Genomic DNA, 144,179 nt, shown 5'->3' with positions numbered 1-144,179 from the left:
AAAAAAAAACAAAAAAAAAAACAAGCATAATTAGAATGGAGTCCTGATGGATGGACGTTGCGATGGCGACTGAACGCAACGCGTCACACTCAAACTGTAAATTAAAGCTCATTAATCACACGCCGCATGGATCATGGTTCCTGCTAACATTCACATCATGTCCACGTCCAGAACAAGAGAAACAGTCGTCAGCTGCTCGACTCAGCAGACTAATGATTTCATTTTTCTCGAAGACGAATCTGCGAGGCGGGGGCTTGTTGTTGTTTTCCCCCTCCCTTTGTCACTGATGCCACTGCCACCCCTCTGTCATGATTTCATCATGGGCTTCATATTGACTTTGTCATGATTGTGGCATCATGTCTTTTTGTATGTGTATCTATCACGGCGGGGGGAAATGTGGAACGACGCTCCCGGTAACACAATCTACTCCTGTCACTCATCTCTTTCCCATTATTTTTGCTCAGTCACCTCATTCCCCTCAGTCTGTGTCTCACACACACACACACCAATACCGTTTTTGTCTTCCAATAAACATTTATTGCTCTGCTGAATTTAACTCCCCCCCTCCTATTCTCCTTTTTGCTTACCTCTACTCTGCTTTTTACAACCACTCAATTTTTAAATTTTTTTTTTGTTCATGTTGACTTCTTTCAAGTGCGATTGAACACCATCGTTGTCCAATCGTCGGTTGTGTTTGGATATTTTTCTTTCAGCCATATAAGCACGAGAAACGGAGAGAAAAACATTGCTTGCAATATTAACAGAGCAACCAGTGTCTACACTGTGGAGAAACTAAAAAAATAAATAAATAAAAAAAAAACCTGCAAAGCCACAGAAGCACATTACAGCTTACTGACCTGGAAAAGCGTGGCAGCCACAATTCAGAAAAAAAGAAGCGACTCTGTTAGTTTTAGAAGTTTACTTGGAAGCTGCTGACATCGTGAAGATGCAATGCTGAGCTTAGAGAATAAAGTGGGAACAGGAGAAGGTCAACTGAAGGCTTTTTGAGGTGTTTGTTTAATTATCTCACTCTCTGTGGCACAAAGCAAAGCACATTTACAACGGGATAAAGCCCTCTCGACGTACGGACAACCCGCAGTGCCAAGTGTTGCAGAAAGACTCAGACAGATAGAAAAGGAGTGATCTCGCTGATCAGTTGTAAATGTTCTTATAAACCTATTGAACCAGCATAAACACTTTCAGTATTATTGGCACCAATGTTGGCTCTCGCATGAATGGTGACCCATGAAAAACTATTTTATCACAGATATTCAGAAATATTGATTCTTCATCATCTGATGATTTCAGTACAAATAAGCCTTCGTAACTAAAAATGATTAATTTAGTTTTGGCCAGACGATATACTGTGCTTTTCAAACTAAGATAGCAAAAATTAAAAGCTTCGCAAATACTCTTTGGTGAGTTTTCACATATAGAAAACAAACTTAAATAAAGATAATCAAGTGAATCTCAAAGTGGTTTTTAAAGAATCGAGGTTCAATGCAGAATAAATCAGTTCAGATCTCACCGATCTATGTAAGCATTTTGAACAGTGTCTATTAACTTTTAATTAAAAGGTGTAAATACGAACATCACAGTGAAGCACATTTCCTTTAGCCTCTCCTAAATGATAAAATATATGAAGTAAGGGCTGTGAATGTTTTTTGAAAGATTTGAGGCCAACACGCAGGGGAGCTCTGCTGTTCAGAGAGAGAAGAGGCCCAAAAGCTTGTAATTTACATAACGACTTGGCTGATAATTCCTTGCAGACTGTTTTCACACTGTAAGCAGTTTTTCTTTTTTTTTTTTTTCTTTTTTTTTTGCTGCTGCTAAAAAAAATACCAAAAACAGCATTGATAAGAAAAGATGACAGCCATCTACTGTAAGCCTGTTATGATGCAGTTGTTTTGTGCTCCAGGAAATAAAAAAAAAAAACAATGCAGCAAACTTTGCTTGCTCAGGCAGAAAACAACAACCTATAATTACACTGTGAGAGTATTCCACCTGAAGAGTCATGAGAACAAATGTATTTCAAGTGTTAACATGTCATAGGCAGATATGCCTTTTCATTTTTATTTTTTTAAACTCAGACATTTTTCTTGCTGTCTCTTAAATAAAACAAGCAGAAACAATCTTAAATTTGTGTCTGCTTGTTCATTGTTCTGATCTGTATCCGTTCGGGTCAGCAAGGTTACGATTAAATGCACGCTCACGGATCCACTGGGAGCACGACTGCATCATAAAATAACATATTATAGAATTACAATTTCACCTAAAGTCACAACACAGTTTTAGTAGACGTCTTGAATGTACCGTCCTTTTTTAAGACCTTTGTCCAGGTTAGTTTATTTGCATTGTCCACAACCTTCCTTCCTTATTTTGAGTGGGAAAAGTGTAATTATATACAAGGCAGAGAACAAAGGGCTTAAAGCATCGACATTGTCAGATATTGAAAAACCTTGACACATCTAAGTAGTTAAAAGGACAAAGTCAAATAAATGTCAACTGCTGAGTTTAGTATCCAAAATAAATAGCTGTCCTCTCCACCTGACACCTGGGGTCTCTTGTCCAAATGGTGCACACAAAAAAAAATGTGTCACATGCCCTCGTCCAGCCAAAATTTCAGGTGAGTTAATAATGAACTTAGCATACACTGTGGTGGAAGGGGTCTGGTTTGCTGTCAAAATCCATGTTAAATGTCACGACGACCATTTTCGCAAGACCATCGTGTGCGTTTGGCACTCTTTATTTTGATTTGTTTTGTCGTTTTTCTTCGGCCCCACGGTGGTCTCTCTAATTAGAGCGGGATTAGATGAGGAGGATGGCGCGCCATCGCAGCGTCTGTCTGCACATGCTTTTATTAGCTCAGCTCATCATCTTGGATCTCGGAAGAACGGGGAGACGAATTTCAGTATAGACGGATCAAAGCGGCGCCCGGAGACTCCGTGGTGGCGGGGGCTTTATGCAGGGTACAGCTAATGCCGACAGACAAATTTATGCTCCGCAGGAATTACATCATGGCTGTCATAACCGTGACTAGCACCGGAACGCCAGCTGCACCGAACAGCAGCACAGGAAGTCAAGCACCTCTCACAGTGGTCCATGACGTCTGTGTGGTGAAAGATACGGAACGTGGTGGGCAAAGTGTGAAGGTCGCTGAATTTCAAATCTCGCATCCATGAAATCTCTCTCATCCTCAGAACGACAGAATTAGCGGCTGCGGCTGGATGCGAAAACTGACTCACGGCCAGCGCCAGAGCTAGCCGCCCAGCAGCTGTTTTGGCGTCGCCTCATGATCCAGAGTCTCACGTTCAGAGGTTTCATGTAGGGGGCTTTAATCCTTATGAAACATCGAAATGTTTTTGGCCACTCGCCTGAGAGAGCACTCTCAGTCTCCGTGTGTGCATGCATGTGTAACAGAGAGAGAGAGTTGTGCTCAGCCTCTTTCTTTGTCTTTGTGCATGTCGGTGCCATCATGCTGCAATCCTGCCATCTGTCCTTGCTGAGAATCAGGTGCACTGTGCTTTGTGACTTGGCTTCCAGCTATCTCCTCTTCCCACAAGCCTCCATGTCTCTCTGAGGCCAGTTTACGCCTAAACGAACCCAACTAAACCGATGAGGATGCCGCCGTCGAGGTGCAGATGTCCAATTTGCCTGCTGACCCAGAGCCACACTGACACAAATACTCTGCTTTCTTCTACTAGTCATGATCTTCAATTGAAGAACCAATTAGGTGACGCAACCCCCCCCCCCCTAGTACCGATGTGAAGTTGCGACACACAAACGTCTGTCACTTGCAGGGTGTGTTCTCAGCCTCATTATTAATGCATGGCACCTCGCCGAAGCTATTTTGGCGACGGAGTAAACACAGACATTTGTCTTATTTATAGTGGGATCTTAAGACAACGCAGCCTTCAAAAAGAATTTCCAGCGCTGTGTGGGGAAACGCTTAAGGTTTTCTGACATCTATATGAAGACGATCCCGGCTTCCACGAGTTTATTTTAACCAGAGATTTATAGTCTCTGGCTGTGCCTCACTCCCACACTGTGTGCTCTTCAATAAGCTGCCTCCTCCTACATATAAGTTGGGCTTTTATAGCCCGTCTTCATCTTGCTCAGCAGCTCAGCTGTGCCGCCCCTCTCTCTGGAATGAGTGATCCCGCCTTTCCCCAACGACCTACTGTAGTAAACGACGACACGTGACTGACCGCTGTTCCCTCAAGATCCAATTTCCTCTCCCTCTCAGCCCCAACCACCCCCTCCTCACCGCGGTGACACCGCTATACGGCCAATTCCCTGAACCCCGGTGCAAATCTCTTCAAATCATCTCAATGAGGCTGGAGTTCTTTTCTTTTTGTTTTTTTTTGTTTTGTTTTGTTTTTTTGGTGGGGAATGCCAGTGGCGTTGCATCAGGCGCCGAGGCCGTCATTGACAAGGAATACGCTAATTAGGAAGAGAGAAAAGTGGTTGCATAGGAGAAATGAAATGAGTAAACAAAGGCAGATGGCAGAAAGACATGCGCGCCACCTTTGCGTGAATCGCGGAGCAGATTTGGTCTGCTATTATCACCGTGTAAATATGGGAGTGAATGAATCACCTGTGACCCATCCCTCCCTTGTATTCAAGTTTGTTTTCAGGCGACAGATTGCACCCAAGCTGTTTAACTGCACACCCTCGGGGTTTGAAGTTCCCATGCACAGAATGTGGCAGTCTCTCATGCTGATGCAAAGTGGACAATGGTGACAGTACAGCCCCTCTATAACTCATTTTCTCCAACTGTTTATTTATTTATTTATTTATTTATTTATTTATTTATTTATTTATTTATATTTATTTATTTATTTTGCCCTCATTCCTGTATTTTACGTTGAATTTGTGTATTGGTTTTTGCTAATCGGTTAATCAACAGATTTTTTGTTGTGTTGTGACTTTGTTTTGCAGTTTCCTTGTGCGTTTTTGTAGCACTGTGGCTTTTGCCTTTCGAGGATCCATCTGGGCTTCCGTATAAGAGAACCTGAATCTAAGCAATTCTAGAACGAAGAGACTTAAACACTTGTTTCTCGTGCTTGATGTCATATATCTTAATATATGCATATTTATGCATATTTTATGTACATATATTTTATTGGAATTTCGAGCTACTTACCAATGTGATTCCAGTTCAGCAGGTTATGATGTTGTTTTAAAATCAGCAAGGAAGCATGAAGGATTGCCAATTATAATCTAATATCTAATAGTTCAACAAAATGAAAGTATAATAACTCAGAAAATAAACCCCAGTGAGCAAAGAGAAACACATTTTGTTGTCCATCCCTGTAGATTTTATGTGCGTCAGATTTACAGCCATACCAGAAACGCAATACAAAGGTCCCAGTTTGGGACTTCTGTATGTAGGAAAAAAAACAAAAACAAAGCAAGTTATTGCACTAAAACAAATTCACACAATCAGATCTACACCATTGAATAATTGAAATTAACATGTTGATGTGCCGACCCTAGTCATAAGATTCAAATGACAACATTTGGAAAAGGCCCTTGGGATGTGAATACTTCCAAAAAAGCACTTGCCACCTCAGTAACCCTTGTTATGGCACCACAGAATTATCTCCAAGCCTGAGTGTAAGACGGACAGTGAATATGTAAGATTTATTAGTCGTAATGAATATTTTAATTAGACCTTCCAACCAAGGTTATCAAGCGGGGCATTTCAGCTAATTCTGACCTTGTGCACAAAACAAGCCAATAATATCTGTAAGGTCCTCTGAATATCTTGTCTCCTTTGAAAGTAATGGGTCACAATAAACCCAGTTGACCCTGTCATACATTAGTTATGTTTGAGAGAACTGGTAAGAAAAAAAATGTGTCATGATCACGGCCTTCGCTCTCCAAACCAAGCTTGATGCGAGTTGCACACCAATGAACGCCGCTGGTAGCTGCTGCAGACTTGGCTCCCATAATGATCCTCCTGAAAGCTGCAGGGTTTTTCACTCTCATCAAAGTTAAGAATCTCCCTGCTGAATTGGATGCAAGGTGCAGAGAAAGCCCTGGATGTGCACCGTGTCATGCAGGTGCAGCTGTAGACTTCTGCAAATTGGATCTAGTCAGATTGTGAGTTGTCATTTTTTATTTGTTTCTCTTTTTTTTTCGCTTTCATGTATGTGCAAAAAAAGGTAGGCTCTTTTTTTTCTCCTAGCTGGGTCAAGTCATAATATATATATATTTTTTCCTATGTTGTATTTGAATTGTGTTTTACTAAAAAGAAAAAAAAAAGCATTTATCGTATATTTGCAAAAGAAGGAAATCTGCATTCTTGTTCATGTTTCTCGGATGTTTCTCGGATCAAAGCTACATAGTTTTAAGCTTTACTGAACCGCAAAACTCCCGGTTGCTAAAGTGATGTTTCCAAAATCAAAACACTTTTCAATGTGTTTCATATTCCCTCTCTCTCTTTTACATTTTGTTTATACTTCCATTTAAATGTGTTGTATAAATAACTTTAAATTGCCCTGTTTAAAAACGTGCCATGCGACTAAAACCTCCCTTCTGTTCCTCCTTAGGGGAAAAAGCACAGAAACAGGTGTGTGCTTTGACACGTTTCAGTGAGACATCACGCTGAATTTCTGAGCTGTCAGAGCTCCTTCTTGCACCGGGCTCCGGTTTGCCAGCTGCACACCTGCGCCGGCGCTCGGCAGCATCCGAACGTCAGACAGGCCCGATTGCGCCGCTCTTTGAAAAGTGCTTGATTTGAACCGTTAGTGACAACAACAAATGGCACCAGGATGCGCAGAGCCATGGAGAAGCATCTGGATTTTGTTGACAGAAAGGTAGTTTTCGGAGACACAAATTTGCAAAGCGTCTTCTCTTCCAGTTTTATGATGTGGGTAGTTAAAGTAAGGCATATGCACTAAAACATGTGCATGATGGGATATTGGAGCTGCGGTTAAATGACAAAAATCAAGTGAATACAGGTAATACTGAAAAGACAAAGCTTTGTACATAAACTTGGGTCATCATTTAAAGGATTAAATAAAATTCATCAGTTTTGGAAGCAAGAGACCAAGAAGGTAAAATGATAATAAAAAAAAAAGATATTAATTCAGAATATAGCAGATTTGTTAGATCCAGTGGAAACATGAGACTTGCTGAAAAGAGAGAGAAGCAACAAATCCCTGAACAAGCCGCAATGCAGGAGTAGAAATGCAGCTCTAACAACATGTTGTTACTTTATATCTACGAAATCCAACATTTTATTTGGCTTTTTTTCTGTGATGGACATAAAATTGTGCATTGCTGCAAAAATGGTTTGGATTTCAATTGACTTTACAAAGAAAAACAAAATCTGCTAGATTTTAAAAGGCAAAATCTAGCAATTTTGCAAAATCTAGCAATTTTGCAAAATCTAGCAATTTTGCAAAATCTAGCAATCTTGCAAAATCTAGCAAAATTGCTAGATTTTGCTAGATTTGCTAAACTTAGTAGAAGTTTAGTGCAAACTTCTACTGAGTTTGCAAATTGAGTAGAAATGTTACCCATTTTGTGTAAAATAGCTAAACCTGAGTCAGATCAGACTCTGTAAAAAACTGTTTTAAAGTTTTACTATATATATATATATATATATATATTTTTTTTTTTTTTTTTTTTTTTTTTTTCTTTTGGTTTGGGCTGCACTTTGACTACTCAAGTCTTCTTCTTGCTGGGAAAAAAGAAATATAAAATCAAGCCAAAAGCTGAAGTGTGTTGTGCACATGAGGTTTGCATGGGGGGAATACATAAAATTGACTCCCAAAGTCTTTAAAGTTATAAAATTGAACAACATCACATAGTCGCTGCTAATCTGCTAATTGTTCCTATTAAGATTAAATGTGCAACAGCTCATCAAAAATCCTTAGTCAAGCTCATTTCAGCAGCAGGGCAGATCAAAGTGCTTTACGCCGCAAAAACAAATGCAGCAAGCAATAGAGATTACATTTTGTCATCATCAAAATGGGAAATCAAATGTACATGAAATATATATTGATCAATATCACTAATCAAAGACAAATCTACAGAGGTGGATTCTTTGGTTTGAAGCAGCTCTGTGTTTTGGCTGTTTTGCAGTTTCCCGGAAGACTGTTCCAGATTATTGGGGCATAAAAACTGAATGCTGCTCCTCCAGGTTTGGCTCAGATTCCTGGAATGAAGAACAGACTTGAACCAGACGACCTGAGTGGTCTGGCAGGTCGATGCAACACGTTTTCGATGTTTGTTGGTTCTAAGCCAGCAACCCTAACGCTAGCTAACTGAGTTAGCCAACTAACAAAAGTATTTTAAAGTATTTTCTAAGTTCTTGCTGGGACATTTGCCCTACAATCTTAGAAATATTCTTCAGGTGACAGAAGGCCGACTTTGTAAATGTCTTTGTGTCGTTGAAAGTTCAGCTCTGAGTCCATCACTACAACTTTAGACGTGATCAGTAGTTTATGGCTGTAATAAATAACGCTCTGTAGTGACTCTTGAACCCCTTTAGGTCCAAAAATGATCACATAAACCAAGCAGCACTCTTCCATTAGCCAGCTAGATGTAATGAAGATGAACAAACTCGTGTCACTCCATGACAGAACTGCTTGGATTTGAATCATTTAATCCTTAATCTGGATGAAGTCTGTGGAGGAGGTTTGATAAAACATTTAGTCTATATGAATAATTTGACTAGCAATAGCACAGTCAGATACTTGTATGAGGTTCTAGCATGGTGAGAATTTGCTACATTCTTCATGACTCGTGTTGAAATGAGCTTATCCAGTCTACAAAATTAATTCTGCTTTAATCCTTAAGATTTTCTGTCAGATAATTCCCTTTTTTCTCCTCCTCCTTCTTCTTCTTCTTCTCCTTCTTCTTATTCTTCTTCTTCAGTCTCTTTCCTGCCAAGCAAATTATGTTTATTCCTCTAATTGAATAATCTGGAATCTATATCTCTTTTTAATCGTATTTCCTCCAAATAAGTGAGATAAAATGGCTGGAGACGGCGCCACGTTTCTCTTCTGTTGCCAAACTCGGGACCAAACGCCGCGCATTCACCCCAGAAACATCGCTCCTCTCATTTCGGCACCTATTATCTTTCCTGTTAGAGACGGGAGTTCATTATTGCGAGTGCAGCAAACTTTGGCATCTCGCTACACCCGAGTGTCGTTTCCAAGTTAACAAGGTCTGAGACCTTCTCCTCAGTTACGCTCTACATTTCTCATCCTCTGTTGAAACGCCTCCGCCTCCACATGCAGATCAAGGTTCCTGTATCGGGATCAATTCCGTGTATTTCATGAATCCGACCGCGGTGTCAGCAAACGGGAGCGATGCGTTACGCAAAACTGAAGATTCCATGAAACCCAGGTTTGCATCCTCACTCGCACATTTGTGCAGCCATTTGCTGCTGATGGGCTCTTTTGTCAATACACCAGTTCATTTATGAAAACCCGCTCGAAAACATGAAGACACACTTAGAGCAGCCATCATCATCAATCATTTTTTAATTTTTTTTTAATTTTTTATCACTGTTGTTATCTTTTGCTTTTAGACAGCTGAAAATAAAACTTGCGGCCTGCTCCATCTGCATTACATCTCAATATGTCGGCTAAGCTGTGGAGAATCCAGCTTAAAGTCATTCGAAATAAATTAAACAATTAAGCTAAATAACCTTTTGGGAATTTATCAAATCACATGGACAAAAGATTTCTTGGGTTAGTTCCACTTTTGTCTGCTCCCGCCATTCAATGTTGGAGAGAAAAAAACTTTTATCTTTTTATATTTCCTAGCCGTTTTGCTATTGGGTTGATTTTAGTTGCAGTTCTGGTTGGACGTTGATATAAGTTGATGTAAGCCGGTTTTCTTTTGATAAGGAAATCTCTTGTAACAATCTGTGTTTTTCAGGTAACAAGTTTGTGTTTTTCTGCGAATTTCGTCTTTGTGTGTCATAATAATCGCATGTCCCTGGGATGTGCTGGCACTTCAAACAGATGCGTGTTGAACATGCGCCCACAGTGAACCGGGATCGTTCCTGAAATCATCGGTTCAGGATTCAACAGTTTCCAAAAAACAAAAAAAATAAAGACGATGGTTGGAATCTAAACCCGAAGCAGCCGCTGAAAACTCTGTATTTTGGCTCCTTTTGTAATCAGACTGCGATTGATCACTTGGTGAGGTCAGTCATTTTCTGGATTGATTAACAACACTGTTGAGAAAACACAAGATAAACGTGTTTGCACGGTTCTGGTTGCTCGTAGCTTCTTAATCTGTTACAACGGAATCGCCATAACACATAAAAACGGAGGAGTAACTTATTATGCCATTTAAAACGTAAAAGTTAACCCTTACCCTCTTCTCACTTGATTTAAAATGTGTTGAGATTTGGACTGTGGGAAGAAAATCAGAGTACCCTGAAACAAGCCACACGTTTATTGGGGAAACCAGCAAAAACTCAGACGGTGTTTATTAAGGCCACAGGACTGACTAACTATAGTGTTTTTAAATACTTCCTGTATATGCAGGGATGTGAGGTACTTTCTTCAGGGAAGGATTCTTGCATCGTGTCAGTAATAAAGACATGACAGCGCTACTTGTGTGGATATGAAATGCAGAGCTGACTCTATATTTATGCAGATACATACTGCTGTCTGTCAGAAAGCCTCTTCCTCTTGTGTTTCTTGAAAGAAAAATTGTCAGAAAATTGCAAGTTGCAAGCAAAAAAAAAAAAAAAAAAAAGAGCCAAAGTCGTATAACTAAAGTGGAAAAGTGCACCGCAGAAACACCTTGCAAAATCTTTATCGCAGCAGTCCCCCGGATTGATGATAACCAACGGTGGTAGGATACCTGGGGATGGATTATTCCTTAAAAAGCTAATGCTTCCTGATGCCTGCCTTGACGGCATTAAAGATGCATCACCCTGGCTTATTTGATCCAGCTGGCTTTTTGATGATGAAACGTCTTTGTTGTACCTTCTGACGACGTGTGCTTTGCATTCTCCCGACCCTGTTGTCGTTATCGCTAGCCGTTAACGACGCGCTCGCAGGAGCAAAATCAACTCAAAATCGGTCCTTTTGACACAATAGAGTCGACAGTCCCAACAGGTGGAGGCATTTTTATTTATTTATTTATTTTTTTTGTGAGTGTGTGTGTATTTGAACAAGCCAATGATATTCCATCTTCACTAACAGCTTTCCTTCTTGAGCACTTTGCTAAATATTTGGAGTCAGAATTTCAAACCCTGAAATCTAGGTCGGAGGTTGCTGAGCATTTCAGAGAGGAGCTGACTGACAGAACAAAACTAATGTCTGGGTTGAAAATAAATGAAGTGCGTGTGTGTGTGTGTGTGCGTGCGTGTGTGTGTTTGTGTGTGTGTGAACGGAGGGGAAAGTCTGCAGTCCAGGCCGCTGCTGGTACCAGGGGAGGCGAGTGATGACAGCAGTGAGCCGTGTCACCTTAATGTCATTAGATGAATTATTCGGCCCATCCGTCAGTCTGGCTCTGGACATTAAGAAGCGCTGGCCTGACAGGCTGCGGTCCGGACGGTTGAGCCTCGCCAGTCTCCTCAGTGCACCTCACTGATGTCATTCCAGTGCATGAAGCAAGAGAGCAATAACTGCATAACCATTTCACTTATATATATATATATATATATATATATATATATATATATATATATATATATATATATATATATATATATATATATATAAAAAAAAAAAATTCCCCTCTCACCCTCCGCGGGTGGTCTCTTTCATCCTCTGAGCTCGGGTCCTCTACCAGAGGCCTGGGAGCTTGAGGGTTCTGCGCAGTATCTTGGCTGTGCCTAGAACTGCACATTTCTGGACTGAGATGTCTGATGTTGTTCCTGGGATCTGTTTGAGCCACTGCTCCAGTTTGGGGGTGACTGCCCCGAGGGCCCCGATGACCACAGGCACCACTGTGGTCTTCACCTTCCAGGCCTTCTCCAGTTCCTCTCTGAGGCCCTGGTATTTCTCCAGTTTCTCATGCTCCTTTTTCCTGATGTTGTGGTCACTTGGTATTGCTACATCCACCACAACGGCTTTCCTCTGTTCTTTATCCACCACCACAATGTCCGGTTGGTTCGACATTACCATCTTGTCTGTCTGGATCTGGAAGTCCCACAGGATCTTAGCTCGGTCATTCTCCACCACCTTTGGGGGTGTCCCCCATTTTGACCTCGGGGCTTCCAGTCCATATTCTGCACAGATGTTCCTGTACACTATGCCCGCCACTTGGTTATGTCGTTCCATGTACGCTTTCCCTGCCAGCATCTTGCACCCTGCTGTTATGTGCTGGACTGTCTCAGAGGCCTCCTTGCACAACCTACACCTTGGGTCTTGTCTGGTGTGGTAGATCTGAGCTTCTATTGCTCTGGTGTTTAGTGCCTGTTCCTGGGCGGCCAGGATGAGGGCCTCCGTGCTGTCCTTGAGTCCAGCTTTCTCCAGCCATTGGTAGGATTTCCTGATATCAGCCACTTCAGTTATTTGTCGGTGGTACATCCCATGTAGGGGCTTGTCTTCCCATGATGGTTCCTCCAGCACCTCGTCCTCTGTTCCCCATTGCCTGAGACATTCGCTGAGCACATCGTCCGTTGAGGCTTTGTCCTTGATGTATTTATGGATCTTAGATGTTTCATCCTGGACAGTGGCTCTCACACTCACTAGTCCTCTGCCTCCTTCCTTACGGCTCGTGTACAGTCTCAGGGTGCTGGATTTGGGGTGGAACCCTCCATGCATGGTTAGTAGCTTCCGAGTCTTAACATCCGTGGCCTTCATCTCTTCCATTGGCCAGCTAATTATTCCGGCAGGGTATCTGATTACTGGTAAGGCATAGCTGTTTATTGCACGGATCTTGTTCTTGCCATTGAGCTGGCTTCTCAGGACTTGCCTTATTCGTTGGAGGTATTTGGCTGTGGCTCCTTTCCTTGTGACCTCATCGAGGTTGCCATTTGCTTGTGGTATTCCCAGGTACTTGTAGCTGTGCTCTATGTCTGCTATCGTTCCCTCTGGGAGTGAGACCCCTTCTGTGCGGACGACCTTCCCTCTCTTTGTAACCATCCGGCCACACTTCTCTAGTCCGAATGACATCCCAATGTCAGTGCTGTAGATCCTGGTGGTGTGGATCAGTGAGTCGATGTCTCGCTCGCTCTTGGCGTACAGCTTGATGTCATCCATGTAGAGGAGGTGACTGATTGTGGCCCCATTCTTAAGTCGGTATCCGTAGCCAGTCTTGTTGATGAGACAAGTTTGACAAGACAGAGCATCTCCTTGGTATATGCCACATTTGATGGACACTTGTGCAAGCGGTTTGCAGTTGGCTTCAAGGGTGGTTTTCCACAGCCCCATCGAGTTTGCAATGAAGGCTCTTAGAGTCCTATTGATGTTGTACATCTCTAAGCATTCAATGATCCAGGTGTGTGGCATTGAGTCATAGGCTTTCTTGTAATCAATCCAAGCGGTGCACAGGTTGGTGTGTCGGGTTTTGCAGTCTCGGGCGACTGTGTGGTCTACAAGGAGTTGGTGTTTGGCTCCTCTACTATTTATGCCGATGCCCTTCTGTGCCGTGCTCATGTATTTATCCATGTGTCCGCTTATCTTAGCCGCTATGATGCCTGACATGAGCTTCCATGTTGTAGAGAGACAGGTTATTGGCCGATAGTTGGATGGGACTGAACCCTTTGAGGGATCCTTCTGGATCAGGATTGTGCGCCCTTCAGTTAACCATTCAGGGTGAGTCCCATTCTGTAGCAGCTGGTTCAGTTGAGCTGCCAGTCGCTCATGGAGGGCAGTGAGTTTCTTTAGCCAGTAGGCATGGATCATGTCAGGCCCTGGTGCTGTCCAGTTTTTCATACCCGAGACTCTTTCTTGGACATCTGCCACAGTGATGGTTACCGGGGCTTGTTCAGGGAGGTTGCTGTGGTCCTCTCGTAGAGAGGTTAGCCACTGTGCCTTGCTGTTGTGAGACGCCTCCCTTTCCCATATGCCTTTCCAGTATTGTTCAGTCTCCAGCCTTGGTGGGTCTGCTCTGTTGTTAGTACCCTGCCATTGAGAGTACACTTTAGCTGGTTGGTTATATATATATATATATATATATATATATATATATATATATATTATCCTTGCTTTTGTACCACTATGGGAAAGGCTGGGATATTAAAATGCCACATCATCAGCATTTCATTTCAGACCGAAGAACCATTAATTAAAAAAATAAAACATCTTTCCAACAAGAAGACATTTTGAATAACCGGATTTTCATGTTAAAGTATAAACTGCTTATAATAAAAGATAATTGGGGTATGCTTAAGTATTGCAATTTGTTGTGTAATAACCACAAACTGTAATATACTTTCTGTAGTTTTTTTTTTTTTTTGAGCAGGTATTGCATATTTATGAAGTAGAAGGAAAATAATGAATGTTTTCTTATTATTATTATTATTATTATTATTATTATTATTATTATTATTATTATTATTGTTCAAAAAGAAAAAAGTGTGCTGCACTTCAGCCCAGTGTATTTCATAGGACCAGCTTTGACTTGCAGTTAGGGCACTGAAACACATGGAGTATGTCAGTACCCGCTTTATACATACTGACATTGAAGGTTTTGCCTTTAGGCTTTTTAACAAGTGGATGTGCTTTAATCTGAGTGGTTCCATTGTAGCTTTGGCTGTACAGTTGAATAGATTTAGATAGATTCTTTGTCTACTCAGGGTGTTTTTGCTACATACTGTATAAGCCACGAAGTTTGAGTTTAGTGACCAAAGCCGCTTTTTTATACATGGCCTTTCGCAAACCTGAATGGCTTTATATCACTCCCTTACATATAAAAGTTAGCAATCGTCCTACCATGCAAATACCATGCATCCCGTGGAGCTCAGACTTGTGTAGTCTAGAACTGATAGTTGTCTCATCCACAGATTCTCCAATATCCATCCTCCAGCTTGTTAGATTAGCCACTTCCTGGAAGGCTTACATTCTGGATTAACTTTACAAGTTTTGCATAAAGCTCAAAGTTTGCAACCCTAAATAACTGCAACTTTATCCTTGATTCTTGGTCTTGACCAAGAATCAAGCACAGATAAATGAGTGGATGTGCCAAAACTTTCTCCAGCTGAACAGAAACAAAACTGAAGTTATTATCTTTGGACCTAAAGAGGAGCGAACTAGAGTTAATGCACAGCTTCAGTTATTACAACTAAAAACCAGCGATCAGGCCCGAAACCTGGGAGTAGTGGTGGACTCTGACCTGAACCTTCAGAGCCACATTAAGACAGTCACAAAGTCGGCCTTCTATCGCCTGAAGAACATCTCCAGGATTAGAGGACTAATGTCTCAGCACGATCTAGAGAAACTCATCCATGCATTTATCTTTAGCCGCATTGATTACTGCAACAGCGTCTTCACAGGTCTGACTAATAAATCAATCAAACAGCTGCAGCTGATCCAGAACGCTGCTGCTCGTGTTCTCACTAAAACCAAGAAGATAGAGCACATAACACCAGTTTTAAAGTCCCTACACTGGCTCCCTGTAGCTCAGAGGATAGACTTTAAAATACTGTTGCTAGTTTATAAATCACTGAATGGTTTAGCACCACAATACATTAAAGATCTGTTATTGCTGTACCAACCGTCTAGACCCCTCAGATCTTCTGGTTCTGGTCTGCTCTGCATCCCCAGAACCAGAACCAAACGAGGAGAAGCAGCATTCAGTTTCTATGCACCACGGATTTGGAACAAACTTCCAGAAAACTGTAAAACAGCTGAAACACTGAGAGCCTTTAAATCTCAACTTAAAACCCACCTGTTTAGAGTTGCTTATGGCAATTAATGCTTTCAACGTATTTGATGTTTTTAATCTTTTTAACAATTTCATCTTTTCTTTTTACTTTCTTTTTATTTTTCTTTCTCACTGTTTCCTTGTCAAACGATGTTTTGAAAATCATGTAAAGCACTTTGAAATGCCTGCTGCTGAAATGTGCTATACAAATAAAATTTGATTGATTGATTGATTGATTGATTGACATCACTTACAGACGAGCTGTGTTCATGCTGCCAGTGCTTGATTTAGCATTGAACAAGAAAAACAGACTGCATATAACTAAAGTGCCACACTTTCAGGCTTTTATAAAACAAATGAAATCCATGTCTAATTTTCCTCCTACCTGTGTTACACCTTACTGTCTTTTTTCCTACCTGGTAAAAATCAACCAAGGGAAAAGTTTCTGTGTCAAAATGTGAAAAAGTGTGAGGGGTGTGAATACTTTCCAGCCCACCATGTTTTGATTGTTTTATTCAGTTTTTCGTTTTGTTTTGTTTTTTTATTATATTTTATTTTATTTCTCACCCATCAGCTCTTCCCCTCTTATGGTTCTGTAAAGGCACCCAGAGTCGAATAAACTTGCCTGATTTCAGACAGTTCTCAAATTCAAAACAACAAAGTAGCACCATAAATGGACAACTTATCTTCCTATCAAAGACCTTCTGACTGTATTATTCTAATCCTCTAAATGGTGTCTGAATTAGTCTCCTTTTGGCTGTTTCAGATTGTTTAGACCTAACCTGAGCTGAGGTGAGTGATAAAAAGCATGAGCACAAAGCCGGTCCTGACATGTATTTGTACATTTCTGGATTGATTTCGAAAGCCCTTTGCTCTGAAGGCTGTGAAGCGTCCCGTTCCACCCGTCTTGTGTGATCGTATGGCCGTCGGTGCGCCAGAGAGCTCCGGTCAGCCTGCATGTGTCTCTTAGATATTCCACAATAAAACATAAAGGTGACCAAGCTGGTGCAGCTGCCTGCAGTCTGAGACGTGTATTTCTGTATCTGTAGTTCATGTTGTGGACTTCTTTACATTAATCTCACTCAATTGTTTTGGTTTAGTGACGTCAACTTACTTTTATCGGGTTGAATTAAATTAAAAGGTTATACATTTCTTACCTAAAGGAATGTTTCGCTTTGATTTCACTTGAAAACCATTTGCGTTCGTATCCTATGTGAGCCAAAAAAAAAACATCCTTTTTTAGTTTTCTTCTTTATTTGAAGTAGACCAAATGATTTGAGTAAGACTGACTTAAATTTGTCAAGTTAAACCGACTTAATAAATGAAGTTGGATCATCTTAATTGAGTTTCTTGTTACCAGTTGAAGCAATTCAATTAAGTTGTTTTTTCTTTCTTCCGTGTGTCTGATGTTAAAGAAGAGTCCGTCCAGACACTGGATATGTTGAAATGACTGCAAAACACTCATCTCTTCTGCTTGGACTTAGATTTGATTATGGTAATTTGATTTTAGATTGTTGTTAAGTTATTCTGACTGGTCATACTTTACATCAAATCTAAAAGTATTAAAATGGACTTCATAGTTTCACATAGATTCTTGCCGTACTTATTTAGTCTGTTGGTTTATTTCAGGCAGTCTCGGTTTCATCTCTCTTCACGCTGTGCTCTCATTTATTAATGTGTTACTCATCACTTGCCTCATATAAAAAGCATTTTCCCCTTTGCAGATGCATTCTATGTCCCTCCGCTCTCAAACATTTTAAATCTACAAACTTTATATTAATCTCTAACGAAAGCCTGAGTGAATAGATAAATGTGATCGAGCTACATATTTTTGTCATGTTCCCAATTTTGGCTCTTTGAACAATGCTTGATTCTTTAACTGCGTATTGCAGATATAATGTTAATTCAGACCCGTTCAACACATTTACATTAATAATAATAATAATAATAATAATAATAAAGATATTTGCATCACTGCCAGCATTTGCAGACGTTTTCATGCCCTGCCTTCTGTCATGCATCTCTTAAACATACATCAGAGATAACAATGTGTTGTTTGTTTGATTTTTTGATTTTTTCATTTTTTAAAGGAAGGACGTGTCGGCCTGCAAAACTCTGCCGGTTTGATTCGTCGTGGCACCGCTGTCTCCTTTTCTCCTTTTGATGATTTATCAGAAGCAGCTTTCCGAGCTGCTGCAGACGTGTTGATGCCGAAATGACAGGGAAGGATTACTTCAGTGTGCTGTGACCTCAGGTGGCGGATTTGTCATAATTCAATCTTTTTCTAATGTACGGTCTTATTTTGGCGGGTTGCAGTTTAGCGGGACGTTTTGTAATAGATGTAAAATCAACTTTGAGCAAACATGATTTTTGTTTATTCATTTTCTACTTCACATAATTTTGGTGTTGTCTGTTGTGTTTGTTTATTTAAATAGTAGTGATGCCTCCCTCCCCCCCCAGCAGTTTTTCAAAGTTCAGTGTTCCACATCATCAAAAACATACTAATAAAAGATAAACAGAGTTAATACAAAATTTCAATCGTTGCATTTATAAGGGAAAAATCTGTGCAAACCAACATGGCCATGTGTGAACCCTGATATCTGTTATCCTTGTGGATGCAACATCACTCCAGAGGAACGTCGGTTCTCTCTCTTTTGAGGAATTGTTTTAATTGAGCCTCATTTGAGGGTTGCTGTTCACAAACCTTCTATTTAATCATGTGAAATCAAGGTTTAAGATTTTCCAATAGAAGGCATTCCAAAACATATTGTTGTTTTTTATTTTTTTCAAGCCACTTTGTGGTGGTTTTGCCAATGTACTTAATGGTTTTTGTTCTGCTACATAACCCACGTTCGCTTGAGCTAAAAGCTGTAAATTACTGTCTGGACTTACCCTTCAAGATTCTGTAGTAGAGAGCAGAATTGATGTTTTCATCAATTGTAACAAGTCACTGAGGTCCATAAGCAGCAAACAGCCACAGAATAACATATTACCGCCGCCGTGTTTGGCTGTTGGTGTGGTTGGTTTAACACCAGGTATAACAAACAGATACGCCTCCCAAGAGGGTCCACTTTCAACTGGACAGACCACAGAACAGTTCTCCAAATGGTTTGTCAAGTTTGTCAATTGACATGTTTTGTGTTCTTTTTGGATGGTATTGTTTGTTTTTATTTTTATTTTTATTTTTTTTCAGTTTTTTCCCCAAACTTATTAACTTGTCTCCCTGGCCACTTGACCAGCAAGTGGCAAACTATGACCTCATTCCACCAACAATGCCCAGTCGGGCTGAAACCACGACATCAGAAGATTGCTGGTCATTGATTGGCTCGGCCAGGCCAGTGGCTAGTGAAGTCCAACTCGTCTTTCCTAAAAATCTGGTCAATCAAAGATGACTCACGATTTAACAAGGAGCCAGGATGGTTTGGATAATTTCATGTCCCTAATAAAATAAATGATAATTTTTCTGCTTTATATCCTAAACAGAAAAGAAACCAGAACTCAGTGCATTTTCACAGCACTGTACATGCAATAATAGTCTCACAGTGTTCCAAAAACGTTTCATAAAAATATGAGTCTGAAAAAGCTAACTGTGATAAGAGTACATATGGTTCCCTTTTTTAGGGATTCCGAAAGGTTGAGACTCTCACTGCAGTAGGGTTCAGTTATTTTTTTTACATTATTTCTCTATTAAAAACAAAGCAAGCCTGTGCAGAAACCAATATGTTACTGGAAGCAAATGACTCCCTGAACACACATGAACCTGTCAATCAACAAACAGGTCTTCCATTTGTCATTCTCCACATGATTTAACAGGAAACTAAAGCACTGCAGAGGAATGGGAATGAATATCATTTGCCTTTGACAGCATCATGAAATATTCAGATGAGTGGACAGGCACTGAAATGACTAGAAATGATACTTCTGGATCGGCTAGGCACATGCTAATGAATAGCTGTGCTGTTTCACATTAGCAGTAACAGAATGGTGTCTTATGGAACAGTTATTTTCTAAATTTATGTAAATCATCAAATTGCTTATTAATAATACGTCTATTAATTCAACTAATGTGGTGATCCATCTAAACTTCCCTTTTTCTTGCAGGGTCACAGCATCAGTCATGCAGCTTTCACCCTGGAAAGATAGCCAGACCATCACAGGGCAACACTACCAAACCCCATGTCTTAAAGCAGCTTTCTGATGCTGCACAAGACTATCACATCGTAGAATTAACGGAAATTTACTAAAATACTACCACTTGTCAGCACACATGTAACTGAAACTCAATTATCAACAAGTCATATCAAAGAGAGAGAGAGAGAGAGAGAGAGAGAGAGAGAGAGAACATTTGCCTAGCATGTCAGCTGCTCCACATGACTTAAACAGCAACAACACAAGAGCTTGTTGAGGTTTATTCTAAGGTAACGTTAGTGGAAGAATTAACTGTTTATTCAGTGAATGTAGACATTTTTTGCTTTTGCACATGTTATGTAGGCTTAATATAACATTGGACTTAAAGAAAATATATATGATTGAGGAAACCTTAAAATGTATTATTTGTATGGTAACACATAAACATGACACCTGTCGTGAACATGAAGGAGTCTTTACGAATGTCTGACTGCTGTCATGAAGTGTCATTATTTACCAAATGACAATTTAATGGAAAGTTGACCATTTTGATTGACTTTTAATGCAACTTTTAGTGCGGCTTTGCATTAAAAGTGTCATTATGTCATGAAAAGTCATTTATGTTCATGACATTTGTTATGTCATGTTAATGACAGTCTCATGTCAGACTTATGCACACCCTTAAAGATAAAGTGTTACCATTTGGATCGATGCACTTTCTTTTGTAACCCACCTGCAATATTAAAAATTCATTTTAAAAAGGCTTGTCCTATAGACCAGAAAAAGTCAATTGCCTGATGATCTCTAGTTCCAAAAACCAGATTGCCAATCGCTGCCTTGCAGTCCTGTACTGCTTATAAAATATCATTGCAGAAGCAGAAATTCCACCTATCAGAGTGCATGGAAAGCGCGAAATGTCCTGTTTAGTTACAGGAAATACTGCACATATAGTGGCACAAACATTGATTCCTTCCTTCCTCAACTGGGGTTATAGGTCTACAACTTGGAATCAAAATCTCAAACAGTTGCATGTCAGAAATTTCCACACCGCATCACAGGGGAGAATCACATTTCACTGGCTCTCATAAAGATTAGGCTAGCCACCTGTGGAGTGGATGGCAGGGTTACCGTTTAGCGCTGGAAGTGAAAGCATGATGAGTTGTGTTAATGAAACGAAACATCCTCCAATCCCACAACACCCAGCTGTATTCTACTTTTCTCACCACGAGACATCTTGTCTTGTGCCTCATAATACAATATTTATACGTAATTTTGCTGCATCCTCTTCTGGAAAGAGAGATCTTTAAATCCGACTCAGATGAGAGTTGGAGGATGGCGTGCTCTTGTTGCCGTGCCGGGTTTTCAGAAGCCAAAAGTGCACACAACTCCTAAACCGAACAGCAGAAATGCATCACATTGGTGAATAATTTACCCCGGCCCTGTTTGTCTCCATTGAACGCCGTCAAGAGGGGGGAAAAACAAAAACATGCTTGCTGAGTCATGGAGAAATAATTAACGCTGGTACTCGGGGCCTGTCCTTGGATGTTGTTTGTTTGGGTCCTGCGCCACGCGGGTCTCTGTGACCCCGTCTCTCTGCGGGGGGGCAACAAAGTGTTTCGGAGAAGCCCGGCCGCTTCAAAGCCGATACTCGATGCAATCCTGAAAATAGAACAGAGCGACCGCATGCTAGTGAAAGGGAGGGAGAAAAGTGCAGGACCATATGCTCTTCCTTCTGGACGCGAAACAAGACGATCTAATTAAATCGAGTGCCGGTGTTCTGACATCGGCGGGACGAGGCCTCTCCTGCAGAAACCCCTTTTCGGAGCGAGGCCGTTGGCTGTTCGTCGTTGCTTCGCTTTCAGCATCACAATGTCTTCCTCACAACTGCCGCACAGTTTAGGTGCTGATCCACCTGACCAAAAGTCAAATCTTCCTCGTGGAACATTTGACTATTTCTAATCTGAAACTTTGCTCTGATTTCATGTTCTGAGACATTTGAGGCCTTTCACCCCAGAGACTCCCATCATCTGAGGAACCGAATTCAGCTGCGTCCCATATGCTGCCGTCCCTGATGACAAAGGCGGAGAGGAACAAAGCTTGATGAGTCTCGGCATGTTAATGATCTCTGCTGACACTTTGCATAAATATTTTTTTTTTTCTAAATCTGAACCCCGTCTCATTTGGTATTTACCTGAGCGTCTGCAGGGAAAACATCGCCGACTGTGGCGTATTTACACATCAAACATCCCGTCCCGATCGCTTCTCCATCGCTGCTTTACTTTCTTTTCTTTCCCTGCAGTCCTCTCCCATCGGCTCTTTTATCAGCACAATATTTCGTCGCGTTCTTGCGCTTCTTTATTTTTTGCTCCTCTTAAAACCTCCCTCTAGGAAGGTGGAGGACGGATGATGATCGTGCTAATCTCCTAATAATCATATTGAAATTAGATTGTAATATTCAACTGTGTTTTAATCTCCTTGAAAGTTTTAATTAAACTGGAGCCGTGGCAGAAAGGCAACTCCTGAGGGAAATTAAAGATGTTTTCAAGTGAAATTCTGCCTTGTCGCGATCCAGTCGTGGAAAATCCCAATATCATTATCAGCATATAAATTCTGACAGTCTGAAAATACAAGAAGAATCATGGAAACTGTTCCCGTTGATGAGGAGGGATTCACGTTGTTTTTCAGAGAATCCTTGAATCTCCCATGGCAACCGTTCAGAGGCGCCTAAACGCTTGCCCTCACAAAGCGCCGCCTATTTCGAGAAAGCTCCTCCTTGGAGCTGTGGCCTTACAGAGCGTCCCTCTCCCACCGAGCTCCTCTAGACTAGTGGCAGCAGCAATCGGCAAACACCTGGTGGAAATGTATGTCTGCTTAGCTTATCATACAAACTACCGCTCAGCTCAGCGCTCCAGTTGTAAATGGCATAATGAGAAGCGTTGTGATGATGTGCTGAAGGCAGAGCGTTGGAAAGAGCAGGAGCTTCTTAAAGAGACAAAAGCCCGATTTCAAGGCGTCAAATTACGCAGTCAAGTTTGTTTTAAGTTACATTTGATTTGTAAAGCATTTTTATAACAACTGAACGTAACACTTGACTGTGTTAAAAAAAAATGTCGCTATGTGCCTGGAAATGCATAATATTGTCCTTTTAACATTGTTAAATATTTGTGCCATATTAGCCACTGATGGTTCTAAAGTAGTTATATTGTTTTTTTGTTTTTTTTTACTTTCATATTAAGAGGATTGCGACTCTTAATAATAAGAGTTGCAATTCCTTTGGTCACTGTGATTGGCTTTGGGACGGTGGCTAGAGGGCATCCAAAACAAAAAGAAAAAGTGTTGCCCAGGCAACAGGGATGTCTTCACTACCACTTTAAAATTTCATATTCATGTACATGGATAAGGAAATAGACAGACTTTTTATGTCTACTGCAGCATCACGATCAGCGTAGTGTCAAAGGTATAATATGTTTTTCCAAACTCATTTCATAAACTGTGGCAGAATACAGTTTCTTTTTTTTCCTTTTTTAGACGTTCAAATAGGTATGTCTTCATTTCAGTCTCTATTGTTTTCAGTCAAGAATGGAAGCTAAAGGTTGCCTCTGTCTCTGCAAAATGCCATCCCAGTAAAAGTAAACCGGCGATTACCGGGCCTGAACGGCGTCGTCGGCGCCGGCGTGGAGTGATATTTGAAAGATGCGGCGGCGTGCTGCGCTCGGGCGACTCGTCACTCTAATCACATTAGAAAAGGCAGCAATTTGAACCGCAGCCAGTCTTCAATCTTAAAGGCTATTAGAGCAGAAAAGGCCCCGGTATTAATTTTCCCCAATATGTCACCAGGCTGTGTTGCAACACTATCTTCTGCTGTCTGATTCATATGTAAGTAGGTCAGTGGTGCTGGGGCCTGGCGATGAATGGCCTCTGTTAGCCAGAGTTCCACAGGCTCAAAGCAATTACGCATTAACACAGGGGGCTGCGTCCAAAATCTCTATTTAAGCACCTGACACTCGACCTTTATAAGCTCCTCCCTAAAAAGTGCAGACCACACATTAACAGCTGGCAATAAAAGGTGCTTATTTAGGTAATCGGTTTGCTTAAGCAATCTTTAAAGAAGAGCAATAAAAGAATAAATGTCAACGAGTGATATATTAACATCTCGTACAAAGAGGGAGTTCATAAAGATATCCCGTAAGCGTAGCAGTGAAGTGTTATGATAAAACACAGCAGGCAGCAGCTTCTCTGCCACCGTAATGACATCCAGAAAAAAAAAAAAAAAAAAAAAAAACGTGTCTGGGTTCTGACTGCTTCCTTTGTATTCCTGGGTTTCCTGTGAAAAGGTCTGCAGTTTTTTTTTCCCCAAACAGAGCCGTACTTTGTCACGGAATGACGAGACAGGCAGAATAAACCGCAGCACACAGAAACTTTTCTTTTCTTTTTTTTTTTTTTTTTTTGTGACCCAACTGTTTCAACCTTACGCTTTTGTTTTTTAGGTGAACCTCTAGTTCATGCCAAGTGAGGTGTCTTTAATTATTAAAAAAAAAAGAAAAAAAAAGGACAAAAAGAAAAGTTTCCAGTAGGATATCTTGTCTCAAAAATACAGGGAAAGAAAAGTTTCCAAGATTCTTTGTGATAACTTTGCTTTGCAATATTTACAGTAAGTCTGTGTTTCGGGGTGGGAGATTCCTGTAAAGCTTAAGTGCTTTTTTCCCCTTTTTTACGATCTGCAGTCTGGTGAAAGTATATTTGAATTATTCTGTATGCGACTTTATAGATGGAGAGTAAAAGTTCCCCTTATTCTCAAATAGAAAATTAAATATACATCTGCTTATCATTTTATGGGCTGCTGTTTAAATGCAGCAGATAATTTGCCAGTAATGTGGAGAAGAAAAAAAGGGAGTTTTGGAAAAACTAAAGAATTGTGATACAAATGGGAACCTGGAGGAAATCAGAGCCCATCCTTAATTTTTCCTCCTGCACAAATCACCAGATTTTCTACTTTTTTTTTTTTTTTTAGGAGCAGAATGTTTTGTTTGATTCCAAGGTGTTTAACCTCTTTTAATTTAAATTAAATCTATTTTACTGACTAGGTTGGCTTGACTGACGGCGATGCGTCTCCAATGAAGACCATTCATGCGTCTGATTTCACAAAACTTTAACATTCACAAGTCATTCATTTCATATACATATACATATATATTTATTTTTATTTATTTATATTAATTTTTTTTTTTTTTTTATCTGAAATTGACCAATTTTCTTTTTTTATGCTCCCATTTACTCCAATACCATTAAATAAAATCAGGAGAGGCCTTGTGGAATTCATATGTGTGTAATTTATTCTTAGGAAAAATAAAATGTTCTGTGAGGTTCGTTAGAGACCAAGAGGGAATGAACAGCATCATGAAGACCATGGTACAAAGTTAGGAAGCTGTCTAAAGCAGGGTCAGGTTATAAAACAGTAATCAAAGCTATTGACTAAAGTGAAACATCAAGCAAGGGGAGCAATGATCCAAGAAGAAGAAAATTAAAGAAGTTTAAATGTAATTTTGATTTTGCAAAAATGTGGAGGGGCTGGCAGGCTGGTTGACCTTTTGACCTTTAAACTTTCATTAATATGTTCAAAGCCAAAGCAGCACAAACAAAAACTTTTGCTGCACAAACCAGCACAAACTTAGTTGAGTTGATTGACACCAATTTTGTCTGATTTGAAGAAGCTGGGGAGGGTCTGGTTGACCTTTCATGACCTCAAAATTCATCAACAAACCTGCGTTAACCCATCTGACATTCGCAACACCACAACAGCCTCATCGTTTGCACAGCTGTCTCAGAGCGCATGGTTTTTTTGACTTCTAAGAAAGAAAAGAATCATCTCAAACGCTCTTCGTCTCCACAGCAGAGACTCCGTGAGCGTACACAGCTGGTAGACAGGCTTCACATGAAACGGTGATGGAGTAGACAACAGCAGAGCAGCTGCCCAGCAGCGCCATCATTACCTGCTTCTTTCTGCCAAAAAAAACAAAACAAAAAACTGTCAAAAGCTAGAGAGAAAGGGGGAAAAAAAAGATAAAGCCCCAGCTGGCTGGTTATTTTTGTATCTCTGAATCAACACTGTGACCCCTGAGGTAGCCGCCCTCGTAGGACCAGCAGTGTTCCTCTGACCAGTGCGGTGTGACCACTGAGTGGAACTCCTGTTTTGAGACTTGAGCGTCTCAGATGTTGTGTCAGGTCGTTCTGCCAGGAGGATCCAGAGACTCACTGCTGGGAACCAGCCGCTGGCGCTGCAGGGGGTCACATGGGTCGAGTCAGGACTGTTTACAGCTGCTACTGACCCACATGTTGGGTCATTCTGCCACTCTAGCTCTTTTCGTTTTGCTGTCACTTGGAAGCCAGTACTTAGTGGGTTCATAAGCTTTGAACTAATCATTCATGTCCATTATTGATCAAACTTTTTCTACTTGTCTTGCCAGGTGTTTAAGCCTGCCACAATAAGCAATTCATCAGTTAAAAGTATGATCAAATAAAGTGAGCTCAGTCATTTCTGTATACATGATTCTGTGTTTTCTCATGCCTCTCTTTCTCTCTTTGTACCAAAAACTGGATGACAAAACCTTCAGTCTGGTTCATTTGTCTCAACACATAAAATATCCATTTTATTTGTTGTTTATTCATTTTGCATATTTAAAATGTCTTCCAGTTCCAGTGTTAAATGTTCAAATAGAAATGAAAGTTTATTGATCTTTGGGAGGGCGTGTTACGGAGTAAAGCTTCTTCAAACATGACGGAGGCTCGTATGTCTATTACTGAACCTTTCTGTTCAGTTTTTATTGAAGAGAAAAACAGTGAACGGCTGGTCGTAACCTAGCAACCAAAAATCAACAAAAGCAAGGTAGTGACAAAACAGAACCAGATCCTGTTAAGCATTCTTCAAAATAAAAGACTTCCTCTATTCAAACAAGTCATGTCTCACACTTAAATATATTCCACTTCACCTTTGTAATTATATACAGTCATGTTCAATACAACTAATAACAATCATCATGTAAATTATGCTTAACGTATAATTGTAAATCAGTCACTTATCATGCAAAATATACTGAACAACATATAAGTGTAAAAAAGTCACAACAGGGCGTGTTTGCATTATGCCATTAGCATCGTATTACTTGAAAACAGTTCAGAATGTCTGTACTCGCTAAACAATTATATTTTCAATAAATAGTTATATTTTCAATATAATTGTTTAGTGCAATACCATCTGGGATGGGACAGCAAAATGTGTTATTGTGAACCATTACTAAAACCAGGTTGATTATTGTTCCCACTTGTCATTTCTTGTTGGCACCACTGTTGGTGACTGAGTAACTCAAAAATACGAATGTAAACTTAGGACTAATAGACAGGAAGTTTGTGCTTGATTGTGACTGATGAATCCTTTTTGTGATAATGCTTTTTGGCGATAAAATCAAAGGCTGTTCTCTCTAAATGGTTTCATATTTGTAAAGATTATGTGTTTCGGATTGAGCAGCAGAGTCCAGACAATGTTCTGGAACGCTCTCAGGTGTCGAACATGCTTTCCGTGGAGACAGTGTGATGGTGTGGAGAAACAAAAAGGTTTTCATCATGACAGATGTCAAGATGACATTTTATAGCCGGTTGCATTGGTGTTCCTCCACAGTCTGCATAGCCACAGGACTCAAAAATGAAAATGTTTTGTTTCTTTTGGAGGGATGGCTTCCTCCTCGCTCGGCGGCCTATCAATGCATGTAGTTACAGAACACATTTCAGTGTGGACAATATCACTCTCTTACCAGGACTTGAAAATTGTTCCCCAGGACAAACCAGACTGGTGTATCTGCAAAATTCTCTTCCTGATACCTTGTCTGCTTTCCTTTGACTTTCCTGTCAAATCAACCAGGAAGCACCGTCTTCCAGGTGTGGCCTTAAAGGGCCAGTGTTGTGTTTTAGCCAGACACATAGTGCCATTTTAAATCTGTGACATATCCTTCCTCTCGTTATTGTTGCATTTAGCAAACAGGAATCATTTTTGGTGACTCTAACTGACCTAAAACAAGAGAAGTTTGGTCTGATTTAATTTAAGACAATGTTCTGTTAATATAATCTTATGGTTTCAACCGTAAGTTGCCAAATTGCACACTAGTTTTTACTACTTGGTCTTTTTTTTTAACATAACATCTTTACATTCTAAATTGTTATTATCATACTCTGAATATACTGTCCTCTCTCCAGCTCATACACTCCACCGTTCTACTTTCTGTGTGATTTACCATGTGACTGTGAAACTAAAGGGACCAGAGCTCTTCCTATTTTATCCCCATTTCCCAACCTATTTACTGTACATGTCCCACTTATCATAACTGCCTTTTCGATGTCACTGTGTGCTTAGACGGAGATCTGACTTTGGTTTCACTCACTACCTCTGGCACTTTGATCATTATGAATTCATCCTGTAAACACCGCATTAAATATTGATGATGGTACCAACCTTTTATATAGAAATATATATTTATATATTAGGTTTGCTGCGCTGGGCTTTATGCTCTGTGTGCGATGTTTTCTCTTAATGAGATGCTTGAAGTGCTGCACACATCTGATCAAAGCAGATTATTGAAATTAGTGGCGCACGACAAGGTTAACATAACTTATATTAGCAAGTTCAGTGGGAGAGAAAAAAAACCCTGCGGCAAATGTCCACATCCAATCGCTCCGTAAATAATTTACGACTCAGGATAGCAAAATGCATGCACTTGGAAGGGGATGGAAGTGCGTTAATTGTGCATTAACTGTGCATCAATCGTTGCTGCAGTTGTTTTCATATGGACATGGTTCACTGCCCAGGGCAGCAAAAACATGGGGGTAACAAGTACTTTTTTTTTATAAATATCCCCCTTAGGTACATTTGGCCTATTATTTTGAATTAATTTAATTTGCAACATCAGGTTGGCACACGATTAAAGCAGTGCTTCAGTGTTTCTTTGAAGACTCTGGTATGTACATCCATCTCTACTTTAAAATCGAATGTATTTATTCTCATCACATCTGAACCGAAACTTTTTGCACCGAGTCAAGATTCTTTAAATGACAGTTTGGGTTTTTCCAGTGTGATATTCTTTAGCCTCTTCATGAAAACATAAAGAAACACTCTTTTTGTTTCGGTAGTAACACCATGTTGGATTAAAACAAGCCCACAAAGCAGGACGTTTAGGCTGAATTATTCTTTTACTGGTGCCGTTTGAGATGTGTGAAACATTTATTTGTCATATTTCATAAAACAGACAGATTGGAATTATTTACAAAAACCTGCAGCAATCTCTACTTAGTACTTCGTGTAGCCTGTGTTTGCGCCTGTCTGTTTCAGTCTCTCGAGTTCGTCAAGATCTATGAAAAAATGTTTTAAAAAGCACAATACATTAAGCCAAACCAATTTTTGTGTGTGTGTGTGTTTCCTTTTCAATGGTTCTTATAATGTACATAATTAAAACTAAACTAAACTAAAATGGGCCTTGTTGAGGTGGTGAGTGGGGGGTTGAGGGGCCTCGGAGGAAGAGGCTTGCCCAGGACTATATTAAAGTGAGGACCGCCCCTGACGGTTTCAATACAAAAAAAAAAAAAAGAAAAAAAGTAAAGGCAGGAATCTGATGAAGATGTGGCCGGAGTTCTTCCTTCTTGTGGTACATCTGTGGAGCTAGAACTGTGTTATAACACATTGAAAGACATAAATAAACTTTAATAAACTTTAAAACTGACTGATAAGGCGCCCAGTTGTTCATTTACGCAATCCCACCTTAAAAAGTTACACACACGGCCATCAGATTACAAGAAAAGCAAAAAAAAAAAAAAGGAAAAATATATTTTGGCCGACTGGATGTGTGACAAAAATCGCCACTAAGGAGGATTATTGTGTCAGATGGCGTGTACACAATTTAATTTGTGCTTTCCAGTGTGCATGTAAAGAGCGGGAGTTTTACACTTTCACTATTGGTATCATTTATCATTTATTTTTTATTTTTAAATATCACAATAAATATACTACATATGGACATTGGCTTTGGTAAGAGTTACAAGTTCATCATTGTTTGTTTCTCCACTTCACACACTCGGACGTGACCTTTGTCGCTCGTCCCGTCGGTGGCACCGGCAAAACGGATGTATCCTGATGACACGGGGGTGAGGGGTCATGGGGGGGGGGGTGCGGTCGCTGTGTGGAGATCATGTGGCTCAAACAAACTTATAACACGAGGAAAAAAACTTTACAGTTTCATGCATGCAGATAGGTTTTAATGCTTCAAAAGAGATACAGGAGTGGGATGGCCACAGTAAACTTGAATTTATTGACACAAAAAAAACCAATATGATCCTTTATCCTCTTCACCCTTAAAAACACAGGTTTTTGGGTTTTTTTATCTTTTTTTTTTTTTTGACAAGACTGTGAAAACAACCAAAAAAAAAAAAGAAAAAAAAAAAAGACCGTAACAGACATTACAAATGGAAATCTACAAAATAAAACATAGCAACGACAGCATCGATGCTGGTTCTGGAAATTTACAAAATAAAATTTGTATTATTGTTATTGTTTGTTTATTTATTTCTCTTCCCCCCTATCTTTTCGTCCGGTTCTTTTGAGAGAGCAAAAGCGATAAATGTTGGGTGTGCTGCAACACCGTGAAGATCAGAGCCGAAGATCTACAAGCGCATGGAGTTATCCTAAACAGCAAGGGTTCAAGTCACGTAAATATTTTTTTTTCTTTTTCTTTTTTTTTTTCTTGAAAAAAAAAGGAAATAAAACAAGCCTATGTATAAAGAGCTGTAAAAATTCTGTGGTAGATACTAGTGGTCATAAGCATAGAGAGTGCATAGTTTGAACAAAACAAAAAAGCATTAAGACATGAAGAAAACCAACACTGCATGAGCAATATTTAAAAAAAAAAAACCCCCAAAAAAACCAAAAACAAAAATCAAACTAAAAAGACTAATTTGGTGACTTTTCCAAGTTGTTTCTCGTACGAACGTGACTCCAAGTCACGTAAAGCTAAATATTTAAGTGAAAATCCTTTGGATAGGGTGCAATAAATCCCTTTTTTGACCCGTTACAACATGTCCATTTTGCCAACTCTACCAGCCCGATTCAGAGCAGGTGATCCGTACATAAAACCAAAATGAGAAAGAGGGCGTGTGTGTGTTTCGGGGGCAGTGGGGGCGTTCTTTTCCTCTCGTCTTTCCAAACATTTGGCACAGGCCATTTCTGCTCTGTACGGTCCAATGAGGAGGCGGCGACACAGGGAAACGGCACGCGGGAACTTTAACAGAGGGAAGCTGCTGCAGCAGAGATCCGTGTCATGAATCGATTCGGCGTACAGGGAGGGGGCGCTGTCGAGCAACGTGGGCTGTTATCTCCACAAGTTTTTTTTCTCTTAGATATTTTTTTTTCCAAACACAAACTTGAAAAACATACATAGCACCACAGAGGAGAGAAAATAGCACCTAGGTTTTGATTTCTTTTTTTTTTTTTTCCGTTCGTTCGTTACCTTCCACTGCACAGTAAGATGAATATTTCAGCAAAAAAGTACAGAAGCAGTTTATTAACTTAATTACATTTCCACCAGAGTGGGGCTTGGGTAATGAGGGAATGTCTTGTACTTTATATCACAGAGCATGTTTTTTAGTCTTTTATTTCCAATCTGTTCTTAAATTACAAAAAAAAAGTAATAAAATAAAATAAAAAATAAAGTGTGCTCTACAAAGACAGAACTTCCAATTGCGTTTGTTTTTTCTTTTTTCTCTTCTATCCTCGTTTTGGATGCGTTTGTACGATTTTAGATGTTTTCTCGTTCGTCTACCTCACAATTAGTACAGTCACATGCATGTTTTGAAGCCAGAAGCAATAAACATTACCAGGAGAAAAAAAAATATACAGAATGTACTTACAAACATAAAAAAGGGGAAAAAAATCACTTATATATATTTATATGTATATAAATATATAAGGTCCATTCCAAAGAGAATGGGGAGACAATTATGCACAAACAAGAAAACTAAACCAAGAACAGAGAAGGTGGCAAAAGGCAGGGAGGATAAAGGGTGGAGGAGGTGTGGGGGGTGGGGCGTTTGGGGCATGAGATCAAAACAGAGCCGAATGGGATGGTGTCCGTGGGCAACGCTGCGACCGTCTGGATCGGCTGCAGCTCTCAGGGTCGCCTTCGTTGTTTCAGACCAAAAGAATCGAAATCAAATGCAATGGAGGGGGGGGACTGGACTCGGGCAGGGGAGGCTTTGTGTGTGCGTGTGTGTGTGGGAGGAAGGACGCAAACTTCAGTTTCAAAACTTGCATGTGATAAATGAAGGCACACTGAGGTTTCAAGGTTATTTTTCTCTATTCCTTTAGATTTTCGCTGTATTCCTGACGTAATTATGTTTGACTCGTGTCGCTTTGTGGAAACAGTTTTTCTTTGTTTTATACAAATAGCATTGTCCTATTATTTTTCAATTGTTTGTCTTTTTTTTTTCTTTCTGAGGAAACAAAAGTAGGTTTTTCTTTTCTTTTTCTTTCTTCTTCCTCCATTTGCTCGGTAAAAGGTCTCAGCCGATGAAGCACACGGGCCCCACTTCGAATCCGAACTTCTGCGTGGAGCCGCCGAAATCGTTGAACATGATGTCCACAAAAGGCACCTGCTCCACCTTCGGAGTGTTGATCTCGAGTACTGTCTTTTCGTAGCTCTTTTTCAGCTGTCGAGAGAGGAGAGAGAGAGGAGAGAGAGAGAGAGAGAGACGCAGCGGGAGACGGAATTAATTTCAGAAATCCAACAGACCGCGCCGCTTCAAACGACGACGAGGACCGGGTGGCTTTCGTTAACCTACCGCGCAGCCATCGACCACGGCGCGGATGTAGGGGTTGTTGTCGTACGACATCTCCTCATCGTTGGATCCCAGGAAGCGGATGGCCTTGTCGTAGTTGTCCTGCTCCTGGTCGTGCCACGCCACCGAGTGGTAGCAGTTGTACGTCATGTTCTGCCGGGCCGCCGCGCTCAGGAGCCGCAGGAAGGTCATCTGGACGACCCCGATGGGGTTGCCCTCGGCGTCCACGTAGGAAAGCTACAGAGACAAAAAAAAAAAACCCCCAACATATTTTAAAAATGAAATCTAGCTTTCCAGCTCTTACACCGGGAAGAAGGTAAATGAGGGATGCAGGAACTGATTTCCAGCAGACATCTACAAATGTTATCAAACCCTGCAACGCCGCAATAAGTAACAATGTACTGAAATCGGGCTTCAAAATGTTAGAAAACATCACTACAACCGCATTACGTAATAAAATCCTTCAGCGCATTTTGCAATACTTTTTCTCACATTATGTCATAACATTGCACATTGCGCCGATTATTACGTTATGCGGAGATAGCTCTTTTTTTTTTTAATAATCTAATAATGTGGCACATAATGTTGTAAAACGATCACAAACTGTTCATTATGTGCACACTGAAACTGACACTTTGGATAACAAATAATTTACTTTTGGTCATTTAGTTGCCTTTCTGGCCTCATGCCCTCAGTATTAACCTGCATGTTGTTCATTCAAAATGAGTTCAAGGATTTTACTCAACTATTACATAATGCTGGTTTAATAATGCTTTAGTACATTTTAAAGCCTGATTTTACAACATTATTCCAAATTGCAGTTATTGCATAACGCAGTGTTACAAACTCAAACTGCATTTAATTTTGTGCACAAATTTCAGTGAAATTATTTCAAGATTTAAGTTTTTTTTTTTTTTTTTTTTTTGAGGCGATTGTGTGGGGGGATTTCTGGAAAATGATCAATTTATAGACCCAGACTTAAGATGCAGTACTACCACCATGGTGTACAGCTCCTCTGAATTACCAGAATATACAACAATCTAAAGCAGGTATATAAAAACTACATAAATCTGTATAACACATCAAACCAGACCGACATGAGCATGTTTATTTCTTTTACTGTCAATATTCAAATGAGTTACTATTATTACCAGCATAATATTATTGTGTCAGTAGTTGAATTGTGAATTTATGTCATTACATAACTAAATAGAAATATAACATTTATGCCAGCCATCTTTAGTATCACTTTGGATCTTTGGAAGTGGGCTTCTGCGGTGTCTTTATCAGTAGTTACTATCTTACCTGTGTGACCTCAATTTGGAGAAACTGAAATTTTAGCTGCATGGTCCCACTAACAACTATTCACCAAAGGGGATTTTTTTATTCTTTTCCCCCCATCTTATAAAAGGTAAAAGCTAAATTTATTTGATAAAATCTTAAACCAACACTACTTTGGATTAGATCTGTTGTCCTCTATCAATAAGGGAACTCCAGCTGCCTTCAGTGGGAACTTTGGTATCAACTGTCCACAGGATAAAATCAAATAAACTGCAATATCGAGCTGATGAACACTGACAACAACAAAATATAGGTCTTTTGGTCTTCCAGTAGAAGTATTTCCAAATTAAAGTGTAACTGACAAAAACAGAGATTTTGAGACTTTTTAACCAGAGGCACAGAAAGATAAAGAACAAACTAGATTCTCCTGACACAGCTGCACACTGTAAATCTGACACACCCTTCATCCTAATATCAATGCGCTACACATAAACACTGTAAGAGACACAATCTTCTGAGATTTCTAAAACTAGTGTGTAAACTCAAAGCCAGTTTGGGTCTTTTTTTTTAAATAAATATTTATGAATCATTTATGGAAGTGGAGAATATTGTAAAATAACTGCCTGATTCCATCCACCCATCCATTTTCTTTACACCCTTGTCCCTTAGTGGGGTCGGGAGGGTTGCTGGTGCCTATCTCCAGCTAACGTTCCGGACAGGTTGCCAGTCTGTCGCAGGGCCTGATTCCTTAAAGGCATAAATGTATTTTATGTAATCTATGTGTTTACAAATGGAGCAGTGATGCCTCCAGGCTACAAAAATGTTAAAAAATGAATATGGAAAATCCTTGGAATGAAAGGCAGAGCAGCTTGTTTAGATGCTAGATGCATGTGTGTGCAGAATCTCAAACCCACACAAGTGTAAATCTCAAAATAGGAGATATAAGGTAGTAATGACATGCTAATTGCCTCATAATTACCCCAGAATCCCCCCCTACTGCCCCCCACCTCCCCACTTTCATGCTCACATTGCACAAAACTGAGTTACATCCCATTAAGATGATTATAGGGCTTCATAATCCAATCTGATTAGATACATCTGGAACCAATCCTAGTTGATCCAGTTTATTTTAATGCTCTTAAACAACAATCTGCATACCAACCATCAGGAATCCATTAGATCCACTTCGCCTTGCAGACAAACAGGACTTACTGAGTGTAGCGCGCATGCTGAACGTGTGCCATGCAGCCGGAGCAGCAAACCATCTGGTGCCTCGGTGTTTTCCCCTCCTCGACTGGCTTTGGCACGTGGTGAGTCGAAGCTTGCATGCGCATGCACACGAGATACCCCGCAGGGCTGACATTCACAATGAACGGTAACAAAGAGTGAGGGTTGCCTGATGCCTTTCCTGTACTTTTCCAGACTTATTTAAGGAGTTTGCAGTGGGTTTTTTTCTCTTTTTTTGGTGTTTTTCCTTAAAGGGGCAGTATTACATGTAAAATTAACTTTATTGAGCCTTACATCACACTTTGACTTTGTTCCATACCTCAAAAACATAGCTGAAGTGTTGATTCCTTCATGCATGTTTGAGAAATCTTTTAATCTCCCGTGGCAACCGCTCAGCTGAGCAAAACGCCTGGGTGCGGCTAGCGCCACCTTCGAGGACAAAGCTCCTCCTTGGATTTTCCAAGCTTCCAAGATTCTGAGCTTCCACCTCACAGAGCAACAACTCCTCCACTTAGCTCCTACAGACTAGCCAGCAGCAATTGGCAAATATCAGATGGAACTGCACATCCTCTGAGCTCGTTATACGAGCTGCGTCTCAGAGCGATGCTGGTGAAAACTTTGCTAAATAGAGGAGCCATGTTGTGATGACTTCCTGACTTTCTCAAGAGAAATGGGCCCAATTTTCAAATTGTTAAATTACAATGTCAAATTTATTTCATGTCTTATTTGATATGTACAACAACTAAAGGCAACATAGTTACTTGAGTGAGCTATAAAATGATACTATGAGGTTGGAAAATACATAATACTGTCCCATTAAGTATAAATGAATTACCTCACATTGTGTTAAGGCACATTGAAAAAAAAAAAAAAAAAAGATAGTTGGGTTACTAAAGATTATGATCAGGGAAAAGAGTCTGGACATCCATATTTTCCATATCTTTTTCAAAGTAGGAACCAGGGGAAGATGTTTGTCGTTTTGATGCATTTGTGCTGCGACTCGGCGCAGAGTCATAGAGTAACTGTCCAATCATTCAGGAGACGTCGTTTCATAACAGCACAGGCTCTGAGGCTCATGTTCAGGAGTGGCTTACCAGTCAGCTCTTCTTTTTTCTTTTTTTTTCTTTTCATTCACTTCCCTCCTCACTCTGTGTCCCGTACACTGTGCATGCAGCCACACATCTCAGGAGAAACGTTACCTCTTGATCATCACAAGTCAACAGACTGAGGAGCCAGAAGCTTCTGAGTGGTGACTGAGTGCCCTGACCGCATTGACCCGGATCCACGCTAACACACACTGGGAGTGTGTGATCAGCTGCAAAGCAGCAGCAGCACAAAGGGAATCGCAGGATGGGAGTATATATGCTCTGCTTGTTTGCTTTTTCTTGAAAGAAGCCTAAAGTGATGAACTTGCGTTTCATGGTCATAGCGTCATGGCACTGAGTCACTTAAGAGATGCTGCTTATATGGAGTAGAGGTATCATGGAGTGGATAGAGCAGGAAGTTTTTTTTTTTTTTTTGTAAAATACAATTTTGCATCTAATTTAACAGTGGTGTCCAAAGTGTGGTCCGAGGGCCATTTGTGGAACTTGGAATGATTTGGTTTGATCCCTGATCACAAGTGAAAAATAGTGAAAAATCTGGCCCACAGAACAGAAAACAACTGATGACTCTTAATAAGTTAAAAAGAGTCTGAAGCCCTATTTATGTTTTGGATCTATACAGATTTTATAAAATATTTATTTTTTGTTGAGCTGGTAAAAATAAATAAATAAAAAAAAGACAGAAAAGGAGATAACCCCAGTAATCTCATTTTTGCATTTTTAACTTAATGGAAACTGTGGTCCAGTAGTTTTAACACTTCATAAACACAGTCTTAACAAGCATTGTTGCTCACTTTCTAGTGCAAATACCTTAGCACACTTGAATTAAGTAACTTACGTGTTACTTTTCAGCAAGATATAGGACCTTGTTTAAGTCAATAATTCATTAATATTGATGAAAAAGTGGAATAATCTGCCAGTGGAACCAATAATACTTTGTCATGGGTCGTTTTGGACCCCAGAGCACCACTGACCTAAAGTGATACTCATCATCCTTCCACCAACCTCTCCTCCATTTCTTTCTGACAGCATCCCTTCTACATTGTTCCTGGACTGAAGAAGAATGCAGCTCATGCCGAAGTCATGCATCACAAATGAACAACCTACAAGCATAGTGCCAGGCTTAATACATACTTCATAGTGCAGAACCAGAACCAGAACCATGCAGAGCCCGGGCCTCGGCCGGGGACTCCGGGAACCGCAGGCAGAGCCACTTACCAGCGAACCTCTCTTGTAGTGACTATACCAAGTGCCTGGCGAGTCTTTGGGCCATTTTGCCATTTTGCTCTGTAAAATATAAGAAGTGTTCAGGGGAGGGAAAGGGACTTAAGAGTCAGGCTTACCAGTTTACCACGTTTGAATTCACTGAACCAGGAACCGGCAGTCTCCTTTACCCAGGATGTGAGCCTTGCCTGGGGGCACGGATCAACAAAAGAAGGCAGAGGAGGGGTGGGGAAGAAAGGTGTTAAAGAGAGGAAACAGATTTGACAGAAATCTCAGCTCCCTCCCACCCCCCGAGGTTTTCAGCTTTTCTTCTTTCTCCTTTTGTTCTCCAGTGATGAATCCTACAGATCTGAAACGCGGCTCAGTGAGATCAAGTAGCCTTGCTGGACTGGAGAGTTTCTACCCACCGCTACGGTACGAACTGCAGCTGGCGGCTAATTGCTGCTGAAATATTCATAAGTACACAGTGATATTAAATGATCGCCTGCCTGCATGGAGTTTTTCTTTTTTTTTTTTTACATTAATGTTTATGTTTCTGCTAGGCAGTCTGTGTGGTTCTCTGATGCTACAGCAGTGATTTGGTAAAGTGTTCAAACCACTTGATTTTTTTCTAAAAAGATCAAGTAATTTTTAGTCCGCTGCTGCAAGAACCATGGAGAACAACCTTACGGCAAACTATTCCGTTTTTTGGAAATGCCTCAAGCTCAAATACAAAATGAACAGGAAGCCACAGGTTCTCAACTGGATTTAGGTCAGGACTTTGACTGGGCCATTCTAATATATTTTGGTCTAAACCATTCTATTGTTACTCTGGCTGTAATTTTAGGGCCGCTCCTGGAAGGCAAACCTCCAATCTGGTCTTCCTGTCAGCATTGCGTTTTCTTTAGCTCCGTTCATTCTCCCATCATCTCTGACCAGTTTTCTCTATCCCTGCTGAAAAAAGAAAATCCCCACAGCATGTGCTGCCACTACCATGTTTCACTGTGTATGTGTTCAGTGCGCTATCAGTGAACTCCAGCAAAAAATATTTACCGTTTCCTTTTCAACTTTACCATGGGTTTTGGCCGTTTATCGTTAATCACTTATCGCGATGCGCCTCTTATCCTTATAAGACTTTTCATGTATCGATGCCACAATAAATTCTCCAACATTGTCAGTGTTTGTTAGTTGTAATGGTTTCTCCACTGTTTGCTCAGTGAGAGTGTCAATAAATATGAAAACATAATTATGCAGTTGCTGTGTGCATTTTAGTGACACAAATCACATGCCGTCATGTGACTGGTGTACTAAAGTAGCGTATTACAAATGTTGTGTTGTTCCAGAGCAATGTTTGCAGTCACAGCCATAGACTAGCCAAAAAATATGTAATAAGTAGTTCTTATTGATACTTAGTTGTCGCCATAATACAACAAAATAGCGTGATAAAGCTTAACGTCCATATCGGCCACCTTTACTTTACATTTAAGGGTGATCTCCTTTAGCAGCCACAACTTTATCCCTGACCTACCTTGTGTGCTCCTTGGTTTATCTACTAATACTCTCAAACAAACAGAACAGCTGCCAAGCAACACTTAAACTTTTCTGGTAAAAATTTCTCAACTATGTGCAACTTGGCCGTTCTGTCACACAAAATCCTGATGAAATACGCCGACGTTTGCGGTCGGAACGAGACAAAATGCGGAAAAGTTCGACGGACGTGCGAACACTTTTAGCCAGATGCTGATCTCTCCAGCTCAGGTTTTACAGATGGGCACTAACGTCGTTCTGCCAGCGAAATCCACGACGCGACTCGTAACGGCCTCAGCCGTGACAGTGATGAATTCCTCTATAATTAGTGAGCAAGGTTTGATATGAAACTGTCAGCGGTCACCTAACGCGTCGATGAAGAATCACCTGTCGCTGGAAGACGACGTACATTAAACCCCCGCTGCCTTGAAGGGCAACCTTCGCTCGTTTTCAGAGCAAAGTTTCAACTTCCTCCCTCTCAGCATCTCTAGTGTTGCGTTTTTTTTTTTTTTTTTTTTTTCTTGTGCTCCATCTGGACGGTGTGGGTTAGCGCTCTGATGATAATATGTGGGAGAGTTTTTTTTGGCATCAATGCCAAGACTGACAGCGGGGGCTATTCTCTCCGCCTCAGACACAAACGAGAGAGCGGCCCCATTGCCGGGCGAGGCTATAAAAAGTCCGCTTCATTATTCGGGGTTTAAGCAGACCCCCCCTTACCCCTCCCACCGCCCCTCTGAGGCTTGATGAGTGGGATCATTAAAACGGCTGTAGCACTTGTGCTATTACACAACCCTCGAGTTGTCAGAGACGGTGTTCCTCCGCTCCGCCACGCTCCTCTCTCTTCCGCACGCTCATGCATAATGAACCAGAAAGTGTTCTGGCTGTGTTTGTCACCTGCCAGTGCTTTCATATGCCACAGAGTTCTTTCTGCTCCCTGTCAAAGCAGCACTCGGACACATTAAAAAAAAAAAAAAAAAAAAAGCTTTTGGGTGAGGTGGAGAGAATGTTGTCTGCCGTTTGTAAAATATAACTGATGAGTCATCTCCCACATCTCCTTGTCCCGCCGCGGCAGGGGAACCGGCGAAGGCTAATTACGTGACTACACGAGTCGCGACTCTCGAGGTGTTCGCGTCACGAATACAGCAGTCAGTCCCACGTGTGAGAGAGGAGGGAATAAAAAAAATACACGATATTTTCCTCATCTGCTGAGTTTTGCAAACATTTCCTCCTCTGTCGATTCTAACGTGGAAGTTTTCTTCCCAACCTCTGCGTGTGCCGTGTTTTCTTTTGTGTAGATGTGCGTTGCGCGCGCAGCGGCCAGACGTACCCCTTCAGACTTCTTATCCGGGAAGATACAACTCTCTCCACCTGCTGTGAAGTTGCAGTAGACCTTGAAGGAGTCCCGCGAGCAGCCCTGGTTTGGATCAATCCAGTATTCACCTGCAGACAGGAGGCACAGCGGAAGACGTTCAGAGGAGAAAACAGGACATTTGGTGAACGGTGTAAAGCAGTCGATGCCTGTCCTTTTCTCATTCAGATCAACCTGACGTCTTAGAATTACATATACAGCTCTGGAAAAAACGAAGAGACCACTTAAAATGATCAGTTTCTCTGATTTTACTATGTATAGGTATATATTTGAGTAAAACAATACTAATGTTTTAACTGTTTTAACTTCAGAAATCAGTACTTGATGGAATAACCAGGAGGTTTTCAATGGGGTTCAGTGCAGTGGGCTCTTCATTTTTTTTCAGAGCTGTAAATGTCAAATCCGTTACACAATTAATCCTTATTTAGAGAGGAAAGTGTAAAAACTGCAACGGGAGAGCTTTGTGTTTGTAATCTGTTTGGCTAAGATGAAGCAATAGGGTAAAGGAACAGTCATTTCATATTCTTGTAACACAGTCAATGTTGGAATCAGACCCAGACTGAAAGGTCTTCCAGAACCCTCCTCTGTTGTTGACGTTCATGGTAAAGACGTGAACATACAGCTTTAGGAATTTAGCAAAATTATTAATATTCACCTTTGTGAGCAAAATTAGGCAATATTTTGAAGAGCGAAAAACTGGTCTTGTGTTATGTTCTATTTATAAACCGGGGCAGCGGGAAGTAATGGACTGTAAGTTAAAAGTTTATGACACTTAGATAATATGAACTTAAAATTTTATGGCATTTATTCAGCAAACGATAAAGGTGACACTAAAAAAAGTATTTTAAAAAAATCCAATGTTAGTTTGGCAGCAGATCAGTCGCCGCATAAAGTCTGTAACAGACACGTACGCCGCTCCAAATAAAATCTTCGATCAGCGAAAAAGGCTACCTGGCACCCCAGTAACAGAGTAGTGCTATTCTGCTGCTAAAGAGCTCACAGTAATTCTATTTAAAGCTACAAAATACCAGGAAAACATGGAGTTGTTGAGCTGTTACTGAATACTGAATACTTTTCCTTCATCACAACGTCACAGCCACTACAAATACACATCTGTTGTGGACAGTGAGGGCAGGAAACGTCCATCCAACAGGCTAAAACATATTATGGCATATATAGGATCCTACCAAATATTGCATTCAAGGAGTCCTCAGTTGCATTTATTTCTCATTTCAGACACTGAAATTTAGTGGCGCTTAATTAGAAAGTGATTCTATATGTATTATATAAACTGCAAGAAGTGCAGAAGAATGCACCATTTTAATTTTTAGGTGTATTTTCCCATTGACTAAATCAACAGAAATTAATAGTTAGATTTTTCCTTAAAAAAAATCAGCATAATTCTATATATGTTTGAGCAAAAGAAAACTTATTTTCAGTTGTTTATGAACATGTATACCAGGGGATCCAGTAATTACAGAGGACACTGTGTTTGTGTTTTACCTTCCTGTCAACAGAGGAGATTAAGGGACTTAAATATTGTGCATACATATTTTCTCTTAACATCCTAGGCTGCAACTGTCTTGTCTGGAGATTAATTAAGCAAATAAATAAAGGAGCACCTTAGCTAGCGGCGTCCACGGGGTCTTCGGGAAAAGATGTCCTGCATCTTTTAGACGTCTCCCGATTTAAGTGGCAGAATTTTCCTTTTTCTCAGTTTATCATCAGGTTGTGCCGAAGCCTGGCAGTGACTCATTCATTAAAAATCTGTTGTGCTGAACCAGACTGGCTCCCTCAAGGACAGGACGGCATTTGGACACGATTCACTTGTTCTAAGCAGAAGCTGCTCTAAATAAGTTGGACAATTGGATAAATCTCTTTAATATACTATCTAGAACTTATCTTCCTTAAGGCCAAAATTGAAAAGGTTGTAAAAATACAATTAAAAAAGTAACTAAAAAGTGTAAAGCTATTTTTCTTTTTCTAAGAAATCCAGTGGTTTGAATTTTAAAGATGTGAACAAAAATTAGCAAGAAAGAACTAAATTCAGTTTGGTTGCATAATAGCTTTTATCCAAATCAGCCTTAAGTGAAATTTATGTAAACACAGCAATGGTAATTAAGAATTTATTCAGATGTAAATATTGAGCTGGGTAATCATGTAATTCAGTTCAGGGCTTCTGGCTGTTACGTTTTCTCCAAAATCAACTCAAGAGTAAAAACTCTGATATATTGTGTGTTTCAATGTTTGTGTTCTTTTTGTCTTCTCCAATTTCTGTCAGATTTTTTCTTTTCTCAAAAGAAAATCATCGCGGCATTTAGAGCACACGGAAACATGAGACATCGGTATCCGTAACGGAACTCGACGTCCCGTTTGCCCGCGCTCTGCTGTCATAAACATTTCTCTTTCGCCGCTGCATCACTGATGATTCAAGAGCAAGATATGAACAGAGCGGAGCAGAAGGGCCCTGCGTATGAAACAGAACATCACACGAACCATCGGGGAAATCAGGGTGGCACAGCTGCAGATCCTTGCAGGTGCGAGCCGGGTTGTTCTGCGTGCCCAGCGGATGCTTCATCTGCTCGATCTCCAGCTTCAGCGAGTTGAGCGACCCGAAGATCTCCTCCATGCCGTCGTCGTAGTCCTTGTAGTTGGCGTCCATGGCGGCATCGTCCACCATCTGGCTGGCGTCGATGTTCCTACGTGTTCTGCCCTTAACGGGATTGACGATGGGGAGAGGGTGGATGACGTCACCGGGAGGGCCCTGTTGGGGACGGATGGACAGACACAAACTGTTGAGACGCTAAGAAGGTATCGGTAAACACTGGGACAGAATAACGATCCTGTTGGATTACTCACAGGTGGGCCAGGAGGACCAGGGGTTCCTGTCTCTCCTTTTGGACCTGTTTGACCCTGAAAGGAAGAAAAACAAACCGATTATTCGTTACACAGGCTTGTTGTCACCTCCACAACATTCAGGTTTCTGTAAATCACTTACAGATGACCCTTTGGCTCCTTTGGGACCTGGGGGACCCTAAAGACACCAATGACATCAAGCAATCAATACCGGCCAAGAAAGGACAGCGGCTGCTATCAGGCTAATGTGAAGAATATAGACTTACAGGTAAGCCGGGAGGTCCAACTGGACCGAGGGGACCTGTAGGACCGGCGATACCCTAACCGAGAGAAGACGACATGTAAATCCCCAGGCAATTCTCTGAATTATACAGAACAGACAAGTTCAAGATAAAACCAAAGGAGGCTGCCTGCTAATTTAGCTGAACTAAAATCTTTCCCGAAGTATGGGAAAGACTGTCGGGAGCGCTCAGAGAGGTTGGCGATTGCTAACATAGCGTTGCTCCCCTCTGGGCCGTGTCGCTTACGTTGTCTCCTTTGGGACCGGACGATCCTGAAGGGCCGGGAAGACCTCTGTCACCCTTTTCGCCCTGTTCACCTGGAGGTCCAATCAGACCAATGAGACCCGGATGGCCCTGCGGACAAAAAAAACAGTCAATAATACATCAGTCTGAGCGTAAATACATCTATCTGACAGAGCCTCTAAACATAAGGTTGCCAAATTGACGACCAGAGGCAAAGAAATCTCATAAGTTATTGAGTTTGGTCGTTAGTTTTAATGTTACGCCGGTGCTCTGAATTATTTAGGTTGCTTTAATGGGTGGTGGAGGTATTTACTTTCTCTCCTTTAACACCAGTGTCTCCTTTCAAACCAGGCAAACCAGGAGGGCCCTGTGAAGAGAACAAGAGTCACTCGGATCAGACCAACACTGATTTTTTTGCTTACCATTTGTAAACAAATAGTAAAGCTGGGGCCGGTGCATTTACTCACCATAGGTCCAGGAGGTCCGTCTGGGCCTGGAGAGCCCGGCAGTCCTTGCTCGCCCTTCAAACAAACATCAGTTATTCAGGATTTTCAGAGCCTACCTCCAGACAGTGTGAATCGTTTATATTTTGCTGTTAGCCAGAACTTTCTTTGCATAAATGTTGCATTTTTTTTCCAAAACAAATACCAAAACAAGAGAAGTCAGGCTGTACTTACAACTGCGCCGGGGATGCCCCTGAGTCCTTCAGAACCGGGCTTTCCAGGTGATCCTTGAGGGCCCACAGGGCCTGTTTTTCCTTGGGGACCTTCAATGCCTGGTTCTCCCTTTTAAGGTTATAGATTGCATTTTTATTCGTATGAAATATATTCACAAAGTGGAAAACATAAAATATAGAGAACTTTTACGTATTCCATGAGTTACCTTGGCTCCTTTCTCTCCTTGTCTTCCCTCAGGCCCCGGTGCTCCAGGAGGCCCCTGTTTCAATAAATTATTGACAGAGATTATTGAAGCGTAATGCAAACACAGAACATAAGAGTCTAGAATCTGATTTAAAAAAAGTTTTTGTATCAAAACAAGATGGAAAGACCTCCAGGTTCTACTTACTCTCTTTCCGGGTGGTCCAGAAGGACCAGACTCTCCGGTGGGTCCAGGTGAACCCTGGTTTGAAAAGAAAATGCAGCCATCAACTATTAATACTTTTCAGCAACGACAAAGCAGCAATAACCCCTTACAAGTAACCAAAGCACTCACAGGTTGACCGGCCTCTCCGTCGTCTCCCTTATCACCAGCTGGGCCATCTAATCCCTGAATTACATACAAACAGAACCTCAGTCAAAAAACATGTTTTATTTTTAAGCAATGTAAACACCGGAGCTTAGAGGCAATCAGTCATGTGTATATTTACAGCTGGACCGGGCTCTCCAGGTGGTCCAGGGTCTCCAGGGAAGCCACTCGGACCCTAAGAATTAGATAGAAAATAAACACCACTCGTCATTTTGGACTTGTAATTTTAAATTTAGCACAGTAAATACCACCTGGGCAACCATTGTTACAGTGTCAAAAGTGTTTTTGTGCAGCTCAAAGCGGATGAGAACTCACAGGGCTGCCCTTAGGGCCATCATCTCCAGGTGGACCTTTAGGGCCAGGAGGTCCCGCAGCACCAGCTGGACCAGCCTCTCCCTTCTCTCCACGCTCTCCTCTTGGACCCTAGGGTAAAAAGACATATACATGTATATTTCATTAAGCTCTTTGGTGTAAAATTTCCACCTTTCCCAAACAAAGAGTACATCTCAGATCATTTGGCTCAAATAAGAAGAGACGGATTTACTCACCGGCGGACCAACTTCTCCCTGAAGACCCGGCTCTCCCGTCTCGCCGGCATCTCCCTGAGAGAGGAGGACGGACAAACACATACATTATCATCCGAGGGATCCACTGCAGATCAACAAACGCCATCGTTTGCAGCAGCCCTGACTGTTCCTGTGCCCTTGTCACCTGAATGAGAACAGAAAGACGCGACTCGGGAGATTTCAATCCATCAAGTGTGAGGAGATGGTTGGAGGATGGAGCCTGCTGACCTCACTGTTCTCCCCAAAGCCTGTCCATATATCTTGTCCTTCCTCCTATTACCCCCCCTACTGAATAGTTGCCCTGTTGACTCACCTGCGCGCGTGACAGTGTCGTTATTCACTGTCGCGTAGAGCTACTGCCCTCCCAGCTGGGGCTTAACGGATAAAGTCTGCTGCACTTGTTTTGTGGAGAAAATATTATCCCATGTCATGTTCGGAAGGCAAGGAGCAAATCGAGCCGCGCGGTTCTGCAGCGGCAGGGTCGATGTGTCGCCATCAGCACATCCGGATTCCCTCAGGCGTGAACGGCTCAGTGTTTTTTTGTTTTTTTGGGGGGGGCGTAGGCAAGGATTTTGTAAAATAAGCGTCGAGCTGTCTTTCAAAACCTCTCATGCTGTTGTCAAAAAATCCAAACTAAGCATGATTTGAACCTTAAAGTTTTAGCAAAACATGCTGTTTTTGTTTTTTCTTTATAAATGCAACCCTGCTTGCATCCACCAGTGGTGTTTTTGGCTAAATCTGCTGACAAGAGGGGGAAAAAAAGAAAATCAAGACAGCTGCTCATCACAGATACACGAGGGATTGTGTTTACAGGAGGAAAAAAAAGGGGGGGAAAAATGGCCTGACTTTTTGTTGCCTGCCAACTTTGTGCGCCGGCCAATAAAATGCCATTTCAGCTGAAGGGCGATTAGCCAAGAAGAGCAGTGTGTGGGTTCGTGCAGAAGGAGGAGAAGCTATTCAGACGGGAATTATGAAGCAGCAAAAGGTGATTCTATTGACTGAAGGAGATAAAACAAATCACATCATCACTACGGACGCAGAACGATGAGCTCAGCAGCCACGCAGCTGCCAAAATGGGCCTCCTTGTAATGAAATAGCAGCAACAAATAAGAAGTCTATCTGAGAGTGGCTTTTAATGAAGTATTGGCCTGCATACGTAGAATTCTCCTTCACTGGATTTGGTAGCGAAAATTGGCAGATGCGGTTTTAAAGTAAATGCAAATGTTTCAACGTTAATGCTTTCAGATTGCTCCCACTCTGACTTTTTTATTCTACTGGCAAATAAAACCATTAGAAACAATTCCACCAATCATAGTCACACCCCTCCAGATCCATCTCAACCTATCTCTTCAGACAGTTTACATCCATAGGGTTCAAAGAACTAAATGTGAATCCGCATTTAAGTCTTATAACAGTGCTGTATCAATCACTGTAAGGTGGATAAAACAGAGTAAAAAAAACTACAGTGTTGTACCCTTCAAGTGGGCGGAACGGTCAGCAGCAGGAACGTGCAGACACACAAAGCCATCATACAATTTGCATTTGCAATAAAACTCCCCTCCATTTGTTGAGGCAGCATCCCAGAAACTATTTTAAAACTTCAACCTCATTGTGAACTCTTTAAATAGGCGTACAGAGTCAGCATTTAGCAGAGAAAGCAAAAAAAGTAACTCGACCGAACTCAGAATCTGATCTATAAAACAGGAACATCCTCCCATAAGTTACCCAGGCGCAGTGTCTGCAAAAGGTGAGCTGTGAGCTTAGAGGCGTTTTTTAAGGGTAGCATAGTTTTATGTTAGTATTCTTGTTTGTTACATGTTTTATGGTTTAAGTTATGTTGGACTGTTAGAGTGAAAAAAAAGCTGCTACAGCTTTTTTTTCTGCCACGTAGTCAATATGTTAAAAAAAAAGCCTGGGAAGCTAGCTGTTAGAGTAAGCTAGGCTAGCTGTGCTAATTCCTAATAAATGCTGGTAAAAACAACTTAAAAATATCACCTTCATATATTTTTGACATTAAACTATAAACGCCTCCTTTATTGAGTGGTTTTATGCAACTTCTCTCAATTTCTTACATAAAATGTTGCCTCTACTAATAAATAGTGAATTACTATTAGCTGCTACCATGTAATCTATTTGCTAGAGCTGCAATTTACACACCAATAGTTCTAGAAGCAGCCATTACGTTCTTAAATCTGGGCTTATTGTTTCTTCTTTTATAGATTTTAACAATCTTCCTAACCACGTAGCGAGGCAGCGTAACATCTTGCTTAGCTAGCCCATTTTAGCTTTAAAGATAGCAATTACAGTTAATATGTGGATTTCTTTTTACTTTCAGTTGTGCGTCATTCATTTCATATCCGGAAATTGTTTCGAGATATTAGTGAATAAAACCAGGTGAGAAGTTTTACCTTTTCTCCAACAGCACCAGGGTTTCCAACACCACCAGGGGGTCCCTGAGGACCGTCGGCTCCAGGGGCACCTGAAGGACCCCTGGGACCGGGAGGACCGGGTGGACCCTGTAGTAGACAATAAAAGCCATTTTGATTTGTGAATGAGTTTGGGCTGGATGCTTCTTTCCATGCTATCACAGTCTCAGTGCCCATCTCACCATTTGACCGACGTCTCCCGTTTCACCTTTCTCACCAGGTGGACCAGGCAAGCCCTGGAGAATTAGAAGAAGGTTGAAATGTTGTCTGTTCTTGATTTATTTGATTGTTCAGAATACTTGAGATGATATTGCGGTGCACACCTGCAGCCCAACTGGGCCTGGAGGTCCTGGGAAACCTCTCGACCCTTCATCTCCCTTCTGGCCGAACATACCCTGCTGACCTCTGGGTCCTGGCTCTCCATCTGCACCCTGCAAAAAACAAGAGGTTATGAAGTGAGCCATGTCGTAGAGTTGCTAAACCAAGAAGTAAAGATACACAAAGCAGGCACTTACAGCAGGACCTGGTGCTCCGACAGGGCCTTGAGGGCCCGTAGGACCTGGAGGACCCTGAAGAGGAGCACATCAATAGAAGTCTTGTGTTATTTTTCTTAACATGAAGTGCGTGTATTCACTAGAATACTAAATACTCATCAAAATCTGAAGACGTAAAATGGTTGATAAAAAAAACTAAAAAAAACTTACATGTTCTCCTTTGTCACCTTTGCTCCCTTTCTGTCCTGGTTCTCCAATCTCTCCCTGTGAAACAGAACCATCAAAGTGAAACACAATCCTCAGCTAAGGATACATCATCCACATTATGCTTATGCATCACCTGATCGGACATTTCCCATAACAGAAAACCAGATATGGGAAACTGACAAAACCAACAGAAATTTTATGCAGCCCTCTTTTTTCTGATAATTTACACCTAAAGGAGGGGGCAAAGGGGGGCTTATATTGAGTCACTCGCAAACTATCGAGCAAAGAAAAACAAGATAATTGCTTCCATTAGAAAACCCACTGAAAGATACAAAATAAAGCCGTTTGTACCTTTGCACCCTTTCAAAACCTTTTCTACGCTGTGGGTGTTTGGACGTGTATTCCTAATAGCTATCGGTGCTGAAGGCAATTATGGGGTTAGCCAGACAATGCAGTTTTTTTTTGTCTCATGAAAAAGCTCTTAAATCAGTCAAATCTCCATGGCATTAAAGTGTCTGAACGCGTGTAAAATGTTAGCTAGTAATATCTCGTAAATCCCACACAGCAAATGCTCCCGGCGTTGTCTCTGTCCGTCCACTCTCTGCAGGGACCGCCGAAGGGCCCCGCAAGAACCGAGGAGCTCACCGGCAGGATGAGAGATTATCCTTTGACTTTCTGCTGCTGCTCATCTTCCCGCATAAGGAGTTGCTCTCACCTCTGAATGCTAAAGAGTCACCGTGACACGTTGTGTCACTGCCTCTAAATTCAGCGCCTATCGCCGCTTTGTTTGTGCGCCGCAGCAACAAGGCTGGCTAGACGATTAAAGATCTGCAAATCAATGCAAACTCTGTAAAACAAATTTCCCTTGGAGGGTTTGGATCAGAGGGAAAGGGATGAAAAGAAATATGATTTATATCCCAGCTTTGGTGTCTGGGCTACATATATTTGTGTTTATAGCACAGTACATGTTTACATTGTTGGCAATGTAAGTTACGTGAATCTTCAGCTTTTGAATGAGTGTGTCTGAGTAATCTTTTCAACCATCTGGCTCAAACTGTTCTTTGTTCATGAACCACTCAGAAACAAGCAAGACTCAAACTAGTGTCAACACACTGGACCAAAAATGACTATAAAAGGACACTTTAAAGCTCGGGTGAAATTTCTAACTGTTTACCAGGACAGAACCAAAGTCTTCAGGAAAGTTTTTTGGCCAAGAAGAAAACCCCTCATAGTGATGAAAAGAACAACTTTTGTAGGAGTCGATGTTTTCAAGCTCTCATTCACTGATCCAGTCTATGAAGTTGGTACAGTAATGTACATGGAGGTCTACCTCTAACCTCTCCACCTGCACTGGAAAAAAAATGAAGAGACCACTGCACTGAAAACCTCCTGGTTATTCCACCAAATATTGATTTCTGAACTCTTTCTGAGTCAAAACATTACTATTGATTTATTTGCATTATTTATCATTTTCTGCAAATGAATACACAATTTTTGCTTGGAATTTCAGAGACATGTTGTCAGTAGTTCATAGAGTAAAAGGACAATGTTTATTTTACTCAAACATGTACCTGTAAGGAGTAAAATCAGAAAACTGATCATTTGGCAGTGATCTCTAACTTTTTTCCAGAGCTTTAATGATTGAAGCTTGGACATAGATAAGTGTGTTAAGAGGTTATCCATCAACAAACACACATCAAACAAAAAGGACTGAAATGCATAAAGGTGGCAAATATTAAGCTTCTAGAATGGTCCTGACTTCTAATTTTATTTAAATTTATTAAAACCAAACATCAGATTTAGTGGTTTAAGCTTTTTGTTGCAATTTTTTCCTTTCAGACAGAACGGAAATCGAGCCATATAAAGCAATTGACCTTGTCTCCGTCCTCTCCGGGTGGCCCCGGTGGCCCTCCAGGTCCTGGTAGACCCACAGGTCCCTGAATACCGTCTCTTCCGGCTGGGCCCTGAGGACCTTTTTCTCCCTGGAGTTATTTCATAAAGGCACAGTCAGAAAGGCACAGCAGTACATCTAGCACACCGCGGCTATTTCTGTAACACGAGCCCCTTACCGGTCCACCTTTCTCTCCAGCAGGGCCTGGTGGTCCCTGCGGGCCAGAACGTCCAGGCGGGCCTGTAGGTCCAGCTGGGCCGGCCGGACCCCGCTCGCCAGGAGAACCCTTTGGCAAACAAAACACACCGAAGTTAGTCACCAAAATAATAAAGCAGGATCAAAACTATCATCACTCATATGTAAGTAACATATTTGACATATATCATTATATATTCTATAAATTGAAAATTTCAGGATACCAACTTTAGCATGAAGGCTCTCCTCAGAGATACATCTGAGCTAATGAAAGGTTAGCATGTAGATGCAGTGAAATATACTCACAGCAGGTCCAGGTGGGCCTTGAGGACCCTCATTCCCTTTCAGACCATGAGCCCCCTGCAGAGCAAAATTAAACAAAGGCTTGAGAAGAACACACACACACACGCATCTGTCGGGAAAGAATCCTGCCTCATAAACTCCCTATCTTTAAACTGGCACAGCATGAGGTAGAAAACCTCCTGCAGTCCCCGAAGCAGCCGTTCAGCAGATGGAGAAAATAGTTCTTTACCAATACAGCAGCAAATCTGCTTCGTCGTCGCAGAGAGAGGCGGTGTGTGTACCGCATAATTCAGCATGTCACGACGATGGGGACTGAATTGATATTACGAATGATTTCTTTGCAGTGAGAAAGTGTAATAAACGTTCTCATAGAATGGGGAAGAGGGGGGAAAGAACAACCTAAAGTTAAATAAACAACCTGTTCCCGTTTTGGAGCCCACTCAGAGCTACTTGACTTTAACACATTGCTACAGCAGTTTAATAGCTTATAGCCTCAGACTATTATGAAATAGACACGGAGCGAGAAATATTGATTTTGTTGGAAGGTATATGTGAATGCTGAGCAGAGAGAGACGACTTACCACAGGGCCTGGCAGACCTCTCTCTCCGGGGAAGCCTCTTTGTCCGGGAGGGCCGTCTTTACCAGTTGGGCCCGCAGGACCGGGGTCACCCTGTGGTTAGTTTGAATTAATAACGTCCTGAATCAAATAGTCAACAGATGCGGGAAGTGCGACTAGTGGTCCAGAGACCAAAGTTTCACCTTAGCTCCTTCTTTCCCTGCAGCTCCGGGCAGACCATGCTCACCAGGTGGACCTGGGGGTCCCGGATGACCTCGATCTCCCATTGGTCCAGTCTCACCTGTTGGTCCCTGCAGGAAAAATAATAAAATGGCTTGTCTAATCCGATTGTAACAGAGAAGCTACTGAAGCTCAGATTGCTAAATAAGCCAGCGGTGGTTCCAATAAAACGAACACAGGATACAGGGCATTGCTGTTTGTAGTAATGGGGCTTCATAGCTGCAGACCGGTGTAGGTGCAAAGTCATTATGTTAGGCCTAATGTGTGTACTCGGTGAGGAATGATGACGGAAAGACGCTTTCGCTTCTTAAATCCTAAAGGAGAAATTGAGCATTTACTGAGTAGGAGGGCAACTCCTCCTTAAAGCATCGGTGTTCCTCCATTATCGTCGATGTTCTCAGCTGGCATTAGCAGAACTGCTTGGAGGGTAAGTCTGCTAAGGAGTCATGCATAATGGATGAAGAGCCCAAAGCTAATATAGAAAGAAAAACAGCACCCGAGGTACGGCTCTCGCAACAATAAATCAGCTGTTGCCGGACCGGCTGAAAGCGTTCCTAGCTGTTCCCGTTGCTTTGATGCGAGCGCGTTTCAGAAAGTACACTAACAAGAGTGCAACATCTAAACACGTGACTGGTACGTTTTTGGCACGGACACTGCTTTCTGGGTGAATGGAGAAGAAAAATAAAGCAAGGAGCGTACCTGAGGTCCAACCACACCTGGAGGACCAGGAGGGCCCGTCTTGCCTTGGAATCCCTGGATGTGACAGAAGAAACCAAAACTCAGTCCATCACCGAACAGTCTGGTGACTACAAACGAGCTCAGCGATCAAACGGCTTTACTTACAGTCTCTCCTCTCTGTCCAGGATGTCCAGGCAGTCCATCTTTCCCTGGGGGTCCCTGACAAATTCACACAAATCCACAAATTCAAAGTAAACGTACTTAAAAAAAAAAACAACAAAAAAACATGGCTTTCTAAAGATCATCTGACTCACAGGAGGACCCTTTGGTCCTGGAAAACCTGTTGGTCCCTGAGGCCCTGGCAAACCCTGAAAAAAAAGAAAGAAAAAGAAAAATACATAACTGCCAGTCAGAAATCATTGATCTCTCTCAGAATAGCAGATTCCTTTCAAACAACCCGACTTTTGATAAGAGAATAATGCTACATACCCTCTCTCCAGGAGGTCCTGGTGGGCCGTCATTTCCTGAGTTACCCTGAGGAAACAAAGCATAGGGGTCAGCTGTGAGAAAAAAAAAAAAAACGACACACACACACACACACACTCGCCAAAAGAACCCATAAGATGAGAGCGAAATATTTCACAGACTTTTGGTCCAGCTTTCCCCGTCGGTCCCCTCGGCCCTCTCTCTCCTCGCGGCCCCTGACGGAAACAAAGACATGATCAGAATCACAGAGAGGGCTCCGCCAGAGATACAGATGACCTGGAAACGCTGAGATTAATTAATGTTTCGACTTGGCTCCCCCTCAAGAATAGCCATGTCGAGGGCCCCCACTCCCCCTCCTCCTGCTTTTACCGAGGTGCCAAGTTTGCCATCTGTAGATAAGCTGAAGTGTGCTGAGTAAGACTAACCGTTGGTCCTCTCTGTCCGCGTGGGCCTGGCTTTCCTCCTGTGCCCTGTGGATGTTAAGAACACGCAGTGATCAAAGGAGTGGCAACTCGCATCATTAAAGGGAGATTGGGCTGCATGCTCAACATGAATTAATCTAAAGGCCAGGAGAGGATCATATCTGCAGACGGAGCTCAACAGAATCAGGCCGTCGCTCTGCTCTGAGAACAGCTTTTACGTCTCGTCCAGGCCTGTGTGCGCTTTTATGTCATCATTAATTCTTCTAATCACCAACATTTGAGCCGTTAGCGCTATAGAAAATAACTTTTTTTTTTTTTTTTTTTTACAATTTAACAGTCATATCACAGGGCCCAAATTAAAACGGGTTCGTTTAACTTTAATGAGAAAACAAGCGCATCTTTTGAGTGGTATTAAGCCTTTAAGCTTTTCTTTTTTTTTTTTTCTTCCTTTTCAGCTCAGTCCCATAAACTTTCCCCGACTGTCCTGCAAAGATGAGAAGCTTTATGTGCCCCGCTCCAGCCAGTCGCGGTGACAAACTGTTACTCTTCCAGGCGAGCTAATGGCCCGTCGCTAACACACGCAGAGTGCGTGAAACATTGCTCAAAGTGCCGTCGGGTGATAAACAATGTTTTTGCTGGTTTGAAATGAGTTGTGTAAAAGGTGCTTTCTTCCTCTGCTTGGTCAAATCTGTTTCGGAGCCACGCAGCCTCCGCTGGGGTTGATCAATCTCGATCCGGGTCCGTGTTCCAACACTCAGTCGGGCTAATGTAAATAAGAAATGCTCTGTGCGACGTACCCGGGAGCCTTTCTCTCCGTTGGCGCCCGGGAAGCCTTGGAAGCCCTGAGATCCCTGTGTGGCAGAAAAGAGAGCAATTAGTCACCTGAGAGAGAAAAGATATGCACTTCTTCCTTATTTATTTCACTCCCTGGAATACTCCCAGCCCGTTGTAGCTAGTGGGAGAGGGCGCTGCGATGTTTTATTGTTATCGCATAAGCAGCAGAGGGCTGACAGGGATTGCTTATTCACATCTCCATCTCTTTGATCAGGAAGCTTCAAGCACGTCCACTTTTCCGACTCAGGCTTTGCTACAACAAGCTTAACGCTTGAAGTAGCTGATGGTAGAAAAAAAAAACAGCTTCGAAAGCATTCAAAGACATGGAAATAGAAAAGCAGCATTATGACAATACAGACAGGCAAAGTGTGTAATGTCTCAGAGCTCCAGTTAAGTTCAATTTTATTCATGGTAACTTTAGATTTTGAACAACTTTTATTCAACCAAGAAAGGGAATTCGACAAAGATCTCTCAAAAGATAGCAACCAAAGTAAAAGGTTTTGAAAAATTTACATTAAAAAACAATATTATGTAAAACATTAATTATGCCCTTCTTACTAACCAATGAAAACATTTGTATTGGCATTATCCTTTTTTATTTGTTAACCAGCTTTCTGGACAGGTGATCGCCAAGTCCTTGAGGATACTGGACCTCCTAGCTTAATCTTCACCATTACCTCTTTCAGTTTGATCAAACATGTTGGTAAAATTATTATCTTAAACCTTAACTTGCCAGAGACTATCACTGAGTAATGCTTTTGGTTAGCAATATGCTGAGCACTTGCCTTTGGTCCTTGTCTTCCTGGGTAGCCTGGCAATCCGGGAACTCCGAGTTTACCCTGTTGACAAAAACACATTTCGATAAAACGCTTGTGATTTGCCTAAAAGAGAACCTTTGCTAAACTCAAAGTTGCAATATGATGACGAAATTTAACATTCAACATAAACAAAGATAATCAGTTGTCAGATTTCAGCAGCAGAGAGGTTGGACTAAACACCCGATACGTGTTGGTGGTGTACTGTTGGTGAAGCTCTACATATATTTCTACCTTTTTAATGTGCAAGGCATGAAAATCTGTATTATGGCAGACACCTATTATTTTGCTGATCAAACAAACTGGCATATTTCCTTCAAACTTTTTTTTATTATTCTTCTCAAAGACATTCACAGTGAAAAAGGGAATCTATTCCTGGTTTGCTAATGTGCTAGCTTTAGCCTAGCAGTTTAGCAAACTGCTTCTTGTAAAAAATATCTTTAGCAAGAGTGTCTATAAGTCTATTGCAGACTCCTGCAGTACGTATTGAGTCAGACTTTGAACTATATTACAGCTGTCCAATGTAGGGACTATATAATTTACTATACTTTTGTAAAGCCCATCAAAGGTTTAATGTTTTTATTTTCTTTTGCCGTAGGTCTTGATGTTGAAAAATGCTTAATTTTGTATAACTCAGATCAATTAAAGCTCAGGGTAACACTTTATTTGAAGGGGGGTGAATAAGACTGTCATGACACTGTCATAAACATGACATAACATGTCATGAACATCAATAAGCCTTCATGAATATTTATGACTGTTGTCATAAAGCGTAATTCGGTAAATTATGACACTTTTAATACAAAGTTGACATTATTCAAAATGTCTTTGTTATGACAACTTGACATTAACCAAGAAATCATTACTGATATAAATTTGTTATAAAAGTATTACTGATTGCACTTTAAAAATTAGGTAACTTTATGTTATTAAAGGTAAAGTTTAAACAGTAATGATTTCTTGGTTAATGTCACGTTGTCATAACAAAGACATTTTGAATAATGTCAACTTTGTATTAAAAGTGTCATAATTTACCGAATGACGCTTTATGACAACAGTCATAAATATTCATGAAGGCTTATTCATGTTCATGACAGGTGTTATGTCATGTTTATGACAGTGTCATGACAGTTTTATTCACCCCCCTTCAAACAAAGTGTTACCAAGCTAAGTTATATTCTTTTTTTTGTATCTAAAAAAATGCAATACAAATGAAAACTTTTGTCATTTGTTTCTATATTATTCTTCTCATGTTAGATGCAAAATGTAAAAATAAAACTCAAGTAGTTACACGCTCCACCAGGCGAATTGCATGTAAATCTGTTGTCTCCAGCTTAATGTTTTATTTTTGCAGGTTCTACAGGCAGCATAACACCACAGCTACATTACGGTTTGACCATTTCTAGTGTCAGACACTGCAGAATAAAAACGTCTGATTGATGGAATCATAACAGTTGGTAACATTTATTTCCATCCCGAGTATATAAACTGCAGCAAACAGATACAAATAAAAAAAGAAAACATGATTTGCTGCTGAACCCATTTTTCCTTTGTTGAGCTATATTGTTGTGGCGCTTCTCTGTGACTGCCACGGGTGAAGGGCAATAAAAACTGGTGATGCAGTGCAACTGAAAACGCAGCCTTCACCAAGTGACCGCATCATTATTTTATTCTATTACGTCCCAATAAATATCTAGACTTTTTTGCTGTTGTTCTCCACTGAGTTCAGTGCAAAAACATCTTATCTCATAACAAAAACAAGACTGAGCAAACCTCCCATTATTTTTAATGTTAATGAACACAAAAATTAAACATGCACAAGCGCCACAGCTCAATAAATACCCGCGCTGTTTACAGCTGAAGCGTCGATTCTAATTATACACGGAAACGGCACCGGCATTATTTAACGCAGACTTAATAAGGAAACTGAAATATTGACCACAGCTCAATAATTTGGTCAAATCAGATTCTGAAAAGAAAAAAGAAAAAAAACATAAAAGAAGCAGCTTCAATACTGTGTGAATCAGTGTCTAAGGCATAAAAATCAAATACATGTGTTCAAGGGATTGTTAAACATTGAGATAATTAAGAATCTTTTTCCAGCGAGCGTCAGAAGACAATAAATCAACTCCTCAGTTCTGTTAAAAAAATGATTTTTTTTGCCATTGGCTGTGTGAAATATACACAGCAGCCTACTCAGTGTTTAACTGAAGCCTTTAATGCTGGTTGAAGAGCAGCAGCAGCGGGCAAACTGATCCCTGTTCAGATCAGATAATTGGGAAAAAAAAATGGTTTCCTCTTAAAGCCTGGCTGCGCCTTAATCTTAGAGCAAACATGACTGAGGATAAGAAAATAAAGATGAATCACTTTTTACTTTCTTTTAGGCAGGCAGTGAGGAATAAGTATGACTCATAGTGAAGAAATATAAATTGGAAAAAAGAAAGAAAAAAAAAAGCGTCTCACCTTCTCACCAGAGGGGCCGAGCGGACCAGGATCTCCAGGGAGCCCTGAGCGACCCTTTGGCCCTTCTGGGCCGTCCTCTCCTCTGGGTCCCGCCGGTCCAAGTTCTCCCTGGACAGCACAGGAGGAACCACAAAGCGTGAATGTTTCTTTCACTACATGGTGCAGAGCTAGCACAAACTAGACGGATTGTAAGTAACTGAAGTTGCTCTATCGGTAACCAAACTACCTACTGCACACATCAGTTCGGATCTTGATTGCAGGTATTTACTACTTTGTGTCGGTATTTAAAATGCAAATCTTGATTCAATCACTAAAGTTTGTGATATAGAAAAAGTTCACAGGGTGTGAATACTTTTCCCAGGCACAGCATTACTGCCACCTTCTGTCTATTAATGGGAATAACATTAATGGACATTAATGTTGTCGTATTGCTATGTGTTGCTAATTTTAATCATTTTACTCACTAGTATATGTGTGTTTTCCTAAAAAAGAATGAGGATGAAAGCCAAATAGAGAACATTTTGTCACACACACACACGCACACACACACACACACACACACACAAAAGAAAATCCTGAGTATGATGAGATGAACACCTATTATACTTTTGAGCCAGTTGTTGTCCTTTGAGTAGTTCAGGTTGGCCCTTTTAACAGGACTGAACACTTGCTTAAAGGATCCAGTTAGATACTGTTCCCATTGAAAAGTGGTTAGCAATCCTATTACTGCCTCTCGCTGTAAGTGCGCTCCCATTTTAAAAGGACACACACACTAAATGACAGAGTACAAACTGGCACTGACAGCCCGGCGCTGCTTGCCGAGGCCCATTGGTGTGTGAAAGGTATCTAGTTAAAGGTCCGTGCAGAGTTGCAAAGCAAGCAGATGCACGCGCACCCCTCAAGCACACATGAAACGGCATCAGGCAAACTGTACTTGACTTACGCTCGCAGGCTCATCAAACAAAACACTTTAAATTGAGCGCTCTCGCGCGCATGCAAACACACACGCGCCCCCCCTTTCACAGGCCTGCTTCAAACCGAGTCATTTGCAGCCTGGCCCATGTGGGCAACGCCAGAGCAGAGGGGGGCTCCTCAAATCTTTGCTTTCATCTGGGTCGTCTCCAGAGGAAAACATGGCGGAAGGCCCGTGTCTCTCGTGGGCTTGGAGTGGTGTTTAAAGTGCCATTGATTTCTCCCTCCTTTTTCAGCTGGAGACAGCCCGGTTCAGGGATAGGGGGGATTTAATGTTTCAAGTACGGGGCTGCAGTGAGTTATGTTTCTCACTGTGGAAATCATATTTTCCTGCGGCTTGACAGCATAAATCCCTAATGCACTTCAGAGGAGCTGCTCCGGAGTGAGTGTGTCAAACTTCTTTTTCTCCTACATCGGGGCGGGCGGGCGGTGGGTTTAGGACCGACTTGGAAGAGGCGGAGGAGGAATTGAAAACTGCTACACGATTAGAGCTGTCAACATGAACAACACCTCATGTTTTCTCATTACGTTCTCTTCCGCAGCAGTCAGAAAGGCTTTAGGCAACTGGGGAGGGAGGTTGCCGCAGAAGGGGTCACTGTAGGTTAACATGGACGATGCTAAACTTCAAGCTATTTGAAAAGTTACATTTGCTTTGAGTGACAAATTTACATTGGCCTGCAAAAATATCCACGCCCCTCCGCCACTGTGATATATGTCTTTACCACATGTGTGGCATTGGTGCTCATTTCAACCTGCTCAAGCTCAATCAGGTTGGACAGATAATGTTTTTACAATTAAGGTTTTCCCACAGATTCTCAGTTGTCTGTATATTAATTTGTCCACTCTAATATATGAATTTTGCCACATGTAACATGTTCATTTTCATCCAAGATATTTTAGTACTTACACCCATAAAACTTTTCCTTTAAGGCTGACAAGCTTACCAGCCTTCAGCAACACATAGGGTCCATTCCCATCAACCCAGTTTTGTCCATTTTAATTAAAATCTAGTTTGCTTGCGTAGAAAGTCTGATTCCTTTGGAGAGGTGTGAATGCTTAAACGAACCCTTATGCAGACCAAAGGAAGCAAACTCTGGTCTGTCTAAAATTCCTGGTCTCGGTTGGCGTGGTTTGAATGCCAAAATGCAAAAGTGAGTGCCAAGCGGATTGGAGACCTCTCCGAAAACAGGAAGTGGACTATAGTGCAGGGCATTCTGGGTAAATACAACCTAAACAAATGTGAGAGTCTACCACTCGCAGGAGAAATGGCTGATGTTTTCTTTTTTTTTTTACCAAAGACAAAGGAGAAATCCTTTGTCCGCTAAAACCTACCACTCTGTCTTTGTGTACATTTTGCAAAGAAGGAAGCTGTGCTCAGTGTCTTCTTCTGAGGTTTTCATGTCGTTTCCTTCATGTCGTTTCCTTCTTTACTGCTTTGCCACCACAGGCAAAGGAGTAAACGGGCTTTTCAAAGAGGCTGGATCTTTTGACAGTGCAGTGAGAAAGAGAACTGAAAATGTTGCCATTTTTGTCCCCAATCGAACCACGTCTGCCGTACAGAAGCACTGTCACACAAAGCATTTAACATGCAGGCTTCTGAATGTAGGTTTCTAGTTTTGGCCTAGTCAGACCAGAGGACCTTCTTGTGCATGTTTCATATGTTCTACATGATGCCAAACTGAAAGCAGAACTGTGTATGGGCTTCTTTCCACGATAGAAAGCCCTGCTTGTGTAGAGCAACACTAAGGGCCAAATAGTCCAATCTGCTGTTCACCTGACTACAAAGCCTGTGTGATATAAATGTTTGTCATCTGCACTTGCCCACTAGGGTCACCTAATACTCTCCGGTTAGATTTTTACGTTGACAGTCCCACTAACACCAAACACAGCTTTCAAAGAAAATGATGGGGTTGAATCACGAGCTGAAGAAGTACGAAAAAAAAACAACATTGGTGCTTGTTGTTGTAGAAATACAAGAGCCAGGAGACCTGCTGTTTTCCTATTTGGATAATTAATCTCTCAGGAACTGCAAGGGCAAAAACAAAAAATCAGCATCTCTGTCCTGGTGAAAATACACGTTACACTTTCTTGTCAGTTCTTTTCTACTTTTCCTTATCTGGGTAGATGGAGTCGGGTGTCTATTGTGGCCTAAGAAGTCGCATTGAAATCTGTACATCTCTGAGTAAAACACTACCTTTCAACTGGGCTAAAGACTAGCATGAATTACAGCTGTGATCCCATCGACAGGAAGTGGAATCGTCCTGTCAACAGATTCTCCCACCCGAGCTCTAGGTACATTCAGCTCCTCCAGAGTTGCCATTTACCCCGCTGGCTACTTCTCAGATTATTTTATTTAGGGGACAGCGAGACAAACAGAGCTGAATACAGATTCAAATGTTAAAAATTATGTATCCTTTTCCTTCCACTTCAGAATTATTCAATGATTTATTTCATTCAGACACTAAAATACAAATAAAACACGATAATGTAATGTGAGCCAGGTGAGACGGGTGTGAAGACGTTTCCAAGTCAAACCTGAACCTTACCCTGTCGCCCTTTATTCCCATGTCTCCCTTGAAGCCAGGGAAGCCGTCCTCCCCCTAACATGAGAAAAATAAAAATTCACTGTTAGAGACGCAACAGACAAGACTGTAATGAGAAAAAAATATTTTTTATTAGTCAAATATCCTCTACTCCCTCCAGATTAGGCCCACACACAAACACAGACGTCAAGTCTGACAGAGCAGCAATGAGACGAGAGCCATTGTTGCCATAGAAACACTTGATGGCCCCCCTTTTTTTTGTAGCACCAAAATTATGTGTTCTGCGATTATCATTAGCAAGCAAAGGCCATCAACCCCAATCATCAGTTTAATCACAATCACCATCATCTCTCTGGTAATGTCAAATTTGACTTGAATAACTGATTTATTTTCGGTCGCCCTCCCGCCTGCCTCCACTTACCTTTTCACCCTTGGTTCCCTTGAGGCCTCGGACGCCATCAGCTCCCTGTGACACAAGAGAGATCAGACGGACGTTACACGACAATCAGGCAGCAAACGGGACAAGAGGGAGGAAAAAAACGGTGGCACATTCGCTCTGGCAGGTGAAAATATTCACCCACAATGTGATGACAGTTTTTCTAAAATAAGGCTGGCAAGAGCTTCTGAAGTAGCTGACTCACCGTTCTTCTAAAAATCTTCCCCGCAGAGAATAGAAAGTTTCCAGAGCAAACATAAAATAAAATAAAATAAAATCCTTGACCATCGTCCTAGATTTCAGCCAACTAAGACAGGAACTCTTGAGCACAAGCCAAGCTTGTTGAGTTTTCTCAGTGAAAGCTGTGCACTGCCGTCTGTGCTTTCATGACAAGCAGTTCATGATCTGTACCATCATTAATTGCACAAAATAATAATAAAATGCTAATACTAAACAATATCCTAACACATATTATTTGTCCTTTAACAGCCATTAGCTCTATATTGTACTACTCCCAAAATGTACATTTTTAGCGACATTTATAGCGATGAACTTACCTTTACACCTCGAGGTCCTGGATAACCAATGGGGCCTTGAGGTCCGGCAGGGCCCTAAAAAGACCGACATTTGATAAGAACTAGCATCATGCTAACAAAAAATGATCAAACATGGACTAGTATGATGCATCAACCAGTGACAGGAAGTGGCCAATTTTTAGCTTAACTAGCGGAACTGATGACCTGCCAGTCTATTTGGTGAACAAATCATCTGTCAAGGAGCCCTCTGGTTTCTTTTATAGTTTTTTTTTATAATTCCCACAAAATGTATTGCAAGGATGTGTGATTATTTCCAGGTAATGTGATTTAGTTATTTGGGTTTGATTTTGGTTCATAATCAAAGTTCTTAACTTGTCTAGCTAGCAGCAGCGCTAACAAGTTACGATGACGGCATCACTCTGCTCTGAAGCTGTTACTGAGGGAAACAGCCAGACAGCTATCCATTATCAGCATCAGTGGCGTGTTCAGGTGACCCACGAAAAGTTCAAGAAGCTGTTTTAAAAGAAAAACTTTTTATTTTTTTTAAGTGAGCCAGCTGCTCATTAAAGTTTTATTAAAGGAGCAAGAAAGGCTAAATGAAACACAGCAAAACTGCCCTTCTTATGCACTTTAAGATCTATTTAAATGTTGGCATCATTCTTGAAAGTTAAGTTGCATATTTTCAGTAATTCAGTAATAAATATAAACAGGAACGACTGTATTTACTTGTGTCAATAGCAAAACAATGTTTACAAACACTGCTTTCTCTTTTTCATGCACACAGTGTGGCATCTCTCCTTTTAATATAATTAGTTAATAACTTTTCATTGCAGAGAAACTATAAAAATATTTCGAAGGTTGTTAAATAGACACTGTAACCACCTAAAACTATATAAGCTATTTTACTGTAAACTGGAGAGTGATAATCAGTAGCAAAAGCTGCTAACTGTATCTTCTTGGATGTGGGGAAAAATATCAAAAAAAAAAATCAAATTAGAAATCTCTCAATAAATTAAGACGGAAGAGGAGAAGAAGGAGAAGAAGAAGAAAAAAACAACTCACCATGTGTCCTTTCTCCCCAGTCGGGCCCTCTTTGCCAGGGTGACCCTGTGAATTATTGAGAGGAATATTATAGCATAGCATTTCAGCATAATTACCACCATAAACAGTGCAACATGCCTATAACTGAAAGACTGGGCTGTAAAACTGCTGAAGGGCAAATCTGACTGAGAAACTGGGAAAGTGGACCTTTCAAGGGTCCAGTCTCATTTGGGAATTCATTTTCCATCCTTAATGCGCAGTGTTGCAGATGCACTCACAGCTATTACTGGGCTCTAAAAGCCGAGACCAAAGTCGCTTTGAGACCTCACAATGCGAACGCGCGTACGCTCCGGCCCGTGTGAACTAACACACAACGACGAGTTTGCGGCGACGCCACACAGAACACGCACGAGGAGGTCCAGTAAAAAGACATCTGGAGGAAAATTGATTGGATTCTCGTGAGACAAAGGAGCTTCGCAAAGCCACTGATGCGTTTTTAGCACAGAGACCGAAATGGATACAAAAGAGGAAAGAAATTAGGGGCAGAGTGGAAGCTCTACGGCTGTGGATGTTGTAATTGAAGTTATAGACAACAAATGAATTAAAAGAAAAATGTCTGAGTGGATGGATGTGTGAGCTATTTCAAATCCGAAACATGAACCTTTGAAGGACTGTGAAGCGACGTATCGCATTATGTGAGCTCTTCACCATTTTGTCTCATCTTTCAACAGACACTCACTTTCTAATTCAAATTTTATTTATTTATTTATTTATTTTTCCTGCCCCTGAAGTTACTTAAACCTCAAAAAGCCTGTCTTGGCCCCCCTCTCTCCTACGGTAGGAGCCACCTGGTGATTTCTGAGAAACATCTGTCATTAGTGCAGGTGTCACTGCTGCCTGGGATGTGAAGGAGGGTGTTTGCATATAAACTACTCTGTGTGGGTGTGATGATCTTCTGTTACAGAGCCAAATGAAGATGTTCTATCATCCATATGCTTCACACTAATAACCATCAAGGTGGTTTACACTGTATATGTTAGAAGCGCTAATGTGGCAAAGCGATATGAAATTACAGAAGTTTGTTTCACAGTGTTTCACATCAATCCATCCATCATTCGTCAGCTTTGCTGCAGTTCTAGTTTGATATAATTTGGAGATCTTGATACAAACTTACCGGAGGGCCGTCAGCTCCCGGCATTCCCGGCAATCCGGGCTTTCCAGTTGGACCCTTGACAAACATCACACACTTAGTCAGTATGTTTTAAAAGCTCATAAAAGTCTGCAGCAATGCAATATGAAGTCCTTACAAAGGCAGACTTCAGAAGTTGAAGTCAATTGAATTTGATGCCGGTTACATAAAATGAGACACTCAGGCGTTTTTTAAAATGAAGATGAAGGAAAGACAATAACTGCACAACTGGGCGTTATCTCTAAAGTAAAAACAAATACATGGTGGGACATAAAGGTCAATAATTGGTGTAAAGACACACATTTGATAATTTTCAAAATGCACCTTTCTGGTTCAATTCACTTGTGACCTGCACTTATGTCGCTTTTTCAAACTTTTACACATGGAGAACATCTATTTTCCCTCAAGCAACTTTTGTAAAAGGCAGCACATTGAAAAAAAAAAAATGTGAAAAGGTCAAAAATTTGAGGGCCTCAAACTATCATTAATGTCTGCTGACTGCAGAATGTAAGACGCACTTAATGAATATTTTGGTTGTCTTCATTAACAGAAATAATGTAAGTAACTTGCTCTATGTGGAGCTTAACTACTCATTTGAAATGGCACCACCCTAAGTCAAACGATGGAAATGCTAAAGTGCTAAGTCAGGTTACTGTACCATTAAAAACAGACGCTTGCTGACATTTAGACCACAATAAACCCCAAAAGAGTCTTTGTAGCAGCGACGTAGCTGAAAGCCGAGTTTAGAAAAAATTCCTACTTGTTAGCACTACAGCCAGAATATTTTACCAGTCTTACATTAGCAAGAGGAAGTAGAAGCAACTGGATATGCTAATTTGGTGTAATTCATGCTTCAATTTTATTTGGTTTAAGGCTGTGTTGGGGGGAGGAGACATTCACTTTGCTTCACTTTTCTTAATGTGTTTGTACCAAATAATGCCAAACCATGACTTCAAAACTTAAGTACCAAACGGTGATTTATGTGTACGATGCCATAAAACCCAGCAGTTCCTCACTTGCTGTGGGAAGCTGCAACTTTAAAACAAAATGTACATAATCAGTCTATTTAACCTGACCATAAGGCTGACATCGCCAATTCTAGATATATAAATGCGAATGATAGGAAAACAAGGTAGCTTAGACTAAAAAGGATACGTCACGTGTTTTTTTTTTTTTTTTTTAGCAGATTCTAACAGCTAAGTTAAAATATCCCAAGTTATCATTTTTTGTCGGTTTATGTGTTATTGTAAAACTCAAGACTATGTAGGATTAACATCCTGAGCTGATGACTGCTTGGTTGAGCTAACACACTGAAAGAAAAGGCTGAGTTTTTAGTCTTTGTCTCGTTTTGTTCAAAGCTTTCTTTTAGAAAAAAAAAAGAAAAGAGGGAAACATACCACCCATGTAATTAATTTTTAAACTCTCTGTGTTCAATAATCTACGATGTCAGCAGGCAAATGTGATATGGCTGTAATTGGCTTAAATCGTATCAGGATTTGAATGGGTCTCTGCTGTATATGGGGCAGGACTCCGTGCCGAGGACAGGGATGTGTTTGCATAATTGTGTGATAAGCATCTGGGCCTGAATAAGAAAGCAGCTTGGCTTTCTTGCTCATGCAAATGAATGAGGCAAATTCCAATAATTTTACAGATTCTGGGTCTGCATGTATTAACATTTTATCTTGCTAGCAGTTTTTTTTTTTTCTTCTTCTCCAGCAGGAATTCCATATTCAGCAGGCCTGAAATGCTACCTTCTCTCCTGGAGGTCCAATTGCTCCTTGCGGCCCTGGGAGTCCCTGCGGAGAGGATAAGAAACTGTTCGGAACCTTTTCTCTGATAGCCGAGACAGAAATCTAATGCAAATTACCTACCTGAGCACCGGGGTTGCCTTGCTGTCCGGGGGGGCCTGGCTCTCCCTGAGGTCCCTGGAATAAACATTTAGAGAGCTCCTTACACACCGATGAGGCTATTTTTCCAAGAGGAAAACAGGGTAAAAGTGTTGCACAAAATAGGTCTAAATTAAATCAGCTTCAACTGAATGGTGATGCATTACCCAATTCTAACTCAAACATACTATTCATGTACATATTGTTGCTGGATTTCAGAAATTTAGTCGCATTTGATGCAAAAGGACAAATGTGCAGGTATATGCGGGGCACATCCTCAGACCTACTTTCCTAATGACCCAAACTGCTGAACCACAAACACAAAACACCATCCCCCCTCCCCCCCCTGCAGGGTAACCAGCAATCAATTATGCTGCCTCCGTCCAGGAGTCTGGGCCAGTTGTTGATCTTCCATCTCTACCTTGTTGGAAGACTCCCAAAAGACCAAGCAGGCCGCTCCGGTAAAATATTCTCTCATTACGGGTGCCGGGAGCTGGCAGAAATTGAGCTGGAAATGTACAACTAGCCAAGAGTGTATTCTCTGATGCTGCTAGTGTGTGTTTGTACTCGTAGATGTGTGCGAAAGGGCTCCTTTTTTGAGGCCTAAATATACTCGGAGTGATTAAGCTGGTGCCTCTTAAAACTCAGATAGAGGTATCTTTTTAATCTGATTTAGGAATTTAATCAGTTCAATCTTTACTTACTATATTTCCTTTGGGTCCAGGGTGGCCATCCATTCCAGCAACTCCCTGTCACGCAAATGAGGGAGAGAAAATCAGGCGTGAAAGAAGAAAATCTGTAACCCACTGAAATGAAAACCCATTTAACGCCATTTAATTTTTTTAAACTGCTGAAGGCAAATTCGGAAAAATGTCTCTATTCTGCGCAGTGTTTAAAAAAAAATAAAGACAAGAAGAAAAAAATCCAATGCCCAATGTTCATGCAAAATTAAATGTATAAATATTACAGTCAAGGCTTGTCTCCGCTATACAAATATTTCAAAAAATATTAAAGTTAAACTCAATAGCGTGCTGCTTATTGTGCAGTCTGTGAGATATATTGAGCTTGGTGGGTTCCCGTGGGTGTTGTCTGCTCTCTTTGTAGCTGCCCAGGAGATGGTAGAAATGTATTCTGTTGTGTAAATACCAAATCTGCTCTGACACAGAGGATATGAAAAGATAATAGAAGGAGAGGTGATACGTACAGGTGGTCCAGGAGGTCCCTGAGGTCCCTTTGGTCCCAGCAAACCACGAGGTCCCTAGAGGGGAGGAGGGGAGAAATGAGATTGAGGGTGATATTACACCTGCGAGAGGTCTGATGAATAATTAAAACCAGTTTCAAAATGATGCGTCTAAAAATAACCCGCCGTTCACAAAATGCCCTTGTGAATGTTGCGCCTGCTTAACCACCTGCTTTCGACTCAGGTGGTTAAATCCTACTTATTTAACCAGCTTCAGTCTTTTCTATTTTCTTGTCCTCTCGAAACAGCTGTAATATTCCCGTTCCAAGATGGCTGACGTCTAAATAATTACGGTTTGTTCGATCCGGTCTGTTTATTAGCCATAAGACAAAAGCTACAAGTGACAGCTCACTCTGGCCCGTTCAGATGGTTTCACTTTCAGACAATTAGTGCTTAGTGTTTTGTCCAGTTTTGCCCAGTTGTGTGTAGTTTTCATCAGGGCTGTGTCTGCAGCCCACTTCTGGATAATATTTCAATTCTTGGACATATTTTTAGGAAAGGCGAAAAGACATTTCTGTTAAATGCCAGTGACACGCCTCTCTCTATAAACACAAGCCTGATTTTGCGTCTCCAGCCTTGTCTCACTGATGGCTTCTGTAAATCAAAATTTGAGTTTCCCGCTAAATAAGAAAATAATAAATTCTTAGGTGCAGTTCAGTTTATTTTAATTTATGTATTTAATTGTTTATTTATTGTATAGGGAGACGTATGTAGGTCACAAACACAATACATTTTATATATTATATTAAACTAATGTTGCTAAATGCTAGCTTGGTGTTAGCAACTTAAAGAGTTAGAGAATTAGAAAAATTCATACAAAACTGAGTAAATACATAACACTATTTAAGGTTAGCTTGTTCTTTTAAGGAAACTGTTTCGGTTTCAATCCAACATGATGCCGTCGAGAATTTAGTTTTATTTATACCGGTGAAGCGTTTCACTACTGACAGATAAGACAGTTTGTCCTAGAAAAGTTTACAAGAAGCCACCGTAGAGAAGCCAAGCCAAACAAGAGCCAGATATTAGAGAAACCAAACTTAGCACAATCAGTTTCACATAAATGGTTTTAAAACTATCTTTAAATAAAGAATTGGCAGCAAAGTTTATGCTAATTCTTGGTCCCATTTTTTATTTATATGTTACGCTGATGACAGCCTGATCTACCCACCTGCAATCTTGATTCTACTCCTCCACTCTCTTCTCTTTCTGACTGTTTATGGTGATTGAATCATTTTCTACTAATTTTCTAGTTTCCAGGGAGGCAAAACAGGGTTTCTGTTGTGTGTTTCTTTTGTTTTTGATAAGTCTGGCAAATTCTATGTGTTGACAATTCTTGAAAATGTCCCTTCAACCACGCTAAAAGTTTTAGGTGATTTTTTCTTTTTTTAACACTACTTTAAAGAATACAACAGTCAATGCACATACTTCAATTTTCCTAACAACGCTACTATTCATGGGCATGCTATTCTTACATTTCAAACTGACTGCTGTCATTTTGTCCTCTCTAGTTTGCTGCACCGACTTTAACAGGTAAAAAAGAAAGAAAGAAAAAAAAACTCCTTCCTCTGAACATATTACTTCAGTCCTCTAACAACTTAATTGGCATCCTGTAAATCGCAGCGCTGCTTTCAGGGTCCTTTTTTTTTCTTCTTTCAAGCGTCTCCAGAACTATGAGGCTCCGTATCTCTCTGATCTACTGCGCAGCATCACTCCATCACTTAACTCTGGGCTCCACCTGCTCTATTTATTACACGGTGCCTACCACCTGCCTGCCTGACTACCACAGGCTTCACAGCTTTCAGTCAACTGAACCCTCGTCTTTAAAAATGCGTCGAATTTGTCAAACCGGTTCTCTTTTTAACGCTGCTTTGATTTTCTCTTCACTTTAATATATTTGGTGGTGTTATTTTCAGATTTGTTAACGTATGTAAGGTGCTCTTGACGTACAATAATGGAATTATTATTGCCATTATTATTATTATTATTATTATTATTATTATTATTATTATTATACAGACTGAATATTATTGTTATTTCTCTCTCTGCTGTGCCTCATAGGCCTCACAGTTACCTAACCAGACTGATTGTCCTGGCAGAAAAGATCTGCACACCCTGGTGGCCAGAATGAATCATAACACAATATGTCAAGAGCTTTCTGCAGATTTTTTTTTTTTCATCTTTCTTGTGCTCTCCCGCCTCCCTCCTTCCCTTCTCCCCCCTACTCTCTGTAGTGAACATCCTTCCTGAGTGGGAGTGGGAGGCTTTAACAACCCTGATGTGCACTGCCAGCTTTTCTCACCTCCAGACAGCAGTGAGGAACGAGCGAAGCCTGATAAACACGGCGGTGCGAGGCAGGAAAAAAAATCCCAGCGTCTAACGACGTGAGCGAGGCGAGCCGGCCCCGCGGTTGATGTATGATATCATCACACACCTCTAACGCAATTACACGATGACAGCAGGCCTCGAGCGCTAACCCAACCCCACCTCCGCCTACACATCGCACAACATCTAGGAGCACGAATGAAAGGGGGGGTGGGAAAAAAAAACACGCAATTACTCACTGGTTCACCAGGAAGTCCCCTGGGTCCGATCTCTCCATCATCCCCCTGCGAAAGAGATAAAGTCAGTGTCAGGCTGCGGCGCAGACATGGGAACGATGATGGAGAATAAGGTGAGGGTATGGGAATCATTGAGGCTGGGAAATATTGGAAATCGGGTGAGATCAGGTGATGTAAACCGTCAGTAATGAGGTAGAAGAGGTGCAGAAAGTGAGAGCAGGGAGGGATGTCGAATCCAGAGGTGTCTGTAGAAAGTACTTATTGATTGATCTCAGCATGCAGAAATCGCAACAGCTCTACGATTTGTTGCCCAGTAAAATGAGACAGAAGCTGTGAAATCATATCTTCCAAGATACCCTCTCTCCATCTTCGCCAGGAGCACCGGGAGGTCCTGAGGGGCCTGGTTCTCCCTATAAAAACAGACATTATTACATTTTGCCCTCCCCTCACGTCTGAACAAAGCTGAAATTACTTTCATAAACCCATAAAATCTCTTACTCTGTGTCCCTTTTCGCCAGGAAGTCCAGCTAGGCCGTCAAAGCCTCTGTCTCCCTGTGAAACACATGGAAAATGGGAAATCTCGTACAAACGCCAAAGTTCTTCTTTTTAATCTGCTCTTTATGAAGTGTGATTCGCTTAAATCAACGTTCGTCGATTGTGGAAGTGAAAATACCTTCGGCCCAGTCTGTCCTGGCATTCCTCTGGCGCCATCTGCTCCAGAACGGCCCTGCAATAAACAATTGGTATTTAGCTGGGTTGACGATGGAGCAGAGGATCGTTGAACAGCTGCAGCGTGGAATATAAGCCACTTTTAATTCAGAGATGTGAACGCAGGCATATAAATGAACTTGTTGGAGTTTGTGGAAAGTTTGCTCAAACGTGTACCCGTCTGCCAGACTTTCCAGGGGGTCCAGCTGATCCCAACGGTCCACGCGGCCCCTGAAACAAAACATTTGTCAATCACAGATACTGGTTTGTTTTTGTTCTTTTTTTTTTTTTCCTTACAAAAAAAGAAGGGAGAGAGTAATCTCAATCACAGCTCATCTCGAAATGATTGAGGATAAAGTGTGACATTTAGTACCTGAGGTCCCGCCTCTCCAGACTCTCCCTTCAGTCCTGGTACACCGGGTGGACCCTGAGAAAGGATAAAATAAGGAGATATTATGTAAGGACTCAATCAATTAAAAGGCACAGGCAACACTCCATTAGATTTTCTTGGTGTTTCCTGATTGGTGGATGCAAAGTACACACCAGAGGGCCAGGTCGGCCAGTCAAACCCATTGGACCTGTCGGACCGCGCATCGCCAGCTGGACAAAGACGGAAAATAAAATCAAACAGATCAACATAAGAGTGTTGGCTTCAGGCTGCACATTTGACTGTATATATACACGTGTATATACATATAAGTCCGCACTCACTTATAGAGCAAATGCATGCACTGTCATAAATACAAACTGACAGGTGTCTCTGTCGCTCGTGATTATGTTTAGCTGTGAGCTGTTACCCTGGCCTGCTGCATGATGGCTTGCATCTGGGCCTCCTGTGCTGAAACAGCTGGTCCCTTCTGCCCAGAGTCCCCTCCAGCGCTTAATCTGAACTGTAGAAAGAATGTTTCATACATATTTTTACTGCAGAATAGAACAAACCGCTAAATTATTTGAAAGAGAAAAAAAAAGCAGCTCACAAAAGAATGAAAAGAATCCACTACTTTGAAAACAAAAAATGGACGAGTTCAGCGTTTGTTTATTCCACTGTTCTTCACATTAAAGAGCAGACATAAACGGATGCTGAACAGAGCATCGTTTGGCCAAGAAGGGTCAAATTCTACTGCCATCTGGTGGTCATACGCCAGCATTACAGCATGAGTGAAAATGAAAACCTGGATGTGCAGCTCAGCTCGTGATGTTGTTTTCTTTTCTTTTGGATGAGATGCTTTGGATTGGACCACATGCAGTCCTGAGGAGGCTGATTGTCGGCTTACGGATGTACAAAATTACAGCAGTAAAAAGTTGTTCCAGAATCCTGGTAACCAGGAAGGAATAATACAAACAACAGACTCAGAGCTGGAGGTTTGAGTAAAACCTGCTGCAGCTCACAGCACAGAACGTCAGTGTAACTCCCCACATCTGGAAATCTGTCAAATTTCCTGCACAGCTGCTTGTATCAAGGTCTTTACTTGTAGTGAAACTGTTTCCTGGTTTGATTATTTATAAGATTTGCCCTGCATTGATTTCTTTAGTGACTAATGCAGACCATCAACAATTCATGAAAACTCAGCTCAGTCCAAGAATTGATTAGCATGACCGAGAATGTAGCTTGAAAATTCAATGCGCGGCTACAGATTACGGTTGTTATCCATTTTCTCTTGTTCCTCAACGTCAAACAAAGGAACCGAAAAGAGTCCTCGCAGCTCGAAAGAACGGCAAAACAAAGATGCATGTTTCTCATTAGGTCTGTGGGACTGGATTTCAGAACGGCAGTGTTTGCCAGCCAGGATACGCCAGAACTGCTTGAGTCACTGTCCAGACCAAGTTTGCCACACGGCTCCGCCAGAAGAGATCCGCGAATCAACAAAGCCGCAAGGCTTCACATCTGTACAAGCAATCAGGCTGGACAGCATCTTCCAAGTACAAAAAAACGAGAGGCTTGAAGGTAGACAACAGAGAGGCTATTTGGAAAGGTTGTGTAACACTTGCAGTCGGATCAACGGCTGCAAAAGTGTCAGTCAGCGATATTGCTTTCTGTCCCATCAAAAACCATATGACTTCCTGGAGAGACGCCTGGTAGATTAGGTTTTGAGTCAAAAATTTGGGGTTAATATGTAGATCTGTGCTGTCGGGAGGCCAAGGAGGTCCTTCCACTCTAACACCACAAGAGGCTGCTAAAGCCTCACATCCCTATTAACATATTTGCGATTGGATTCATTGGAAATCCCCTTCCTCCAAGAACACATTGTGAAACATGTGTCAGAGTTATTAGTAAAACTGCTGTAAATGTGACCATAGAGTGATACAAAACCATAGGAGATGTTTCAATCCTTGAAGTAATAATTTTAAAAAAAGCACACACAACCAAAGTTTACTTACAGGCAGCATCAGGACAGTTCCAGGGGGTCCTGGCAGACCATCAGCACCAGGAAGGCCAGGGCGACCCGGAGGACCCTTAAAGAGAATAGTGTGCATGATGAGCTACCAAAACAGGCAAAGTTTCTGTTGTTCTAAGAAATATCTCGAGTGATTTTTTTTTTCTCACCCTCTCTCCAGGATCTCCAGGACTGCCTGGTGGGCCAGAAGATCCTGTGGGTCCAGGGAGACCCTATTATGAACAGAAAAAGAAATGTCAATCGATTTCCATATTCGCGTCCTACGCCACGAGATCCCAAAGTGGCCACACACAGCAGGTGGGATACGCTGTTGATCCTTTTGTCTGGTCATCTTTATTTGCTTACACTATAGCTCATCATGTCAGTGAGGCTCGCTGGCCTGTGGAGGACACCATCTGCTGGGTGTCAGCAGCATCTGGCTTCTCCAAATGTTCTTAAAACATTTGCCAGAGTGCAAATCCTTTGAGAAAAAAACGCTTTTCCATTTGAATGCTGGTCTTACTGACCAATCTTAGCTTTCATTTTCATTTATCCTGCAATCGACAAGTGACATAAAGCTTCAGTATTGATAGAAGAAAAAGACTAGAACATACACAAGACGAAAAGTGGGATTTTTGACCCTGAGGAAGAAAATACATAACTTGACCAAAAAAAAAAAAAAATGACTTACTGTTGGCCCCTCAGGCCCAGGCGGACCCTCCATTAGCATACCCTGAAACATGCAAGCAGAGATATTATTAGATATTGCACAGGTTAACATCCCACTGCACATCCACGAGCATGGACTGCTTTAGTAGAAGCAGTTCGGCATCAACAAAAACATGCCTCTGGCAAACCTGCCTATCAACGTTTGGTTCCTGTCCATTCATCAAATGTGCTTCCAATTAAGTAGGTGCAAAATAAACGGGTGATTTAATACAATCAAAAGCAAAGATATCCAGATGTTTCCCTCTATAAATGGAAGCTAACGTAAGGTGTTGAGTGTCAGGGAGGAATTCATTTGTTTCAACCGGAAAATGACCACAGATTTGAATCGGTGCTCAGGTCCCTGTGTCTCAGCTTAGAAACAAATGGAACGGTATCGTCGACGTATGGAGAGATATTCCTCCAGACGTAGTGCGAACTTTCTCACCGAAAACTGAAAACAATTTAGCAGTAATTAACATTCTGTGACGCGCTGTCCACGTTTCAATGTGAAAACCGGGGTGGACTGCTGAAGCACTGTTGTGAAAATTAAAACCTTCCAACATTTTTCGTCACTTCATCTCTTAACACATCACCAGAAGGGTCTATTAAACATTGTCTGATGTCAAGCTTTAGCCGTCTTGTAATTTTTCTCATGAGATCCTCTATCATTCAGAACAGAATTAGTGGGCCAATGAAAATAACAGGGCACTGCTAAGGGTGTGGGTGTTTCCACCTCTTCACCTTTTATCTACATTGTTTTGGTTGTTTAACTAACTGTTTTGGTCTTTGGAAATGATAGAAAGTGCGGCAAGTAAATGCGGTTATATAAAACACGGAGTCAGTGAGAGGTTATTTAGATGTTTTTAGAACCCCATTTTGTAACTTTGGGGTCTAAATTGTCCCTTCCCTCTAATATTTTGTACCCATGTATTTCAGCCATTGCACATATGCTTATTTCTGTCTGCATTTAAGTATTTTCATTAATTATGAAGACAATGGGCAAAATACACCTCCAAGGCAGGTACAAATTGACTCATGGTTGGTAGGAAACACTAGATTTTGACACAAAAGGTAGAAAATAAAAATACTCAACTACCAAAAGAAATAAAACAGTAAGTAACAAATTTGCTACATGGGTACAAAATATTTATACGAATGGCACGAAGCGAAAGCACGGAGGCACCAAACAGCAACATGGTTAAAAAATGAGCTTCCTGTTTAGTGAAGGGTTGAATTGACCCGGAGACCATCCCTACATCACTATTCTCTGTGTCCGTCAACACATCAAATAAACCTGTGCTAAGAAACTCAGGAAGGCCTACACTTTGCTGCAGGACAGAGTTCACTTAGTGTAAGTTCAACAAATATTGGAGGCAGTCCTTAAAAATACTGAAAAAATGAGAGGAATATATAATTTTGGCTAGCAGTGAGGAAGACTCTGTTGCATCCGACACAAAGAAATGAAGAAGATTATGACAGCAGAGTAAAGCCATTTCAACCGCTTGTTTAAAATTAGTCAGCGTAATATGTGAATCTGATGGGGAAAAACACAAGCTAAATTCTCCTTCAACATGTAATATTCTACTATACATATGTCTAAATAGTCATGTAGTTTGAATGAATTGATATCCTTTTATGTTACACTTGTGCGTCATAATCATTACCTTGTGCTTAGAACTGCATGAGTAAAACAGAGAAAGCACACTGACTGTGTTCTTGTAGCATTTCTATGGACAATACTCAAACCTTGAGATTTGTGTGTGTAGGGAATACTGGTAATTCCTGCATGGCCCTTCTTCAAATATTTGCGTCAAGCAGCCATGAGCGAGGCCTGATGCTCCTGAGAGGAAGGCTTAGGAATCTCCTGGCTTGTCCCGTACTTAGCTCCATTCACTTCCCCCATCAATTCTAAGCATTCCCACAGCACCATGCAGCCAAGCCGCCGTCATTCACTCTGCAGACGGCGTCTTCAGGGTGGTTGCACATTTGTTTGCAAAAATCTTTGGAGAGCAAACATCATTTTCCGTTTTTCGTCGCGCTTCACAGGTCCTGAAGCGGTACTCCAAAGAAAAGAGCTCCCACACTTTTTTTTTACTTCCACTTATAAACACTTGCGCTTGGGCATGTGTTTGCTAAGCGCAGCTCTGTGGCATTTGTTTGAAGCGAAACAGCTGTAGGTCCATTAGACATATTAATTCTGTCTGTGTATACATTTCCAAACTTACAAAATGAGTCATCGTTACAGATACTTGTGTGTCAGAGTCTGATTTAGAGTCAGAGAGAACCCAGAGGATCACGTTTAGTAGTTCCCTCTTGCGATCCTTCTTTTCCCCATCCCTTCATTTCACTTGGTTTCCACTCCACTCACCCTGTGTTTAGAGATTATTGACAATCCCTGCATGGCCCTTCTCCAAATGTTTATGCTGAGAACCCATGAGTGAGGCCTTGCTACGAGGATTCGGCAAGGAGGATTTAGTTGTCCACGGTAAATACGTTTGGCTTGAGCATTTGCTTTCCGAAGCGAAGGCCGGATCGTGTTTACATGTGGATCACACATATGTGAGTGCGTCTTCCAACTGTGTGCACATGCACCTTACATCTGCTGCTCTAATATGTTGCTAAAACACAGATACTCACAGGCTCAATAACAGCAGGTTCTCCCTTCTGTCCTTTCTCACCACGAGCTCCGTCAACCTGCACACACACACACGCAAACACATATGGAAGTTTTATCAAGACGTCCTCCTCATCGTCTGAAATCATAGTTGCGGAGTCATATCTTTGGACTGTTCTTCACCTGGCCGAAGTAGTCGGTGGTCTCAGCAGGCAGTGTTTTGTCAGTGTAGTCTCCATAGACGTCGTAGTTGTCTAAATCTCCGTAGCCGTCGATGTCCTCCTCCTTGAACTTGTCAAGATCTGTGTAGTCATCGACTCCGTCGATGGTCAGGTCGGTCCCAGCGGCCCCGCCGGCTCCGGCGCCGGCAGATGCCGAGCCTCCGCCGGAGGTAGAAGATCCTCCCACGGATACGGAACCGCCGCTGACAGACACGGATCCTCCTCCGGCTGACCCGCTCCCAATGGTGATTGTAGAGCTGCTGCTGCTGCTGCCTCCTCCACCACCACCGACTACAACTGTACTGCTGCTGCCTCCTCCACCACCACCGACTACAACTGTACTGCTGCTGCCTCCACCACCACCGACTACAACTGTACTGCTGCTGCCATGGCTGCCTCCACCCAGAACTGTGCTACTGCTGCTGCTTCCTCCTCCACCACCGATGACAACTGTACTGCTGCTGCCTCCGACGTCTCCCTCTGTGTAGTAGCTGTCGACGCCGTAGTCGTAGCCATTGCCGTAGTCGCTGTAGGATGTTCCGGCCTGTTAAAACACAGTTGCAGTCATCAGGATGTGGTAAGAAAAGACAGTGCCATGCAAAGGTATTTGCATACCTCTTAATTTTATCACTATGTAACCTCAAACGGAGATTGCATGGAAAAAACGAGTGTAATATCCAATTAGAATGCAAATACTGCAATGAAAGGTCTTTAATCGTTTTGCAAGCCTATAGAATGAAATTGCTGCCTGTTGTTCTCAGCTGATTCCTTGATTGATGCCGTTTTGGCCTTTAATCCATATTCTTTTTCATTTCAGATGGTGAATTCAACAGTAAGGATACTGATTTGTATCCTTATTCTGCCTCAAAGTTCTCCTCAGCTTTATCCCTCAACCTATTTGCTGTGGTCCTTGGTTTTCCTGGTGATGCTTGTTCACTAATATTCTTTAATGAACCTCTGAGGCCTTCACATTAAAGCTAGGTTTAGACAAAGGTACCCTATTAACCCTTCACTGACTTTCCAGTCATTATTTAAGGTAAAAACTACAATCTGACGATACCCGAGGGAGCTCTCAGTTATCAGAGCAAATATGACTGCATAATTTCTGTATCACAATTAAAACACATTAGTTTTACTCTATTAATGTGCTGTAGCTGAACCACTTCTGATTAACAAGTATTTTGTGTTGGTCTGTTAACTAAAATTCTAGGAAAACACATTGAGTTCTGTGGTTTTAAATGGAAAAAACACAAAAAAACCACAAAAAACCCATCAAGCAGTTTGAATATGTTATCAAGGCACAATGTGTACACATGACAAAGATATTTTTTTAAAAACATCCAATTTGATTTTGCTTTGCGGTCAACTTACCGACACATTGCGGGTGACTGTTATTGTAGTTCCACCTCCACTGGTGATCACCTTCCTGTCCACTCCGGCCCCACCTTCCAGATCGATCCTTCCCACTGCTCCGAGGTCCAATTCGCCGCCGGTGCCGATGCTGGTGACGGTGACGCGCTGAGACGTGTCGCCGTCGGGCGTGGCGGTGGACTCGCCGTAGTAGTAGTTGGTGTCGCCGTAGCCATCGTAGTCGTAAGCGTTGTTCACGTCCCCGTAGGCGTCTTCCCCTCCGGCGCCGGCCGACGAGCTGCTGGATGATGAGCTGGAGGAAGTCGAGCTGGTGGAAACGGACGTGGAGCCCGAACCGCCCCTGACGACTTTCTCCACTGTGGACACCACACTGCCTCCGTCCGTCCCCTGCAATTCGGTGTCGTTACGCGGCCGTTAAGGGTTACCGTTTGAGGCGTGAATACAAGCTTCTAGTGGCGTTCCAATGAAATTCCTAAGTGGATTACCTTGACTTCTTTAATGGTCGTCTCTGTTTCGGAAGTTGAATCGAATGGCTTGCCTTCAAGGTCATCATAATAGGGATATTCATAGTAGTAGTTGTCCTCCTCTGCGACCTGAACGAGAAGTACATTCCACCGGTGTTGAGTGAAAGAATGACTTGGAGGGAGAGGATAACAATCAATGATTAACAATCTGATTTTCAAACATGATCTACAACTCCGTTGCCTCCTGGCTGGCTGGCCATCGATCAGCAACCCAGCAGAAATGCTTTCCACTCGCAGACACGTCCCGCTGCATCACTCTGTCGAAACTTGCAACTTGCTCGGTGACTAATTACGTCTTTGGTTTGCCTAATGAGTCTGTCGTTTGTTTGCAGGGAGGTGGAAAAACGATTAAATTTTGCACACCCTGAGGGTATGTAACGGGTCAAGAGCAGAACTTCCAATCTGTGTTTTGACACTTCTTTGACTCCTTTGTTTAGCATGCACTCGGCGCGATGCCTCTCAGCCTGTAGCGCAGGGAGAGCAGGCAGAGGCAGGCAGGCAGGCACCGCATCATTTCTGAACTTTATCGACGAACCGCACAGCCTGATAACCCTGTTGTTCTCGCTCAGCGTTTTCCCCTGGCAGACTGCAGTGCTCTAGCATGGGCCAAGAGCCTCCTCACAGTACAGGAACCAATCATGATTTGAACTGAGCACAGGAGACAATTATAGGTTTAGGAGAATAAGTGGAAGAAGAAGAACATTAACCGGTTGCTGGGGTTCTGAAATGCCCAACATTATTTACAGTCAAATGTAAAAATCAATGGGAACTACCTCCGAGAAGTGTACGAAGCAGCCATATGTTCACAGAGCTGCACTTGGGATGCTTGCTGGTGGGAGCAAATGTCGGCTTAGCAAATAAAATCTTCAAAATGTGCCTTCGGAGTTGCCAGATTTCCAATTTTACATCGAAATCAGCAGGATGAATGAGATTATTACAAGGCATGAGTCTGTTGTCGATAATAAATTTAAAGGTATATGAAGGTTGTAAAAACTATCCACGCTGTTTAAAACTGGAGTGCTTTAGACATTTTAAATATTTGTTAAAATTATCATTATGCCATGATGGTATAAGACAGATAATCTGAAAAAAAATTTGAGCTCCTCCACCTTCTCCCAGTGTTCCCAGTACTGCAGAAATACGCCACTCAGTCAGAAACAACCAATCAGAGCCGAGAGGAGGGTTTTAGTGCTGTCGATCACTTTTGAACAACGTTCCCCTCCCACTCTTGTTGCTTTGCCCTCCCAGTCAGCTGACTGAAAGAAGTATCCAACTCATTTTCACACTTAACTTTTAAAAATATTTAAAAGTCACAAAAAACCAGAGACAATAAAGCTACGGAAAGTTGGATTCAAGCCAATTCCAGTGTGACTGGATTGAATAAATTTGACTGAGACCTGAATTTGGATCAACTTGGATTCTTTTTAGCTTGATATGAATTGGACCCGTTGCTTCTATAAAGTGCAGGGATGTGACATTTGTTGGGACTTGGCACTTTATGGAATAAACTAAATTAAATTGAGCATATTCTGAGAGTCAATACAAGAATCTAATAGCCTCTTTTCTAAAGCATAAAAATGTCACACTGCACAGTGATAAAAATCCACAGCATCAGCTAAAAAAAAGAGAGAAAGCATGCCCTGACAGACCTGCCTTTCAAGGTCCCTTTTCTTTACTAACTCAGCATACGTTCCTGTTTTTCTGTCACATGTGCTTCCAGTTATTCTGAGGAAATGAAAGAAGTTAATGTATGTCCAAAAGGCAGAGAAATCCTGGGGTTTTCCATCCATTTGGACAAGCTGAAGGTAGTGTTAATCATATGAAAGAAGGACTGTCATTAATTTGCCTAACATCAGCGGGGCCATTGTGAAATAAGATGGATTCTTTTCCATTCAAATATATATAACGGCGTCATCAATGGAAAAAGTATTTCTCCAGACGCAGACTAAACATTCCTGCTATAAACTGAAAATGACTTATCTCGCAGCTTCACTACGCAGGATGTTTTTTAAATTGACACTTTTCTCTCTGTTGATGGGGAAAAAAAAAAGAAAAAAAACACCCCTACTTTTTGGGATTCCTGTGGAAAAATATTGTCGTTTTTAGTATGAAGGTGACAATCTGACAATAACAACATCCAAACTCGAAAATAGATCCTGAACATGGCTAAGGCAGTGCTAAGCTAGAAATTACAAAAATGAAGCCAAAACAGTTTCTTTGAATTAGCTTACGTTTTTGCTCTCAGATATGCTCTCAGATTTGAAGTTTGATGGAAACAGCTTTGTTAATGTTTTTATTTCTAGCACGGAAAGCACATCATATTCAATAATTTAAAAAACGTCTTACTCTCATTGTGAAATGCTTTTTACATGCTGAAAAATAAGTGACTTGGTGCATCTGATCAGGCTTTACAACCAAATGAGACCGCACCACATCATAACCATGATCTAATTGGAATAATATGCAACTGAATCTGAATCTGTCTTAATAATTTGGCGGATTTGAGTTGAATTGACTCTACAGACATGGAAAAAAGTAAAGTGGCCACTATTTATTTATTTTATTTTTTCTGAAATGAGCATGCCTACTCATATAACAGCCATTCCAATCAAGACGTTGCACATCCTTCTATTTAATGACGGGCTGGTCAGGTAATCGCTTGAACCCAACACACATGACTGGTGGAAAGCATTCCATGGCAAACTGTGGTTAACCCACAGAGCACACATAGTGATTTCTATTCTGTCCTTATGTTCAGACATGTTTAATCATTTATGTATGGCCTGAAAAACAATCATTTTTTTTAAAACAATTGTTAATTTCCTGCACAAAAAATACATGAAATGGCAACATTTTTATTAGGAACTTCGGAGTAATATGCTCGGTGGTTTATATTTATCTTAACACAGATTTATTAATTAAAAAAAAAAAGTTTTGCAGTGGTCTCATTTTTTTTTTTTTTTTTTTTTACAAATGCAATCAGTAGAGCAGAACTAACCAGAACTATAAGTCACCGTCCACAGGGGAAAGTTTTTTTTTTTTTTATTAAACCAGAAAGTACTTATCTGTTTGTGCCCTGAGTTCACACAGAAACAAGGTTTCAGGGGACCCTAAACATTTTGTTTTGTTTTCCAGACTTGAAACAATCCTTTGGGAAAACGCCTACATGTTAGTACCTCTAACCTGACCTATAACCCCAAATGCTTCAGACGTAGCAACAGTGAACACAGCTTAGATGTTCTTGATTTTGCTTCAGCTGCAAAAATGTTATACAAAAGACTCTCCTAGCATCATTCACATTTTCTTGTTTTGTTTATGACTAACTGTGTGTGGGAAGCTTTATGTGCAAGTCCTAATACTCCGTGTTACTTACAGGTCTGAGGGTGGGAAAAAAATAAAGTTTGGGCTGTTTTCTGTGTTTCCGTGTGAACAGAAAATATTTCTGAAAACACGTTTTGGAAACCGACAATTCATTTAGAAAAAGACCTTCCCGTGTGTACAGGGAATAAATTTGACAGTACTATCTTATTACAACGATCACAATGATTACTGAATGCTATGACTGTACTGTCATACTTTTATGAATCTGCTTGGTTTGACTAAATACCATATTTTTTTATAGCTGAATATAAATTGCATCTGTTTGTCTTGTAAACTGCTTTGTTGTTAACTGTTGCTGTATTAGACAAACAGAGCTGAATATCCTCCCGTTAGTGTGGACAGGGTCTTTCTCACTTTATGAAGCTATGCCAAGTTTCCTGCTGCAGTCTGTGCTCTGATTAAATTTGGTGCAGCTTTGAGGATCAGGAGCCAAAAGCCTCGAGTTCTCGCTGGAACGTTTCTTTGGCTATTCTGCAATTAGCATGCACACAGTGTAATGCCACTCAGCCTACAGTTCAGGAAAGCAAGCAGCACATCATCATTTCTGAGCTGTATTGACTAACTGTGCAGCCTGATAACTCTGTTGCTCTCCCTCAGCATTTTGCTCTGGCAGCGTTAAAAGTTCTCGAGCGCGGGCCAAGGGGCTCTTTTGCAAGAACCAATCATCATTTTAACCAGAGGATTAGAGACAATTACAGGTTTGGGGGAGAAAACAAAACAAAACAATAAACATTGAATAGGTGAAGAGGGGAGACCGAACTCACATCGTCCTCCGTGTTGGGGTCCTGGTTCTGTGGCCGGTCGGGCACTGGCACTTCACAATCGGGGCTGTAGTGCTCACAGTAGTCATAGGCAGCCCGGTGGTCTGCTACAATCATTAGCTGCTGGATGTCTCCCTGGAAACCACAAGAAACAGAAAGTCAGGAGGGTCACACATGTGCTTTAACTAACAAACGTGATACAGAAACATTGTTTACTTTTGTTGTTTTTTTTCTCTCTTTTCTTTTTAGGGAGAGGAGAGTGGGATGAAATCATCTGTGTATGAACATGTGACACAGTGCTGCTCCAGAACAGGCAGAACTGAAACTAGGTCAAGCTGAGGGTGACTAAACCGTGAGGAACGTGGCGCCGGCTCCAAGTTGTGCATCGGGTCGCGATAGGAAAAGCTTTAAAACAAGCAGTGCGGAGTTACAAGACAATGTAGAGTGACGTCTACACATGCAGGGCATCTTGACAGAGTCTAACTATGTGAGCTCTGCCCTGATCTGCATGAGACGTGAGGGATTCTGCCTCCGAGTCCGTCGCGAAGACGGCCGGTTCGGCTTTCGCATATGCACAACAGGAAATCTGGAGACTCAAACAGCTGATCCAGGGCAGCAGAAGGCAGGGGAATTTTGAAAAAGAAGAGAAAAGAAAAGAAAAGAAAAAAGTCAGACAGTGACAGAGCAGGCAAGATTGATAGAAAAAAACAGAGCAAGGGAGAGGGAACAAGAGAGAAAAGCAGAGGCTCGGAAGGATCCCTAGGCTACATGGGGAGCTGGGTGTGTTAGCCACATGTTTCTCACAAGAATGCACATGGCACTAAAACGCTGTTCTGCATCTATCCAAACATGTCTTAATCACACTTCCAAACCCAGTGATGTCATTCCACATCAATCAAATGTGGAGTCAACATGGCCGAAACAAGGATTCTTCTTCTTCTTCTTCTTTCTTACAGGACAGAAGAGTCATGAACCAAAACAGATGCTGACTGTTTTTGATTAAGATGCAGGCAAGAGTTTGGAATCCCTCGCCATGTCCTCACAGCTAGAAATTTACTGTGCACAGATTTCTCCTCTGGCGAACAAAAATCGCATGCATTTGCGGTGTAACCAGTGACAATTCACTTGGGAGCACCACTCCCAGTGTTTCACTAAAACATGCCACACTTAAGAGCCTGCCTCAGATCCTTAACAAAACCTTCACCATCCTCCCACAAGAAGCGGTTTCCTGCTGTCCCCCCTGAGTTTATGCGAGCAGACGAGTCCAGGCTGGGCAGAAGAAGCCGCGACGCAACGTCGACGGCGTAAACGTCAAAAGGTTTTGCTTTTAGCTCATTTGAGCTGCGCATTAAAGAACTCGACAGTAAAGAATCTAGCGGAGAAATCTGGACTTATTTAGTTTAGTTTGTTGTTTTTTTTTCATTCACCCAAACTAGGTCAAATTTACACAAACAATCAGAAATATATGTACCTTCCGTCCAGGATTTTGCGATTGTTTTATTTACACTGATGTATATCAGTCAAAGTGACTTTTTGTTACCCGCCATGTCGATCAAGAAGGACTTTAACTTGACAGTAAGTAAGGCTGAGGCAGCTGAATAGTAAGAAGTAAGAAATACTGCCGTCTGCAGGTGGGAGGTAGCAGTCACGTAAACCCAATGTTTTAGACCATTTCTGTGGAAAATTTGCAATAAATGTTTATTGGTTGATTTTGCGTGAAATTTCGCAATGGCGGAACTGCGACAAACTGTAGACTCTTATATGCACTAATATTCGGTTTAATTAGCAAGTTACAGAGAAGGCTTGTGACTTTTTACAGCCATCAGTGAACTAATTTACCCTACAGCAAGTCCTTTCTGCCAGAGGCTATCAGACTTTATAATTCATACATAGTCTCTAGAGTTTTAAATGTATATATTTAGTAATGTACTGAGTGATACCAATATATCTTGTTGGATATACTGGTAGAATTTATGTAACTTTTTTGACTTAACCATAAACCAGGTATTTTCAACACGGTTCAGAGTTGGAGCATCCTACAAGCCACACGTTATTCTGTTCTGTCCAATCCACAACTAGTTTTAATATCCGTTTGGGTCCGTTGTCCTGTAAGATCAACAAAGTTTACCAAGTTTCAAGCATCTGACCCTTGACTTGAGGTGGAGTTCAGGCTACAGAGGTTTTTAATTCCAGCCAGGTTGTGTAAAGTGCAAACTATTATGACTGACACCAAAACAGACCCACAGCATGATGTGGCGACTTCACAGTGTTTATTTTATCTTGACACCGGCACGTTGTCTCCGCTCATGGCAATCCCAAACACCTGACCCAGGTTGTTCCTGGGTTGCTCTTGAACATACTTCCATCCAAGTGCAAATATGTGGGTCAGATGGCTGAAAGTGGCGCAAAATTGGTCATTTGAACGGAGCAATGATTCAAAGTATGCATAAAAGCTTGTTCTGATGCCAATATTAAGCTTTCAGAGAGCTCTCCCTAGTGAATGATACCCTAATGAAAATGTAGTCAAATGTCCAGTGAGAATTTGCAGGAAGCTTGTTGATGGTGACAAAAAGCATTTTGTTTCTCTGCTACCTACGATCAATACATCACAGAACCTCCCTTTGTAAAGCAGAATGTGTCTCCATTCACTGGAGACGTGTGGTGGTCAGTTAGCGCCTGAGCAGTTTGAACATTGATCTTTCTTAATTAACGGCGTTGTTCTTCGCTAACATCCATCAAAAGTAAAGCAAGTGTAAATATTGGACGAAGCATTACTGTAGGGATGCAGAACAAAGACGATATTTTTGACTTGGGTATTTGGAATCCCAGGTTTACCTACATTTGTGCTTCCCATTTTTTATTTTTATTTGTTTATTTTACACAGGCTCTGTCATAGCAGAGCAACGTAACATTACGGAAAGACAAATAGATTTGCTTGTATTTTTGTTGCTTGATTTTGAGAGCTACATGTAGTTTACTGCTACCTCGCAGGCCGTGGTGGGCTGCTGGGAAAGTCTGCAAAGATGTCCGGTTCTCACTGTTTGTTCTGTAACCCCTGCAGTATTCTTCAACCTAACTTTCTAAGCAACAAATGTTGCAGTTTTCATCAAACTAAAGTCAATGAACAGCCTCTTTTAGGCCCGGTGCCAAAGAGCTCTTGTTAAATAATTTATACTTCAACGGCATGATTTGTTCCTGCAGAAAACGAGCTGTGTGTCTTGGTAAGCTGCAGCCTTGTGAATATTAACAGCCTTGCTTTGCTTGCAAATCTCCTAATTTTCTAGAAATGAGCTGGATTTTGCCGTGTTCTTAAATCCGCCCTGCTTGTAAGACATCGCCCACACAGCTGGACTCGCCCATCCGGTTTGGAGCTAAAACCCAGTTTGCCCAGTTTCAGCACATCTCCCATTCAGACTCGGCTCTGCATCGCTTCAGCAATCTGTCTCTATTATCCTGCTAAAGCTGCAACGCTGCAGACGCGCTGAAGAAGCTGATGGGTGTTCACTGTTTGCAAAAAAAAAAAAAAAAAAAAAAAACGAGGTCACATTCAATAAGGAATAAGCCCTGCAGTCTGATGCGCTGCTTCTTCCTTCAAATTCCATTCTAGTGGTTTTCTTCTTCTTTTTTCTTTGTTCTGCTTTCTTTCTTTCTTTCTTTCTTTCTTTCTTTTTTCTTTTGGATCCCCCAGAACTGCCAGAGGAATGTCAGGGTAAGATTCTCCCGAATGGTGGGAACCTAAATTTGGCTAGATGAGATGATTCATCATATAGCAAAGATTTAATAAGAACGCTCTGAAAGCATCATGGGAGAGAGCGGCTAATGATGTGCGGCATGTACACAGACACAGGGAGAGGGAGTTTACAGTAGAAAGAAAAGTGCTGTTAAAGGAGTATTACTAAGGTCTGGTAAAAAGTATGACTACTCCCAAAATGCATATTAGCAGGAGAAAAGAGTACAGATATGAGAGTATTTTGGCATAAGTACGTAAAGGGAATTAGGGACTCTGCTGACAAACCAAGGGTTAGAACAGAGTTAGCCTGTGAGAAAAAGATAACTGCATTAATCAAAATGAATTTGGGATTGCAAATCACTGTTCGCACCATAAATATGTGCAATGCTTCCTTTACAATTCAAGATTTGGCAAATGCAGTTATGTTTGTGCATCTCAGTAATGCGTACAACCATCTTAATAACCTGACTGGCCTTTATGTGTACAGCTTTCATACAGCGTCCTCCACACATATTATATTGTTATCTCTGCTACGGATAAGAGATCCACCAAGAAATTGGCTGGAGATCATTTTTATCTTGGTTTGGTGTAAATCAGCGAGTGGTGGGTTGGAAACACACAAAAAAATCTGAATTTTTAGCTAGGCGCTACAAGGTTGCACTGTAGCAAACGACAATCTTCAGAGTGGAAGTTGTGGCTGATGGAGGAAAGATTAGGAAGGATTAGGAAAATTTCAAAGAACATGATCTAGATTTGCCAAAAAGAATACACAAAGAAGCAGTTGTTTAGGAATGTCAGCCGTTTCAGCTATGCTAAATGCTAATGTAAGATGCTGAGCACAGTTGAAAATATCAACTACATTGACATGTTATTCGTTTAGAAATAGGAAATTCCAGTTTTAGAGTGACTGCTTTCTCTTCTGCAGCTTCGTGATGTGATTTCTGCTCCTAATATAAATTATTAATGAGCTGATTCGAAGGCAAAGAAAAAAGAAATATCTTCAGTGCTTTTGTTTTAGCTTCTCAGTGTATCCAGGCCTGAAGGAAAAACAGGAGCACCATAAAATTAAAAAAATAAAATAAAATAAAAATCAGCATAATGCAGTACATTAAACAAAAAAAATTGTATAAAAATAAAAGTTTTAATTAGGCCACATTTATTCATTGGGAAATAAATAGCATAAGTCTTTTTTTTTTTGTGGCTTTCTTTTGTTTTTTGTAATTACCAGTCCTCTGACAGTCATAGCAATTCCTATAAAACAAATGCAGCTAAAGTCATTTTTCCAAGAGCAAGCAGTGTTTAGACAGTTTTATGACATTCTGTTTCCCTGGGTATGAATATGCTATGGTATGGTAGAGGGATAATAAAAAAAAAGTTTAATGAATACAGCTGGGACTGTGACAGCGCTAGATGAAGAAGTTTATTTTGCCACAACACAGGGTGAGCAGAATGATAGGGGAATAAAAAAAAAGTTTGAAAATGTTGCTAACAAAACAGCAACAGCAACCATTTTGTACACATCTTTGCCAGAGGGGGCGTTAATTATGAAGAGCTGGAGATGATTTGGAGATCCCAGAGCACACAGAGTGTGACGGGAAGGTAATTTAAAGAGGAAGAAAAAGATGAAATATGGATTATTGAAACTGAGCATTATTTAGTTTTGTAGCAAAAAAAAGTGAATTGCAGAATTAAGCTGTTTTAAATAAAATTTAAATTAAAATACAATTAACAGCATCATCAAAGCCTTGGATGAAGCTTTTCATGAAATGAACAATTTTTTTTAATTCTCCACATGCAGATAATTCATCCTTTTTTTTTTCTCGTTCTGTTTCCGATCACTGAACAATTATCTCTAAATTACCACTAAATCTCAGATGCAGCACTTTTGCAGACAACTTGACAGTGAAAACTATTGTTAAAGTCTTGATGCACCATGTCAACCACCAAATTCCTGTTTTCATGTCAAAATTCCACCTTTCATCACACATCAGTCAAAAAGCTCCGATGCCAAAGCCTTATATAAGCTGCCGTTTTGCAGATACAGCGCAAAAGACCAATATTCTCATACTGTACTCCGACTCAGAGCTAAAAACCAATCTCTCTGTGTGTTTTTATTGCTATTTGGCTGATTAGTCAACTTAGTTCATCAGCCAGTTGGCGGGTGAGTGAAATTTCCTGCTTTTAGAAAGCACTGGACTTTACGACGTCTGATGCAACTTCTGTACATGCACAGTCATGGAAAAACAGTTCAAAGAAAAAGAAAAAATCTAATGTTTCGATTAAATGTCTAAAAGAGTGCTCAAATCAGAAAGGAGCAGGAAGCAGAAATCCAGTTGGGAAGACACAGAGGGATATTATTTACTCTGTGGCACATCAGAGTGGTGCTTAAGACAGAATTTTTAGACAATAACAGGTCTTAAGCTTCTTCCTGAGCACCAGTGACACATGATTCTGCTTCTGCACGGCACTCTCCTATTGTTGGGCTGTGGTGCAAAAGATTATTGCCTCTGGAAAAAGATGACCTTACCTGACATACTTTTGTGTTAAAAAGAAAAGAACAACAACAACAACAACAACAACAACAAAAAGGGGGAAAAAAGAAAGGAAGGAAGGATTCATTTTAGAGCAGGGAATAAACATAAATGAAGATGAACTGCATCGTCCTTTTCTCCTGCTTCTCTCTTCTTTTTTTTCTTTTTTTTTCCACGTGTGAGGCTTACATTTGGCAACAGGCCCTTTTTAACTCCTGCTGGACTTTCAGGTTGTGTCCAGATGGGGGCAGGAGAGAACACAAAGCCAAATATATTTCTTTCATCTGGACCTGAGGCACAATGTGCAGAGTGGACTGAGTTCACGGTGTTCCCAATTCTGAAAACTAAGACATTTATTCATGCGCCTTGAGGAGTACTAGTTTTAAAAACTTCTTAATCATAAATACGAGGGGAACGTGCTGATCAGAAGTGAGACTTAAAAACAGCTTATTTTTATTTGAGGAATGTCTGTCGACTTGATTCACACCTTGAAGATATTTGCACGTTCGTAATCTTAGACCAGCATACCTTAGCAAAAACAACTCACATCATCACATCGGTGCTCATTATTTCTCTCCGCTCCCAGGATGACTGATAACGTCTCTTTTAACTTTTTACATCTAATATAAAACTGGAAAAAAAAGAAGAAGCTAAAAGTGGAAAAACTCACATCTATTTTTCAATATTCTCTGCCTGTGTGTTCTCCGAGGAGAACTGGTGAGTGGGAGAAGGATAAGAGTAGTGGAGAGAGGAGCTTTGAGCTACTTTAGCAGCGTATTTCCACACACACACACACACACACACACGCACACACACACACACACACACACACACACACACACACACACACCTGTCACATCTGAGCCTGGAATCACACGCCACCTGGACGTGTCACCCAAGAAACAAACCAACCCAAACAGCATTCAAACGTACCGACACCACAAGCTTGTGTTCAAAGGACTTCCAGACTGAAATTTTCACCAGATTTTCTATTCCCCCCGTCCAGACTGCAGTGAAATGTCAGCGCCCGGATATGAGGCCAAGAGCAACAGGGCTGTCTGCCTGCCACCCGGCGTGTCCACCACCCAGCTCTTTAACCGTTCCTTCACCTCGCCGCCACTGTCTTCTCTACTCAGACTGCTCCGGTCTACGTCTGGAGTCCCGGCCCCCATAAAAGTCTGCGCTGCGTCAGATTTTGAGCTGTGGGCTCGAATCTTCTAAATATATATATTTTTTTTTTTGGTGGGGTTTGTGGAAATCGGAGCGGCCCTCCTCCGCCCGTTAGACATGGGTTCTAATTGTTTGGTTTGGACATTCGTGGAAATCCACTCGAGAAGTGCTGAAGGGACACTTTAGCGTTTGCTGACACAGTATAAAGGAGTAACCAAGAAGGAGAGGAAAGGAGGGGGGTTGAAAAGACAAACATCTGACATGGGTTAAGGAAATTCTGCTAATTATCCGTGCTGGAAATTCAATTTTTCATGGATCTGCTGAAGCACAATCGTAGAAAAGCAAAGTGTTAGCAAGAAACAGCGAATCCAGACACAGAGCAGAGGTGTCATTAAAACAAACGTACACTTAGAGTAAAAACCTTGATTCTGCATTATAAAAAGTTTAATGAAAGCTTCATTACAGCATGATGCATGATGCCACCACCATGTTGCTCTTCGGTGATGCGATATGCTAGTTTTTAACTATTTTCCATGTAGCCTAAACTATTTAGTTGCCTGTTGCGTTCTTTGGACACTAAGATGCTGTTTGTTCACCGATGCTGTCTAACCAGCTGTTACATTCAGGCTATGTTCAATAACAGTGGTGTGCACTATTCACTAATTAGGTGACTTTTAGATTTTATTTAAGCGCATCAGAAAAAATGATACAACTGACTATTTATTTAAGACACTGGGATTTTAAGAAACGGGTATGAGAGTAAAGGGGATGTATGTGTGTACACGCCACACTTTTCAGATTCTTAAAGAAAAAAAGTGAAAATCATTTATGATTTCGCTTCCACTTATACACAAATCTGTGCCTGCCCATCACATGCAATCCCACTGAAATACATCACGGTTTGCAGTTGTAATAATGTGACTGAATGTGAAAAACCTTCAAAGGATACGGACATCTTTAGCTTCACATGTGCTCCATAGTGTATCTCACACAGCACATCATACGAGTGTAGCATTAACTCAGCTTGAGTCTTTAATTAGTTTTGTCATGATCTGTCATTAGCCAGACTGGTGTCTGACTGTAAGCAGAAACATTACAGTAAATCTGCAACCAGCTGGGAGGAGCTGCATTTCTCACATGAAGGCAGAGCGCTTCTCCAATTTATCCCCAAAACGTCACAACACCACAGTTTGAACTTTACCAGTGAGAAAACTACACACTGGGAGCATCCTGTGGCTCGCAAAAGATTGATGCGATGTGAGAATATGAGTAATATCTGTACTGTCTGAGTACAGAGATAAAACGCTGTCATAACTGAACCCAAATCTTCAAACGGATCATCAGAATCAAAGACCTCTGAAAAAAATATCAAATTGCTCATCAAGCCAAGATCTTCTGACAAAAATGAACCAGCATAGATGGAAAAGACAAGCTGACAATAGACACATGTTCTTATTTTCTTTTCTGTTTACATTTCAGTCCTGTGATTCACCACACCTGAACTGAGCAGATGTGCCTGAAGTGATGTTTTATTCAATAGTCTAACACAAATGTTTGCTGTTATAATATTTTTTAAATGTTCAACCAATTAGTCATATTTTAAGCCTGAATCCTGGTGATTATCTCAATGGCTTTTGGTGTTTATCATAAAAATTCTGTTGCTAAGGTGTAACAACTTAAAGACGTCACATTTGCTGTATGGATGAACTCCTTCTGCAAAGACTTATAGAGGCCGTATTAAGATTTTGCAGAAATCACCTGACACCAGCATCACTTAACCTCATGCCATGCTATGCAGACGCTCTGTCTGCACTGATGAAGAAGGACTTACTTAGGCTTGGCGAATGCTTTAGTTTTTATTTTCAGATTGATTCAGTTTTTTGTTTTTTTTGTCTGTTTGGAGGCTTTAGAAAAAGAGTACAGCGCACTGAACATGAATCCCAGGATGGTCGGGTGAGAACTAAGTATTTAAAAAAGGAAAAAATAAATAAAAACGAGACAGTGACAAGATAATACCACAACAAAAATGTTCTCTGTTGTAACACGGTAAATTTTATAACCTACAAGTAAATACACTAACCCTATAGGAAGCATGTGTGTGTCGCTTATGGGTGGATCATAAGCGACACACACATGTTGAATGATAGGACTTGATGTTCCAGAAACAACGTTTCATTTTTTTGTGTGTAGACCAACATAAAGCACATTTTCAGACATGCCGACATTTGGAAAAACAAACGATAACAGAAGTCACCCTGGTCCTCCAAATAACAACAATATTTCAGAAGAACAACAATCCAACAGCAAAGGAAACCAACATTGACTGATGTGAAAAATGCTTAGAAATAACTGAAAGTATGCAACAAAGAAGAAAAAGAGGTTTTCACTAAGCCTTCAAACTGTGAAGATATCCATCTGATGAGCTCTGGCATGCTCTGTGGGAGGCAAGCCCCAATAGTCAGGGCCTGGCAGAAAGAGCTGTCTTGGTTTAAACTGGGAACTTACTGAAAGGAACCCAAATGGTCATAATGTTATGCCTTGCATACGTGCAAAGCAAACATTAAAGTAGATCTGCATTGCAAATAAACTGCTTTCTCCCCCTCCCCCCTTTTCTTTTAATGAAAGCAGGGACTTAAATAACGCCCACATTTTTGCACCAAACCTAGAAATGAACTCTCAGTCATAGGATGAAATTCCCAGGTCTCTACAGAAAGCTCCAGGAGAAAAGCCATTATGCATGCATTACTCAGTGAGCTAACAGTTACTGAGGCTAAATGACCCCCAGCAGGCTCAGCTCCATATAAATCTGTAGCCTTACTTCAGAAAAGGTGAAACTGCAAATTAAAAAAAAAAAGAAAAAGAGAACTATAAGCCAGGAGAACACAAAGAAAGCTTAAATTATTCTCTCATCTTAGACAGCCTGAGACAAAGAGGTGTTGAATAGGAATACCTGAAGCATATGAAGTGCAAAAACAATGGCTGGGGTTATTAGCAGAAGAAGGAAGAAAAGTCCAGAGGTAAAGATGAGGAAACAGGATGCGTGGCTCATCTGGCTGAAACAATATAAAAACTTATTACGAGCATCAAGCTCATGTGTTGCACATTTTTTACTACTTTTTCCTGGCTCTGGCCACTCTGCGAAACCCCACAAGTTGCCTCAACCCGAAGCTTACACACTGGACTGCTCCCCCCGCTCTTTTAATATTGCTTTTATCTGACTCACACACACAAAGTCTTTAACCTGCCATCATCTTAACCTCATCTTCTCATCACTAACACACTTTTCCAGCACGTTTCTAAAACACATCGCTTATAGCTCATGAAACAGTCAATCGGAAGAGACAAAGGAAACCTCTGGATGATGTCATGTGGTACGCTCGCTGTTCCAAGACTGAAATCAGTGGGGAGAGACCTCCTCATTCTTTCCAGAGTATGACCCAAGGTTTTTGGCTCCTCTAACTGAATCTGCTGTTCCAGCCTTGCTTTCATTCCTGAGTACTCTCTTCAGTTTTCTTGACATCCGAAACCTCAAATTTCCTAAACGAGTCCAAAGGTCGATTACTGATCAAGCATATAGCCTACGGGTTTGCAAAGATCGAGAATGGAGGCCAGATGAGAACTGCAGCATCTGCACAGCTCCACATCGGCCAGGTTCAGGTTACCCCGACAATCACCTCCACGTGAGGTCAAGTGGTCCGCTTGCGTTCCCCCTTGGAGTAAACGCGGTTACTCCTCAGAATTCTACTGAGGACCCGGTAATGGGCGGTAAAATTATCCCAGGTTTTCTTAGGCACGCGCACTCAGAAACAAGTGAGCAGAGCAATCAGCGGACGCATTTTCTAAATGGACTCTGTCTAACAGACCACTTTCAAACAAGAACAGCACACTTTAGGCCTCAATCTTCACCCCGCGGCTACAAAATACTTCTAAATACTCAACGCTGCACCTTCATAAAGGCAAAAGCACCAATTGGCAGTTTTTTATAGAGCCTAAATACTTAATTTGCAATGACCTCCACCAGCATTGAACCTTTTCACAATTTGCCAGGCTACTACCAATTCATTTTAGTGCCATTCTAGTGACAAGTAAATTACAAAACCAATAGCTGTTCTAAGAAGGCCTTGGAGGTTTGTTAGAGAACATTACAGAGAACAAACATCATCCGTTAGACCAAATAACACACCAGACAGGTCAGGGGTAAAATAGTGAAGAAGTCTAAAGCAGAGTTATGACATGGCGGTGATGGGAAGCGTGGTCTTCGTTCAGCTATCAATAGTCAATAGTTTGCCTCAAAGTATTTTGAGGCCAATTCTGTTCCAGATACGACTGTGTGTTTAGGGTTACGGTCTTGTTGGAAGGTCAACTTCTATCCTAGTTTTAAGTCCATCAATCCTGGCCAGCACATCCATGCTGAGGAAATGCATCACCACACCATGATTCTGCCACTACCTTGTGTCACCATACAGATTGCGTGTTCATTCATACGTTTTACATGCAGCCTTTTATACAGAAATGAAAAAGTTATCCTTATATGTTGTGTCCACCCAACACGACTTGCAAAAAACAGCAAATCTCACTTTCTTATAAAGGTTCAAATTTGCATCAATAAGATTCTCCCACCTGAGCTGTAGAGCTCTGCTGCTCCTCCCGAGCTGCCATCAAGTCGGCCTATCTGTCCCATAAAATCCCGGCAAAACACATTCAGGTTTTCAGTTGCAGTGTGAAATAACAGCCTGCTCCCGTAAACACTTTAACACCGATTTAATCATCTTCCACTGGCACTGTCACAAGCGCAGCATTCTTATGCAAGATGCTGAAAAAAAACAAAAAAAAACAGAGAACATACAGTGCTTGCAGCAGATAGACGGTCTTTCTGTTGCCACAATAACCTTGTTAGAGACCAAACCACAAACCACCTCAGTGTAAAAGTGCTACTTATCCCCTGACTGCTGTATATCAGAAAAAAGCACAGGCTGCAGTAAAAACCTTGACAAGCGGTTAAATCATGCCGTTCACTGTTACTCAACGGTGTGACAGAAAAGACTTTAACTCCTCTCCCCTCTTTGATTTTTATGGTTGACACAATATTTGAAACAGAGCAAAAAATATTCTTTTTTTTTAATCTGAGGAAACTAACGTTTAATTTGATTTATGCTATAAAATCAAAACCATTTGTATGTCAGAGGCTTCATACTCTGCCAATAGTCTACAAGGTATCAGACTAAACTACAAAGAGGGAATTGGAGTAATGGGGAAAAAAGGCAGAGCGGCCTGAGGACAATTTGGAAACTATGTGGCATATTTTCCAGTTTTTGAACGCACTGGAGCCTGTCCTGTCTCCCGACTGGCAGACGCACAGCAGGAGTCCTTTAAACATCTCTCCCAAACTATCTGCCGGCTCGCACAGTCGCTGCTGAGCTGTTACTGCAGCGCTGGCTGTTGGCTGGCTGAGGTTACACTCTGTTTCTGTGCAACTTCAATTTTGAGTTAAAAATACCATTATTTGGCAAAGACTAAAACAAAGCAAAAGTTAATAAAACACACAAAAAAAGGAGGAAAATTGCTACTGAATAACCATAGCCAACTCAAGTGGACAGCAATTGTATCTGAACTGATGCCTCATTAGTCCTAAAAGTACAAAAAGTATTTGTGTAATGTAAAGATTGTGCTTCCTGTTTCACCCGGTGTCCATATTGTTCCATGAAAACAATTGGCAAAAGTGTTTATCAAACATCAAGAAGACGAAACAAGGTTAGAGAGTAAGTCGTGGAGAAGTTTAAAGCATGATTAGATAGTAACATTATCTCCCAATCATTAATCATCTCACAGGTTAATCCAATATTTAAAAGTATGGACAAGGAAACCATTAATCAAAAAGCCCATGGTGACTCCGGAAGAGCTCCACCTCATGTGGAGGACTGTGTATTCCACAGTTGTGTCCCATGTGGAAGAGAGGCAACAACTAACTGTCATTGAAAAGTAAAAAAGTTTTTCCAAAACTGTCACTGTCACTCGACTGAAATGAGAAACACTGCTGGTATCAGGAAACTGCACCATCCCCACAGAGAGACATGCTTGTGACAGCCTCATGCAAGCAGATTGCTTTTCTCTAGCAGAGGCAGGGAAGCTAGTGACAAGGTAGAGAAATTATCATTTTGGCAGGGTGTGAGTGCTTGTAGGGACAGTGTTAATGGAGTTAATAGAAATATGGATGGAGCTAAATAAAACACAATCCTGCAGGAAAACATGCTTTGCCTCACTTCCACTGAGCAGTACGGTCCGTTCTGGTGATGTTCCTTATTCTATTTTAAGGTCTGGTGTATTCAGGAAAGAGTTTCCACTGGTGGTTAGATCCCCAAACCCAAATGCCTAATGTAGCGTCATGCTAACGTGACGATAAACGTGTTTTATACATTTATCGTATAAAACACAAATCGTGTTTTATACGATTGTTGTGAGCCGCGGTGATGTTTTCTTCCTGTCCCTCAAATCAATGGACAGTGTTGCGTGACTCCATTAGCTCCACCGGACCTACAACAGCAGAAGGCCCAGAAATGGTGCAGTACAGGTCAGCTGTGTGGGCTGCTTTTACAATGGAGAAAGACAATGAGAGAAAAGCTCGACACTGAGGCGAGGTTTCACCTTCTGGCAGGATAACGGTCCAAAACATAGAACCAGAGAAACAATGGAATGCCTTCGGTCAAAGCACAGAGTGTTCGAATGATCTAGTTGACCTAAAGTTGGACGCTAACGGACACTCTGCGCCGGCTCTACATCAGACTGAAATTTCATGGTAGAGTTTTGAATAACAGAAAAGACATTTTGACTTTGGTTTTACATCCCACTATACATCAGTGCCGTACACTGGCGGATGAACTCCAGGGACTGTAGAGGGAGGTGATGTCATAGTGCTTCGGTTCTATCTGCAGTAGCTGAGCAGCAGTGAGGTTAAAGGTCAGCTGGCTCAGCATCAGTCACATCAATCTGTTTCTGCTGGTAATTATTATCGAGGGCCTGAACTTTGTGGACTAATCCCTCTTTAGACAAACGCAACTCTGAAGGGACAAAGACAACACTTGTACTCGCTGTATTTTTGCTGCGCGAGTCCGTCCCTCACAGAGGTCACGCTAAAGTACCCAGCACAAAAGCTGGTTATAGAAAGTATCCGTAGTATTCAACTTACATAATGTTACATCAGTGTCAACATAATCGCCAAAAGACTTCCTGTCCACCAGTCAGAATACATAAATCCGACAATATTCTGTTTATTGACTCTATGTGAGCAAAAGGAGCTTTAAAGTATCAGAAGCGTGATTTTGCATGTGAAAAAACTCTGACAGAAATGCTGCAGCTTATCAAGACGGGAAAACTCCAGCAGATAGCTAACAGAGTGCGATAAGCGACAGGGACATCCAACCAGCACGTTTTGGGAACGGAGCAGAATTACGGGAATCAGAGCTCATTTGTGGACAGTGTGGAACATCAGGCAGCCTAAAATTAAGTGTGATTTGTGATTCTGGGCGCCTGAGTATGAGTGGGTGGCAGAGGTCGGTGGGGTTCTGCGGGCCAAATCTGCACATCTTCAAGAGGATGTGGCTGCCACCACATTCCCTTATTTTATGCTGCATGTAAAGAGGGATGGGCACTGGGGTTGACCACTGTTCAGACCGCAGCCGCAAATGTCTATATGGACGTTAAAATGGAGATCATGCTTCGCTTTTATCTGATTTACTAAAAGACGTCAAATCAAAGCACAACTAAAGTTTCAGTGACGTACATAAAGAACACTCCACTTGTAGCCATGCTTCACCAAACAATACAGCCATTCTTCCCCTTACACATTTTTTGTTTTCTGGTCTCACAAATTTATAAATACATTCACCATATAGAGTGGGAAATGAGAGACGACGTATGGCCTACCTCGAAGACTTCTTCATCAAGTATTCTAGTTCCAAACACTATAATTCCTTTGGTATCAATGATGGGGTTGGGGCTTCGAAGCAGCTTCTGGTTGATCTTCTTTTTACAGTCCAGAATGAGGGTGATGGTCTGTTGGTGCACGCTGATTGCCACTCGATGCCACCTGGCAACAAGAGGTGATGTTAGTTCACACACTTACAGGATAACCCAATGGCGAGGCCCTGAGAGGTCTGAACTACTTTGAAATTCAAAGGTATGCAGTTATGTTGGCTCAGATGGATACAAGTCATTATGATATATATTAAAAAATCCAACAAATGCAGAAAATTAAAAATAAAAGGCTGCCATATCTACAGATTGCATACAAATTCAGCTAAAAAATGGGAGTGGATCGAGTCCAATACTAGTATCACAACAGAACATGACTAAATTCTATCTATCAGATTACCTGATGTAACCATCATATATTTTCACTGCTGTACACAAAATCTTACACTTCAACCTTATTGAGCTGCTGTTCTTTGCTTCCATTCATAAATAATTTGTGAGCGTTCACAGTATTAAGGCTTACTAAGCTGCAGTTGGTGAGGCTAACTAGGCTAACGATGCTAACTGCTAACAGAACTTGTTGAAAGAGGTTTTAAACAATTTTTTCAACAAACACAAAAGTTATTTCCCTTCAGCTCATGAATGATTAATGAAAATTGTGACCGGTCACAGCAGATAGGATTATTAAAATGCAGTTAGTGAAGCTAACAGGGCTAACAATGCTAAAACGTTGTTGAAACCGCTCTAAAAAAGCTTTTCAACAAACACAGAAGTTATTTCACCTCAACTTGTGAATAACTAATGTCTGAAATATTTTCTAAGTCACACTGAAACATGGTCATTATGTTGATTAATGTAGGAACTTTCCATATGACTTTACTAACATTTCACATTGCAGAATGTTGCTTTTTTGCTCAGTTTTAGCAAAAAAAAAAAAAATTTACACATGAAAGTATCACTCTGATGCTTAGGTATGTTATTATCAATCTTGTGAATGTAAATGCAAATGTTTTAAGTATCATTTGCATTTACAGTCACAAGAAATAATATCTAATGATAAAAGATAATCCCACATTTGTTGACTGATGCACCTACTTTCCGTCAGCCAGGTTGACTCCTCTGAAGAGCGGGTAGTCCTCTGGGCTGGGTTTGCCTGTTTGGTCCTCGTAGAGGAATACGGGGGATCGGCCCACTTCCAGTCCGAGCTGCTGGATGCCCTGTTCATTGTACACAGACAGCAGGAAGGACTGGCTGCCCTTCTTGGGTTTTACTGTGGCCAAGATGGAGAAATCCTCAGGGAAGGCATCACCTGACAGAACGGGCAGCGAGTTGGACACAAACAGAGACGAGTCAGAGAGTTACGAGCAGCAGGAACGATTCATCGTCGTGAGAGGAATGGAATACACCGTCTGGCTTGAAAAGTCATTGTAGTATCATGTCAGTAGACAGATTTATTGTCATGAGGACAAATAATATTGTTATTGTCACTTAAACAAACGGGGATTGGTTGAAACTGAGAAACTATTAAGGTGGGCTTTGTGCAGCAAAAGGAAACAAGTGCGATGTGAAGAGTGCCAAGAGTGCAACCGGATAGGATTAATCTGAGAGTGGTGGCTGGCAGAACAGAGTCTGTTCAGAGAGGGTTGGGGGAAAAGTGCAAAAGAGAAATACAAAGTGGATCACTTCCAGTACAGCGCAGCGTGAAGAGCGCTAATGACAAAAACATCTGGTCCTGAGAGACTTTGTGAAGCCATCCCTCAAACTCCTCCTCCCCACTTTTTCCCTCCCGTCCCCAAGCCGATGCATCCAGCAGACACGGAGACCCCAAATTATTACAGGAGAGATTCTTAATGACACATTTATTTGGAAATGGAAATACCAACAGCCTATTGGTATGCGATCGCACGAAAGATATGAAAGCGATCTGTTAGCCTCCATCTGCATAGTTCCACTGTGGAGGCTCAACTATTTCCGCAATTCTGCCAAAGTATGGGGCCCACATCTGCCAGACAAATTCTCTCTTAGTAGGGTGCACTCAGGACCGCATGAAAAAACCCTTCAGAAGAGAGAACTGCTTCAACTATGTGGCTTCGTGCTGAAAGACTTCTGATCTTTTAGCTTGAAAAAGATTAAAGTGAAGTGTTGACATGGCCGAGTCTTATTTTTTATACCTTGCCACTGTTTAAGACTCTTGTTTGAAGTAGGAAAGGAAGCAGCTCATGAGTTGTATGTGTTGACATAGTAGAAAGAAAGAGTAATTCACTATAAAAGACTTGGATGCACGCTGCACAGTTTTTAAGCAGCTGGTTGGGTTCTGAAGAAACACAACTAAACAACTAATAGTGTAACTAATTAAGTTAAAGCGCAATTTACCTGCTTTTTAACAATTATAAACATTGTTGATCCTCTGCACTTAGACTGATTAAGCCTGAATTGAATCTATAAAACACATTTTAACCTTTATTATAATTGTAAAAACACAAGTGAAGATTTTTTTTTTTTTTTTTTTTTTTTTTTTTGGCATTCGAATAGCTTTGGAATTACTCAAGCATAAAAAAAACACCGGTTAAATTTACCAATTAAACCACAACTGGATTGTTCATTTCTGAGTTCTGAGAGCTGTAATTTTGAAAACCAAAAAATTGTGGATTTTTAGCAACAATCTAGTATTGTGCATTGGCTGTGCTACATTGCTACAAATTCCAGATGCTTCTTATTAAAAAAAAAAAAAACAGATTAAAGTGATAACTGTTATGTTTAACATAAGCAAAGAGGGCACTCAATCTCTACTAGCAATCTCTCTTGCGGTTTTCCAGGCAAGCAGAACAGAGAGGCTGGGTTTAGGGAAAAGATGTTATTGTAGCACCATCAAAGACTCTTATAAAGCCATCAGTTACAGGCTGGAGACAGGCTTGAAGAATGTTAAAGCAATAGTTATGTACGGTGGAAGAAAAGGTGCCACAGGAAGAGCAGGGTGTGGAAAGCCCAGCTTAGGCTAAGAAAGAGAAGAAAAGCTCCGAGAGCCAAATTTGTACCGGTCACCCTTCGTGCTTCGTTCCTTATCTCTATCATCTCCCTCTTTTTGTCAGCAGCTGGATGTCTGTCTGCCTTCCTGCCTCTTTCCCGTCGTCTCTGTATTAACACTAAGCATCAGATCGCATCATGAGGACAGCACATGCCTTGGCAGAGTCCTCGCTCAGGAATTCTGCTTGGAATCACATGAGAACCGCTGCTGTAATTGACAGACGTTGAACCACGATGAGAAAGACGGAACTTTAAAAGAGGAAGACGAGGATGAGACAAAAAGATCTCCAACAGAGTGAAGGGGATGCTTGTCACAGCTAAGCCCTAGGATGTGAAAAGAAAGGCTTTGCTCAGCAGGTTAGAGTTTAGATCAAACCCGCAGTGCTTCTCCCACAATTGCTGCTACGCACTGCCAGTCAGCTGGCTTGAAGATGGTTTTTCTCAAAGTTACAGAGAACACCTGTTTGGTTGTTTAGATTTAAGATTATGGTATGGGAACCTCTTTTATTTAAGATGACGCTGTTTCAAGCCCAGAGTTTAAAAAAGAGACGAAAAGTAATTTGTAACAAAAACCAAACGGTCTCATTTGGACTCGTGTGAAAATTGGGAGTGTTTTGTACTAATGCCTCATCCTGTCATTTTTTTAAGTACCCGATGCCCTGAAACAACCTCCAACGGGATCAAGACAGTCCAGAAGCACAAAAAACTAAAACTGCAGAATAAAAGAACCACTGTCCTTATACGAAACTTTTTACCAGACACAGATGGAAAAATATTTTTAAAAGCTGATTTTTTTTTTTTTTTATCTTTCTGGAATTTGACTATTTAAGCTACTGCATTGGAGATTGCTCCCTTCTCATTTCATGTGTGTGTTTTATGTGTGCTCAGTGTGTGCTGACATGCAGTAGTCCAGTGCCAGATGTCCACAGAGTTTACACTGGCACCACCGCTGCCCGTTCCAGGCCAGAAAAAAGATTAAGAAAAGGCAGAAACCCAGGAAGAGGCACTCACATGGGAGCAATTTGATATTTTCTCTGCGATGGAATAACCAAATTAATTTTCTTGCTAAAACTAAGTGCAATATCTTGGACTTAATGCAGCAAGAATATCTCGTGGTGTGTCTCCTTAAGAGTTGTACCGTCAACCCGTGTGTATAAAGGCAGGTAAATGAGGTAGACCTGCATCCTGTAATTTGATTATTCAGTCTCACTTCTGAACAAATCTGTTTTTATGTAAGACACATCAGCTTTCCAGCAACCCCCGACTCTGGAGGAGAGACTTCAAATTGTAAGCACTCTGAAAGGGAATACCGACTCACCTAATTTTACGCAAATTGATAATTTAGTTAGTTAAAACAACCTGAGCCAAAGTTTATCTTGACAGCATGCATAGTGAGGAGGAGGAGGATGAGTAAGGTAAACAAAACTGAAATCACACTGTTAGAGAACTACAGCAATGAGAAGCACCCGGGGATCGTTCTCAAGGTGTGCCAATACCTACGTTTTGTTTTACACTACTGTAGCTAACTGTAGTGGAAAAAATCCCACATTATCAAATAATCCAAATATCCTGTTTGAGCTAGAAGTCAACTGACTGACGTTTTGTATTATAATTAGTTTTAGACTGCATGAGAATGAACCTGAAGCTCACAAAAGAACTGAACTGTGTTTTAAAGGACGCTTCCCACGACAACATGGCCTAAACTAAGCGCAAAATAGAGAGCACCTTACCTCATAGGCAAACATGAAAGTCATTATTTCTATTTCAACATCATAGTTTTATTGAAAATGCAGCATCTGGCTACATCTTCTCTTTTGGCAATGAAAGAACCCACTTCCAGTTTCTTAATAATCCCATTAGCACCACATCTTAATGTCCTCCTAAGACCTTTTCCTGCATTATACATAAAGGATAATCAGTTATATGTCTGCCATAGTGAGTCTGAATAGTAATTGTATAATAATTAGCTGCAGCTGCAACAAATCTTTGCAGTATTGAGGTTGCGGCAATTGATATTATGATAACAAAACGTTTTAGGAATATCAATGTCATTACTCCTACGATGATCAGTAACTTATATTTCCTGATAGTGTATATATTTTTCAAACCTTTCGATAACAAATGTCATGCTACACCCAAAATCCGGTGTAAGCACAACTATCACTGTCCAAAACCTTCCACTACCCTCCATAAAATACATTGTGCTTCCCCAATGATTTAAATCAAATACTGTGCAGTCTTACTCAAGATATAAACTATAAATAAGCAGTTCTGAATTGATCTGTTTTCGAGCCTTAGCTTTACAATTTACTATTTTGTCCCAAAATATCAATTTAATGGATACCAGCAGCATCACGTTATGATTCCTAACAATTCGATGACTCAATCCTACTGTTTTCGGTCCTAATTTATGATTTATGGGACTATCTTTCAAAAATAGTTCAGACCAAATCTGAACATGCTAAATTACCCTTCATTTGATTCAAAGAAAAGGCAAAGCAGCTGTTCGTTGGCTGTCATCCATTCTCTCCAGGCGGTTCCTCTTTTTTTTTTCTTTTTTTGCCACTTATGATTGAAGTAATAAAGGTAAGAAAGGTCTCCAGTGTTTTAAGAGCCTCGGTGGTTTTAGATGATTCATCTCTTCCACATGTTTGCCTAATGATTGCATGTCTGCACTTGCTCTTTTCCAACACATCATCGCAGTCTGTCTGTGGTTACTGGGTCACGGCTTGGTGTGTTCCCAATCAAAGCTGGTTTTTATTTTATCATCCGAACAAAAGCAGGATGTTTGCATGTCTTCATTTTCTTTGTTTGTTTGGTTTTTTTTTTGCAAGAATTTTATTTGTAACCTTTCAGAGTGAGAGGATATTATGCAGATTATTAAAGCAAACAGTACTCCGAGCCAGAGTAATAACTAGCGAAGGAAGGGGGGAGGAGAGGGGGTAATAATGGATAAAATGATGTCAGAAGTTTAGCTGCCTTCTGGAATATATTAGCAAACATTCTCGTAAGAAAGAGGCGAGACAGGGGCCACATCACAAACACAGACACTAGATTTTAAATCCTGCAAGCTACAGACAGCTAGTTAGTCTGTTTGCACCTGAAGACTATGAGGTGCCTGGTTAAAACCCCTCTCCACATGGTTTGTTTTATGTGGACTGTTATTTCGGATCTTCCAAAGCAGCACATGTGTAATTATAGCAATGTGTGTCTAAACAAAGACCCATAAGGGGCTCCACTGTCATAGAGCATCAAAGTGAAAAAGGCATTTGTTTGATTGGAGAGCATGTAAAGGCACGCATGCCGCAGAAGCCTCGTGGCTCAACGTTAAGCCCGGAGAAAGAGTCGGTCGCGAATCAAAGGGCCAGCTTAGCCCCTGACAGAGCCGTGACCGGGGATGTCTTCCAGCGGTCCGAGCTTTTATCGGAGCTGGGCTCAGCCTATAACCGCAGCGGCTCCTCAGAGTTTGGCAAAGTCTGGCTAGATGGAAATGAGATAAAAACAGAGGAGGTGGGGAGGAAAAAAGAAAAAAAAAAACAACACCGCGAGGCAGAGTGAGTCTTGGAGAAATGATAGGGAGGAGAAATTATGATGCTTGAGGGGGTAAAAGGCAGGCGAAGGGGAAAAGGGAGGAGAGAAAGGAAAGTAAGTCTGCAGAGCGCCCCACAGCAGCCAGCGCTAAGCCACGTCAGCACGGCAGAACAAGGCAAAAGTGGAACCCCCACTCCCCTCAGCCGCCCACCCATTTCCCTCTCTCCTCTCGCCCTCCCCTGCTTTCACTGCTTTCCCACTGTCCGGACTCCTCCTACAACATGGAATATTAGAGGAGCGGGATCCGATTCATCCGCTGTCGGATTTCTAGGGAAAAGAAATCCATTACCTTCCAATAAAAAAAGACAGCAGGATTTACAATCAAATGCAGGATTTAAGTTAATTGGACAAATTTAAGTGAATTAAACTAATAACAGATTGTTATATAAATGGTGGAGAGTTTTTAGAAAGGTTTTGGCCTAAAGTAGATTGAAGTGGCTTGCAAACATTTCTAGCTTAACTGGGCCTGATCAGTGACAGGATTCATACTGACTGACCAGGACATGCTGGCTGTGTTTTAGACATTTGATCACTGAGGTAAGGATCTACTGAGTCTATAAGGAGTTCACACAAAAACTGATGTTTACAGCTAGTACTGCTAACCACACCTACCGTATGGCAGTAATCAAACTAATATAAGATGTTACAACCAGTTTAATATGTCAGCTCTGTAATCGTCTTGTTTTTATTTTATAAAATCCAGTTTAACTGCAGTGCTGTGTAACACCGACTGCTCTCTTTTTGAATGAAATGAGGTGACGCCGCCCTCATTTTGGCTCAATATAAATAATTATTCTTCTCAACAGAGAAGTGCCTTACGACTCTTGTATAGTCAAAGTAAATGAAAGAATTGCTAAAACAATCGACAGAACCAAAACAAAAACAACAAAAAAACAAAGTTAAGTGAGCTTTAATCTGTTTTTGTAAAGGAATACAGGTGCTGCAACTAATATTATTATTATTATTATTATTATTATTATTATTATTATTATTATTATTATTATTTTTATTATTATTGCCTGTGTGCGCTGTGCTTTGACTGAGACACTCACCTGGGTAAAGCTGTTTGGTGGGGGCACTGAGCTGGGCATCTTTGGATACTTTGTACGCCACATCGGGTCCTTGTGTCGACCTCCGATGTGAGCAGAAACCCGTTGTTTTTGTAACACCCTCAGGTAAATTGTGAAAATCTAAAATCTTCAAGAGGTCTGCTGGTTCCGCTGCGAAGAAGAAAACAGACAGAAGAAAAAGATGTTAAGGGTTTATCATGCAGTATTTATCACATTGCTTATTCAGAGCCTTACAGTAGTTTTACGGGGCCTTAAACAGAATTTGGGCAAACTAATACCTCCTTTCGATTAAACATATTCATACTTCTATTACAAGCATAGCTTACGACACAAAAAATGTTTAATCAGAAAACAGTTTCATTCTATAACTGACTGCATAACTGTTTCTTATTTTCCACAAAAAGTATTTCAAATGAGTTGGAAGCAAATACAGGGGGTAAAGAAGCTCGCTAGCTGCTCGGTTTGCGTACACTTTGGGCTGACACCAGAGTCAATGCGTTCCAAAAATACCTGCATCTAAACTGAAGTTAAATTATATGTATTTCTTTCACCATTCTTTATTTCCAGTGTCCCGCTGACTCAGGCAAGAGTTGGTTGCTCAGCAGAACAATTCACATTTGGGAAAATGTATGTTTTCCCATTTAGGCACAAAGCAGAGATGTGCCCATTTATAGATTCCTATGATCATGGGTTGAAGCCGCACAGAGAAACCCACGCTTCCAACCATTTCACTTGCAAAGTCCACCGCTTGCCTCTCTCCGACCACAACCGTGCAATTAGCACACTCTCGACCCGGTTGCCTTGGCTGTGACCGGGCCACCGCAGGAGTTTGCTGGGTCAGAACAATGTGACATGGAGATTGACCCTGCACCGCAACCGTCATGTGCCAAAACCGCCCAGGACAAACAGCTGTTCGTGCAGCCAGAAGCAACACGATGACATACACCAGTAGCAAGTTTGTCTTCTTCCTAAGTAGAGATACGTGCAGGTCATCAGGAGGAACTTGGACAAACCTCACAGTTAGGAAACATCTTTAAAAGAAGACAAGTGGAAATTTCTGATAACTTGTGCCACAAATTCAAACTTAAACAGAAACAAAAGCGAAAGAATGTAGCGTTCATATTAACTTTCAAAAGCGCACGCAATCCTGACGTTTTGGGACCGAGATGGATGTTTTTCCACCTTTAACGTTACACTTATCCTGCAAATTTCCACTGAAAATGTTGTTAAAGCTTGACCATCAACATTCCACATCATAATACCTGCAAAAGATCTCCAAATCTATCAATTTAATGTCTTCACACCTTAATCCATTGCTTCGATTGGAAACAAAAGTTGCAACATTTTGTTACATTTTCAGTTGATGAAATTCACTTTCACACCGAACTGCATCAAACAAACCGAATCCTTAAAAAAAAACTTTCCCATCTCGCCTGTGGTGGCGCTGCACCAAGAACTAATGAAGGAAACAGCACAAAAACCTCAGAAGACACAAGCGTAACATCCTTCTACAAGAAATGTTAACAAAAATGGCAACAGATTAGAGCAGGTATCGAATTTCACTTGCATTTCTCCTACCAGCTCTAGACTCTTCTCTCTTGTTTTGGCCGCATTTACCCAGAATGCCCTGCACTATAGTCTGCTTCCTGCTTTTGGAGTTTGGCAATTTGGAGTTTGATTGCACATTCACACCTCCGTAAACGGATCAAACTTTCTAGGCAAACAAACTAGGGTTGGATTAAAGCGGACTAAACAGGGCTGGTGTGAACACACCCTAAGAACATCTTCTGTCCTCTGCCCTCTCCAAATCAAATACATCTTCTGTCAGATTTAGATATGGACTTCGGCTCAACTTTTTTGTAGAAGTTGACAAAAACCCCAGTTCCATCAGAAGAAAAATAAACCCAATGCATGATGTTGCCACTACCATGTTTCACAGTGGACGGACATGGGGGTCTTCTTCCCTTTGGATGTAAATATTTCTATCCTGTGACGCTACTTCTTACTTTAGGTAGAATAGGAACAGAGCCAGGAGTTTGTGGAAACTGTTGTAGCTCCTTCAGTGTCACTCCAGTCCTCTTAAAAACCTCCATGACTAATTCCCATCCTGTGTTTATGTCCATTTTTGGTAAAAAAAAAAATAAAAATCTACGATGTTAGATATGAAATCAAGAATGCTGCAATTATGCCGCAAAGTTCCCACAAAAGCATTAGTTTGGAAACGGGTTTGCAAACGCATGCAGCCATGTTATCGCAGCGTTTTATTTTCTACACTTTCTCAAATGCGACATCCTAGCCGACCATAGCGACAAGGTGAAACTGCAAAAGGCACAAACTGTTCAAAAAGTCAACTTGTAACAGAAACAACCACTTAAAACTAAATAGGCCACTAAAAACGTCAAATGATGAACGAGCACATTTCAGCTGAGCTTCAAAGTCGCCCAGGGAGACCTGTAACAACCTCCAGCTGGATGCGGTTATGAGTGACTAACATGCAGCAGAAATCAATTAAAAAAACATCCTCAAACAGAGGTTTCCATTGAAAAACAGTTAAGCTGCACATGTTTTCCTACAGCTGTGCAGTGGCGTAAATAAACTTCTTTACACACCTCCCGAAGCCTTTTCACATTTTCCACTCTGTCAAACCAAATGAAGAGTTTTATGCACATCTTTACAAAAAAAAAAAAAAAACAGCAAAACTGGAAAATCAAGGAAGTCGTTTTTGCTGGGAACAGAAATGTAGAATGAAAACAATTTGATCTGAACTTAATAAGTATTTTTCTAAATCAGATCCCAACAATGCTTTGGAGGTAATGATAGGCACAAGAACAGGCATTTGTGATGGCAACTCACCTAACCAAATGAAGCACCCCACCCTCCAATTTAAATGCTCACCTACCTCTCTGCCTCTGTGCTGCACAAGGTGCCAATAACCGCACTCCTGTCTGGGAATCCGACACAGTGACACCGCTTTTGAGCAGAAGAAGGGTCTAAACAGAGAGACCAATTTATCTGTCATCAGCTCTCAATGAACAGAGGGATAGAAAACCACCCAGCAGCCACAAAATGTCCATCATCCACCATGAAAGGGGTGTCTGATTAAGCGAGGCTAACTCTCAGACCTCCGCAGCGCAGTAATAAAGGCGCATGTTACACTGTTATCTGATGGGAAGCATTCCCTCATCCATCCATCATTATTCGGTTTGTGCACATGAGCAGTGTTTGTGTTTAGAAGCTTATTCACGTGACTCAGTTCCAGACGCATCATGTAGCATTTCTGTGAAGTTCTGAGCATTTGAGGTGCCACAATCCAGCAGGGACAAATGCAGAAAAAACATCACCCGCATAAAGATGCTACATTTCAACAAAGGCTCCACAAGAATGACACAGACACACACAACTGTTAATATAGACATGATTGGTAGTCATCACACAAATCCTGCCAAAATAAACAGGGGTGGGCAATGTGGAATTAAAATTTTTATCACAATATTTTGTGGTATTATTGTGATAAACATGATCATGAAAAAAAAAAAAAAAAGATTTTTAAAAATTTTAGGTAACTATGTTTTGACTGAATGTCAAATACTGATCCTGAAAAAGTGAGATAGCCTACAGGACACCTCTCGTGTAAAGACATGTGATTTCTATCACCAAACTGAGCACAGTAGCTCTATTAGTCATATTCTCAATTTACTGATATTTATAAATGTTCTCATGGAACAAGCGGTGGTAAAAAGAAAAAAAAAAGAAAACTAAATTTATGGGGTTTATAAACATAATAAATTGGAATTTATTGTGTCAACGATAAATCAAATTTCTTATCATAATAAAAAAATATTAATGAAAAAGAATTTGATGCATGCCCACCCCAATGCAACTTTTTCTGGTAATGTGACTATACATAGCTAATAAATTAAACCTTGCTCTCTCTACATTGGAGACTCTTATTTTGAAGTGAGAAGGACGCTAGGTCAGCTAAAAACTGACTTATATTTGGCAGTATTTGTGAGAATTATAAGAAGTAAAAGAGGAACACACAAGAGCCGAACAATCTGTAAACACTGAGAATACTGTGACTGGTTAAATGTTAGCCGTTGATGACGCTAAAGTTAGCGCCCGCATTAGCTTCCTATCAGCGTTGCACTGAATAACTATTTCAAAAACAGGCTGCACTTATGGACCATATAGTCTATTTATGAAAGAAAAACATTTTAACAAATCTTTTGGCCACCTTAGAACAAGGTAAGCATGAAAAATTGGTGAAAAACAAAACTTGCTAAAACAGATGGATAAACATTTATAGCTTTCTCGGAACCCGGTCTTATAGGGCATAATAATATTAGTTAAACATGAAACTGTGATATTGTACTAAGATCTTTATCATTTGTGGGCTGAAGGAGAGACTGAAACTCAATCTAACTGGCCAAATATTTAACTTGCATCTGATGCAGAATCACAATTTCTTGCATTCATTTTGTGAGCTAATTGTATTGCATTCCAGTTGGTTCATAGCCAACAGAATAACTTTATATAATATTATGACATTATTGTTGTCAACGATGGACTATGATTTAAGTTTGATTTTTATTAGCTGCGCACAGTTTATAGGAACCAAATGCCTGCAGCTCAAATATAGGAACACAATAAAAAGCAACTAAAACCTTCTCAATAAGACACTTCAAACTCGCCATGAATGTCAGAGCAGTCCGCTTCGATCCAACAGTATCTCTCGGTAACCAGCCAACATCCAGCAGAACCGTATCTCGCTTCAAACAGCTCAACCAATGACTTACAGTTCTACAGAAGCCCCTACAAGGCCTGCACAGAGCTGGCTTACACTTAGCACAGTGACCACGATCGCTCTAAATTATGGAGCTTAAGGGTGGTCAGATTAAAGACAAAACTACAGAACTCCACTCTGAAAGTAAAGTCCGTAAAGTCCGTAGCCATAACCATTTGGTCAAAGGCTCCATTTTCGTTCTATGCTCACATGTCGTCTCTGTTACCAACACTGTCCCCATCTCCTTATTTGGATGCAGACTTGAGTTTGGCTGCTTTTTCAGGCCTCTCCACTGAGAGGTTGAAAGCCTCCTCTTCATCTCTAATTTACAAGAGTTTCATGGCCTTCCATGTAAATAAACTACACTGTCATATATCTGGAAAATGCTCTTCTAACGTTACAGTCGTCTGCATTTGAATGAAACCGATCAAACATGAACCAGCGGCAGCCAAGAACGTCCACTGCCATTTTTGTTGGGTTGTAGGTTATAACAGAACGCCAATACTGACAACTCACTTGATAAGTGACTACAGTTTATTTGGACTGCAAAACAGCAGTAGAAGAAGCTTTTAAATAAGTGATGCATGGCTAAATTAGCTGAATTAGGTCTGACTGTTTTTGGTTGAAAACTCAGAAATCCAATCTTTTTCCAATCAGTGAATATTCCCTACATACACGAAACCGGGTTGTGCTGACAACACTCTTCAGTGTTGACATTTGTCTGTGGTGCACTCAGACTGCAAGACAGCGAATGAGAGCAAGACTTAAAATCTGAGTATGTCACAGTTAAGTTGCTTTATTTACTCGTTCAAAATTGGCAGTTTTGGAGCTCTGCGGAGTAAAGGTAAAGATTATCAAGGGCATACAATGTCAACAGTGATAAATGCTAATTTATAACATGCTGCAGACATTTTGAAATGTAATTATTTGTCGTGATGGCAACTTGGGATTCTCTATGCTCCAGAGGGCAGGAAGGCTAGAAAAATATTTTTTAACATGTTGCTGCTCACTCTCTCCTAGTGAGCAGCAACTCACTAGGACCACTCAAAGGGCTAATCGCCCTTTGAAAATATTTCTGCTTGAGAAAAACATAGAACCTTATGGCATCTGAAACTAAAAAAAGGCGCCATTCATCACTTTTCTCAATGCAGCGCCATTTTAAAACTACATTTGAAAGATATGTATGTTGATCAGCCAAATGCAGATAGCTACCCAAACCAAATGTCTAAGTTCTTTCTGTTGTTTCAAAACCCCTAACTTGGTCAGTTGTATTTTATATTTTCATGGATCTGAATGTGACAATATTTGAAGGTGACACCCAGGAAACTCAACAGTCAGGAGTGAACTGGTCAGATACTGAAGTATCAGCCATTTAGTGGAGTGCCTGGCCACTTTAATGGTCTTTCTAGGAACTGGTAAATGAGTTTTACTCGTCAGCAAAACCCTTAATTGTGCAACTTTAGTTAGTCTACAATGAAAGGCTAAGAAAAGACAGCGCTGCTCTTGTCCGCAGGCCAAGTACAAATAAAACTTCCCAAAAACTGCGGCGAGAGACAGAAGATGACTACTTTTTTTTCCACCAAGAAATGGTTCAAAGAAAAAAAAACAAAAAAAACATCTATAACCAGCAGGGGACTTCAGAAATGTGAAAAAGCAAACATTATCACTTCAACTCCCTTCCCTGATTTACACTTTCTCAGAGACTCCTTCATTCACAGATTTCGGTCACCAGGCGGTCGACCTGGCAGCGGAAGCATTCCTGACCTCGTTCCAAGCCGCAGGTATGGCGCTCAATCCCACCTTGTTAAACTGAGATGTTTACCAACTTAATGCGCCAGGTCCCTTGAGGAACCAACACCTCTGGAAGTGGATGCTAAAAATACTTTTTCACCTCAACCGCACAGCCCCTCATATCCGAGAGGCAGGTTCACCTCAAGTACACAGAGAGTGTTTATACGACGTTGCCTTGTGTACATTCGCTCTTTGCCCGTCTGCCACATATTTGACACAACTTTCACACAAAAATACAAAGTAAAAAAAACCGGTGAACTGTGTATCACAATTTCCCAGATTGTTATTGATTGGCTCTGATCAGTGCATGGCAGGTCAAATATTGAAAAACCTGGGAGGCGTTGGAGGGGGTAATCCTATTCATTGAATGCACTAAAGCTAATAACTCCCTCTGGTTGAGGTTTGAAAATGCATCAGTCAACACCGTGCAGGCTGAGGCAGTTTTTGTGGACTTAATAAGCATAGTTCAAAGCATCAATAACATTGTAAATTCTTCATCTTCTGTTGGATTCAAAATGATGACTTTATTAAAAGAGATGCAACATATTTTTGTCTGTTTTGCAGTGTTTAATATAACAACTAATGTACAAATTGGTTAAAATCTGAATGGGTGGATCAGGCCTAGAGGCAAATCAGAAAATTGTTCCCAATGATTGCATTTTTTATCAACAGATCAGAGCCTTTGTTAAAAAGTGATCAATCCTTTGGATCTTTGCAAAACAGAAATTGTCTGCGCACGAGAATGACACCACTAAATTTCAATGTTAAATCAATTCATGAATCAAAAAAGACAAAAAATACAGCAAATCTCACATTAAAACTACCTTCTGACGAAAGACTAGCTTATTATTTGCAATAATAAATATCTTCCTCTTCCAATCTGACCTTAGTGTACCTCTTTCATTCAGTCTGTAAGTGAACAGCAGCTAAAAAGCCAGGTTCCTAATCCTGGTTATGGCTCAGTGCCAAGACTGTGGTGGATCCCATTCTCCCTAAGTATTCATCTCCCCTCAATTTTCACAAACCCACACACACACACACGCACGCATATAGACCCACCCACACATGCAGTCTCTGTAACAACTCTCAGTGACTCCAGACGGCACCATTTTATTTGACAGCAAGAGCTGTGCAGAACCAGTGCGTGATGACCTTTTTCTTCGAGGGGGTGGGAGGGGATTAACATTTTTTATTTTCTGACCACTCCCCCCCCCCGCCGTCCTCCTTCTTCGTCGGCCCTTCTCGAGGTGAGGCCTGACTCTCAGGCACATGCTTGACCTAGGGCTGAGGACATGGAGTAATTAGTAGCCATAAAGAGGACCCTGCCTCTCCTGGAAGCCAGCACAGCCGAAAGCAAGAATGCCCGATGAGAGACTTCCCCCTCCTAGAGTGCATCACCAGCAGGGAGGGTGAAAGACTTGTTTTTTTGGGGGGGTTTTTTCACCTGATTTTGTTATAAAACCCGAAGCCAACTGTCGTAAAGTTGGAACCTTGCTGCAAGTACAGCAGGTTACAATTACGGTCTTTACTTTAATTGTTTAAAGCAGGTCAATGTGACCTTAAAAAGAGGAAGCATATAATTTTTTTTTTTTTTTTTTACATATCATGTAGAGCAACATTCCAGAGCCCTGAGGTGTTGGGTCGAAAATTTGACAGCAAAAACAATGACATCAGACACACCTGCGACTTTTCAGTTCCCACTATGTGACCAGACAGGGGAGTCATACAGCAGGAATTATGATTATGCTAGGTAACGCGCAAGAGTAAATTAAATCCAGTACATAGCAGAATCCTAAACAAGTGAAATCTTAACATGAAAAACACTTGCAGTCGTATTCAGACCATTTCGGGATATGTTCAATAGACCAGATGAAAATTACAAGGAAGCGCTAATGTGCTAATTTGAGGGCTCTGATGGAATCCCAAAGCCCCAACCAATGTTCTACACTGGCTATGTAATTAAAAAAATAATAAATTAGAATTATCTTTAGACAGCATGTCTAAGCAGAACAATCAAACAACTTTATTTCACATCATTCTCTCTCAGCTAGCTGACACTAAATTAGCCACAGTAAAACAAATTTAATCCTATCTGCTTGTCTCGCCTTGCATAACTTTTCAAGCCAATCACATTACGCCCAATAAAATACACAAAAAAAAAAACTCAACTTGCACTCCTTTACACTAGAAAAACAATGTTAAAAAGCTGCCTGAGCAAAGCTTCTGGGACATTTAGCGTCTATTAAGAGTGCCCATTGTGTGTGATAGCTTGTGAAAATTCCCCAACTCTTTTGTGCAGGGGGGAAAACCACTGCAGGGAGGTTTATTATCCTGGTGGCACCATGGCGTTCTGGTTGGGGCATCAGGGAGGACGGGTACACCAGTGACACTGTGTCCTAACTAAAAACACAGGCTTGATTTTAAGGGTACAGCCTCATTATGACCACACACCAGTTAGTTAAGTTATAGCACCACTCCTGAACTGCGCCATCGCTTGTGTTTAGCCACCGGTCTGGCTTCGACCACAGTCAGCTTGAATCGAGGGGTATTACTGTGTAGCTGCCACTCTCTCCATGCTAAAGAACAGCATATTGTGCTCAGGCATTGCTTTCACCAAACGGAGAGGGGTATGCGCGCACGCCTCCAAATTGCTCCCTCCAAGATTTGGCTATGTGTGCTAGTAGGAGACTTTTGAAAGTTATGCTTTTTTTTTTTTTTCATGCTGCAGTTTGAATAGAAAACACAGCCAGCTATCAGGCTGTCTGAGAAAAGCCCCAGAAATAATTACCAGTGTTGAGAAAGTGGAGGAGGAAAAACATAAACTATGGGTTTTGTAGCACAATTAGTCAAAACAGAAGAATCAGAACATGGCACATAAAACTAAACAAATTTTGACAAGGCTGGTTTGGAAAGATCTGCGAAAAAAAAAATACCGATTTTGTACAAATGATTCCTTCTGACCGCACACACTGAGACATTCACACTGAGTTCTGCACTGTCATGAGGAATCACTCAGTAGATCCCATGCTCTGCATCCCTCTCATGCTGGCGATAAACTTATGAAAACACTAATGACGTTTTGTCTTCTCTAAGGCTGAAAACGATGGTGGAGGCAAAGACACCTCGTCTGGTGAAATTCTGCATCTTTGTTATAATTGCTTCAGTTTCCAAACCTGCTACAGACTGAAAGTTCAAACTCTCATTGGAGAATACAAAGCAACTGTGTTCCAGTTGAAGGAAGGCTCGTCAAAACCTTGTATCTCATTAATAGGGCTAGGTGACATTAGACGACGCAATTATATTTTTATTAAAATGCAGCCTTTCGGGGTGTGCTGTGGTGGCGCATGGGTTAAGCACAACCCACACATGGAGGCCTTAGTCCTTGATGCAGCTGTCGCAGGTTCAATTCCTGGCCTTGGCGACCTTTGCTGCATGTCTTCCCCCTTCTCTTGTTATCCACCTTCCTGTCAATTAACTATTGAACAAAGGCCACTAGAGCCAAAAAAATCTTAAAAAAAAAAAGCAGCCTTACGATTCTGTTGATAAAGTCTTCGTTAGATAAATGCAAACAAATTTCGAGTTTTGTGCGTAACGCTCAGCTAAACGCAACAAAATTCTGGTTTTGATGAAACTTATGTTTCGCTTACAGCTAATGTAGACTTGCAAACATCAATATGCAACACCTAAGAGTAATCTAGGACAATTTAACAAATATTTTCTGAAAATCTCCAATACAAACCACTGAATGAAAATGCTGACGAGGGGACTTTAATTTAGAGCTGAACACTGAAAAAAAACCCAGCAGTGGTAGTATTTAGTCATCTTTCATTGCGCGTGCCAAAATTCAACGACTTTTCTAGTTATGGACGACACATTCTGATGATATGACACTAAAACAATGACCATGAGTCCTGCATACAGTATCTGATGCATTTTATGCACACAGATGTGATGAAACAATTTTCTACCCAGAGTGTCTGTTGTGTACTCCCAGGCTCGGTGCACTGAACGGCCTTTTTATTTCTTTAACAGTGGGAATACCAGATGGTTTACTTCACTGTCTCTGTGCTGCAGCGCACAGCAGCACAGATAAATCACTGTCTGCCTCCCTCCACACACTGAGATGGAAAATCTGACTCAAGATTCCACGGTGCACCTCAGAATGCTAATTTTACAGCAAAAAAAAAAAAAAAAAAAGGAAGAAAAAGAAGTACAGGCATAGTAATTTTCAGGCACATATGTGATTACCGTTATCTCTGCCACGGTATCTGTGTTTCTCCCATCCTATTTCCGCTGTTACTTCTCTCAGTTTCATTAACTTTTTTTTTTTTTTTTCCCCAATAACCACACTCAAATGCGTTTTAATGCCTGCCAGTTTTATCTGCGACTTGCGAAGCTTTCCGTCTCCAGCTGCAGTTACGGCTCCAATGGCTGACACTTTCGAAATTTATGGTGAAAGAGAGCCCACAGCACATGATTATTATTCCAGAAGAAATGCGCTGAAAAGAAACAATAAGGAGAAATCTACTTATAACAAATCCTGCACTCTACTGAGACGTTTCTGTTTTTTGATTATCACTTGCATGAGCGAAGCCAGTGATTTGTTTTTCCTGACGACGTTAGGATGATGGGAATCAATCTAAATGGAGAATGTGTTCCCACATAGTAAGAGTTTCATCATCATTAGTGCTCTCAAGGACTCCTACATTCATTCTCATCATTTCCCATTCAAAAACTAGAACTATGCTTTATAAATGAGTACTAAAAAGCCAAAAAAAATAAACTTAGATCTCGCCCACTGTACTATTTTGTGGGGTTCACTGTGAATTCTCAGTAATTCCCCCAAATTTCACTATAGACAAACACACTGAGCGAATATAATTTTATTCTATATGTATATATATATATATTTTTTTTTTCATATTTCACATCATACAAATCAATTTGCTTCTGTGGTAAGTTGGTAAAAAAGAGATCACTGCTTGAAGTTATTGACGGTAAATCTAAATCCATTTCAACATTAGCATGTGAAAGATAAATCCAAAAACTGATTCACCACGATTTTCCCAGTTTTTTTTTTTTTTTTTTTTTCCGACTTGCAGATACATTCTTAAATTTATATGACAACATTGTGGTAAAGAAAAACAAATATTTACTCAGTTTTGGGGGGAAATTTCGCTTCGGTTCTTTCTATTAAGAGACGAACATTTTCATGTTAAGCTCACATTAAGGAGAGACAGGAGTGACGAAGTCAAAAAACAAAGTCAGTGTTTATTATATTTTATGTTTATTAGTATAGGAGTAATTTCCCTTCAACTACTAGTGACACTATTAAATTGCATTGAAAATACATCACAGAACTGGGTAGTCGGCTGTATCAATTACAATAATTTATTTGAAAAACATTAGATTGCTGACTACAAGCTTCAAATTGGACGTCAAAGTTATTAAACTACAGTATTATCAATAATTTCTGAAATCTAAGAAGCGTAAACAAAAAGCCAAAAAGGATTATTTACTGCCTGTTAATAATTCTTCACCGAGTCGCTTCACACACTTGAATTCAAAATGGAGCGAAATAACTTGCGATGTCAGGATTTGCCAAATAACACGCCATAGTTGGAGTGACAGCCAAGTCGAGCATAAATTTATCTGCTACTGACATTTTAACGGGTGACTCACTTGAGCAACATCAACCCTGTGGGGGAACAGAAGTCAATGTGCAAATAAGATCCTACTACTATCCCTGAATCGTACAATAAATCAGCCAAAACCAGATACCTACTTACTGTTCCAACACCACTCAAATACTTTCAGGGAAAGTCCACAAATAAAGAAAAAAGTGGAAGTTATTCAATGCTACTTTCACATTTCTATTACTTATTAAAAGCATTCCTCTCTTAGCAGATCAAGTGCTTTATGTCTTGGCAGTACAAGTTAGCTGAAGCTCACACAGAACAAACAACAAATGTAGAGAAAGCCACTAGCAAAAGTTGAAATAAATGACACAGGATGTGCGTTGAACCTTTAGCCTTGAGTTCAAGTGACATTAATCAAGCCACCCAAGGTGTAAACACTTCTGACTATGCATGTTGAATACTTATGCAAAGTCACATCCAATCAATTTGAGTATGTATTCTCATAAGGCTCATTTGTCAAATTAAAAATTCCTTTTCAAAAGCAGATATTATAGCTGGCTCTTCACATCTTTATATATAAAAAAGTTGTTTTTTCTGTGAGATAATTCAAAATTAACTGTTGGTTTCATTATCTGCAAGGGGAAAATCATCCCATGTAACAGAATTAAAGGCTTGAAAACGTCAGCTTATATGTAAATAATCTATGTAATGTGTATTATTTAGTAAATGGAGTTACTGCACTAGATTGGCCTCTCGATAATATTCTGTGTAACTGAACAAAACTGTAAATAACATAAGAATTGCTTTAGTGCAAGTGTGTGTGTGGTCATTTGTTCTGTTTTACTAAGCTCATAAAAAAGAGAATTCAATCAAATGTTGAAAAAAAATTGCCCACATAGGTTTATCAGTAACAAAGCTGAGCAAATCTTAGGTTTTCACAAATTCTTACATTACTTCCCTCCAAAGTCCACCAACTTTTGTGTAAAAGGATATTTTAGTTTTAGAGATCAATGAACTACCAGGAGGTGGTCAAAATGTTCATTTCTGCCATATATTTTAATATAGGAGTCAATATGAGTAGCTCACCAAGATCAATCAATTGTGTTGATTTCTGTGTTTGACATGTTTCATCTCCTAAGGTTTTGTCCTTAGCAGTGAATATTTCTGTACCTTGTTAGCTCAACATCTGTCTGAGAACATATAGAAGATATATTCACGACATCCTAACATGTTGAAAAGATGTTTGTGCTGTAATAATCGAAATCAGCACATCAGTGTAACGGTGTGTGGTGCACAGTGTTACAATCATTTCTTACTGCGATACTTTAGAATCACATTATTACTGTTGACTAGACTTCTACTGAGAAGTAATTGCAAGAATTCAGTTGCCCAAATACATACCATTAACTCATTATCCATTTAGGTAGTTTGTTTAATACAGTTGGCAATTATAGTGCCTTTATGCAACCTACATGTGCAGTCCAACAGCAAACCTCTTGAAATAAAGTCAATAAATAAAACTATTTAGTAAGGATTATCCCAGCATAAGGGTCCACCCCAATAAAAAATTCCCTGGTCACAAGTACAAAAGGTGTCCCACCAACCCTGCTGAAGACCTCCATCAACTGCGAAGTAGGGATATCCATCAACTGAAGACGGGAAACAAGGCAGCATGAGAGCCCACTCCACCACAGAAACCACTAGTGAGAGGGATAGCAGCTGGGTAGCAAGGGGACCACACTGAAAACTGCTCTTTATTGCACGGAAAACACCCACAGCATTCTCATACCCAACCCACAGACACTGCCTGGCATCAAGCACCCACTAAGCCCTCAAAGCAGCCCTCCTGGACAGCATACATGGATTAAAGTGGTTAAGGGGCATGCCCAGGTGTGTCCCACCTGACAAGAGATTATCTATCTGTTGATGAGAACCTGGGCAGAATAAAGGCCAACCCTAGAACCAGCTAGGGTTGGCCACAGGTAAGGAGTACAAAAGGTGAGTGGCCAGTCAACAGCACTGACGACCTTCCTCAGCTGCAGTGGAAAGACCCACAGAGTGAACAAGAGTTGGGAACCTAGGCAAACCTCCCAAGAAAGGCCAGGCCAGGTCTGATTAGTTCCACTGTCAAAAAGTTTGTTCTTGTTCTTCAACTTCCCCAAACACGAAATTTCTAGAGACTTGCTATCTCTATGCAGTTTAATCGACGTCCCACGGCTTAAACTCTAGCTGTGACCAGGGCTTGATTATTGAGGACCTCACTAAGCCTACCGTCAATAGCAACAAGAAGAGGTATGTGTCACACACAAACCTAACTGGTCAAAACAAGAAGAACATCCTTATAAAAACACAGAAAAACTGCTTTGTGTCATCACATGTGTTTTTATATAATTGGGTACAGAAAAGTTGTATATTATAAACCATATTCACATCTAGTATGAAACTTCTATGCCTTCATGGTCTTCCATTACTCACTGTTTCCTTAAAGTTTGCATGTGTTTTATCCCTTGATTTCTTGCTTTTGACCATGCTTTTGGACTTTAGCTACTTAGTTACTTAGCCTTCAGCATTTAAGTCACATCTTGTAGGGTGTGCTCAAAGATTTTTTTGCTTTCATTCTAAACTAAACAAAAGATTGACTTCTGTCCATAGTCAATGGTTTGTTCGGTCAGAAAGATCTCTTAAATCCTGCTTAAACACATAACCGGTGTGCAGTAAAACTCCAATTCAGTCCCTTGTTGCAACAAGACCAAATGAATTAAGCTTCCCGGAGAAAAACAAAATCCCGCTGACTAGGCAAACCATGTCCTACTATATATGTCCTCTCATTACAACTTCAACTGATTTCATCACCTAATAAATTTAAAATAGAGTACATATGACTACAGTAAAGTTTCATGACTGACCAGAAACCATTGTTTCTTCCCACTTGGAAAAAAAGTGCTTACACTCAGTTTTCTGCAACCAAAGTTGCGGCTAGGCTCTGGCTGGAGAAGGGGGAATAGGGTTGGAAAGGATGAGTCATACATTGCTTTCCATGCTCAATGATTATAATACCCATTACAGAGAAAAGCACTGTTTTACAGCTAAAGTGAATGCAGAGCTTGTAAGTCTGGACCAGATGCAGAGTTTCACGTGGCCGTGCACAACATACAGCAGCGAAGCATACTGATAAATCCCAAGCGCAAGTGTTTGGGGTTGCATCACAACCCCAAAACCTTAATTTGGAGAAGAGACGCATAAGGAGAAAAACAAATCAGAAAAAGTTTTGAAAAGAAAGCGCTCTGCACCATGACCACTTTAAAACAACAGATAAATGCTTAGTCTAAATGAGACTTGAAGATAATCAGCGACAGGACATGGCAAATAGTACGCTGATTGTGTCGAACAAAGGATCTTCTTAACTCTGTCACCAGGTCAAAAATCTGTCCTGCATATTTTGCTTTATCTGCCATGTTATTATCATGCATTAAAGCTGATTTACAGTGTCGCTTATCCACAAAGCCTGCATTTACAGACTTGAAGTGGCACATGCACTTACAGGGTCACTGCCTCTCCATGCAGCCCCAGATTCCTTCCTCTGCACCAAGGCAATAGGCACACACAAGAAGCCACTTTCTCTCATGGCTGCTTATCTGATATTGCCGGACATGACCTCAGGAGAGCTAAAAGACACTGTGTATGAACCAGCAGACCCAAATTCCACCAAATGAGTCTGAGTTGGATAAGAGAAGGTGGTTAAACTGGATGAAAGATGACTCTCTAAACCTGGTCCTTAATCCAGCATTCAATAAGTTGTACTCTAATAAGGTAAGAGACATTAATCAGCATCATTTCATAAATCCAGATGAGCCCAGTTTGGCAGTACTCTCCAGGAAAACCACCTGCTATCATTGCATATAAAACGCCAAGAAGCCCTATGAGCTCATCTTGCCGGCATTGGGTCACTTCTCTGAACTTCACTATTTACTAGCTTCATCAAAAAGCCAAAGCCAAAGGGCAGAAATGACCAATACATAAAATATCCTTTTGAAGAAGAGCTCTCCATACACAGGGCAACTCTAGATGAAAACCAGCTGCAATAGACCTTTAACCCGGCCATAAAGTCAGCCCACATCAACAAAAAGAACCTTTTAATGACCCTGGTTGTAACGAGTACAAAACTGGGTAAATAAAAGGCATATGCTGCTATTATACCCCTAAACCCCTCTATAACTGTGTCACTGTTATTTGATTAGAAATTTTCTCTAAAACCAACACACAATGGTGTATTTTCTCTTGAAAGAAAATGCAACTGAGTTTTTCTTTTTTTTTTCTTTTTTTTCATGGTTCCTCTGTTCCACCAAGAATGGGAGGAAAACATCTGGAAGACATTTCTTTGGCGTTTTGGAGGGCTTAGCAGACAGCACAATGGAACTTATCAAATCCAGATGGGGAGGCACTCAGAGAAACAGCAAGGTCCTCTGTTTATCCCTTTTAAACTTGCATTAGGATTAAACACATATAAGTTCACTGCATTAATTCCCACTTCCTGAAAATATATTGTTGACGTTGCCCAAACACAACTGCTCCTCGACTGCTGCCATATGTCACCTACGGGTTTGGTTAACATATGGCTTTGTTTTCATTTGCGCAAGGTATTCAAAGAATGTTTTTTCAGTATTTCTAATGACTGGGTTCTGTTCCTGTGTGAATTTCCAGCTGTGGGAAAAAAAAAAACGTTAAAAGTGAAATTTGGTTAATCAATTGAATCCAATTTAGAGAAAGTCATAAATAAACAATTTCCATGTAAATAAAACATGTGGTAGATGGAAATAAATGAATTAATATCCAAAGAAAACATTGCTGCTTGCATGCAATCTAAAAACATAATCTTGCTACAACCTGGAAACGCTCACTGAATTCTGAATCAAAGGCAAATGATAAGGTTGGAAAAGAGACTTCAAAGTTCCTCAACATCCCACTGTGCAGCTTCTTTTCATTAAATGCAACCTCAGTTTTCATCTTAGTCTCACTTCCTCCAGCACAGCCAAAAGGGAATCTATTGAAACAAGAAAAAAAACAACAAAAAAACTACCCTATAGAGAAATAATTCCCCTTCTTTTGGCAATAAAACACTAAACTTGACAAACATGAAATATCTAGCAGTCACCTTTGAACTCTGACCTTTCTTCTCCTTCTTTGTGTCAGTGACTTGCAGGCCTGGTGTTATTTATACTTTTCACTTAAGTCTTAAAGTTTCCTTTCTAACAGTAAAACAAAATGGTGTTCCAAATGAGCCGGGAACTTTCATTAGCATAGCCTGATTAACTTTCAGTGGGATGATTATCTGGGTATTTTGTTCCCATCAATGGGAGTATGAAAAACTCAACATACATTATGTGACACACTGTATGTAAACAGGCTGCACATTGCTAGCAAATCTCTCTATAGCTTGATTTAATAGCTTCTTTTGTTGTCAGAACACCAGCAGAAACTAGCTAATGATAAAGACCAGTAGGACCACAACAAATACCATTTTGTTTTTACTTACTTTACTTTTAAAAATATTTGGTTTTATGTAAAAAAAAAAAAAAAAAGTTTAAGTCTGTTAGCACAGTGGGCTAACCTCAGAAGTACATATTTTTCTCAACAATGGCGACCTCCCAATAAATATTTTCTTCAAAACTAAAACCTTCTGTCTACACAACATGTAATTGTAGCATGAAAAAGGTGAAAAGACGTGAATGTGGATATGTTTATTGAAGTCTAAATGTGGTTGAAAAGTAGTTTAGGCTGCTGGGCTACAATGAGTAAATGTTTGGCCAGTATCAAACACGCAAGAAGACTGTGAAAACTGAACTTTCCTTATTAAAGTCAGTTTAGTTGCTGTCGGATAAAGGTGATCTATTTACATTGTAATTCAGGAAGATGCTTTAAGTAATCCTGTGTAAAAAGATGGTTTTGACAACACCTATTTCTTATTTTAAGTGATACAGCTAAATGGCAGCCCATATGAAAATGTATGCTAAGCTATATTATACATTATAAAAAGATAAAGTTCTATACAGTGATGTTAGATCAAGAGGCTATCATTAGCTTAGCAAGTCCTGTTTTGAATTCTGTGTAAAAATCAAATTGAAAATCAAACCTCAGTGCCCTAATGACAGTGTGTTCATGTTAAGAAAACATTTCTCTTGTTTAGTGAATCAATTCGCCTTCTATGTATTTCGTTCTGTTCCAGGTCAAAGCAGACTAAAGCAAGAGGTCACCAGTCTAGCAGAGGTCCCACACTGTCATTTCTTCCATAAAACCAAGCATTTAACTTTAAAATCTAGGTTAATTACATTGACAGAGAGGGCATGCTAACTCCCATAACTGTGGCGAAACACTGTTAACCGACACCCAGCGCCACTTTGTTGTTTTTAATTAAAGTGCTGTGATAATGCAAGTAACTTCTCATTCAGGCTTGGAATTGTGATCTATATGGAATGTAAATAATAAAAACATCTTGTGTTTCAACATGTATATTGCAAATTTCAACATACTCAAGCAATCATAGCAATAGCTGTGCCTTGTACAATGCCTTTATTCTATATCTGTGCAAGCCTTTCAAAGGAACTGCACAAAAACTTAGCCTTGGGAGGTAGGAGGCTGTTAGTTATGAGTGAAAAAAGACTACTACAGCTGAAGAATAGGAAAGTTAAACCTTATTTGACTTGGGGGGTGAAACGTTACATGTCACAGTGTTTTAACTTTACCAACGCTGTACTTTGTGATGACAAAGAGCACGATAGTAAAACTGGAAAACGTTGACAGAGGAGATAATTAGTTTACACAGGCTTTTCATGTACCTGCTATGTTACTACCTCTCAATCAACGAGTCTTTACTGGCATATGTCAGCTTCAAGTTTCAAGAAGCATATCAGTGCCCTGAAGATCCTTTACATGAGTCATATAAGTTTTGATAGACTTCTTTTTTTTTTTTTTTTTTTTTATCCAGCCTGCAGCATCAGCATCAACCTCCATCTCTTCTTTGATCCACTAAAAGCAATCACAATTCAAATATTCTGAAATAGCCAATGGTAGATCCAAATATTACACAGATATACGGTTTGGACAAGCAACAAGGAACTTAAGAGACAATCGTAACTACTTCACATGTGTATGAGCTAAAAAGGACAAACAATCTTTTTCATCGCTGTAAATGGACACCAAAGTGGTGATTATGACTCTACAAATTCACAAGCTCAGCACAATCTCGGACACTTCCTGTGTACAACATACAGAAGAAGCCACCTGTTCAGCTCAAAGACTGATGTCGGAACATCGCAGCAGACCACCAGCAATGTCAGGCCGTCTTAAGGTTGCTAATAATACTTAAAGGCCAGACCCAAGCCTGACTTCTTGACCTCCAAGAGACAAGAAAAGCTCTTAAATGTCACCTTCCACATAACGGTGGATCAAGGATTTGAACTTTAAGTCATATTTGAATGAAATGCTAACATTATGCATAAATATTTGTGGATTCGGCTACACAACCATCACTGACAGTAAAGAGGGGACCCCAACACTTTAAGAGCTGTGTCCCCTGGCGTCGGAGCCCTTCAAACCGCTCCACCCTACCACTTCAGAGGAGCTTCAGCCCCTCCCATCTTCTGAAAACTGTACCCATCCTTCCCATCTGTTTAGGGAGAAGAAGAAAAAACTGGAGCAGCAAATGCCTCACTGAAGTTTCTTGAAGTGCACTGCAGAACTTATTTTTGCAAAAAGGCTCATAAAAATACGAAGCATTCGAAAAGTGCCCCTCTCCACAAGAAATGATTAGGATTGTAAATAACTGACAACCTGCAGAAGTTTTAAAAGGGATGGCAAGATGGTGACCGCTAATGATGATGGAATGGCACACAAAAATTAAGTCGTGGCAGGACATAAGGTGTTTTAGTATGCTTTTGTATTTATACTAGTGAGTGGTGGTTAGTTGAAAGTGGTATACTGTAAGACAAAACGTTCTATATGCACAAATAAATTCACTAACAATAAGTACATTTTACAACTAGTAAAAGCTTGTTCTGTCGTGTCTTTAATTAGTGTTTGTAAAATAAATAAATAAATAAAAAACATTATGGGTATGCAAGGGACTGGCAAATATGTACTGGCAACCATTGCCCCCTTTGGTCCACCCTCGGTGGCGCCACTGCAATGAGCAACAAAATCATCAATAGCGCCTTCCTAAAGAAAAAAAAAAAAAAAAAAAAACTTTTCCAAAAATCGCAAAAACGTCCCACACTTTTAAAAGTCCCCCTAAAGTTCCTGACCCTGCAAGCTGAATAAGTTAAGGCACTAATAGAGGAGGAGGGGCGCTCATCAGTGACCCACTGAGGGGAAAACTTTTTTTCCAAAGTGGATCCCAAACGCATCACACGGCTGCTGCATCTTACCTGAACTTGCACGCGACGTGACAAAAAGCAGAATCACCGCTAAAGTGATCTGGGCGTCCCTTATTCTCCGTTTATTTTTCCATCTTATATGGGTATCCATGACCGCCTTGCGCCGTCCACGGCAAGTGGATTCACTTCTCAACTAAGAGCAACTTAATTAGACTTGCTATAACTTCTGGTCAGGACGAGAGAAGAAAAAAAAAAAAGCAAAAAAAAAAAAAAAAAAAAAAAGTAGAAGTCCAAAGAAGTCCCAGAGAAAGAGAGAAAAAAGGGGGGAGGGGGGGTTTATCGGTACGTCTCAAGCAGCCATAAGGGGGTTTGTAAGTGTGGGTTCCTCCAGCTGGTTGACGGGTGAGCTCCGTCTCTCTCTCCCCGCACTGCTCCTCTCCTCTCTGCTCTTCTGAACTGTCCCGCACCGCTGCGCCTGGGAGCTCAAGTGTTGCCCCCTTGTTTCAGCCGCGTCACGCAGAGTCCCGTCAAAGTCAGAGGGGGGCAATGCTGATGGGGCTGTGGGGTGGGGAGACTACCAGCCCTCCGCCCGGCCTGTCACTCACGTCCCGGACAGCAGACCCGGACAAATCAGAGGAGTCCGCTCATTACAGCCGGCCCCTGTTATTGGCCGGGGGAGGGAGGAAAAGTTGAAGGGAAAACTTTCACGCCTCCAACTCCCGACACACTGGATTCTTTTTTTTTTCCTTCTTCTTCTTCTTCTTCTTCCCTTTTTTCATTCCCTGAGGGAAGGATTAAAGCGCGAAATCCAAACTGCATTTGAGACTGATGAAAGCCTAAATGGGATGGAATTTAATCTTAATTTTGCTGTCAGTCTGAATGTTTGGTGTGAATATCGGGGACTCAGTGACAGGTGAGCTTGAAGTTGAGCATATGGCTCACAGCCCAGGGCGCCATTCTATGAGCCCAGAGGGGGAGGACGTACATTTACCTTTTTCTCTTTTTCTGTTGTAAAGTGTGATGTCCACAGGACTGTCCAATACAACTGGCTAATGATAATAATATGATTTCTAATTTGAGAATCAGGTTTAGCACTAAACCTCAGGACTATAGTTTACTGTTTTCCTGACCACCGTTAACTCTATTTGATCACCTCTGGTTCAAAATACAAAATACTACAAATTTTATACTTTTAATTTTGCCTTTCCTGCAATGAACAAAGACTCTGAACCACAGTTTGAGATTCTTCTTTGTTCCTCAGTCTCTTTATTTGATTAGATCAGCCTTATTTCTGTTTCACTTTAGCTCAGTCCTCCTTAGTGATTCTAGTTTATTGTGTTTATTTCTTGTGTCTAGTTGTTCTGTTACTAGGTTTATTATGTTCCTTATGTCTAGACATTCTTCAGAATTCGATTCATTTCCTAGTTCCTTTTGTACTTTCCCACACCCTGCCAATTCTCTCTCTCTCTCTCTCTCTCTCTCTGTTTCTCTCTCTCTCTCTCGCTCTGTTCCTCTCTCTCTCTCTTTCTGTTCCTCTCTCTCTCTCTCTCTCTCTCTCTTTTTTTTTTTTCTCTCTCTCCCCTCACACCTGCAACCCGTTTCTAATTAGCCATCTGTTCCTTGTTCAGTAATCAACCTCACCAGTATGTACACAACTCATTTTTCAGTTCCTCCTTGCTGGCTCCTCCCATCATATTTTGTTATTTCCTTTTTATTTCCTCTACTTCCTTGGTTTACCCTGCTGGCTTTTTTTTTCTTTTTTTTGTTCTAGATTCCCATTTTTGTTCAGCTCTGGCTCATTGTGTTCCCTGTGGTTTTTGTAAGCTTTTTCATATTTTTTTTTTTCATTAAAACATTCAATGTGATCCGTGCTCCCAGTTCCTATCTGCATTTTATTTCATGCACAAACTCACAACTCATGACACAAACTTCACTTTTTTATGTATATTTCCTACATTTTGATTAATTGTATAACATTTGGTATTCTGTCTGATTTGCTTTGAATTGACTGATTGATTTAAAGCCAAAAAAAAGATTGAGACCATGTTTGCTCACAGTCATGAAAAATAGTCATTATAAAATATTAATTCAGAGTAATTTGTCTCAGGGGTTGTGTTTTTTAAGAACCCTGATCAAATTTTACAATCTCAGAAAATGGGAAAGGTTATTTAGTAAAAGTTCTAAAAATAAATTAGTACATAACTAAAAATTGACATCCATAGATCTAGTCAATGGCACAATTCTCATTTTACATTTTACCTTTTTGTTGTCAAAAAGGTAAAATGTTAAGACTGAAGTCTTAACAATTAAGACTTCAGTCTTAATTGTTAATTACTGTTCCCAACATTATCGTTTCATATATATATATATATATAGATATATATTTATATATATATATATATATATATATATATATATATATATATATATATATATATATATATAGTTAGCCAGAAAATAACTGAATTTGTTCTGGCTAACTGCTGACTGTGGGTTTGGAGATCTTTTTTTTTTTTTTTTTTTGCATTTACATTGACTGCCCGGTAGGTGGCACTGTATGGGACACATCAAAGTCCAAAGAAATAGCTTAAATGAGACACCACCAACTCCCACATACAGAAGAAAATAGCTTTTGAATAGCTGCCAACTGTAGCGGCCGCCTTGCGTGAAAGAGCTAGTAGTTGTGTTTTCAGTGTCTTTACAATGAAAGGAAATGCCATGTAATTCCAGCTGTCAGGATAAATGGTCCAGATAGTTAAAAACATTGTTGTCAGTGGTGACATAGTGACCTAGTTAGGGGAACAAATGTCATTAAATGAACTGAGATGGTACGTGTACACTTTCTTTTAGCTCAAGTTAAAACTACTGATCATGTGAATAAAAGGAAATCAGTAAAACCCAAATGAGAGAGTATCACTAAACAATTTAATATAACCTGTTGTTTCTATCCTTGTTGAAATTATTAAACTTAAATGACTTGAGGCAGAGAGTCTTCTCAAATGGTTTGAGCTGAACTTTCTACACAGCAGGTTTAGCATTTCTGCTTGGATTTACAGAAAGGTTTTCATCCCTTTCCGAAACTCTGCAGACGGAGATGTGTGGGATCCACACAAACACACCTTTTTTGTCTGGATAAAAGTTGCCACTTTAAAGGTGACCTTTGCGTAGATGCTGGAAAAAAATTATCTTGTGGGTGTTTTTTATTTGAAAGCGTGAACAATAAAGTGTGAAATATGAAGAGAACAAATTTCTCCTGCAGGCCTACTTTCTTAAAATGTCTTCTTCAATTGTGATCTAAAAAAAAAAAAAAAATGCAGCAGATTTTCTGCAAACAAAACAGACTTAATCTCACTGCAGTTCCAGCAAGGCAGGTGTGTCATAAACTGTCACGGCTCCTCCAGTAATGAGACAGACTTACATTAACAGTAAAAAGTCATGACTTCACAACAAGATCTCACAACATGTTCAATTAATCAATGCGTAGCGATAATAAATGTTAATCAAAAGGATATTTTTGCTGTTTTTTCTAATATTGATGGATTTTTGGATTACATTTTTTTTAGCTTTAGGGCTAACTCAGTCACAGAGGTCCTCACATCTTCTTCAGGAACTTTGTGATAATCGGTGGAATTCATGACCGGCTTCTATGATTGTGAGGTGGCCACGTCCTGCTGCAACAAAGCATCCTCGAACCATGATTCTTCTAAGCTTCGCGGTTGGTTTGAGGTTCCTCTATCTTTTGGAAACACACAAACACGTTTCCTGTTTCACTGTCTGAAACACGGCCACAGTTCTCAATGTTTCTCCTTCAGAAGTTTTACGTATTCAGTCTCTTTCTTTATGTATAGGCAAATAGCCTTCCTTAGGTAAAATGACATTTTATGTTGTTTTTTTTTTGTTGTTGTTGTTTTTTGTAGACTTTATTTAGCATCTTGTCTGCTTTCAGGATGGGTTGCCAGATCTGGACATGTCTGCAGTTGTTTTCTGAAACACAGAACAGACCCCACTTTTTGGAGTTAATCATGTTTATATCTGACTTCTAATTTTCATCTCATTGACTTTGTGCTATTTTATGTTTAAGCTGAGAGAAACGTTGACTGTGACATGATATCAATCCACACAATAGTTCTTAAAAAGTCTAACTTGTCATTCTTATTGATAATAATGACATTAGACAGTTCTGTTTTCAAAGTTTGAAAAAAATAAAATACTTGTTTCCCTTTTGTTTGAACTTAATCAAAAACATCCTGACTACTCTGATGCTGGAATAACAATGACTATAATTCATGTCTCTTTGACTTTAATCATGCATCAAAAAAAAAGCCCCTACGAGACAAAAAAGAAAGGATCCAGTGTTTGAAACAGGAAATTGTTGATCAGCGATCCTGATGTAGTAACTCCACATCTACTCTGACAAGGTGTTAGTACTGGATTTAAAGCCATATGAGGATCTAATACAGAACATGACCCGTACTGTCATCCAATGCTCAAGTAACTCATTGTGATTCTCAGGATGTCAAATAAAATATCTCTGAAGCCCTTGGTGTTTGCCAGCAGCTTGTAAGGTATTTGTAATGGAAATGATAGCTGCCAAAGTGTAATGCTACGTAGTCATTATGGAGGTTTTATGAGCAAACAATGGAGGAACTGAACGGGAGGGAATTGACAAGATTCCCTAATAGCTTGGACAGACTTTTGTGTGTGTGTGTGCAGTATTTGAACGTATCTCAGTGTCTGAGCTCAATTTAGTAAATCCAGACAAACTGCACAATGGAAGGTTCTAGACTGCTGAACTCGCTCGCTGAAAGGTCCAACAAACACATCAAGAAATAAAAGATGCGGCGTAGATTATATCGTACAGTGTGAGCTCAGCTTTAAGTAAGACTGGCAAGAGTAAAGCCACTCTTGGAAAGACAGCAAACATTCAGAAGATGTTTGTTTTTTGTTTTTTCTAGTTTTACATGAGACTAAAACTGAACTTTTTGGTCTTGTCTAAACCGCTTTACCCGGTCATTGCCTTCCAACGCTATTCCACTCGATTCAAATCTTGCTTCACTGGGATTTCTCCCATTGACTTTGATTCCTCTGATAGAATTTCTTCCGGGTCAATCGATGAAAAGAAGGAGAAGTTGTGAACGACAATGTTGCGATTTAAAAACAAAATTATTTTTGCACGGTTTTAGAATTGTAGTCTGCCCGCTAATAGTTTTAGCAATGGCAACGCAGAAGGTGAACGTAGCTGTTCAGTGAGTGTTGGCCACTCTTCCAAATACTAAGGTGACGTGATCAGCCGCCCCCGTTCAGATCGACACGTCCCTCTTCGCAGTGGAGGACGGTTGTTTATAAGGTAGAACTGGCGCATTGCATACACAAAGGGCAAAAACATTAGAGATTGAGTAATAAACTTGGTTTTGACCAGGCTACACAATGCTATGATGAATAATGCTAACACTACTCATCAATTCTGGATGAAAGGCAATTTTAGAGGCTGCAAAACACTTGACTAAGGGGAAAATTCGCCTTGCAGTCACTTTAAACATGCAGCCAGAACTGCAATCAATACAAATGATAGCATGTTCACGTTAGAGTGGCACAGTCAAAGTCAAGTCCTACATCCAATTGAGATCAATGGAGATCATATTACGTGAAAAATGTTCACGTAATATGATCTCCATTCAATCGGATCGAGTCTGATCTGTTTTGGAAGGAAAAACAAGCCAAAAAAGTTTCAGTCCGGTTCTACTAAGTGTCAGCTGGATACAAATGCATGGGATGCATTATTTTTGGATTTTCATTAATTTAAAAAAAAGGCTTGTCATTGCAGTTCTCTATTATGCACACTTTTATTTCTGTTCATCACATAAAATGAAAATAAAAAAGTTTATGGATGTAATTTTTGACAATTACAAAACAATTTAATGGGTTAGCAATTTCACAGCACTGAGCATATCATTAAGTTCCCTGCATCGCGTTGCCAAATAAAGAAAGGTTTCTGAAAATATTCTCTATTTGCTCATTTTGCTGACTATAAAACTATATTTAAACACGGCGGTTTAAAGTCATGGTAATGAAAAAGACAACCAGACTGTCTGAACAAGCAAAAACAATAAATGAAGCTCCCATGCACCTGAAAATCTTCTGTCTGTGGCCGTATGTAAACCTGTTGCTCCGTTTGTTAAGAAACTTTTAAAGTTTACACAAGCCAAATTACATGTATTCAAAGTTCCACTTTATATGTTTTCATTCCTTTCAGAGCCAACCGATATTTTTCACAGATCTCCTGTCAAAACATTGCTCGTCTACGATCTGATGGGGACAAATTATAGAACAGAGTTAAAAGCAGGAGGACTTCACTTTAATCATGTCTTTTTTTTTTTGTTTGTTTGTTTGTTTTGTTTTTTTTTTTGCTCAAGGTGCTAGATCAGAGAAATTTCAATGCAGGAAGCCGAAACAGCCAGTTTGAACTCAGGTGTTAGTTGTTTTTTTTTCTAAATACAGCAGACAAGCCAAGCTCGAAACCTGATGAACGAATCAAGGTCGAACTCCAGATATTTTTCCGTTTGTAGCAATTCGGTTTATAAACAAAACTGTCGAGTCTGATCCATTTTGGAAGGAGAAACAAGCCAAAAAAACGTTTCAGTCCGGTTCTACAAAGTGTCGGCTGGATACAAATGCATGGGATGTACTATTTTTGCTTGTCATTGCAGTTCTCTATTGTGCACACTTTTATTCTTGTTCATCACATAAAATGCCAATAAAAAAGTTTATGGATGTAATTTTTGACAATTACAAAACACATTTATGTTGTTTGAAAGCATTTAATACCATTCTGTTTATTTTAAAGCAACTTGAAATTCGATTTTTGTTTTTGTTTTTCTCTTTTCTCTCTGTCCGTCATCTGCAGACTGTTGTTGTTATGCGTTGTTAAAGCCTGTTTGGCATGACGCACCGTGGCAAGACTGGATATATATATTTTTTTTTCCATTCCACAACGTGTGACTCTTTCTGCTGCCAGATTTTTATCACGGCAAATATCTGGCCAGTGTTTTTTTTTTTTTTTTTTTGGAGGGGGAACAACGTCTGCAAGTCAAAGCAAAAAAAGTGAACAAACCTTTACAGTTTACTTTTAACTGTAAAGGTTTGACAAAAGACATCCTCCGTTGATGAGAGGGCGCTCGGTGAGTCACTCTCACCTATCCGCACATGCTTCCAGCTACTGCTCATCTCCTTGAACATGCTGCGCTGGAAAAAATTGCAGGCACAGATTTCCTCTTGTAAAAGAGGCCAACTAAACGCCAGTGCCAAGAATGAGCAAATCAGAGGGTATGAGCTAAATCAAACCCCCCCAAAAAAAGACGCTGATGCGTGCATGTTTGGCCTTGTGCGCCTTGGATGTACATGCCAGCGAGAGGAGAGGGGGCTGGGGGTGGGGAGGTTAGGCTCGGGCTTTGGTTGTGATTCTTCAAAAAACCGCAGGACTTTGTCAGAGAGCAGAAGGAGTTAAGTTAATCTGCCATGTGGCAGACTCTTGTGTTCGACATGATCGTGGAGCTCAGCCGGGCTGCAGCTTTCCTGTCTAAACAATTGGAAGCTTGATCCAACTTGTGCTCTTCCAGAAAAGCAGAACATCTGCTTACATACTTCTCAAGTGTTATTCGTTTAGTTGTCGGTGTTTGGCTTGTGGCTATTACATTTTAATATTTATTTTTTATTTTTATTTAAGGTAACTGTTTAATAGAAATGCCGTAGTCGCTGCTGAATAATTTCATCGCTGTTTGAGATATCTGTCAATCTAAGATGTTAAAATATTTTCTACAGATTTGTACAACTACTTAATAAAACACACAGCTGTTTGTTAAAGTGTTTTTTTTAAGGTGTTTATTTATGCAAAATCATTAAATGCTTACTAAGAAATGTTTGTGCATCATCAGCTCATCTGTCAGCCCTGGAGAAAATTATTTCATTGCACTTCGGCAACTAAAATAAAGGTTGTTTTACTCCGGAAGCAGATGTATAAATACCAGTGTGTTTTCTAGGTGATAAAAAAGTTAGGACACCCTGCCACCTGATAGCTAGTCTGACTCCATTTGCTTGAATGCACTTCAGGTAGCAATCTACTTGTCTCTCACGTTCATCTCAAGAAAGTTTACCCCAAGTTTTGAATCAAAACTTAGCATCTCATCTGGGCTGCTTGGTTTGGGGATTAACTTTTAGTTGTTGTTTTTTTTTTTTATATTTAGTTTCTCAAACATCCCTGAAAACCTCCCAAACCACAATGCCTCCAGCTCTATGCTTCGTAGCTGGTGTGACGTTCACTTTCTCCGAGCTTTCCTCCATGAAGATCTATGAAAAAAATATGTTTTTGAAGTGGTTTTCTGAATATGCTGCCTCTATTGCTACTTTTGCATCAATAGTAGCAAAGGCCTGGTGTGTGTCTCATTGGAGGGTTTTCGCAGACCTTCATTAGCATCTTGCTGCCTGCTTTCAGGGTTGACTTTTATTTTGGTTGACAAGATGTAAATACTTGCAGTTGTTTGAATTTCCTCCCCTTAACAAATTTCTACACCACTAAATGGCTGATTTCAACAAGTTTTGTTCCCCTCCCGCCCCCACCCGGAGTTCTTCAGGGCTTTGTTATTGGATCGTGGTTTGTTTGTTGGCAATATGTGTCTCTCGGTTTTGGCAGCTTGGTATCAAGTTTCACAAATTATGACCCTGCAATGTGATGGCCACTCCAGGCCGGTAACCAGTCCCCACTGGATAAAATAGCGATAGAAATTTAATGATGGCATACATTTTAGAACCAAATTGTACTATTCAGTTAATAATTATGTCTTTGACAAAGTATGTTTTTTTTTTTTTTTTATTCTTTTGAATTTAGATACATGCTTATTATCCAAAAGTACAGGACGTCCTAAGGGATTAGCTTGATCCTCAGGCTTACTGTGAGACAGTTATTATTATTTTTTACCTTAGTTCATGAACTCACAATGTCTGGAGCTGACCTTTGCTAAACTGTATGTTATGACACTGTACTGCAGGAAATAACCTGTATGTGTATATCAAAATTTCTCCCACAAAAAAGCCTTGAACTAATAAAAAAAAAAAACAGTTTTTCTTATAAGAGTTAACTCTCCTCTTAAATCTTGTTGGATTTTCTTTTCTTCCCCCCTTGAGGCTTTTAATGGCCCAGGTGACTTGTGGAAAGAGCTCTCGAAGACACTTGACTGACACGGGATTAATTGAAACCACAACAGCTAAAGGAGAAACCATTGAGAAGAAGTGCTTTGGTAATCCTGCAAGCAATTTTTTTTTTTTTTTGTAGAGTCTGTGTTCGCCTGAGTGTGTGTGTGTGTGTGTGTGCGTGTGTGTGTGTGTGTGTGTGCATGTGCGTGCGTGTGTGTGTGTGTGAGTGCTCAATTGGTATGAGGGGCCGTTTAGGACAAAATTTACGTTTTGTCTCTCACACACTACCAAAAAGTCTCGCATACTCCAAAAAAGTTGCCTCGCATACTCAAAAAAATTACGTTTTGTCTCTCACACACTACCAAAAAGTCTCGCATACTCAAAAAAAGTTGCCTCGCATACTCAAAAAAATTACGTTTCGTCTCTCACACACTACCAGAAACTCTCGCATACTCCAAAAAAGTTGCCTCGCATACTCAAAAAAATTACGTTTCGTCTCTCACACACTACCAGAAACTCTCGCACACTCCAAAAATTACGTTTTGTCTCTCACACACTACCAGAAACTCTCGCACACTCAAAAAAAGTTGCCTCGCATACTCCAAAAAATTACGTTTCGTCTCTCACACACTACCAGAAACTCTCGCACACTCCAAAAAAATAGCCACGCACACTAAAAAAAATACTAAAATGTCACACACACACAAACGTTAACTTTCTCGCACACATACACTAACAGCTCGCACATTCACAAACGTTAACTGTCTCGCACACATACACTACTAACAGCTCGCACATTCACAAACGTTAACTGTCTCGCACACATACACTAACAGCTCGCACATTCACAAACGTTAACTGTCTCGCACACATACACTACTAACAGCTCGCACATTCACAAACGTTAACTGTCTCGCACACATACACTACTAACAGCTCGCACATTCACAAACGTTAACTGTCTCGCACACATACACTACTAACAGCTCGCACATTCACAAACGTTAACTGTCTCGCACACATACACTAACAGCTCGCACATTCACAAACGTTAACTGTCTCGCACACATACACTAACAGCTCGCACATTCACAAACGTTAACTGTCTCGCACACATACACTAACAGCTCGCACATTCACAAACGTTAACTTTCTCGCACACATACACTAACAGCTCGCACATTCACAAACGTTAACTGTCTCGCACACATACACTACTAACAGCTCGCACATTCACAAACGTTAACTGTCTCGCACACATACACTAACAGCTCGCACATTCACAAACGTTAACTGTCTCGCACACATACACTAACAGCTCGCACATTCACAAACGTTAACTGTCTCGCACACATACACTGCTACCAGCTCGCACACACACACACACAGACGTTTATCTCTCACATACACAAGACTAAAGTTGAACACACAGTACTAAGACTCGTTTTTTGAATGTGTGAGAGCGAAACTCTTTTTGAATGTGTGAGAGCGAGACTTTTTTTGAATGTGTGAGAGTTGTCACGGAAGAGGCGGGGCATAATTTTTGGATCAAACTGCGCATGCGTAGATCCTAAACTATAATTTTCCATTTTTGACTCACTGTATGTTGTATTACTTAGTATATTTGTGTTTTTAAATATATATAAATATATTGAAACTATCTTTCAATAGCTACCTTATATTAAACTATGTTAAGGACAAATGTCAAACATAGTGCAAATATTTTGAAAACAAAGTAAAAGATCTTGCAGGTATATTAATCTCCTTCCTCCTTCATCAGAAATGAAAAATTATAAATGCACACTATGTGTTGGGAACCTGTGTTTGTTGACTGACTTTTATTTGTCAGGCTTACGAGACAAAAGCTGAAAAAAGATCGATTTTCTTCGCTTTCAAAATAACACAAAACAGCGAAAAAAGACCTCCACACCGGACCTCGTTTATTTATGTATGTATTTTTATTTTGATAGCTGCCGATTAAACTGAAAGTTACACATTGATATGATCATATGAGTAGTTTTTACCGAGAAATCGATCAGAAGCGCCGTGAAAATGGTCAGATTCACCGGATCCACGTCTCTGGCTGCAATGCGCGCTCCCGTCACAGGGGGAACAGATTTTCACGGGGGAACAGAATTTCTCACAAGACCTCTTAATAATTCCTGTAATGCTGGCACCCAGTGGACAGATTGTACTACAGCAATTTTGCTATTTTTAATCAATCAATCAAATTAATTTATTTCTATAGCACATTTAATCTACAAGAAAATTAAACGTTCTATATATATTTAAAATATATATAGCACAAATATACTAAGTAATAGAACATACAGTGAGTCAACAATCGAAACTTAAGGTTTAGGATCTACGCATGCGCAGTTTGATCCAAAAATTATGCCCCGCCTCTTCCGTGACAACTCTCACACATTCAAAAAAGTCTCGCTCTCACACATTCAAAAAGAGTTTCGCTCTCACACATTCAAAAAAAGTCTCGCTCTCACACATTCAAAAAACGAGTCTTAGTACTGTGTGTGTGTGTTCAACTTTAGTCTTGTGTATGTGAGAGATAAACGTCTGTGTGTGTGTGTGTGTGTGTGTGTGTGTGTGTGTGTGTGTGTGTGTGTGTGCGAGCTGGTAGCAGTGTATGTGAGCGAGACAGTTAACGTTTGTGAATGTGCGAGCTGTTAGTGTATGTGAGCGAGACAGTTAACGTTTGTGAATGTGCGAGCTGTTAGTGTATGTGAGCGAGACAGTTAACGTTTGTGAATGTGCGAGCTGTTAGTGTATGTGTGCGAGACAGTTAACGTTTGTGAATGTGCGAGCTGTTAGTAGTGTATGTGTGCGAGACAGTTAACGTTTGTGAATGTGCGAGCTGTTAGTGTATGTGTGCGAGACAGTTAACGTTTGTGAATGTGCGAGCTGTTAGTGTATGTGTGCGAGACAGTTAACGTTTGTGAATGTGCGAGCTGTTAGTAGTGTATGTGTGCGAGACAGTTAACGTTTGTGAATGTGCGAGCTGTTAGTAGTGTATGTGTGCGAGACAGTTAACGTTTGTGAATGTGCGAGCTGTTAGTGTATGTGTGCGAGACAGTTAACGTTTGTGAATGTGCGAGCTGTTAGTAGTGTATGTGTGCGAGACAGTTAACGTTTGTGAATGTGCGAGCTGTTAGTGTATGTGTGCGAGACAGTTAACGTTTGTGAATGTGCGAGCTGGTAGCAGTGTATGTGTGCGAGACAGTTAACGTTTGTGTGTGTGTGACATTTTAGTATTTTTTTAGTGTGCGTGGCTATTTTTTTGGAGTGTGCGAGAGTTTCTGGTAGTGTGTGAGAGACAAAACGTAATTTTTGGAGTGTGCGAGAGTTTCTGGTAGTGTGTGAGAGACAAAACGTAATTTTTGGAGTGTGCGAGAGTTTCTGGTAGTGTGTGAGAGACGAAACGTAATTTTTTTGAGTATGCGAGGCTACTTTTTTGGAGTATGCGAGACTTTTTGGTAGTGTGTGAGAGACAAAACGTAATTTTTTTGAGTATGCGAGGCTACTTTTTTGGAGTATGCGAGACTTTTTGGTAGTGTGTGAGAGACAAAACGTAATTTTTTTGAGTATGCGAGGCAACTTTTTTGGAGTATGCGAGACTTTTTGGTAGTGTGTGAGAGACAAAACGTAATTTTTTTGAGTATGCGAGGCTACTTTTTTGGAGTATGCGAGACTTTTTGGTAGTGTGTGAGAGACAAAACGTAAATTTTGTCCTAAACGGCCCCTCATAAATTGGCTCGACAACATATCTAACACAACAATCTGTGAGGAAATTAGGCTTTGTGACGATTTCAAACGTGAAGAGAAGTTGAAATGTCTTGACCTCCGAAGACGTCACGTGCGAAAGGTTAACTGATGGCAAAGAAACTGTAAAAAGTGAACTCTTAAACTTTCAAAGAGATTTTAAAGAAAGCATGCCTTTACATGTTTGTATTAAAGAGACACTTGAAAGAACTAGACGTTTCTCTTGCTTTTGATGTCGCTGTGAATTACTCGAAGCGGCCGAGCAATCTGCGTTTAGCGGGAAGCGCGCTATTTATTGCTCGACAAAGTTTCTACGGTAGCAGCAGCAGTGTTGTTTCAGGTGCTAACTTACACCTTAACATGTAGCTATAAAATCATAATCTAAGGCAGAAAGCTTTAAAAGCAAGAGTTTTCCCTTTGTGTAATTTACTGCATCACAGCCTGTGCCCTCGGATTTGGATTTATAGTCTCGTGAAAAAATAAATAAAATAAAATAAAAACCTCCCTGAAATAAAAACGCTCAGCTAAAGAAGAAAGAATATGTTGTAGGTGCCAAAGCTGGTGTTTGTCATCTAAGATATTAACTAACCATGTCTCCTTCCCCACCCCAGCGAGCCCAGCTCCGCCCTGTCGGCTGTTTGTAGTGGCGACTTTAATTGCCAAAGGCACTATTTACTCCTGTATAAGGAGCCTTATAATAATGTAATGTTCTCCTACAGCTGAAGCTCGCTCACTATGAAAGAATAAAGGAGCGAGGAGTGAAGAGATCGAGGACAGGAATAGTTAATTTAGTAGTCACTGTGATCCGGTACGGACGTTACGAATGACTCACTGGGGGTTCTGTGGTGGCGCAGCGGTTCAGCAACACCCCACACAAGGAGGCCCAAGTCGCAGGCTCGATTCCCGGCCTGGTGATCCTTGTCGCATGTCCTCTCTCTCTTTACCCACGTTTCTGTCTTTGCACTTTCAAATTTCGCAGCACTAGAGCCAAAAATCCTAAAAAAAAAAAAAAGAAAAGAAAAATGAATGAGTTGCTGCCACTGAGAAAAGTCAGTTAATATCATAATGTACATGCATTTTGGGAGTCCTGTGTAGCTGGAACACCACACTGAGCCCAACTTTTCATCATATATCTGCTGATTTAGGGTGAAGTTGAAGGATTCTGAGGTCTCCAGTCCGTAATGCATCTAATTTTTACAACCCAACACTACTGGCATTACTGGCAGCGGAGCAGCATAATGGTAACACCACATACTAGACGGTTTATGCCGTGTTTTGTTGTTGTTGTTGTTGTTTTAAAGGTTTACAGAGACTCCTCCAGACATTCTTTTTTTTTTTTTTTTTTTTTAATTTGAGGAGGATTAATTTGTCTCATCCATGTGAGCACATTGTAATTTGAAGTCAAGCATGAAGGAGTTGAATTTGGACAGCAGCTTTCTTTAGTCGACATTGTCTCCGTCAACGCTGTTTTGAAATTTAGCTTCATTGTAGACGGTGACAATGGCATTCCTGCAGTTTCTAGGCCAGCACAATGCTCAAGTCTCGATTTCTGAGTCGCTGCTGAACATCGTATCCAAATGTCTTTCTTCTCATGGTGACAGTAAGGAAGAGAAATAAATTGCTTTCCTAAAGATCTAGCCTCAAATTTGTTTAAAAGTTTGTGGACTATGACAATACCTCAGGATCTTGAAGCAATATTTTTCTGTGCTGTCTGTCTCCTAATAATTTGTGGAAAATTAACTCATGTGTTTCTGTAGATGATGTCTAAAATATTAATGTCTAAATGTCCATCTTGGGAAGCTGAAACACGTGGGGTCAACGCTACTTGACTGACTGCAAAGCAAATATCTTAGCACACTTGAAGTAACACAAAGCTAACATACAAGTTACTTCTTGGCAAGATATAGGAGCTTGTTTTAAGTAAATAATTTAATGTTGATGAAAAAGTATTAGTTCTAATGGCAGATTTTTTTCTCTTATAACAAACTAAAAATTACATATTCTAAGTTTAATAGGGCATTTGCACTAGAAACGAGACCATAAACAGTAAGATGTTGTGTTTTTGCAGTGTAGCTTGGTGACACCTAAAATCACTTAATTTTCATTAGGGCCAACAATATGGGCAGATTTGTCTCATCCATGGTGACACCACCCATGCAGAAGCTGGCATGTGCTCCATCCCTTGAACTTCACTTCTCATCCTGGGCCTCTGATTAGCACGTCCTGCTGGTTTCTAATTATTACAACGTGCAAGCGATGTTTAATTTATGACATCAGCTCTCCTACGAGTACAAAAAGAAAGAAAAAATAGAAATAACAGAGTGGATCTGAGAACCAGCAGAAGCAGCGTGGGCCAAGACCAGGGCCTGGGTGCCACATGTGAGCGCAGAGGAGCTTAATGTACAGTCAGCACACGGGCGAGAGGGATCCAAGGTGTTCCCCAGCTGCTAACAGAGTCAATGGGGTCAGTTACATGAAGCAAAGTGACAACTCACAGGTGGCCACAAAACAAGGTTCTGATATTCTGTTTTCTTCTAATTGCTATTAATGAACATTATATATTTAATAAACAAATTAGCGGATGAAAGGTTTTGAAACTTTCCCGTTGTGTTTTCACACGCTTCTTCTTTGTTTTCATCGAGAATGAAGAACATTATCAATTTTTTTGTTTTCTTTTAAACACTGCCACATTAAATAGTTTTAGTCATTTTGGAAATCTCCAACGTGACACAGGGTTTCGCTCTTTGCCAGTCACGTGACTGACACACCCTCCTTTTTTCTCCTCCCAGTGCCATCTTGGATGGCAAACAGACGCAGACAGACTGTAGGAAAAGGTGCCAAATCAATTGTGTCGGTCGGTTATGTATCTTCTCCGTATTTTCCACTCCTTGGGCCTACGATACGCTCTGAGGATTTGTGCTTATGTGAAAGAAGTTTAGTTCAGAGACAAACTCAGCATCCTGGTCCAACCAAAGCAGCTTTGGGAGAAGCTTTTTCTTCTCCCAACTCTGTAACAGATATCTGTGCTGCTCTGTCATTGTTTTTGAATCGCGTCAACAGAGCCTGACGCACCGTCACTTCCCCCTCGCTTGTCTGTCTCTGGATGTCAGGCGAAAAGACAGGTGATGAAAAGACCGAACTGAAAAGCCACCCAGTCCTGAAGCTGCGTGTATGACATATTTTTTTTAAGAGTTCTCACATTTTGCAAAAACACTGGAGGAAACCAGGATCCCCCATGGTGGGACATGCAAACAGACATTAGAAAAGGTGTTTAGAGTCCAACTTAAAATAGCTTAAAAACAACAGCAGCAGCAGCAGCTATCAAACACAGACTGCCAGGCGATGCGCCATGGGTTTATGGTTGGTTGTCCTGGGATGGAATGGGGTACACTCAGGTTGTACCAAGCCACTTGCCCAATGACCAGGTTTTTTCTCAATTATCTTGGTCATTATGCAGGATGACCAGTCTTCCTGCATATACCTACACTGTCTAAGTAGGTACCGACAGTGGACGGATGGGCGGACTCTGCCCACCTCCTTGGCAAAGTCAGGAGGTTTCAGAACCTCATAAATGATCTTTATGAGGTTCTAAAACTATCTTGGGTTAACCTCAATGCTAGGAATCCACAAAATGATAAATATGTACCACTTTACACTAAAAGTCCCATCTTTCTATTGTCTATACTCCTAAAATCCAATCATAAAATATTTATTAATAGGTAGCAATACAGCTGAGAACACTTCATTAATAACTAATAAGCCATTAAACAGCAGCTATTAGGCTCTTATTTATTGATGGTGGGTGAATATTTGACAAGAACTCTGTCACTTTTATCTCCGTTTTTGCCTTTTAACTAAAACATTTATCAATTCCTTATTGGTCTGCAAAGGCTGTACAACATACTTAATTCATAAGTCATGTGTTAGTCATTTCTTGAGAGGTTAACAAGCATCATGCACCATTTAGGATGCCATTTGCTGTGAATTCGGACGTTGTAAACAAGAGTTGAATGGAAAACCGAGTGCATCCCCATACTGTCAAAATGTAATAAACTGTTGAGAATTTATTATTGGTGTGTATGACAGACTTTCTTAACTAGCGAAGTAACTTTTACTTCAAAATGAAGCTCCCGAATAAAACATGAGTCATGAAGAGAAAAGCCAAGCATATGCTTGCAGCTTTTATTGGCACCGATGTGTTTTGGAGCCTTTATTTAGAAAAAGAAAAAATACCGAAAGCACAGGGATTTAACTGATGAGGTCGCTTCATATCTTTGGGAACTTACTGGCTGTTTCTGCAATAAAAAAATAAATAAAAAAAAAAACCTCTGCAGAGTTCGCATTCATGCTGAGCAGAAATGTATTCCTCAGGCCAAGGGGACGCTGCCAATCGGGGATTTTGCACTCAACTGAAAACTGGCAGCTGGTGAGTTTATGACAACGTGTCAAGTGCGAATCTGCGCAAAGGGCAGAAGTATGAGGGGCCGTTTAGGACAAAATTTACGTTTTGTCTCTCACACACTACCAAAAAGTCTCGCATACTCCAAAAAAGTAGCCTCGCATACTCAAAAAAATTACGTTTCGTCTCTCACACACTACCAGAAACTCTCGCACACTCCAAAAAATTACGTTTCGTCTCTCACACACTACCAGAAACTCTCGCACACTCCAAAAAAATAGCCACGCACACTAAAAAAAATACTAAAATGTCACACACACACAAACGTTAACTTTCTCGCACACATACACTGCTACCAGCTCGCACATTCACAAACGTTAAC

The 144,179-nt window shown here is 40.7% G+C and overlaps 1 protein-coding gene across 2 annotated transcripts; it reads right to left on the bottom strand.

Moving 5' to 3' along the window:
- Window positions 1-29,917: 29,917 nt before the first annotated feature.
- On the bottom strand, window positions 29,918-127,177 carry col5a1 (procollagen, type V, alpha 1). Of its 2 annotated transcripts, none has more exons than XM_088010839.1 (66): window positions 126,487-127,177; window positions 105,836-106,003; window positions 99,264-99,477; window positions 98,121-98,283; window positions 82,773-82,904; window positions 78,589-78,696; window positions 78,104-78,490; window positions 76,695-77,276; window positions 76,535-76,591; window positions 73,881-73,922; window positions 73,360-73,422; window positions 73,194-73,268; window positions 71,612-71,704; window positions 71,358-71,414; window positions 71,188-71,241; window positions 70,992-71,045; window positions 70,780-70,833; window positions 70,605-70,658; window positions 70,463-70,516; window positions 70,110-70,154; window positions 67,513-67,566; window positions 67,013-67,057; window positions 66,294-66,347; window positions 66,174-66,218; window positions 64,408-64,461; window positions 63,255-63,299; window positions 62,214-62,267; window positions 61,642-61,686; window positions 61,224-61,277; window positions 57,706-57,813; window positions 55,213-55,266; window positions 54,391-54,444; window positions 53,597-53,641; window positions 53,333-53,386; window positions 53,175-53,219; window positions 53,000-53,053; window positions 52,851-52,904; window positions 52,707-52,760; window positions 51,971-52,078; window positions 51,792-51,881; window positions 51,214-51,267; window positions 50,891-50,998; window positions 50,696-50,803; window positions 48,825-48,878; window positions 48,636-48,689; window positions 48,444-48,551; window positions 48,303-48,356; window positions 48,103-48,210; window positions 45,677-45,730; window positions 45,444-45,551; window positions 45,250-45,303; window positions 45,096-45,149; window positions 44,949-45,002; window positions 44,766-44,819; window positions 44,561-44,668; window positions 44,351-44,404; window positions 44,197-44,250; window positions 43,887-43,994; window positions 43,626-43,679; window positions 43,502-43,537; window positions 43,363-43,416; window positions 43,000-43,267; window positions 40,462-40,574; window positions 37,623-37,691; window positions 32,797-33,030; window positions 29,918-32,664 (listed from the first exon to the last, which is right to left on the bottom strand). In XM_088010839.1, exons 1-66 carry the CDS (start codon window positions 126,584-126,586, stop codon window positions 32,518-32,520), a joined length of 6,051 nt encoding a protein of 2,016 aa, XP_087866965.1. In that variant the 5' UTR covers window positions 126,587-127,177; the 3' UTR covers window positions 29,918-32,517. The 2 variants fall into 2 exon arrangements, with proteins under 2 accessions (XP_087866965.1, XP_087866964.1); XM_088010838.1 differs by lacking the exon at window positions 37,623-37,691 and adding an exon at window positions 37,748-37,816 and having other exon boundaries at window positions 126,487-127,176.
- Window positions 127,178-144,179: the final 17,002 nt, after the last annotated feature.

The sequence above is a fragment of the Poecilia mexicana genome, unplaced genomic scaffold, assembly GCF_051168715.1.
Source record: "Poecilia mexicana isolate PSO_F unplaced genomic scaffold, ASM5116871v1 scaffold_12, whole genome shotgun sequence".
Classification (NCBI taxonomy): domain Eukaryota; kingdom Metazoa; phylum Chordata; class Actinopteri; order Cyprinodontiformes; family Poeciliidae; genus Poecilia; species Poecilia mexicana.
Note: the sequence above shows the minus strand (reverse complement) of the source record. Positions and strands in the feature narration are given on the sequence as shown.

Bases quoted from the DNA above. Each gene is read 5' to 3' on its own strand.
- col5a1 (XM_088010839.1), bottom strand. From the start codon at position 126,586: ATGGATACCCATATAAGATGGAAAAATAAACGGAGAATAAGGGACGCC. The intron at 106,004-126,486 runs GTAAGATGCAGC...TCTTCTTCGCAG, and splicing joins CACGTCGCGTGCAAGTTCAG to CGGAACCAGCAGACCTCTTG. The intron at 51,882-51,970 runs GTGAAACTTTGG...AACTAACCACAG, and splicing joins CAGGGAAAGAAGGAGCTAAG to GGTGACCCCGGTCCTGCGGG.